Below are 144,179 nucleotides of genomic sequence, written 5' to 3' on the forward strand. Positions count from 1 at the left end.
CAGTGGGAAAACTAGGCAATCAGACTTTTAGGGCTAAAATATACACTTAGTCGTAGGAGCATTAGGTGGGTGGCAACTTAATATCCCCCAGTATATGTCGAGTCTTCAGATCATCCGAGGTCGAACCACCTAAAATTCGTCTTTTTCAAAAAATAAAAGCCCTTCGTTTTATACGGTAGGCACTATCGGCTATATATAGTTTAACACTGCATACGGTTCGCCAACCGATTTACGTGTATTGTGACAGTCAACTTTCGATTTTATCCATCTGAGGTAATTGAATGGTTAAATCAGAAGTAACAATCAAAGTGGTTCTCCCGTTGCACCCTTAGCCGAACAAAGCAGAAACATAAGGGGTAAGCACATGAGCCGGGCAACCCAACTATTGACCAAAGACACAAGTCGAGAACAATGCATATAAGTACGAAATACCGAGGGAATTTTGCCGAGGACTCCATGGAGTATCTTGGCTTTTAGTGGGTTTGGCTCTTGTCGCAACCCCCCGTTAGTATTACCGATGATTTAAAGGTGTATGGCGTTGTATTGCGAGAGTTATGCTCAAAAAACCAAAAAACTTACGTAAAAAATTTATCTCTAAATTAAATCAAGTTATTTTGCTAATCCAAATTTGGTATTAAAACTAATTGCATGCTTCCGTCGTGCTTTAACATGACACATCTAGACTTCAATTGGGTCAGCCTTCGGCTTCAACATCATTTTTTCGAGGGCCGAGTGCTTCTCATGCCAGTTTAGCGAACCAAACTTGAGCGGTTTTAGATAGAAACCGAGCTATCCAACTATTTGACCGTACACTTGAGTCGAAAAAGGAGTAACAGAAAAAGACTTTGTAATGACTAAGAAGAAAAGTACTTAAAAACTACACATATAAGTTTATCAGCCCCTATTAACTTGGGTAGAGTAGGCGTTTTTAACAAACTAAGTTTTTAAGAATCAGTGTTTTGCTTTTCACAAATATAATGCTTGGTTGAACTGAACAAAAAATATTTTTTAAAAAAATTGAGTAGAAAAGCGACTTAGCTGGTTAATATGCTCCAGGTATTGATTATCACTAGTAGAAAATGACCCATTTATCCCGGTTACAGAGGCCCTTTAGCCCCGGTTCTGGAACCGGGACTAAAGGGTCGGTACTAAAGCCCAAAACCTTTAGTCCCGGTTCGCTTATGAACCGGGATAGAAGGGGCTCCACGTGGCTGCTGCGGGGCGCCCAGGCAGGAGGACCTTTAGTCCCGGTTGGTAACACCAACCGGGACCAAAAGGCATCCATGCGTCAGCATGTGGAAGGACGTGGGGTTTTTGTTTTTTTGAAAGGGGGTTGGGGTGGGGGGGGGGGGGCGGGGGGTTTAGGGGTTTTGGAGGGTTAATTTAGGGGTTTCATATTATGTTAGCTAGCTAATAGAGAGAAATGACCTCTCTTTATCTCCGTGCGTGGTTGACGCTAGCTACTATACATATACAGAGAACTCGACACGATAGCTAGTAAGCAAATGAAGGAACCATTAATTACACAAGATCGTCATGAACATATACATAGAGAAGTGACCTCTCTTTCTCCAAGAGATTGGTCGAACAACAAGTTTTCGTATATATATCCGATGCTACTAGCTACATATATACAATATAACATCTCTCACAATCCGTAACATCTAAAGTCTAAATCAATTTTCACATGGTATCCTCCCTTCCCATTGATGACGTGTTCAAGAAAGAGTCCCGCCAATTCCTCTTGAATTGCTCGTATGCGATCATGTGGTAGGAGTTCATCCCGCATCTGCCACATCTAATTTCAAGAAGGGGGTCAATACATATATATGAATCAAACACAACACAAATGATGGTAATAAAATAAAATTACGAATATTATTGTTTACGTACTTCAATTTGTTGCTTAGAATAGCCCCGCCGCCGAGAGGTCGCGTTGTAGATGAACTAGCAAACATAGTATCCACAAATATCATTCCCGGCTTCCTGCCACAAGCACTTTACGAGAAATAGAGTTCAATCAAACTGATAATCAAGCATGATAAATGGTATTGATGAAACTAGAATGAATGGGAGATGCGCGGAACTAGGTAGTAGTACTTACTCTCGAGTGTGTAAATCGCAGCTCCCTCGGCAGTTCCGGAACAATTCCAGTAAACTCTTTCCAAACCCTGCCAGACAAAGAAAATAATTACTTGATATCAGGAAATGAACAAAGTTGCTGATATGGTGCGATAATGATCGATTGAACTTACTTCTGGAGCATTGCAGTCATGTCCGCATAGTCCTGGGGATCTTTTCGTCTCGAGTCTAAGACGGTTACTACTCACCGGTCAAGCTTAATCTCTAGCAGAATGAAGTGGAACCTGCGCATGCATGCATAACTCATCAATTACATTACTATAACCTTGAGTAATAAGGGAAACCGAATATGCACAAGACAGTAACACTCACAGGAAGTTGTAAGGAAAGAGTATTTTCGCTTTGTTTTGATTTTGAAGCAACGATTGTAGCAAGTTATCCTCGGTATCTGTGACTCTGTTTTTAACGGTCCATTCATGTATGATATTGGGTTAATGAACCCAATTTCATAGATTTGTGCTTTTCTGCATTCGACGATCTTCAATCTGCATAATATAGTGATGATAATTATATATTCATGCAATGAAAAGAGCTGAGATATATATATAGACTTAATTACAGAAGTAATAACACAGACAGTAGCAAGTCACGAGTTGTTTGTCAAGGGTAATTGATTGTATAACTGGAATAACTCCACAAATTCAACAGGCAACGGCTCAGTTCCAACGAGGTCATGCTCCGGTTTAATTCTCAGCATCAAACTATCCTTCCCAGAGTCGCTGCAGGTTTTCATGTACCATGCATGCAATTTTCGCATCATCGTTGTTAGAGGAGGATGATCTGGTTTGACGAGAGGCTGCCCGTACTGGTATCTGAATTTGTCCACCTCCATTATTTCAAACTCTACATCATCGCTCAGGTAATCAACAGGATTGGTACCGGGCACCATCCCCGGATGATTAGCGACGATATCGCTAGACACCTTGAGCGGGGGGCACGATTGGTTCACCTGTTCGCCGAGATGGGGATTTTCCCCACTTCTCTGTTCTGCTAACCTTGCATCACTGGAAGTACTTCCCGACCGCCGCGCATCTTTATATGTCTTTTTAAGATAGTGGACCTAGTTGGAATCTGGTAGAGGCGATGGTGGTCGCTTCAGGGCATCGATAGTGCGCTTCACTTTCACTGGATCTAGCATCTGCTTCGGAGGTGGAGGTTTCTTTGCAAAAAAGTCCCTCACTTCGGCAGCACAGATCCTCTTGTTTTCCTTCTCGGTCCTCTCATATGGTAACTTTTTTGGAGCCTTGAGAGATGGACCGTATCTGAATTGCTTCACGCCTCTGCTTGTACTGCTAGCCGCTAGAGCGGCGGCGTCTCTCTTCCGCCATTGCTGACGAGGCGGAGAAGGAGGCAGAGTGCTCCGACGCGCCAGAGGAGCCGGAGCGGCGGCGTCTGTCTCCCGCCGTTGCTGACGAGGCGGAGTGCTCCAATGCGCCGGAGGAGGCGGAGTGCTCTCACACGTCGGAGTAGGCGTAGAAGGAGGCGGAGTGCCCAGATCACTCGCCAGAGGAGGAGGAGGCATCCAGTTTGGAAGCTTGATGTACTCCTTCCTCAAAGCATAAACCAGCTGATTATCCCCTTCACATGTAGGGTGGTCAAGTTCCAGCTCCTCAAATCCCTCCATTATTTGATCCACCGTCATAACAACATAGCCATGTGGAATCGGCCGACAGTGAAAAGTTTCGTCAGCTTGAGGAGGTGCAACAGAGTCGACAACCGCCTTCAAAGTCAGGTTCTGCCATTTCGTCATAAGCTCGAAATGTTGAGCCTCCGTGATAGTATCCACGGGGTAGCGAGGAGCCGTGAAATCGGGCCCAACAAGCTCCGTGGAAGCCACGCTGCTTCTCCGCTGAGATGGTGGGGTAGCTTCTGGGGTAGCTTCGTGCCGCTGAGATGGTTGGCCGGCAGCTGCAAGTTCCTCTAGCTTTGTTATTCTTAATTTGAGCTTCTACATTTTGCTCACCTCCGCTTCCCTCTTTCTCTCGGTTTATGTAACCACCGCTACCGGGAAACCCAACCACCCACGAAATGGAGCCTGGTCTGCCTTGTGTTATTCATCCAGGGTGCTCAGGATTCCCGAGGGCCTCAGTCAGCTTGTCCTTCTCTTTGTCGGGAATGAACGTCCCTACCTGCGCTACGATGATATATTCCTGAAGCTTCGTGATGGGTATTGTAAGTTGCTCGTCCGTCCAACGACACTCCCCTGTTTCTGGGTCCAAAGTTCCCCCAACCCTGAAGAACCAAGTCCTTGAACGGTCTGGCCAGTTCAATGTCGTTGGTTCGACCCCTTTAGCAAGCAGGTCTTGCTCAGCTTTGTCCCGCAACGGTCGGGCTTTGTAGTAGCCACCTAACGCCGTGAGATGGTGATACTTCTTCTTTGCAGCATTTTTCTTGTTTGTCTCTGACCTTTTCTTACCCTTATCCGATTTCTTGTAGGCCACAAATGCGGGCCATCGGTCTCTTATCTTCTCCTATCGGCCTTTGAATTCTGGAGTCTTCCCTTTGTAGACAAACTTTGTGTTCAACTCTTTCTTCCAGTTCCTGAATAGATTTGCCATCTTCTTAAGAGAAAACGCCTTGATCTTTGGCTCTATAACTGGCTTATTCAGATCCTCCTCTAGCGAAGGGTGAAATTTGCCTTCAGCAAGGTCCAAAGATCATCTTTCTGTCTATCCTGGACATAAGAAACTTCAGGGTCGTCCTTACTCTTATTCCATTGCTGGACACTGATCGGGATGCTGTCCCTAACAATAGCTCCGCACTGAGCAACAAATGTGTCCTTGGTCCGCTTGGGTTCAATCGGTTGACCATCATTCACGTTTTCTTCGATCGTGAACCTTTCATCCTGGCGCAACCTTTTCTTCGGGCCTCGTCTCGTTACGGAAGTTTGGCTCGATCTGGAGGGCTATAAAAGAGAAGGAAGCGTTAATACATGTACATACGAAAACAATTAATGCATCAATAATTATTCAGCATAGGCTTAATTAATATATATACCTCGTCGGACTTTGCAATAGCTCCCTCCCCCGTTCGGTCACCGGAGTTGTCATGATGGTCTCCTTCTTCCTCCGACATTCGGTCACCGGAGCCGTCATGATCATGTCCTTCCTCCTCCATTGTTTGATCACCGGAGCCGTCATCCTCTCCTTCCTGACCATCAGCGTCGTTGAGAAACGACAAGACATCACGCCCGTCACGGATTATATCCCCCAACAACTCTTCTTGTTCCAAGTCTCTTTGATCCATAGTTTCTGCAAATATTACAACATGGCAATATGCAAACATGAGAGATGGATATAATTTTAAGCAATTTGAGAGCATGAAAAGAACAAGATACAGTAGGCCAAAATTGCAAACAAGGGCATGGATGGATAGAGCATAACATGGTCTTCAAAACATGATTACTGAACATCTCCAAAATATGCATAGATTTGATGGTAGCATCAAGTAAACATGGCATCACAATATAACAGATTCAGACTTAGCAGAATTTACTAAGTCTCTGAAAACAACAAACAGTGAGTAGACCACTTTGCAAGCTTGTGCTAGTCACCACAGGGCGTATCATAAGAAATGGATCACATCATTGCAAAGATGACATGATTATGCTCCTAAAACATGTATGCATGTTGCTCAAAATAAAATCACACAAAATGCAATGAAAAAGACAAAATGCTATGAAGAGCAGAACATTTTGACATATTACACACTCCAAGTTTTCATATATATATATCATCATATCATCATCATCATCATCATCATCATCATCATCATCATCATCATCATCATCATCTGGTTTGGGGTGGCCTCGAGAGTTTGTCGGGTAGGGGCGGGCTGGGGTAGGAGATCGACAATGCTTTTTTTCTAGCTAGGGTTTGGGTGGCCTCGAGAGATCATCATGATGAAGTAACCACATTGGTCATTTGGTCATCCAACTCCTCATTTTGTTATTTTGTTATTTTGTTATTTGGTTGTTTTAGTTTGCTATTAAAGTTTCTAACAAAAAAAATTCTTTGTGAAAATTCTTTTTGCTATTAATGTTTTTAACAAAAAATACATTGACAATTTTAGTTGCATAAATTTTATAAAAATTTAGTTTAAAAAATACTAGAGGTTTATAAAATCTTTTTAGTTGATTCCTTTTGCTATTAGAGTTTTATAAAAGTTTTTTAGTTGATTATTTTTGCTATTGAAGAATATTATAGTTTTGTTTTAGTTGATTATTTTTAGTTCATTCTTTTTGCTATTAGAGTTTCATAAAAGTTTTCTAGTTCATTCATTTTGCTATTAGTTCATCTTTGAGCTAAATGACCCTGAAATTGAAAAGCACTTCAAATGAACTCTGAAAAGGATCAAAGTTGGCATGATATCATCATTTCACCCACATAGCATATTCAAAAAAGTTGAGAGGGTTACGACAAAAACTAGATGCACTTCATGTACACAATCGACAATCTCTTTCAAAGTATTAGGGTTTGGGATGAAAACTCATCTGTTACAAAGGGATTTCATTTCTGTATTCAAAATGCACCATTCAAAGCTACATCATCAATTTTCAACCCTTTCTGACTTCATTTGGTATTTTTCATGCATTTACTGATTTTTTGAGCTAAATGACCCTGAAATTGAAAGCACTACAAATGAACTCTGAAAAGGTTGAAAGTTGGCATGGTATCATCATTTCACCCACATAGCATGTTCTAAAAAGTTGAGAGGGTTACGACAAAAACTGGATGCACTTCGTGTACAAAATGGACTATCTCTTTCGAAGTATCACGGTCTTAGAGCGCGATAAAATCATGATTTTTACATGGTGTGGGCACATGTGATATAGGACGGATGGTAATTTTCATAAGTTTTGGTGATGCAGAAGTATCTGAACAGTTCCCTCTAAGCAGATTTACCTATTTTTTGTGCTAAATGACCCTGAAATTGGAAAGCACTACAAATGAGGTCTGAAAAGGTCGGAAGTTGGCATGGTATCATCATTTCACCCACATAGCATGTGCTAAAAAGTTGATAGGGTTACAGCAAAAGCTGGACGCACTTCATCTAAAGAGATTTGTGAAGTTTGTAAACATGATTAGGTTTCTTGGGATTAACAAAGCCGGGGGGTTGTTTAACATAAACTTCCTCCTCAATTTCACCGTTCAGAAAAGCACTTTTAATGTCCATTTGGTATAAAGTGATATCATGGTGATTGTCATAAGCTAGTAAGATACGAATGGACTCAAGTCTAGCAACGGGGGCATATGTCTCACCATAGTCCAGACCTTCGACTTGAGTGTAGCCTTGAGCGACGAGATGGGCCTTGTTGCGTACAACTTGTCCATTTTCATCTTGCTTATTCTAGAACACCCACTTGGTTCCAATGAAATTTTGATCATTGTTGGGCTTCTCAACCAATGTCCATACTTGATTTCTCTCAAAGTTGTGTAGCTCTTTGTGCATAGCATTTATCCAATCCGGATCCTCAAGATCTTCTTCAACCTTCATAGGTTCAACATTAGAAATGAATGAGTAATGTTCACAAAAGTTAGACAAACGAGATTTAGAGTGAGCGATTCTCCTAGTTTGAATGTCGTTGAAGATTTGTTCAACGGGGTGATCTCTTGAGATTCTTGCTCTAACTCGTGAGAGCTTTTGCTTGGGTTGGGGTGGAACATCCTCGTCATGATCTCAACACATGAATAGGTGGTTCTCTCTTAGAAAATGAATGGTGGAAGTGTAGGTACGTTCTGATGGCTCTTTTGCAGAGGAAGAGGGGGTGGAGGGGTATATATAGCCTCCACACAAAAATCCAACCATTACACACATTTGACCCAAATATGTGAGACAGAATAGAAGAACTCGGTGGCACCAAAAGGTTCAATCAATGTTAGGAATCTTAGTGGGACCGACTGGAACAACTCGGTGAGACTGATGTGCTAGGGCTTAGGGAAAACTCCATCTCGGTTGGACCAACTGCGTCAACTCGGTGAGACCAAAGTGAACAAAGGGTACACAGAGAGTTTGTGAAGCCAACTCAGTGAGACCGATTGCATGAACTCGGTGAGACTGAAATAAATGCAACTGATCATAGAGCGCTAGCAAGGCCATCTCGGTGAGATCGAGATCCGTATCGGTGGGACCGAACTGTTAGGGTTTCTAGCAGGGGATATGTCATATGAACTCGGTAGGTCCGGGTCAGAACGATCGGTGTGGCCGAGTTGGAGTTTACGGTTTTGACATATTTAGATGGAGAGAGTGGCTGAGGGTTCAGGAGCAATATCACTGAGCACTTGATCATGTAATCATTAAGCAACACCTCATCCCCTTTTAATTGTATTGGCTTTCCTATGGACTCAATGTGATCTTGGATCACTAAAACATAAATGAAGAGACTTTAGGTTTTGCCAATCTTTGTCCTTATCATTTCGAAGGGGTTCCACATCCTCCTGTCCAGGCCACTCCATTGTTGAACTTATCAGAAATATACTAGATAAAATTGTTAGTCCAACAAGAGATATGTTGGCATTAATTAGCAAAATCACCTAGGGAGCACTTGTGCTTTCAAAGCCTCCTATAGAAACCAGCATGACCAAGGAAACTATGAATACCTTTAATATCTTTAGGAAATGACATTTTCTCAATTGCATCAACTTTAGCTTTATCCACCTCAATACCTCGTTCAAAATTTTTATGCCCCAAGACAATGCCTTCATTAACTTCTCCCAATTCAAGACAAGATTAGTTTGTTCACATCTCTGCAAAACTTGATTAAGGTTGTTTAAGAAATCATCAAAAGAAGTTACGTAAATGAAAAAATAATCCATGAAAACCTCAACAATCTTTTCACAAAAATCAGAGAATATAGCAGTCATACATCTTTGAAAGGTAGAAGGTGCATTACTTCAACCAAAGGGCATACATCTATAAGAATAGGTTCCAAAAGGGCACGTAAATGTGGTTTTCTCTTGATCAGGTTGTCAAACATGTATTTGAGAAAAAAACAGAATATCCATCAAGACAGCAAAAATGTTTGTGCTTAGATAATATTTATTGCATTTGATCAATGAAAGGCAAAGGGTAATGATCTTTTCTAGTTGCTTCATTTAATTTTCTAAAATCAATTGCCATTCTGTAGCCAGTAAAAATTCTTTGTGCGATAAGTTCATTTTTATAATTAGGAACAATAGTAATACCTCCCTTCTTAGAGACACAATGAACAAGAATTACCGATCTACTATTAGCTATGGGATAGATTATACCTGCCTCCAGAAGCTTTAATACATCAGTTCTTACCACTTCTTTCATCTTAGGATTCAATCATCATTGGTGATCAACAACGGGTTTAGAATCAGGTTCCATATTAATCTTGTGCTGACAGAGAGTGGGACTAATGACCTCAAGATCATCGAGAGTATATCCAATAGCAGCATGGTGCTTCCTCAGAATTTTTAATAATATTTCGTCTTGATATTCTAAAAGGTTATCACTAATAATAACATGATATATCTTTTTCTCATCAAGATAAGCATATTTCAAGGTGTCAGGTAATTGCTTTAATTCAACCACAGGATCACCTTTAGGTGGAGAAGGTCCTCCTAGAGTTCCAATAGGCAAATTATGTTTAAGGAGAGGTCGTTGTTCAAAGAATATTTTATCTATTTTAGTTATTTCACCCAAGTGCATATCATTTTCATGGTCGAGCAAATAATATTCTAGTGGAATCAGTAGGAGGCATGGCAATAGAAACAAGACCAATTATTTCATCTTTGCTAGGTGATTCTTTATCCTGAGGTTGTCTACGAAATTTAGAGAAATTAAACTCATGAGACTCATCATCAAAACTAACACTCACAGTTTGTTTTTCACAATCTATCTTATCATTGACAGTGTTAAAGAAAGGTCTACCAAAGATAATGGGACAAAAGTCATCTTGTGGGGAACCAAGAACAAGAAAATCAGTAGGATATTTTATTTTCCCACACAAGACTTAAACATCTCTAACAATCCCAAGTGGTGTGATGGTATCTCTATTAGCAATTTTAATAGTAACATCTATGTCTTCTATTTTAGCGGGTGCTATGTCATTCATATTTTCTTGGTATAAGTGACAGGAATAACACTCACACTAGCACATAAATCACATAAACCATGATAGCAATGATATCCTATTTTAACTGAGACAACATGCGTGCCAACCACAGGTCTATGTTTATCTTTTTCATCGGGTTTGGCGATTCTAGCAGCTTCACCACAAAAGTAAATAACATGCCCATCTATATTTTCAACCAAGAGATCTTTAACCATAGCAACACTAGCTTCCACTTTAACTTGCTTAGGGGGTTTTGGTGCTTTAATATTACTTTTGCACCACATCTGATACCTTAGCATGTTCCTTTATCCTAACAGGGAAAGGTGGTTTCTCAATATAAGCAGTAGGCACAACTGGATCAACATTGTAAATGATAGTTTCATCTTTAACTATGAGCATTTCTTCAATTTATTCTTTAATAGGTGGATGATATTTAAACAACTTATCCTTAGGGAGATCAACATGAGTAGCAAATGATTCACACAAAGAGGATACTATCTTAGAGTCAAGTCCATATTTAGTACTAAACTTGTTAAAAGCATCGGTATTCATAAAAGATTTAACACAATCAAACTCAAGCTTAATAACTCACTCGTTACCTTCGTCATGTTGCCAATCTCCAGATTTGCGTTTAATTCTTTCCAAAAGATACCACCGAATCCATTAGTTTTCTTCATAAAAGAACCAGTATAAGAAGTATCGAGCATGGATTGATCATCACGAGAAAGCCGAGCATAAAAATTCTGAATAATAATTTCTCTCAAGAGATCATGATTGGGGCATGAATATAACATTGACTTAAGCCTCCCCCAAGCTAGAGCGATACTTTTTCCTTCACGAGGCCAAAAATTATATATATAATTCCGATCACGATGAACTAGATGCATAGGATTTTTTTGGTGAAGTTCCAATTTCAATCGATGCCAGTTCCAAGACCCAACATCATCGCATAGCCAATACAATGTCAATGATTTTCCCTTCAAAGATAAAGAGAAAACCTTCTTCTTAACTTCATCTCCGGGTAAACCTGCAAGCTTAAATAATCCACAAATTTCATCCACATGTATAAGATGCATATCAGGATGTTGAGTTCCGTCTCCTGCATAAGGGTTAGCTAGCAGTTGTTCTATCATACCCAAAGGAATTTCATAACCAATATTTTCAGTAGGTGCAGTAGGTTGAGGGGCAACTAATTTTGCTTCCGGTCAAGGTGAACATACTCGGAACAAATCCCTAAAAGGATTGTTTTCCATAGTCACAAGTGACAATAAATTTCAGCACATAATATAAATTTTCCTTACCGAATTCCACTTACCAAGAGCGCTTCACTCCGCGGCAACGGTGCCAGAAAAGAGTCTTGATTACCCACAAGTATAGGGGATCAATCGTAGTCCTTTTGATAAGTAAGAGTGTCAAACCCAACGAGGAGCAGAAGGAAATGAAAAACGGTTTTCAGCAAGGTAATGTCTGCAAGCACTGCAATTATCTGTAATAGGTATTTTCATAACAAGATAATTTGTAATGAGCAAGTAATGGTAATGGTAAATAAGGTGCAGCAAGGTAGCCCAATCCTTTTGTGGCAAAGGATAGGCCAAAACAGTCTCTTATAATAAGCAAAGCATTCTTGAGGGCACACGGGAATTTCATCTAGCCACTTTCATCATGTTGGTTTGATTCGTGTTCGCTACTTTGATAATTATATGTGGGTGGACCGGTGCTTGGGTGTTGTTCTTAATTGAACAAACCTCCCACTTATGATTAACCCCCTCTCAAGCATCCACAACTATGAGAAAAGTATTAAGATAAAACCTAACCATAGCATTAAACATATGGACACTACTGCAGGATGCTGCTAACGTGACACTACAATCAGAGACCCTTCGATGAAACTGTGTGCAATGCCATAATTGCAAACAGTGGTGTAAAAACCGTCAAAAAAGGTGCAAAACATTTGTGATGGAGGAAGCATCAAACACAGTTCAGATTTTAGTTGCGTGTGTGATTAGGGGCATACGGTTGATCTGTACGAACTATCTGCGATGTGACAGAACAATAGAAATGGGCAGCCAGATCAAGGTGTGTGCGATATACGGCATACAGTTCACTCCGATGAACCGTTTGCAATGATTGAGGTGAACACAAATGATTCACCGTAACAAGATGTGTGTGATACCCGGCAAACAGGTCGGTAATCAGAATTGTGTGCGATCATTATACGACAGCCCATACAGTCTTTTTTTTGTGAATTGTGTGCTCGTCAGGGCACACAGTTCAACAAACCAACCCGTGGGCGATAATGTAGAAGATCTCTGTCGAATACATATTACTAACCATCTGCATGAGATTGACAGGATAAATAGAGATATATACAGTCTGCTTAATTTAGTCCTTCTTCTTGTTGTTGTTGTTGGATGGCCCGTCGACATCGTCTTGGCGAGGACGCTTCTTGCCACTGACCATTGACTTTTCATCGCCGTCGTCATCGTCGTTGCTGTCGTCCTCCTCCTCCTGATTCGACCATTCCTCCTCCTCATCATCGTCATCCTCTTCTTCGTCCTCCGACGGCTCGTCGTCCGTCTGGTTGTCGTCTGACGACTCTAGAGGCGGCGTCCCTTCCATGAACCGGATATAATCGAGGTCTGGGCTCGACACCGGACTCATGGAAGATGAGCAGGATGATTCCGATGTTGACCTATCATCAGGTGCTAGACTGCTGGACGAACTGTCGTCCTCGCTGTCGCTCGACATGGCTGCAGAGTGTGTGCCAGTGTATAGCGCGGCCTGCCGGGGACGATGAAGATGGTGGACACTTAAGCGGGGTATACAGAGAAGAGGAACTGCCAATTGAAGCGGTTATTTTTGCACGCGCGCGGGGGGGGGGGGGGGTGATTGAAGTAGGGGTTGACGTATTATCTAACCGCTAATATTATCAATCGCAATTATTTGTACCCAGTCGCTCCAAATTCCCGGGGTTGCGCATGACTCCTATTGGCTATTTGGCCGGTTTCCTTTTTCAGGACGAAAGCAAGGAACGAGTTTTGGGATTATGCACCATTACCGGGATGAACGGAGTAGGACAGTTGGCAACCAATACATTGAGCTCTTCTTATTCATAAAGCCAGTAATAATCAAACTAGAAAGGAAAAGAAAAATATCTGCACGAATCTTCGCGTAACATCAATGGCATAGGACCTAGATGTGCATTACTTAGAGCACATCTAGATGTGCTTTAACAATACTGTCAAACAAAACCGCTAACCATCATTGCAAACAGCGCATAGGACATGGCTAATGCAACAACCACAACTATACATGCTAGTTCCTTCTTGTCTCTTGCTTTCATCTGTTGCCTGTGATTGATTCTTTCTTTCTTCATCATACTGATTGTACATTCCAGATCAGCCAGTTTCTTCTTCAGCTTTACGTTATCTTCTGCGAGCTTGGTGATAACACTCCAAGGCCTGCCATGCCATTCTTCATCCAGCAAGTTAACAAAGGCACAAGCCTCTTATCCCTGCCAATGTTAAATAGTATTTAGGATGAGCGGTGGCATTAACTGAGTAAAATGATGAACTTAATTAGCACTAACCTCTAAGGGGCAACTTAGAAACCGCCTACCAATGTTGAATCCCTCCGTGCATACACGTTGAGCGGGAGTGTGCCCGTGCACACAATTCAGCTTTTGGTACTTCTCGATGGTGCAAAACTCGGAGTAGAACTCGTGTTGCGGGAGTCTGGAGTCATGCTCTGGATCCGGCGGCAGATCGCTTTCCTAGGGGGGTCAGTCAGGACGGATTCAACAAGGAGCTATACTTTGGACATGCTAAAAAAGATCGGGATAGATTGGAACCTAACATGACGATTCAGATTCGTAGTACACCTGCCTTCTGATGACTTGAGGCAAGCGCTCGGCGGCGACCTCCGTCGTGGCGGCGATACGAGCAGGAGTAGCCGCACCAAAATCAGCAGCACCACTCGTCTGCATTCCCCCAATGTTAGCGGCATGCGAGGGAATTTGGAGGCTATGTAGGGATTTGGGGGAAATGGGGAAACTGTGGAGATAAGTTAATGGTCGGGAATTACTTATGGCACTATATATTGTATACAACACACTATTTATACATGTCGTTTGTGTTAGGTATTACAACGTCACACATGATTTCCGCACAAAACCGTGTGAGAAGACAACGTAGGTTAGATACGGTTGCCGTTACACAACCGTATGTGATGTACTACCGTGTCCATATAATTGATTTACAGTGAGATACCATGTAAACAGCTGCTATGCGGATATCTCCGTAAAAAAAACAGCCGCTCCGCATATAGAGATGGCGGCGGCGGCCTAGGTAGCGGCTACCGGAGAAGAGGTTAATCCTCGGCCGATGGGTGGTGGCAGCGTCATAGGAGGTCAATCCTCGGTCTGCGGCGGGAGATAGGAGGAGCTCAACCATCGAGGTCGGCAGCGGCATGATTCGAGCACATCCATCGCAGTTGATGGCGGGATAGTGGAGGTCGAACTTCAGGCGGCAGTCACACTAAGATTTGATCCTCGACCCTGCTGTCTCGGCGTGCCGCCACATCGCGCTTGTTTGTCTGCTGGGTGGAGGTCTCCGCGCGGCTAATTAATTAAGACATTCTTTTCATGAGTGGCTTAATTAAGGTATTCAATTCCTAAGGGTAGTGTTCTACTAGTACTCTGCATGTAAATTGACCGGCCATTAATTTTTGTCATTGCACGTCTTGATAACAACATGGAGTGCCCTCAGTAATTATGAAAATAAAACCTTGTGATTTATGCACGCATCTTTGGGCAACAGTTAATCCGTGTATTAACGTTGTTGTTTTGTTTTTAATTACCATTCGTGTGCTGCAGATGGAACGATCTCGATGGATGAAGAATCGGAAAAATGCAGATTTTATCACTGCCGTGACAGAGTTCATGAATTTGGCTGAAAGTACAAAGAGGAGAATTGGTGAAGCGGATTACATCCTATGTCCATGTACTAATTGTGCCAATATAGAGTCACATGAAGTTGCAGATGTCTAGATGCACTTAGTCCCTAGGGGATTCATGGACGGATATACACGTTGGACCATACACGGTGAAGAGGAGGTCATGGATGAAGATACCCAGGGCAGCGAGATGCCAAACCCCGACCAGTGTCACATGGATGTTGAATCTAACATCGGGGCAGAGGTGTCAAGCTACCAATGGAACACCGGAAAGCCGAAACACCCACTAAAAAACCAACACATCGACGCAGATGACGACGATCTTGATATGCTAGATTTTGCTGATATGATTGCAGATTTCAAGGGCCCAGAAAAGGATATGATTGGGTACAAGGATCTTCCAACCATTGATGGGGACTCCAGGAAAGAATTGTATCCAGGTTGCAAAAAGAAATATTCCAAGTTGAGTGCCACCCTGACACTTCTTAGATTTAAAGAAGCAAACGGTCTATCAAACAATGGCTTCACAGAGATGTTAGGTCTTTTCAAAGAAATTCTTCCGGAAGATAATGTGCTCCCCAGAAGCACGAATGAAGTGAAGAAAATTGTTTACCCATTGGAACTTGAAGTACAGAAGATACACGCTTGTGTGAATGATTGTATATTGTGCCGTGGTGAGTACAATGATTTGTGTGCATGTCCCACATGCAAGCATGCACGATACAAGCGTAGGAGAGCAAAGGGCAATTACAAATTGGAGGACGAGATCAAGACAGGAATCCCGTTCAAGGTTGTTTGGTACTTGCCTTTAATTCCAAGGTTGAGGTGTTTGTTTGCAAACCCTAGAGACGCAAAGAGGTTCCGGTGGCATCATGATGAGCGAATTGTGGATAGGTTTATGAGGCACCCGAAAGATGAGGCTCAGTGGGAATTAATCGACAACAAGTTTGAAAATTTTGCCAAGGATCCTAGTAGTATAAGGCTCGGGGAGTGTACTGACGGGATGAATCCTTTTAGCGATATGAGCACCAATCACAGCACATGGCCAGTGCTCCCGTGCATATATAACCTAGCTCCTTGGTTGTGTATGAAGAAAAAATACATTATGATGTCAATGATTATCCAAGGCCCAAAGCAACCTGGAAATGACATCGACACTTACTTTCAGCTACTGGTAGAAGAACTGCTGACGGTGTGGATAGATGCGCCTGTAGTAAAATGTTATGATGCTTACAGAAATGAGATTTTCGATCTACATGCGATGTTGGTGCACACCATTCAAGATATGCCGACATTAGGCAACACATAGGGGAAGAAAACAAAGGGAGATGTAGGGGGTGTCACATGCATGGATAGGACAGGTACTAGAAGACTTCCCAACTCGCACAAAACAATGTATTTGCGTCATCATTGGTTCTTACAGAAAAGTCACCCATACCGAAAGATGAAAACTGAATTTGATGGTACGGCATAGGCAGGTGCGGCCCCAAGACCCTATGACGAGGAGGTGGTCCACAACATGGCTAAAAACATTAATGTTGTGCTTGGAAAGAACCACCCTTTGACGGTGAAACAAACACCCAAGGGTCAAGTGCTTAAGAAGAAATCAGTGTTCTGGAAATTACCTTACTGGGAGATTCTACGTGTACGTCACTGCATCGATGTCATGCACGTAGAGAAGAACGTATGTGAAGGCACCCTTGGTACTCTGCTCAAGATTAAGGGTAAAAGAAAGGATGGTGACGGTTCACGACTCGATATGCTTGCTGATCAATCAAAACGCAAGAGTGAAGCAGAAGATGATGACAAATTCATCAAAGATCGCCAGACTTACAATTTCAGTACAAAAGAAGCAACACAGTTTTTTCACCTATTTGTTGTCAGTTAAGATACCCTCTTCCTACTGCGCAAACATCAGAAGTCTCGTGGATGCGAGCTTAGGTAAAATGAAGTTGGAACACATGAAGTCACGTGATTGCCACGTAATGTTGACACAAATCCTCCCGGTGGCCGTCAGGAATCTGATGGACAAAGATATAAGAAACACACTCATTGACCTCTATGATTTCTTCAACCAACTATGGCAGAAAGTTGTAGATCCTGAAGAGTTGGATCATATGCAAGATGATACTGCAAGAATATTGTCCAACCTAGAGATGTTTTTCCCACCATCATTCTTTGATGTCATGATCCATCTCACTGTGCACCTTGTCGACGAGATAAAGTATTGTGGTCCTGTGTTTCTTCACAACATGTATCCCTTCGAGCGGTTTATGGGAATACTGAAGCGCTTTTGTCGGAACGAAAACCATCCGGAGGCAAGCATCCTACAAGGTTATACCGCTGAGGAGGTTGTTGAGTTTTGCACCAAATACATGAAACAAATACCTATAGGTTTTCCCCTCTCTTGCCACGAGGGAAGGCCTAAAGGTAAGCCGGTCCTTGCTGGCACGCAAATGGCTGCACCCGAAGAATTGACAAAGAAAGCCCATTTGACGGTACTGCTTAACAACCCAGTTCTCAGCGCTTATGCCGAAGAACACTTGGCGGAGATACACCAAAGCTTCTTACCAATGGTGCCTTCATCAGATGTGGACATGAAGGAGCACACTAAGAACTACACGAATGGCTGAAGAATCGTTTGGCACAAGGATCCATCGATGACATTGCTACGTGGTTGGCACAAAAGCCATCACCTACGGTGTTGACGTACCAAGAATATGACATAAATGGATACACGTTCTACACTGAGGAACGTGATCAGAAGACATCGTATCAGAATAGCTCTGTTCGAATAGAATGCATGACTGTAAATGAAGCTGATAAAAGGGTATACTATGGAACTATCAAAGAGATTTGGGAGTTTGACTATGTGAATGTTAAGGTGGCATTATTCAGGTGCGCATGGATCCCTCTTGGTCAGGTAAGGATTGATGAGTACAGGAAGACCTGTGTTAACAGGACAACGACGGCATATCACGAAGACCCATCCATTCTTGCCAGCGATGCTACCCAGATTTTCTTTGTGGAAGACCCCTAGCATAAGAACTTCCATTTAGCGATGCATGGGAAGAGAAGGGTACTGGGTGTCGACGATGTTGCCGATGAGGAGGAGTACGATGAATTTGATGAGTTGCTAGCCAAGGGATCACGCACCCGTGTAACAGAGCAGCGTAAAATCATCAAAAAACCCTTGTTCATTCGGGGTCAACTTAATTGTCACGGCCCTAGATTTGCTTGTAACTAGTTGCATGAAAGCATTCATGTCATCATGTTTAAATTTAAGAAATTTGAAATGGGGATTGATAAACCCTAGTACAAATGCAATTCAAATAGGTTCAACCAAAATATTTTCAATGACCTCAAAATATCCTTTTAAAATGTTCATGATTTATGGAAAAAGGTGAAAGCCTCTACCAGAGATGATGCATATTTTTACAGGACATTTTGGTCATTGAATTAAATCATTATGGTATTTGAGTTGGAGTTTAAAAGTTACCATTAAATATTGGTTGCTCCAAATATTCTGAAATTTACTATGTGGTTTGAAAATAATTCAAATATTCCTCACAAAAATTTACAAAATTAACCAAAGTGTTTTGGTTGGTATTTTATTTGCAAACATAAAGCAGAAAAATAGAAAACAGAATAAATTAGAAAAGAGAGAAAGAAAAGACCCGTACCTGGGCCACTTACCTGTAGCTGGCCCAGCTGCACCAGTCCAGCCCACCGTGGCAGAGCGGCTGTCTTCAACCTCTGCCAGTAGGCAGAGGCGAAGTAGCACGCGCGCACACGGAGGCCTCCACCTCCTGCTTCGCGGTGGCAACCTCCCCGACATCCTCGCCGCGCCACGGAGACGCCCCGAGACCCCTCTTTCCGCTCCCTCACTCGCTGCTCTCTCTCCCCTCCCCTGTCTTGCTCTCTTCCCCACCACCGAGCATGCCCGTCGCCGCCGCTCACCGTTGCCGCGCCCTGAGCCACCGCCTCGCCTCCCCGATGTATCCCTCGCCGCCGCCACGTCATCCTGAAGCTCCGCACCTACTCACGCAAGCCAGGTGAAAGTGCGTTATATCGACTAGGGGGTGGGGGTGAATAGGCGATTTTTATGAAAGTCTTCAAAACATGGAAGTTATGAAGACAAACGATAGAAATAAACCTATTACCATGCAGCGGAAGGTAGACTACACTAGGCAAACCATAGTCAAGTATTCAATGGAGTGAACACACAATGACTAGTAGCAGCAATGTAGTAAGGATCAGGTAGGAAGATATTTTGAAGCCAAACAGAACACACAGTCACTCAGTGAAGACAAAAGATAGTGCAATCATACAATGACTTCACAAGGACCAATAGTAAGTAAAGGGAAGGGAAGGATGAAACCAGTGACTCATTGAAGACAATGATTTGTTGGACCAGTTCCAGTTGCTGTGACAACTGTACGTCTGGTTAGGGCAGCTAGGTATTTAAACCTGAGGACACATAGTCTCGGACACCCAGTCCTGAACACGCAGCTTAGGACACCCAGTCCTCACCGTATTCCCCTTGAGCTAAGGTCACACAGACCTCGCCCAATCACTCTGGTAAGTCTTCAAGGTAGACACCCAAACCTTCACAGACTTCGTTCACCGGCAATCCACAATGTCTCTTGGATGCTCAGAACGCGACGCCTAACCGGCTGGAGGATTCACAGTCCTCAAGTGTAATAAGTCTTCAGATCACACAGACAAAAAGACTTAAGTGATGCCTAACACTCTTTGGCTCTGGGTGGTTAGGGCTTTATCCTCGCAAGGAATTCTCTCTCAAAGGCTTCGAGGTGGGTTGCTCTGAAACGACAAAAGCCGTACTCTAACTCTAAGCAGCCAACCGTTTATGGTTGTAGGGGGTGGGCTATTTATAGCCACTAGGCAAGCCGACCTAATTTGTCCAAAATGACCCTGGGTCACTAAGGAACTGACACGTGTTCCAACGGTCAGATTTCAAACTCACGCGACAACTTTACTTGGGCTACAAGCAAAGCTGACTTGTCCGACTCTGGACAAGTTTTGCTCCCATAGTCTTCACTCGAAGACATAGGTTTTGGTTAAGCATCACTTCAGTCATTCTGACTGGTTCACTTGGACCCCACTTAATAGTATGGTGGTTCCTATGACTCAACAAAGAAGAAACAAAACTACAAAAGATCTAAGTCTTCGAGCTCCATAGGATTCATGCGATGTCTTCTCTTGTCATAGTCTTCAATGAGAATATCTTCATATACCACCTTTGACATCAATGTCTTCATACATGTTTAGCGGTCATCTCTGGTAGGAAAACCGAATCAATGAGGGACTTCTACCTGTGTTATCCTGCAATTCTCACAAACACATCAGTCCCTCAACTAGTTTTGTCGTCAATACTCCAAAACCCACTAGGGGTGGCACTAGATGCACTTACAATCTCCCCCTTTTTCGTGATTGATGACAAACTAGTTGAAGTTTTCAACGGGGAATATAATATGTGAAATTGTCAAGAATAAGGAATTGTCTTCATAAGTTGCAAGGGCTCCACCTGAAGATGTGCATATAAGTAATTTCCTTTTGGAATGCAAATGCACATGGCAGGTTGTGCTTGTGGAGATTCTCTTCAACTTATGATGACAATCCACTATGCATGTGAAGGTATGTGAAGATAATGACATGCATAATGGAAAATGGACGTCTGCAAAATGATCTAAGTGCGGAATTTATCGTCGCACATGTGGAATTTATCATCGCATCACAAAGTAGCAAATAAGTAGCAGACGACCATCGAGTTTAAGTGTTACAACTCAAAGAACCAAATGTATCAAAACGAGAGTTGTAAACACGAAGCAAAATATAAAGCACCCGCCCATATGGACCCGCTTGAAGACTATCAAACTCATATGCTTCTCCCCCTTTTGTAAGTAAGGACCAAAAAGGTTTGAAGACATAGAGCATCTACTCGTTCCCATGAAGAGTAGGTGAAGCAGCAGGGTCGTCGGTGGTGTTCGGCGGTGCATAAGAACTTGGAGCAGTGTCGAAGCATGCTGAAGGAGGTGGCGGTGAAGTGGCATCATCTTAATCCTCGATCACTCTGGCATTCAAAGTTGCAGCAGAGGAAGAGAACTCAGAGTCTTCGAGAGATGGAGTTCGTCGCAGCACGGCCCTTCGAGGAGGTGTGGAGTCAAACTTGAAGCGTTTAGAGAAGCCATCCTCTTGAAGATCATCTTCAGAGCACATTAGCGTCAGCCCTTTCCATGTGTGTCGAGAGGTTTCATGGGCAACAAAAGCATTCTTGGTGGCAAGATTGCGAATGCGGTTGACATCCACCAAGAGGCTTTGCATTTGGTGCTTCAGCCAGTCATGATGCCTATCCTGTTTCTGGTGAAGAGCCACCAGAAGCTCTCGGTCATTAAGAACGCGAGTGCGCTTTTTGGGTCGTTGGGCAGTTGTGCTGTCGGTGGCTTCAGTAAGGGCAGGATGTGGTGCACGTGTAATTCCAGCCAAAGGGTATACACGAGTGACTGCTTCAACTCCTTCAATGTTCTAAGAAAAACTTTGATGCTCCGCATTCTGAAGACTTAGAGGTTCCTTGGCATGCTCAGGATAAATGGCTTCAATAGACATATCCACATCAGGCAGAAAGATCCGATGATTGCGAGCAGATGGCTGATATGAGATAGCTGAGTGGAGTTTGATCAGCTGCATTATCCATGGAGCATAGAACTTCAAGCCAAAAAGATCAGAGCCTGATGCAGCAAGTTGGCGGATGAAGAAGTCCTATGCATTGAAGCATTTGGCATGAAGAATAGAGAAGGCCAAGGTCTTCATTGCACCTTCCAGCTTGGCATGTGGAGAGTGTCCTTTGATGGGCCAGAGAGTTCGCCTTATGATGTGATAAATAGTCCTTGGCAGATACTCAAGGTCTTCAACAAAGAACTCTTTGGGATATGCAGCATCTTGGGGCAATGGCTTCATCATACTGAGCATCTCACTCATGTTGGGTTCAGCTTCTGAAAGATGCTCTCTACAGCTTCACTGTGAAGCTAACAACCATGTTCGTAGAGATTGCCAGGAGTGGGGAGACCAGTGAGCTCAATGTTATCAAAGGCTTTGGCTTCGTGATGAACATTTCCTGTCATCCACTCCAGGACCCAAGTCTTCGGATCTTTGTTGTACCCGTGGATGTGAAGTGTGGCATAGAATTGGAGCAGCAACTCTTCATTCCAATGCTCTTGGATGGTGACGAACGACAGCAATCCAACCTCTTTGAAGCAATCCAGAGCTTCTTCCAGACAGGGCAGACCAGCTATTGCTTCAATGTTAAGACGCTTGTGTGGGAAGATGCGACCTTGATTGTAGAGAATGCAGGAGTAATAGCTTCACTGCGGATAGCTCCAAAACCGATCAGATGATATTCTTTCCCTTGAGTAGGGGTTCCTGGAGCTATTGAAGAAAGTGTTGTCTGCTCTGAAGCCATTGACATTGAAGGATCCAGATGCTGATGCAGGACCTGGAAACCTGGGCAATCTTGGGATTGGCTTCTGTACCTGAGGCCTGTGCTCAACATGATAGTCGAACTGAGGACCAGCAGCAGGCGCAGGAACAGAAGTAGTGGGATCAGTGGCTTCGCTGACTTCTGGTGCTTGGGTTGGTGAGGGCTCCACATTAGCTTCAGCCATGACAGCGTCAGTGGCTTCATTGGTGTTGGTGGTGGTAGCCTCAGGATTCTCAACCTCCACTTGACGAGCTGGAGGGTCGGTCATAGTCGCGTTCTCCTCGAGAACAGCTTCTTGGTGGGATGGGGGAGTAACATCTTTTGGGGTTTCTTCTTCATCGGCTGAGGCAGCCGGAATGTCTTCAGCAGCTGTAGCTTCAGACTCAGAGACTGGAGGCCTTGGTCCTTTGCGAAGCCTGCGTAACGCTGGCGACGCCTGTGGAGTTGGAGTTGGCTGGGCCTCAGAGTCTTCTTCCGCTTGTGCTTGTGGGCGATCAGCCCATGATGCATCCTGAGCAATTGACGTCAGCGGACGACCAATGCTGATGAGTTCTCTATGCGTTAGGATAGGCGATGATACCTGTTGGTGCTCGAGCTGAGGAAGAACTGCATCATCTTCAACATGGTCATGGTGACCAATGTCTTCAACAGCGATGGGATCAGCTGCTGGAAAGTCTTCAGCTTCATGAGCCTCTGTGAAAGCAGGCTCATGGACAGTCAGTTGACGTTCTTGAGGTTCAGCATCAGGGCGAACAATGGAGATGGGTTCAACAATCAAGGGCTCTGTGGGAGCAGCCCATCCCTTCTTGGTCTTCCTCTTCTTCTTGGAGGGAGAAGTGGCAGAGGCTTCAGGATGTTTCCTCTTCCTTGCTTCAGCCTCAGCAGTCCTCGTCTTCTTCAGCTCTGAAGCAGTTGACCGGGCCTTTGGCTTCGAGCCAGTCATGCTAGTTGGGAAGACAATGGGATCTGCTTCCTGCCTTGGTGCGTTGGGTTCGGCCACAGTGGGCTTCTTCTTCTGCTTAGCAGCCATCCTGGGATCAATGCCCGGACGCCCAAGCGCCTTGTGCTTCCTAGCCTCGTTGTAGCCTTGCACACACTTGTCAGCCAGGCTCTTCATGCGCTCCCGAGAACCCTGAGCTTCTGCGCATTTCTTGAGAAAGGCTTCTTTGAGCTCGTGCAGCATAATCTTGAAGTTTTTCACCTCTTGCACGCTGAGCTTGGCCATATGATTCTTGAACTGAGCTTTCTCAAAGTCAATCTTTTGCTTCTGTTCAACAATGCACTGGGCGATAGCTAATTCTGAAGCAATGGCGCCATGGAAGGCGACACTGAGGCCAATTGGTAGTTGCAGATCTTCGAAGCTTATGTTGGGCGTGTCAAACCACTCATCAATGAAGTTGTGGATGATTGTCACGTCAAAGAGAGGCAGATCATTGAAGATTTCTGCTTCTTCTTTTCTCTTGATGAGTTGCTCAAGAGCGTCATCTGCAAGATCTTCATCACTGGACAGATCAATGGCATCGTTTCGCAGAATGGCAGCAGCTGTCAGTTCTTGGCCGGTGTGTGGCAGAGGCATCTTGACCTTCTGGGGCTTGGAGATGCGTGACAAATCCTCAGACTGCACACTGTCTTTAGGAGGTGCAGTGGCCAGTGGCTTCGCCCGTGAGATTTTTGGTGCAGAGGTAGGCTTTCAAGCTTTTGGCTGCTTCAGCTTCTTTGGCTTCGGCGCTGTAGGCGCTTCATCTGATTCAGCGTCATCTGCAGGCTCATTCATGGCAGTCCCTTGAACCATGATATGGGTGATGAGACCTTCAAGGTTGTAGAAGGGCCCAAGAAGATTGGATTCAGCTTCGCGAGTTCCATCGGCATGGGGAGCAGAAGGACCAGGGTTGAAGTCTAATCCCAAAGACTTCTTGTTCTGCTTCGCTGAGTTCTTGGCAAATTGGAAGTTGCGCTTGAACAGATTGTCATCACGGCACCATAGTAGTGACGATGGGTGTGCATCTGCAGGCTGTGGCCCTCGGACCATGCAGGGATAGAAGCCTTGTTCAATGGCTTCTTCTCTGGACCTGGGTTGAAGATTCTTGTATAGGATGTCTCCCCATGGTCGCTTGATGGCGTTTTTCTCAGCATATTCTTGGGTCACAAACCGGTATTTGAACCATTGTTCTGCCCAATATCTTCGAATCCACTGGATTCGGATCTTGTGCTGATTATAATCCTCTTCAGGATCTGTCTTGTAAAGTTCTGAGAGGTCATCAGTCAGATCTCTTGATGTTCCGCCATGACGCTGTCTGCCTCCCTTCCTTGCAGATTTCTCTGAAGCCATGAATTTTAAACTGAAAGGCTTCAATACGTTCAAAGGCTTCAAAGGTTTTCGCTTGATGGACAAACAGGAACTGGCTTCGGGAGAATTTATATGATGCTGTAAGAATTCTGCAAATGAATGCAGACTATGAGAACCAAGGGATTCTCCCACGGACATGTACCTGTGACAGCATTAAGGTGCGAGGGAAGGGGAAGAGGTCATATGCATTCTCAGAAGATTTTGAAGATAAATCAGTTTAGAAGACATTGACCTCATCGTGCAAAGACATTCACTCATAGATAAGGAGTTGGTTCCAGATTTGTACGAATCCAGAGATCAGTACAAGTGAGGAATCTAACTACTTCGTGAAGCATAAGTGAATATACTAGGCATGTTATGAGATGCAGTATGAAAGAGATCCAACTTGTGTGAATAGAAACTGCTTGTGGTAGAAAGTGACAAAGCTATAGGATCAAAGGGGCCGTAAAAAGGAAGTTTTATTTACCACACGAAGAACTGCTAGACGGAGTGGAAGAGGAGGCCGAGCAGTTTGATTGTCCATGCCCTAACTTGGCGACGGAGGACACCTACGGCAGTGGCGGAGAAGATGATGTCCGCGGTCGGCGTGAAGACGGCGTTGGAGAGGTTGCGGCAGCGAAGCGCTTCGTCGCCGGCGTCGTCGAGGGCTAGCGGTGGCGCTAGGGTTCGTGCGAGAGTGGAAGAAGAGATAATGACTGCGGTGAGGCGTGTATTTATAGGTACAGGGGCAACTCAGTGTTATTACACAGGTGCCCCTGGCGATTCACATCTGAGGAACACGTGGCCATCATGCAGCATGTCAGAGGTTGTTCCATGTCCCACGCACGCCTGGATTGTCGGATGGTCGTTCCCACTTCTCCGGGTTTCAGGTGAAGGAATGAGCATTGAAAACAGACTTAATGTTTGTCTCTGTATCTTCTGTTGACAAGGACGCAGAGAAGACATTCGAAAGTTTCAATAGAATGCATATGACTTGGAGAGATGGAGTTTGAGATAGAAAGCATAGAGAGGTTAGGGTCCGATCACATTCACTTAGTTCAAAAGACTCAACACGAAGACATAGCTATTAGTGAATGCTGTAGAGGACAGAACACTAGTATATATATATATATATTCAACATAGTGAAGATAATCATGAAGACATGTTGAAATTGAAGCCAAACCAAACGTGAAGACATAGCAAATGTAACTCCACGAGTGAAACACTTCAAACAGAACATTTGGTGGTGGCGTTACCCACCGTATAGGAAGTATTAGACCCAGACACGGCGCACAATTATCGTGGCGCTCCGAAGTCAAATTCCACATTAATGTATTCACACTTAGAATGTATGTCTTCATTGATTGAAGATATACTTTACTTCGTGTGTTGCACATTTAAGTCATCAATATGCATAAGTGTTAGGATGTGTGCCTGATCACAGGACATTTGAGGATTACAAGATATTTAGCTCACACCGTAATTTGCAAAATCTCTTCTCATCCAAGGGCTTGGTGAAGATATTTGCCAATTGCTCTTCAGTGTTGACGTGTATGATATCAATATCTTCCTTCACAACATGATCTCTGAGAAGTGATGACGAATTTCAATGTGCTTTGTCTTTGAGTGCTGAACTGGGTTGTTGGCAATCTTGATGGCGCTTTCGTTGTCGCAGTAGAGTGGCACTTGCTTCAGATGAATGTCATAGTCCTTGAGTGTTTGCTTCATCCACAGAAGCTGAGCGCAGCAAGATCCAGCAGCAATGTATTCAGATTCAGCAATGGAAAGAGATACACAGTTCTGCTTCTTTGAAGACCAACAGACAAGTGATCGTCCCAGAAAATGACATGTGCCTGATGTAGACTTGTGTAGGATCGAAAGTATGTCTAGAGGGGGGGTGATTAGACTACTTGACCAAATAAAAACTTAACCTTTTCCCAATTTTAGTTCTTGGCAGATTTTAGCTATTTTAGGACAAGTCAAGCAATCATCACATGATTCAAGCAAGCATGCAAAGAGTATATTGGCAGCGGAAAGTAAAGCATGCAACTTGCAAGAATATAAAGGGAAGGGTTTGGAGATTTCAAACGCTATTGGAGACACGGATGTTTTTCCCGTGGTTCGGATAGGTGGTGCTATCCTACATCCACGTTGATGGAGACTTCAACCCACGAAGGGTAACGGTTGCGCGAGTCCACACAGGGCTCCACCCAAGGGCAACGGTTGCGCGAGTCCACGAAGGGCTCCACCCACGAAGGGTCCACGAAGAAGCAACCACCCACAAAGGGTCCACGAAGAAGCAACCTTGTCTATCCCACCATGGCCAACGCCCACGAAGGACTTGCCTCACTAGCGGTAGATCTTCACGAAGTAGGCGATCTCCTTGCCCATACAAACTCCTTGGTTCAACTTCACAATCTTGTCAGAGGCTCCCAAGTGACACCTAGACAATCTAGGAGACACCACTCTCCAAGAAGTAACAAATGGTGTGTAGGTAATGAACTCCTTGCTCTTGTGCTTCAAATGATAGTCTCCCCAACACTCAACTCTCTCTCATAGGATTTGGATTTGGTGGAAAGAAGATTTGAGTGGAAAGCAACTTGGGAAGACTAGAAATCAAGATTCATATGGTAGGAATGGAATGTCTTGATCTCAACACATGAGTAGGTGGTTTTCTCTCAGAACATATGAGTAGGAATGATGTGTGTGTTCTAATGGCTCTCTCATCGAATGAGAAGGAGGTGGAGGGGTATATATAGCCTCCACTCAAAATCCAACCGTTACACACAATTTACCAATCTCGGTGGGACCGAATCAGAAAACTCGGTCGGACCGAAAAGGTAAACCTAGTGACCGTTAGGAATTTCGGTGGGACTGACATGCAACTCGGTAGGACCGATTCGGTTAGGGTTTGGGCATAACGTAATCTCGGTGAGACCGATTACACAAACTCGGTGAGACCGAGTTTGGTAATTAGCTAACCAGAGAGTTGGTCAGGCAAACTCGGTGGGACCGATTTGCTCTTTCGGTGGGACCGAAAAGTTACAGAAGGGAAACACTGAGTTTACATTGCAATCTCGGTGGGACCGATTCGCTCTTTCGGTGGGACCGAAAATTTACGAAAGGGAAACAGAGAGTTTGCAACCCCATCTCGGTGGGACCGAGATCCTTATCGGTAGGACCGAATTGCTAGGGTTTGGCAGTGGCTAATGACAATTCAAACTCGGTGGCACCGGATAGGAAAAATTGGTAGGACCGAGTTTGGCTTAGAGTTTAGATCATATGTGGATATGGGAAAGTAGTTGAGGGTTTTTGGAGCATATCATTAAGCACATGAAGCAGGAGGCTCATTAAGCAACACCTCATCCCTCCTTGATAGTATTGGCTTTTCCTTTGGACTCAATGTGATCTTGGATCACTAAAATATGAAATGAAGAGTCTTGAGCTTTTGAGCTTGAGCCAATCCATCGTCCTTAGCATTTTGAGGGTTCCACTTTCATATCCATGCCATGCCAATCATTGAGCTTTCCTGAAATAATCATCTTGGAATAGCATTAGCTCAATGAGCTATATGTTGTTATGAATTACCAAAACCACCTAGGGATAGTTGCACTTTCAATCTCCCCCTTTTTGGTAATTGATGACAACATATAGATCAAAGCTTCGACAAATGATAATAAGCATGAAGTATATCGTCGCTTTGAGAAGTATGTGACAAGTAAGAGCTCCCCCTAAATTTGTGCATATATAAAATTTGCTTTGGACTGCAAATGCACAAAGAGTTAGAGTCATGGGTTACTCTTCCATGTCACATACATCTTGGTGGAGCGCTCAAAATGATAAGAATGAAATACATGCACTCATCACCAAGAATAGTGAATGATCACAAACGATAGATAGATAGCATGATAATATTTAAGCAAGCATTAAGAAAACATTAAGTGTAGCTTATGATCAAACACATGATCATCGATGTCTCACAAATAATGACATAGTATCAAGCACTCAAAAGCAAAAAGGTTCAAAAGGCCACCAAATAAAGCAAGAGAGAAAGGCAACACTCTCTCTCTCGAAGCCTATGATCTATACATCTTCTCCCCCTTTGGCAACAAGTTACCAAAAAGTTCCTAGAAAATGCATAGTGCTAAGTCGTCGCTCAGGCTTGATCTTCAGGTGGTGGTGGAGTCCGGATCACTCCAAGGACGAAGGCTTCTGTAGATGCTGAAGTAGTCGCTGGAGTTGGAGCTGAGGTAGACGCTGGAGCTGAGGCTGTGGCTGGTGCAGACGTTGTAGCTCTGGTGTCAGCAACTGGCAGTGCAGACGACCTCGGGCCTCGTGGCACTCTAGAAAAAGCATGAGTTGTGGTCCTGCCTCTCCTCTCATTCATGTCCTCCTGGAGCTGCTCCACTACAGACTGGACTTCTGTTACCTTGACATCCAAGTCATAGAACTTCTGTTCCATGATCCTCTCTAGACTCTGCAGATTTTTAGTGAGGTTGGCTATACTTTGTTCAATTCTCAACGAGGATGCAATCAAGTAACTGAGCTGCTCATGTTTGGTCTTCAAGAAGTACTCAGATGCCTCCTCTTGAGTAGGCATCCTGGCAGCTTTCTCCTTCTTCGCCTTCTCCTTCTTTGCAAATGCTTGTGCAGATGATGGCTCATTCTCTGTCATCACAACTTCATTGTTCTCAAAATTTGGACGGATGGGCAGGTGTTCCTTATCCAAAAGATATACGCCCGTGCCCATCTTGGAGTTGATGAGCTCCTGAATCTGAGGGGCATATCCACAGCTCCTCTTCTGATCTGCAGCTGTCCGCTTAATGGTTTCCACAATGAGACTCATGACCTTGAATTTCTGAGGCACGTCAAAGACATGAAGCAGGTTGATTGCGTGACCTCTGATCATCTTGTGATCTCCAGACTTAGGCAACAGAGTGTGCCTTAGTATCCAATTGATAGTAGGCAATCCTGAGAGCAGATAGTGCACTGAGCCAAACTTGAATGAGTCAAGAGCTTCATTGGGAATTTCCTTGTACATGTTGGACATGGAGTTATGGTCCATTTTCTTCTTGGCATAGATGTCCAAGTCCTCATCTTGCTCTTCTGGGGCATTGATGATCTGTGCCCACTCAGCCACTGTAGATTGGTACCTTGTACCCTCTGACATCCATGTAATCCTCCATCCGGATAAAAGTGAGCTGTGGAGTAGAACTGCATGATGAGTTCCTTGTTCCACTTTGTGAGCTTCTGCCCAACAAAGTCCTCTACTCCACACGCTCTGAAGCTGTCCTGAACTCCTGGGTAGTGCTCTTCATTCTCCTTGATGTATGTCCAGTCGACCCATCTCATGTCACAAACGATTGGCTTCTTGTCAAGCAAAACAGTCTCATAAAAATCTTGTTGCTCCTTTGTGTGAAACCTGTAGTCCACGGCAGTCCTTCTCCTAGAAGCATATGGATCTGCTTCCCTCCATTTCCTGAGCCCTGAGTCTCTCCTGAGCTTCATGTCCTTAGCCACAGGATGAGCATCGTTGTGGTCTGGGATCTTGGGCTTGAGCTTCCGAAGGACACTCTCTTCCTCTTCTTCAATAGCTTCAGGCACTGTGGCCTTGTTCTTTTCTGCAGCAGGTATACTCCTTGTGTTTCTCTTTGGAGTTGTCTTAGGCTTAGGTGCAGCCTTAGGAGCTTCCTTGGGCTTGGATGCAGCTCTCCCTGACCTTATGGCATCACCCATAAGTTTGGCTGCCTTGGGTGCTGGTGCAGCAACCTCTTCTTCCTCCTCCTCTTCTACCATGATGGAGGCTCTCCCAAGCACTTTGGCTACAGTCTTCTTTACCCTCTCTTTCCTCTTCTTACCCTCAGCAGCAATGGGCTCAATGGGAGCAGGTGCAGGCTTCTCAGTTAATGCTCTAGCTTTTGACATTGGATGCCTGCCTGCTGGCCTCTTGATTTTCAGGCCTGGCTTTGAGCCTTGAGCTGGCTCAACCCTCTTGGAAGTGGCCTCTTCCTCTGCCACATAGTCTTCATCCTCAGAATTAGACGTTCTCTTCTTCCTTTGACGTGTGGCAGCCTTAGGCAGATTGCTGGGTGTGCTCCTGCTGCCATCATCAGAAGAACTTGAGGGGCTAGTGCCCTCACTCATCACAACTTGCTGCTCTGAGAGGTTTTGGCTGTCACTCTGATCAGACATGTTGCAAACTGACTGCTGACCCTGTGAATAGATTATAGAAGAGATAGAGTGGATGAGCATCACAAAAAACCAAGATTTTTGCAAAAGATTAATTCAAAAACTTAGTTTTAGTTTTCCACAGAAAGCATCTCGGATCTACCGATTTTCAAACTTGGTGACACCGAAGCAGTTTTGGCACCAGAACTGGTGAACTCGGTCAGACCGAGTCACAGTTCGGTGGCACCGAGACTGCTAGGGTTTCACAGAATTCCAAAATCGGTCGCACCGATAAGTTATTCTCGGTCAGACCGAGTTTAACTTGTGCAATGGCAAAAGCCAGATCGGTGGGACCGAGTTTTTCAACTCGGTGGGTCCGAGATGGTTTCGGCGGAAACCTAACCCTAAAATTTTCAAATTAAACCTAATCTACGAACGTTTTGACTGGATAGAAGTTTATTAATCGTGGCAAGATTCATGATGATCGCAATGTGCTAGGAATCAGATTGAGGAATAGCACAATGATCAAGTCCATACCCTAGTTCGGCGTGGACTTGCTACGGCGGCAACGGCGGGGCAGGAATCCGTTGACGGCGGCGAAGACCAGCGACAGGAGGCTGCTGGCGGCGAGGAGACGATCCGGAGACCTCGGGGACAGAGCAGGCTATCGTGCGGGCGAGGAGGTTTCGGAGAAATTTCCAAAATTCTGCCCGTCACTATATATAGCCCGACCCTGTCGGTGTGACCGAGTGGAACAACTCGGTGGCACCGAGATGCAAAACTGTGTGCAATTATTGCAACTCGGTGTGACCGAAAAGTTCAAATCGGTTGCACTGAGATCAAAAACCTAGATCAACTTAATGAACTCGGTAGGACCGAAAATGGAGTATCGGTCAGACCGAGATTCATAAAGAGGTTTTGGAAGTTTAAGTCTATGACGAATCGGGGACTCCGAGCGCTCCTCACACAGAGTGGTTCGAATCTGACTTGATCAAGTTTTGTGATGCAGCATGAATAGAGTTTGATACGAGAAAAGCATAGATAGCTAGAGGAGGTTCTTAGGCATTCTTGTCCATCCACTTGGCAAAATAAGATAAAGCCAAACAATCAAAGCAACAAGTGGATGTCCTCGAATGAGTAAAATATGCAATCAGCATGCTCACACAATAAGATAGCAAATGAAATATGTGGCAAAGCATGCACAACCAATTCTAGCATCTATCAAGCAATTTGGGATGACTAGGTCATCTATATATGAGTATATTGACTTAGGAGTCAAGTGAGAACACTTGATCGTAGGTCATACTCATCGTTTAAGCTCAAGTGGGGTTACCACTTTTACATAAAGCATTGTTTTGTTCACATCTTTAGAGTTGCTTTAGCTCAAGTTTTAGAGTAAAGCTCCCCCTAGATGTGATATCCCCCCTAAGAGGGATGAACTAACCTTGGGTTTTGTCGATGATGACTTCATGTAGATATTGAAGATGTGGATGCTCAATGTTGATGTAGATCTCTTGGAGCTATCCTTTTGAGTGAATTGCACTTTCAATACCTACATGGGTTAGTCCCACAAGGAACAAACAAGGATATCCATAGACATAGAGTGATGCACACAAAAGATGATGTCCATGAAAACTTTAGGTTACCTTGTCCCTTGTCTTACCAACAAGAGGGTCTGTGACTCCATGAACTAGTGCAAGATGTGGAAGTTGATTGCACTTGTTCTTGCCAAAATGATAGGAGTGAAGTATGTTGGCGGAGTCACCCTCGAGAACTCTCTTGTTCTTCTTCTTTTGGATCCACATCATCTTGATGGGAATCCTTGGAGTTGTAGTCGTACTTGATGAAGTGGAACTTGAAGTAGTCTTGGGAATCCACTTGACTAAGGTCTTAGGAGCTTCTTCAAATGCATCAATTTCCTCTTGAAGCTTGTCCTTGCCTTTTTGCTCGTAGTATTGTGGTGGAAGATCATCTTGAGCTTGTGTCCCCTTGAAAGAAGTATACTTCTCTTGTTGATGGACAAACTTCGTCTTGGGGTATTGATCTTCTTCCCATTCAACTCCATTGGCATTGAACTTTTGTTCAAAACCAACACCTTGATTCTTCCGGTGCATTCCTTGCTTGCGCACAATTTCCTCGAATTGCTTACTCCCGGCAAGGCTCTTGTACACTCCTTTCTCTATAATTCCCTTCAATAAGCTATTTTCTTGCTCAAGTGTAACTTGGCTAAGAGAATCATTAGTGGAATCAAGAGAACTACTAGAAGCAACAATATTGGATTTAGCATGATCATTGTTACTACTAGAGGAAGAATCTTGTTAGATTTGACTTGAGGCATGTAAGTGGATAAGAGTAAACGCTTGGCAATGTAAGAAGAGCTTTTCTTGTGGAGATCATCATTGATTGCCTTTAAGAACTCATGCTCTTGCTCAAGATTGAGCTTTTCAAAGCGTAGCTTCTCATGAGCCCTTAAAAGTTCTCGATGATCTTCGAAGATAGTGTCATGAGCTAACTTAAGAGTTTTTAGTTCTTTAGTTAGAGCCTCAATCTTCTCCTTATCATTGTCATTCGTTTTATATTGATTAGCATGATTAATTGGTCTTTCATCATAGTATTCATCACTAGAGTTGTCACCAATCAAATCATCACCTAACAAGTCATCTTCATCACTATTAAAATCAACATACTCGGGGTGTGTTACCTTAGGACCTTTGGCCATGAAGCATCTTCCAATTCCTTCATTTGGTGAATCAAATATGTCGTAGGAGTTGGTTGGCACAAGTGCTAGACGGGCAACACCTTCCTCTTGAGTATCTTCGGAGTCGGAGTGATAACTTCTCTCGGAGTGGCTGTCGGAGTCGGAGCCGGATACCCATTCACCAACATGAGCTTGATGTCTTCGTCTTGTGTAGCTCCTTGATGATTTTTCCTTCCTTTCCGAATCCTTGCTTCTCCGTGAGTATCTTCGTTCATAACGATCATCTCTACTCCTTCTCTCTCTTTGTGGTGATCCTTTGCTTCTTCTTTTCGGAGAATCTTCACTTCTCTTGTAGGGAGCCGTACACTCATTGGAATAGTGTCCGGGTCTTCCACAATTGTAGCAGTTTCGTTCTCGACTAGAAGATCTTTTGTCATTGTAGGACCTTGATTTGGAGCTTCTATCTTTGCTTCTATTCTTGTAGAACTTGTTGAAGTTCTTCACCATTAAGCTCAATTCTTCATTGAAGTCTTGTTTCTCACTTGATGATGTAGGGGCTTCACATGAGGCTTTGTAGGCACCACTAGATTTGTTGTGAAGTTCCTCTTTATCCATAAGTGACATCTCATGAGCAACAATCCTTCCAATCACTTCCGTTGGCTTGAGATCTTTGTAATTGGGCATCATTTGGATCAATGTGCACACGGTATCATATTTTCCATCCAAGGCTCTTAGGATCTTCTTGATGATGAATTTATCGGTCATCTCTTCACTTCCTAAGCCGGCAATCTCATTTGTGATGAGAGCAAGCCTAGAGTACATTTCGGCGACACCTTCACCATCCTTCATATTGAACTTGTCAAGTTGGCTTTGAAGCACATCCAACTTGGATTCCTTGACGGAGTCGGTACCTTCGTGCATATCAATCAAAGTGTCCCAAATTTCCTTTGCATTCTCAAGGCGGCTGATTTTGTTGAATTCTTCGGGGCACAATCCGTTGAAGAGAATATCACAAGCTTGAGCATTGTATTGCAACATCTTCAACTCATCCGCGGTAGCTTCACGGTTTGGTTCTTTCCCATCAAAGAAGTCACCTTGCAAACCAACACACACAATAGCCCAAACGGCGGGGTTATGTCCAAGAATATGCATTTTCATTTTATGCTTCCAACTAGTAAAATTAGTACCATCAAAGTAAGGACCTCTACGGTGATAATTTCCCTCGCTAGACGCCATACTCTCCTAGGTTGTGAAACCAATGCTATGACCACCAAAAGCTATGGAGATCAACCAAATGGAGACCAAAGCTCTGATACCACTTGTAGGATCGAAAGTATGTCTAGAGGGGGGGTGATTAGGCTACTTGACCAAATAAAAACTTAACCTTTTCCCAATTTTAGTTCTTGGCAGATTTTAGCTATTTTAGGACAAGTCAAGCAATCATCACATGATTCAAGCAAGCATGCAAAGAGTATATTGGCAGCGGAAAGTAAAGCATGCAACTTGCAAGAATATAAAGGGAAGGGTTTGGAGATTTCAAACGCTATTGGAGACACGGATGTTTTTCCCATGGTTCGGATAGGTGGTGCTATCCTACATCCACGTTGATGGAGACTTCAACCCACGAAGGGTAACGGTTGCGCGAGTCCACACAGGGCTCCACCCAAGGGCAACGGTTGCGTGAGTCCACGAAGGGCTCCACCCACGAAGGGTCCACGAAGAAGCAACCACCCACAAAGGGTCCACGAAGAAGCAACCTTGTCTATCCCACCATGGCCAACGCCCACGAAGGACTTGCCTCACTAGCGGTAGATCTTCACGAAGTAGGCGATCTCCTTGCCCTTACAAACTCCTTGGTTCAACTCCACAATCTTGTCGGAGGCTCCCAAGTGACACCTAGCCAATCTAGGAGACACCACTCTCCAAGAAGTAACAAATGGTGTGTAGGTAATGAACTCCTTGCTCTTGTGCTTCAAATGATAGTCTCCCCAACACTCAACTCTCTCTCATAGGATTTGGATTTGGTGGAAAGAAGATTTGAGTGGAAAGCAACTTGGGAAGACTAGAAATCAAGATTCATATGGTAGGAATGGAATGTCTTGATCTCAACACATGAGTAGGTCGTTTTCTCTCAGAACATATGAGTAGGAATGATGTGTGTGTTCTAATGGCTCTCTCATCGAATGAGAAGGAGGTGGAGGGGTATATATAGCCTCCACTCAAAATCCAACCGTTACACACAATTTACCAATCTCGGTGGGACCGAATCAGAAAACTCGGTCGGACCGAAAAGGTAAACCTAGTGACCGTTAGGAATTTCGGTGGGACTGACATGCAACTCGGTAGGACCGATTCGTTTAGGGTTTGGGCATAACGTAATCTCGGTGAGACCGATTACACAAACTCGGTGAGACCGAGTTTGGTAATTAGCTAACCAGAGAGTTGGTCAGGCAAACTCGGTGGGACTGATTTGCTCTTTCGGTGGGACCGAGTGGAACTCGGTGAGACCAAAAAGTTACAAAAGGGAAACACTGAGTTTACATTGCAATCTCGGTGGGACCGATTCGCTCTTTCGGTGGGACCGAAAAGTTACGAAAGGGAAACAGAGAGTTTGCAATCCCATCTCGGTGGGACCGAGATCCTTGTCGGTAGCACCGAATTGCTAGGGTTTGGCAGTGGCTAATGACAATTGAAACTCGGTGGCGCCGGATAGGAAAAATTTGTAGGACCGAGTTTGGCTTAGAGTTTAGATCATATGTGGATATGGGAAAGTAGTTGAGGGTTTTTGGAGCATATCATTAAGCACATGAAGCAAGAGGCTCATTAAGCAACACCTCATCCCTCCTTGATAGTATTGGCTTTTCCTATGGACTCAATGTGATCTTGGATCACTAAAATATGAAATGAAGAGTCTTGAGCTTTTGAGCTTGAGCCAATCCATCGTCCTTAGCATTTTGAGGGTTCCACTTTCATATCCATGCCATGCCAATCATTGAGCTTTCCTAAAATAATCATCTTGGAATAGCATTAGATCAATGAGCTATATGTTGTTATGAATTACCAAAACCACCTAGGGATAGTTGCACTTTCAACTTGCGATCCACTTTGTCTCCAGCATAATCAGCATCTGAGAATCCAACCAGATCAAACTCTGAGCCCTTTGGATACCATAATCCTAGAGTTGGGGTGTGAGCCAAATATCGAAGAATTCGCTTCACAGCTAAGTGATGCGACTCCTTTGGTGCCGCTTGAAATCGAGCACACATGCAAACACTAAGCATAATATCTGGCCTAGATGCACATAGATAAAGCAAAGAACCAATCATGGAGCGGTATAAATTTGATCGAACTCTTTACCATTGTCGTCAGGACCCAGATGATGTTTGGCTGGCATTGGCGTCATGAAGCCTTGCAGTCTTGCATACCGAACTTCTTCAGGCAATCTTTGAGATACTTCTCTTGAGATATGAAGATGCCATTGCGTTGCTGTCGTATTTGAAGACCAAGGAAGAACTTCAGCTCTCCCATCATGGACATCTGATATTGCTCTTGCATCATATATCCAAAATCTTCACTGTACTTCTGATTTGTGCATCCGAAGATGATGTCATCCACATATATTTGGCACACAAACAGTTCACCATCATATGTCTTCATGAAGAGAGTGGGGTCGAGGGAACCAGATATGAAGCCTTTGCTTTTCAGGAAGTATTTGAGTGTGTCATACCAAGCCCGAGGGGCTTGTTTGAGGCCATACAGTGCCTTGTTGAGCTTGTATACCATGTAAGGATGTTTTGGAGCTTCAAAGCCAGGCGGTTGTGCAACATACACTTCTTCTTCAATCTTGCCATTGAGAAAGGTGCTCTTCACATCCATTTGATATAGAAGTATGTTATGATGATTTGCATAGGCCAGCAGTATGCGTATGGCTTCAAGTCTAGCCACAGGAGCAAATGTTTCATCGAAGTCAATGCCTTCCACTTGAGTATATCCTTGAGCAATGAGATGAGCTTTGTTTCTGACAACTTGACCATGCTCATCTTGCTTGTTGCGGTATACCCATTTGGTGCCTATTACGTTGTGCTTCCGAGAATCAGGAGGCTTAGCCAGTTCCCATACATTATTCAGCTCAAACTGTTGAAGCTCTTCTTGCATAGCTTGAATCCATTCAGGTTCCATGAAGGCTTCCTCAACTTTCTTGGGTTCTGTTATTGAGACGAATGCGAAGTGCCCATAGAAATTTGCTAGCTGAGTTGCCCTTGAACGAGTGAGCGGACCAGGTGCATTAATGCTATCAATTATTCTCTCAATCTGCACTTCATTGGCAACACGAGGATGTACAGGGCGAAGATTTTGCTCTTGCTAATCATTGTCGTTGTTAGAGGGATTGTCTTCAGACTGAGCATTGTCTTCAGGTTGATCAGGTGCTGAGATGATAAGTTCCTCTTCAGGTTGAGCTTCAGAGGGTATGATTTTCTCCAGTTCCCATTAGCTTGATTGATTCGCTGGATGGAACTTCATCTAGCACATTTGGCAGGTGTTCTCTTTGTGAACCATTAGTCTCATCAAATCGCACATCCACTGTTTCAACCACTTTATAATGAAAGAGATTGAAAACTATGTAGGAGTGCGAATCCTTTCCATATCCAAGCATAAAACCCTCATGTGCTTTTGGTGCAAATTTTGAAGTGTGATGTGGATCCTTGATCCAGCACCTGGCGCCAAATACTCTGAAGTAACTGACATTTGGCTTCTTTCCAGTAAGGAGCTCATAAGATGTCTTGTTCAGAAGCTTGTGAAGATAAACACGATTGATTGTATGGCATGCAGTATCAATGGCTTCAGGCCAGAATTTTCTTGGAGTCTTGTATTCATCAAGCATTGTTCGGGCCATCTTAATGAGTGTTCTGTTCTTGCGTTCGACGACGCCATTCTGCTGTGGCGTGTACGGAGCTGAGTATTCATGTGTGATGCCCAAAGTATCAAGATATGTATCCAGGCCAGTGTTCTTGAATTCAGTGCCATTGTCACTTCTGATGTGCTTTATCTTGGCGCCATAGTTGTTCATTGCTCGATTGGCGAAGGGTCTGAAGACATCCTGCACTTCAGTCTTGTAGAGGATTATGTGCACCCAAGTATATCTAGAATAATCATCAACAATGACAAAGCCATAGAGACAAGTAGTAGTAGTAAGAGTTGAGTAATGAGTGGGACCGAAAAGATCCATGTGGAGCAGTTCAAAGGGTCGGGTGGTTGTCATGATTGTCTTCGAGGGATGTTTGGCCCTCGTCATCTTTCCTGCTTCACAGGCACCGCATAAGTGATCTTTCTTGAACTTGATGCCCTCGATGCCTATGACATGCTTCTTCTTTGCAAGGGTGTGGAGGTTCCTCATGCCAGCATGCCCTAGCCTCCGATGCCAGAGCCAGCATTCTGAAGCTTTTGCTAGAAGACATACGACAAGCTGTGGTCCTGCTGAGAAATCTACCACGTACAAATCATCTTTCCGATACCCTTCAAACACTAGAGACTTCTCAGATTCCATTAGAACAAGGCAGCGATATTTTCCAAACATTACGATCATGTTCAAATCACAAAGCATTGAGACAGACATTAAGTTGAAGCCAAGGGATTCAACAAGCATGACTTTATCCATGTGTTGATCCTTTGAGATTGCAACTCTACCTAGACCCAATACCTTACTTTTACCAGTGTCAGCAAATGTGATGTGACTCTTGTCGGATGGACGTAAGGTTGAGTCCATAAGAAGGCTTCTTTTGCCAGTCATGTGATTGGTACATCCACTATCAATAATCCATTCTGAAGACGCTGGTGTCGTACCCTACAGTGCAGTTAGGGGGATAGGCTTCATGAAGAGAATTGTGAAGCAAAAACATTTGACGAACCAGTGGGTTATGAAAGCTTAGATCCAGATTAGGACTAATAGGGAGAGTAGCAAGCGATTCAGGAACGAAGTACATAGTAAGACCATCCGGGCATTTGATCTTGCGCCCTACAAGATGTTTAAGGTCCCCAGCAATAGCGTCAGACGATTTTGGTTTTCTGCTGGAGACCTTTCCCTACAAAAGAGAGTTAAGCTTTCTTAGCCACCCACATCTTCAAGGGTGGCTTAGAAGCAATAAGTCTAAGTGCAGCATCTGAGAACTTTGGCTTTGGAGCCCTAGCAAACAGTCTTGCAGGTGGACAATAGTACTCGTAAGAATAAGCAGAATAGTTCTTGGTCTTATGAACATGGCGGCTTGATGAACCGCGCTCATATTCATAAGCCTGAGTATGGTTTCCCTGCAAAACATTTGCATTAGTGTGACTCGGGTGAGTCCTATGTCTGTGTGAAGCCTTTGGACCGTATGAAACCTGTGGTCTGGGGTTTGTCTTCTTCACCTGTGGTGTCATGATGACATTCATAGGAAGATTCTCCAAACACTTTTTCGGTACCCAGATCTTCTTCATAGGCGGTCCATTCCTGCAGTTAGTACCAATGTACCTGGCAAACACTTCATGATTTTGATTCTTAAACAGTTTATAGTTTGCATCAAAGGATTCATCAATGACAATAGGGTTAGCACAAGTGAAGCCAGATAGAGTGGATGGATCTGCTGAAGATTCCTTTGCAGCAACCCATGTGGTTTTTGGGTACTGCTCAGGTTTCCAGTAAGAGCCATCAGCATTCATTTTCCTTACGAACCCAACACCCTCTTTCCTCGGGTTTCGTTTCAGGATCTGCCTTTTGAGGACATCACATAGTGTCTGATGCCCTTTAAGACTTTTGTACATCCCTGTTTCAAGCAATGTCTTCAATCTAGCATTCTCATCAGCAATAGCAGTAGTATCCTCAGCAGAGGGGTTAGTTCCCACATCAACAGTTGAAGATATTGCAACAGTAGCAGCAGTAGAACATTTAGCAACAGAAGTAGCATTATCATGCTCGATGCATTTAAGGCATGGTGGTTCAAATCCTTCCTGAGCGGAACTGATCTGTTCGGCGCGAAGTGACTCATTTTCCTTTTGAAGATCTTCATGAGCCGCTCTCAATTTCTCAAGATCTTGCTTCCTTTGGAGATAATCATAGGAAAGCTTTTCATGAGTTGTTGGGAGCGTTTCATGATGACTTTCAAGTTCCTCATACTTAATGTGAAGATTTTTTATGTCTTCAATTAAGGACTCAGATCGAGTCATTTCAACGCCTAACAGATCATCGCTTTTGTCTAATAGTTTTTGAATATGTTCCATAGCTTTCTGTTGTTCAGTTGCAATTTTAGCAAGTGTTTTGTAGCTGGCTCTTGAACCACACTCAGAGTCATGTTCACTAGATGTTTGATAGTGAGTAGTGCGTGTGTTTACCTTGGCACCGCGTGCCATGAAGCAGTAGGTAGGAGCGGAGTAGTCCTTGTCATTTGCATCGGTGTCGGTGATGAAGTCATTGCCTTCAGTGTTGAAGATGGACTTGGCAACGTATGTTGTAGCCAGACTTGCAATGCCAGAATCAGACTCCTCCTCAGACTCCACCTCCGCCTCCTCAGAAGCGGACTCCTCCTCTGAATCCATTTCCTTGCCAACAAACGCACGTGCCTTGCCAGATGAGCTCTTCTTGTGTGATGAAGACTTTGAGGAAGACTTGGAAGAGGACTTTGAGTATTTCTTCTTCTTATTGTCATCAGAGTCATATTCCTTGCTCTTCTTCTTCTTTTTGTTCTCATTGTCCCACTGCGGACACTCAGAGATGAAGTGGCCAGGTTTCTTGCACTTGTGACATGTTTTCTTCTTGTAGTCATGAGCAGAAGCTTCATCATTCCTTGAGCTTGATCGTGAAGACTTTCTGAAACCTTTCTTCCTGGTGAATTTTTGGAACTTCTTCACAAGCATAGCAAGTTCCCTTCCAATGTCTTCAGGATCATCAGAACTGCTGTCAGATTCTTCATCAGATGAGGAGACAACTTTTGCCTTCAAGGCACGAGTTCGCCCATAGTTTGGACCGTAGATATCTCTTTTTTCAGAAAGTTGAAACTCATGTGTGTTGAGCCTCTCAATTATGTCAGACGGATCAAGTGTCCTGAAATCAGGACGTTCTTGAATCATCAGGGCTAGGGTGTCAAACGAACTGTCAAGTGATCTCATTAGTGTCTTGACGACTTCATGCTTGGTGATCTCAGTAGCGCCAAGGGCTTGAAGCTCATTTGTGATGTCAGTGAGTCGATCAAACGTGAGCTGGACATTCTCATTGTCATTTCTCTTGAAGCGGTTGAAGAGGTTGCGAAGGACACTGATTCTCTGATCTCTCTAGGTTGAGACGCCTTCGTTGACCTTGGAGAGCTAGTCCCAGACTAGCTTAAATGTTTCCAAAGCACTCACGCGGCCATACTGTCCTTTGGTCAGATGACCACAGATGATATTCTTGGCAGTAGAGTCCAGTTGAATGAACTTCTTGACATCAGCAGCAGTGACACCTTCTCCAGCCTTGGGAACGCCGTTCTTGACGACATACCATAGGTCGACGTCAATGGCTTCAAGATGCATGCGCATCTTATTCTTCCAGTAGGGATATTCAGTTCCATCGAAGACGGGGCACGCAGCAGAGACTTTAATTATCCCTGCAGTCGACATAGCTAAAACTCCAGGTGGTTAAACCGAATCACACAGAACAAGGGAGTACCTTGCTCTGATACCAATTGAAAGTGCGTTATATCGACTAGAGGGGGGGTGAATAGGCGATTTTTATGAAAGTCTTCAAAACATGGAAGTTATGAAGACAAACGATGGAAATAAACCTATTACCATGCAGCGGAATGTAGACTACACTAGGCAAACCATAGTCAAGTATTCAATGGAGTGAACGCACAATGACTAGTAGCAGCAATGTAGTAAGGATCATGTAGGAAGATATTTTGAAGCCAAACAGAACACGCAGTCACTCAGTGAAGACAAAAGATAGTGCAATCCTACAATGACTTCACAAGGACCAATAGTAAGTAAAGGGAAGGGAAGGATGAAACCAGTGACTCATTGAAGACAATGATTTGTTGGACCAGTTCCAGTTGCTGTGACAACTGTACGTCTGGTTAGGGCAGCTAGGTATTTAAACCTGTGGACACACAGTCCCGGACACCCAGTCCTGAACCGCAGCTCAGGACACCCAGTCCTCACCGTATTCCCCTTGAGCTAAGGTCACACAGACCTCGCCCAATCACTCTGGTAAGTCTTCAAGGTAGACTCCAAACCTTCACAGACTTCGTTCACCGACAATCCACAATGTCTCTTGGATGCTCAGAACGCGACGCCTAACCGGCTGGAGGATTCACAATCCTCAAGTGTAATAAGTATTCAGATCACATAGACAACAAGACTTAAGTGATGCCTAACACTCTTTGGCTCTGGGTGGTTAGTGCTTTATCCTCGCAAGGAATTCTCTCTCAAAGGCTTCGAGGTGGGTTGCTCTCAGACGACAAAAGCCATACTCTAACTCTGAGGAGCCAACCGTTTATGGTTGTAGGGGGTGGGCTATTTATAGCCACTAGGCAACCCGACCTGATTTGTCCGAAATGACCCTGGGTCACTAAGGAACTGACACGTGTTCCAACGGTCAGATTTCAAACTCACTCGGCAACTTTACTTGGGCTACAAGCAAAGCTGACTTGTCCGACTCTGGACAAGTTTCGCTCTCATAGTCTTCACTCGAAGACATAGGTTTTGGTTAAGCATCACTTCAGTCATTCTGACTGGTTCACTTGGACCCCACTTAACAGTACAGTGGTTCCTATGACTCAACAAAGAAGAAACAGAACTACAAAATATCTAAGTCTTCGAGCTCCATAGGCTTCATGCGATGTCTTCTCTTGTCATAGTCTTCAATGAGAATATCTTCATATACCACCTTTGACATCAATGTCTTCATACATTTTTAGGGGTCATCTCTGGTAGGAAAACCGAATCAATGAGGGACTTCTACCTATGTTATGCTGCAATTCTCACAAACACATCAGTCCCTCAACTAGGTTTGTCGTCAATACTCCAAAACCAACTAGGGGTGGCACTAGATGCACTTACACCAGGGAGCCCCGCAACATAACCGACATCATCGTGTTCGTCGTCGGGCGCCGGAGATCGTCGTCGCCGATTCGTAGTCCTCAGCGCATCCCCGAGCTCTCTGGTGACTCCTTCGGATCCGCTGTGAGCCACTGCATCGATCCCCCTCTCCCCTAGCTCATTTCCTTCCTCTAACGCCGATGCCCATCGGAGCCGAGAGCTCTTCGCCGCCGTTCATGTCGCCGCCGTGGCCACTATCACCTAGGGCCACGACCGAGTACACCACCGTGCTCAGTGCAACGCCAGGACCCCCAAACCATCACCTGTTGCTTCTGCCGTGCACCGAAGCACCGAAACCGCCAACTTCCGAGCTCCGACCGCCGCCTTTGAGCTCGCCGCGGTCGTCTCTGGCCACCCTAGCTCCCGCCGTCTGCTCCATCAGCTGCGCGTGAGTACCAGCTCTTCATAGAGCCTCCCCACGCCCAAAACCATCGCCCGGGGGCAATTTTTGAAGCCCTCCGCCGTCTCTGGCCTCGTCGGCGACGAGCCGCGGGTCATCTCCGGCGGGGTTGACCCGTTTTGACCAGGGTTTGACTTCCCCCTCACCCACCAACGTGTGGGCCCAGGCCCCCTATTTAATTAGTGTTAGGTTTAGTTAGTGTTAATCAACTTAGTTAAGTAGATTAGATACTGACATGTGGGCCTAGGCCTACTGACACTTTTAGTTAAGTTTAGTTTAACCACTAACTAGCTCTGTTAACCACTGGGTCACTGACGAGTGGGCCGCACTGGTCAGTTTTGACCTGGACCGCTTTGTTGACCGCTGATGTCAGTGTGATGTCATGCTGACGTAGTAAATCATTTACTGGATTTTGTTTAATTCTAAGTAACCAGAAAATCCAGAAAATGGTTTGAACTTCCAAAAATCATAGAAATTCAACCGTAGCTCAGAATGAAATAATTTATATATGGAAAATGATCAGAAAAATATGAAGAATCTGTTTATGCCATGATCATGCATGTTTGAACAAGTTAACCTCACTGAATAGGACAGATGATGATTAGGGCAATTTATGAAATCACATTTGGAGTTGGAATTTGATGTTGTTTGAGTTCCACTTCAATTAACTTGGCTAGATATTGAATTAGGTGAATTCAGTACCTTAACATGTCATGTCATTCATGTGAATGTGCATTGCATTGATTGTGTTCCTTCTTTGCTAGTCGGTGGTTGTTTCCCCCTCAGTAGACGTATGTTCCGACACTGAGTTTGATGACACTGATGAAGAGCTATACCATCTTCAGAAGTGCCAGGCAAGCAAAACCCCCTTGTTCATTCCAATACAATCCCACTCTCTTTTACTGCATTAGGACAACAACGATTCAACTGTTACATGCTGCGGTAGTTGAACCCCTTTCCTCTGCATGACCTGTCATTGCCACAGTAAATAGATGAAACCCACTAGCATGAGTAGGAGTTGTTTGAGCCCTGATGTGCCTACTCATTCATGCTTGTTTGTCATGCCTTCTATTGCTTAGAGTTGTGTCAAGTCTGATTCATCGAGGATGAATTGGAAAGTTGTGAACATGTCCTACTGTTGAGAGCTAAGTGTGTGAACACGATTTGGTAAAGGTATCGGTGAGAGGCCATGTAGGAGTACATGGTGGGTTGTCTCATTGCAGCCGTCCTCAGGAACTGAGTTCTGTGTTTGTGATCCATGAACATTAACTACCACGCATTGGAATGCTTAAGTGTCCCTCTCGACTTATTAACCAACTTGATATCTGTCCAGGAGTTGCAACTAGTTTCTGGTGTTTGTAGGTAGTGTTAGTAGTCTTCCAAGTGGCACCCGGTACAGGTGGGCTTCGGACAGACTAGGCACCATGGCCGGGTATACCAAGTGCCGCCCGCTTGGTGGGCTTGGAACCCTGTACACATCGTTTGGGGCCGTGAGCGACACCCCGGACGGATCTCCTTGTGGATGGAACCCGAATAGGCGATAAACCTAGACTAGAGACTTGTGTGGTTAGTCAGGTCGTGGCCGACTCCCTCGCCAAGCTTCCGCTTAAAGGTTGCCGAGATACACGACATGTACATGGTGTTAAGTGGCGAGAGCGTGTGTGAAGAAGTACACCCCTGCAGGGTTAACATCATCTATTCGAATAGCCGTGTCCGCGGTAAAGGACTTCTGGGTTGCCTGTACAATTCATAGACAAGTGAAAGTGGATACTCTAAAACTCGCAAGATAAGCGCGAGTGTTATGAATGGCGTTCTCGTAGGGCGACGGGAGCAGATCCATAGTGGTGTATTGATATGGTGAATATGTGGACTCGTGTGCGCCACCTCAAAAGAGTTGCTTGCAGTCGTAGTTCAGGTTAGCCACTGATTCAAAGCTGGCTTGCTGCAGTTAAACTCCACCACCCCTTTGTTGATACCGATGCATATGTAGATAGTTCTGATGTAAGTCTTGCTGGGTACATTTGTACTCACGTTTGCTTAATTTATGTTTTTGCAGAGAGACTTCAGTCTCGCTAGTAGTTCCACGTGGACTTCGACGTTTAGCTTGTTACCTTAGCTACGGTCTTCTGCCCTCGGCAGGGTCTTGTAGATAGTCAGGCTTCTTAGCCTTTTCATTTGTAGTTGTCTGTACTCAGACAAGTTAAGCTTCCGCATGTGCTTGTTGCTTGTATGACTTGAATGCTGGGTCATCAGACCCATGTTTGTAATATCTAGCTCTTCGGAGCCTAATGAATAAATACTCTGAGTCGTAGAGTCTTGTTGTGATGCCACGTTGTATTTGCACATATCGAGCATATTTTGTGTATGATTTTGAAACGCTTGGTATGTGTGGGATCCGACAACCTAGTTGTCTATCCTTGGTAGCCTCTCTTATGGGGAAATGTCGTCTAGTGCTTCCACTGAGCCATGGTAGTCTGCTACAGCCCGGTTTACCGGAGTCCTGTTAGCCCAGTTTCTACTGCTCCGAAACACTTAGACTGGCCGACATGTGTCCTTCTTCGATCCTGTGTCTGTCCCTTCGGGGAAATGTCACGCGGTGTCTTTCGGAGTCCTGTTAGCCTGCTACGGCCCAAATTCACTCGTTGATGACTGACACGTTCGTTGCTGGGTCATGTATGCATGTCCCTGTAAGTTAGTGCCACTTTGGGTTCACGACTAGTCATGTCGGCCCGGGTTCTCTGTCATATGGATGCTAGCGACACTATCATATACATGAGCCAAAAGGCGCAAACGGTCCCGGGCCAGGTAAGGTGGCACCCGTGGGAATACCGTGCATGAGGCTGCAAAGTGATATGATGTGTTACATGCTAGATCGATGTGGCTTAGGATCGGGGTCCTGACAGCTTTGGTATCAGAGCCTGACTACCTGTAGGATTTCCAAGCCAAACTGGTCGAAGTCGAGTCTAGAAATGCTTTAGTTATATAAGGGAATTGATTGTGGAAGGGAACGTAAGGCTCTTTTACTCCTTTACCCTATGACCTTCTGATCTAAGTCATCCTCTTCTCTTCTAAGGGGTTAAGGAACTAGGCTTCTCATCTTTCTATCAGGATCACGTGTTACTAATCCATAGACTTATAGGATTGTTGGTTAAGCCTTAGTTTTGCTCCTACTACTTCCGTGTGTTAACAGTTGGTCTCGGAACCTTGTTATTGTGATGTTGAGTGGTTATGCCACCATTTTGCAGGATGTCTCAAATATTTTTGAGCATTTATAGCAGTTATGCTGCCCGAGTCATCCCAGGTTTCTAAATAGTCTGATGCATTTGCAGTCCTTCACAACAAAAAAATACACTTCCGTGATGATACGTGTTTGTCACAGTAGGTCGCGTTTTTTGTCATGCATGTACATCCATGATGATTTTATGACAGAATCAAGATAGTCATACCTGTGCTATCGTAGAAGTGTTCCATGACATTACCAAAATTATCATCACGGAAGTGTCCACTTCCATGACGATAAATCGCGCATCACAAGAGTGCTTTCGTCAAGGGTGACCGACACGTGGCATCCACCGTAATGGAACGCCGTTAAGCTATCAGGTCCGATTTTGGATCCGATAACCCGTTAACAGCCCTGACCAACGGGAAATTTCCACGTGTAAAATTCTGATTGACCAAAGGAAACACGTGTTGCCTCACCGTTGGGACAGATGTCATCCACTCATTGGACAAGAGGCGCCTACGATAGGTCGACACGTGGCACGACCCAACAGTGGCCCATTCCGGTGAAAAAGGCCGGCCCAGTAAAAATTAGCAGGCTGGCCCATATAAGGCCTACTTGTGTCAGGTCCATTTAAGCCCACGGCCCATACGAGATGTGCCAATTCGGCCCGTAAACGGCCCGTTAAAGATTTGACACCATTGCAGCCCATCGTCAGTTCGAGCCCGTTAACAGCCCGCTATATATTTGGGCTCAATATCGGCCCAATGAGATTTCGCCCTGTTAACGACCCATTTAATGGATGGGCCAATTTTCAGGATGTACATCTTTTGGCCTTTTAGCGACCCATTTAAATGTTGGGCTAATTTCCAGCCCGATGTGTCTTTCAGCCTGTTGACGGCCCATAAATTTGATGGGCCATTTGTAGTCGGACCTGAGTTTCCGCCTTTTAGCGGCCCATTTAAGTGTTGGGCCAATTTCTGGCCCGATGTCACTTTCAGCCTGTTGATGGCGCATAAATCAGTTGGGCCATTTGTAGTCGGACCTGAGTTTTGGCCTTTTAGCGACCCATTTAAGTGTTGGGCCAATTCCCGGCCCTGTGTGCCTTTCAGCCTGTTAACGAACCATAAATGAGTTGGGCCATTTGTAGTCGTACCTTAGTTTTGGTCTTTTAACGGCCCATGCCCTTCATGGTCCAATACCAGCCCGGTTTCTCTTTCGGCTTGCTAAAGGCCCACAACACAGTTGGGCCATTTACAATACGGCCTGACTTTCGGCCTCTTAGTGTCCCATGCTCTCCATGGTCCAGTACAAGCCCGCTGTCTCTTTCGGCCTGCTAAAGGCCTACAATATAGTTGGGCCATATGTAACACACTAGCATTGCTATCATTGGCCAAGTCAGATAATAGGAAAGCAACATTGACACAATGAATGTTTGGGCAACTAGCCTACACCAAATTAACACAATATGGCACAACTATCATCAGCCAGGTAAGGTAATACGAAACCAACATTGACACAATGAATGAATGGGCAACCAGAGAAGCACTACAATTCAGTAATGTGCGTGATATGAGATAGTACATTCATGCAGCTCAGTATGCAAAACTACCAGGCAGTTTTCCTTACAAAAATCAACATTGGCGCCTTTAACATTTTGCTACAACTAATTTTAGATCAGATAAAGGTTAGATTCACGCTGATTAACAAAATACATGCTGATGTAAAAATATAGTGATATACAACAGGTACTTACATCAGCATTGGAGCACAGAGAATTCCCGCAAGATATTTTCCTCGAATACGATCCCAATAGAGGAAGTCTTGTATCGTTTAACCTTATTTTCTAAAAGAGAGATGGGTAAGAAACATGTAGGAAATATGATCAGAATGCTATAAAATTTCATGATGCGAGGATACGCACACGCTTCTTAGAATGGAGTTGATATTCTTTTGCTGGACTGGAGCGGACTAGTTCTTTGGCCACTGGAATCTGCTTATTATCAGTGGGAGTTGGGTTTCTCTGTGCTGGACCAGTATCTATGAAAAATGGAGTTGGTTTATTATCACCTGGCACTTGGATGTTTTGCAAAGCCCTGGTTTGTAACCCTTCAGATTCTAACATAGCCGTCTTCCCCTTGCATGCCTTATATAGAAGAATGGTGATTCAGTTATAAAACATGCTACAGCAGAGATGGAGTAGGTACTGAAGAATAGAAAGGCATGACATATTGACATGTATTCCCTCCATCCGGAAATAAATGGATGGGTCTAGGCGTATTTCAGTTCTAGATACATCCAGTTTTATCCATTTCTGCGACATTTAATCCGGACGGAGGGAGTATCATGTAAGAGCTAGGGATACGACATGACAACACAGTAAAAAAACACTAAAGAACCCACTGCAGAACCAAAGTATTCAAACCCACTGATATGAGATAGTACACTCATGCAGCTCAGGATGCAAAACTACCAGGCAGTTTTCCTTGCAAAAATCAACATTGTGGCCTTTAATCATACATTTTCCTACAACTAAATTCAGATCAGATAAAGGTTGGATTCACGCCGATTAACAAAATACATGCTGATGTAAAAATATAGTGATATACAATAGGTACTTACATCTACATTGGAGCACAGAGAATTCCTGCAAGAATCTTTCCTCATAAACGATACCATTGCATAAATTCTTCTATCTGTTAAGCTTATTTTGTAAACGAGAGATGGGTAAGAAACATGTAGAAAATATGGTCAGCATGCTATAAAATTTCATGATGCAAGGATACGCACACGCTTCTTAGAATTGAGTTGACATATTTTTGCTGGACTGGAGCGGACTAGTTCTTTGGCCACTGGAATCTGCTTATTATCAGTAGGAGTTGGGTTTCTCTATGCTGGAGTAGTATCTATAAAAACTGGAGTTGGTTTATTATCTCCTGGCGTTTGGATCTTTTGCAAAGGCCTTGTTTGTAACCCTTCAGATTCTAACATAGTCGTCTTCCCCTTGCATGCCTTGTATAGAAGAATGGTGCTTTAATTATAAAACATGCGACAGCAGAGAGAGGGAATAGGTACTGAAGAATAGAAAGGCATGACATATTGACATGTATTCCCTCCATCCAGAAAAAATGGATGGGTCTAGGCGTATTTCAGTTCTAGATACATCCTTTTTTATCCATTTTGGCAACATGTAATCCGGACGAAGGGAGTATGGTGTAAGAGCTAGGGATACGACAGGACAACACAGCAAAAAAACACTAGTTGAATGTAAAACTGTATGCTAGCGGAATACATACAGAAATAACTAAGGAAACATATATGTGTATGATTGGGAAAATAAGATGGCATTGCAACAGAGCACTAGAACAGCACTTCAATGTAAAAAACATGGTACGGTAGACAGATGAAGTACATACTGATGAATAACAATGCATAAGATATTCAGAAGCATGATGTCCAAATTAAGCAGAAGGCATTGCGATAGAGTAGAATGTCAGTACTTGAATTTGAAAATATGTTATCATGAATGGAATAGGTACTGAAAAACAGGAAGGCATGACATATTTACATGCATGATCAGCATGCTAAGCACATGGCATTGCAACAGATACACTCCAGGACGTTATATGCATGTTGTACCCATATCACAGGCCAAGTTAGAGAAAGGACCTTATGGGGTGAAGAGGATTCATCATCTTTCTGCAAGTCTTCTGAAGAACTGCCTTTACATGTTCCATCATATTGGGTATCATTGAGATCAAGTTTATTGGCCTTTACATTGCTCCGTGAGGTTCTTGTGGATATATCAGTGTGTGCAATTATATCTGACATGCATGGAAGACAACTAGTAGTTAGATTTATGTAATGAGTGCCTATAGGAGACGACATAAATAGTAGGACTGTGGTTAACTAGCAGCAACAGGTCTCATAAACTAAAGGGAGAACACAGATGAAAGCTACAGAATATGTATCGTTTGTACTCAAGATTAACTAGATGGCACACAAAAGTATTAAAGAACAACATAGGTAATACTAGAAGTGGTATAATACTATAATCATCAGCCCATGGGATAGCATTGGCTGATGGATGATAACTATGGAACATCGTTACCTAAAGAACAAGTATCTTAGTTGAACTATGGAACAACGTTAACTCCTGAACAAGACCCATAAGAGATCAGCATGTGTTTACAGTGAAATGTGATGATCTATTTTCCATGCTTAGATGAATAACAAAGCCATAAATGTTGCACACAAGTAAGATGAGGGTACAACCTATCTGGCTGCCATCCATATGAGTGAGTATCATGTGCTGACTTGTCGATGGCCCTGCAGTTGTTGTGGCTGTCCATGTCGGGCATGCACATTCGATGTAGGGAACTATTGAGTGGGGACTATAGCTCCCTTAAGGTGTATGCTTCCCTTGTTGGAGCAGCTGCGGTGAGTCGGAAGACGATGTGTCTGAAGATGCAGATAACGCATAATGTTAAGAACGACATATCTCTTTGATATGAAGAAATACACTAAGAGATCAACAGCAAGGTACGAGAGTGGTCACACGTCTGTTGACTGAAGACTAAATTGGGGTCACACGATTTTATTTTATTTTGGTACCGTCCGATCTACGCCGGATGGCTGGCTGTCTTGTGCCTCCCGGCTGACACTGTTCGGAATCTTCCCCGAAGAGCCAGTGACCAACGACAGAGCAACCTACCTCCGCCATCCGTGGCCCCGGCCAAAACCCCGCTCCCCGCCCCACCGCACTGCCATGGTTGCGCCGCCCCCAGGCCAATCCACAAAGACACCCCGTCATCCAGATCCGGCGGCGGCAGTACCTTCAACCCACGCAACTCAAAAAGATAGCCATCTAAGTGCTGCTTCCGCAGCGAACTTGCGGCCCCACACCCTTACATTAGACACCAGCCAACCGGCAGCCTAGGAGCTCCGCCGCCTCGAGGGGTGCTGCTTCCCATTGGGAATCGATTGGCCCAGAATAAAAATTCAGACAACTGACGCCTAAATAAAGTGATTTGAGATGAGGGTGCGACCTATCTGGCGGCATGGTGAAGTAGGCAGGTCCAACTGCCGAGTCGGTGAGGCCAGCGTGGTTGCGGTGGCGACCGGCGGTAGGGAAAGAGCGATGTCGCGACAGTCGACGGCTACGCGGAAGCAGCGCCAGGACTCTGGACGGATCCGAACTTGGAGCCGCTCCGGCGCCGTGAACAATGGCGGGGGTGAATCAGCTCTGGTACGGTTCACGCGGCCGTATTCGAGGCAGCACCAGCAGCACTGAGTAAGAGGCACACGACCTAGTGCATGACGGCAAATGGACAGCGTCTCTGGCATTAGGGAGGAGGGCGGCTGTGAAATTGGTGCGGTGGGGGCGCCATGGAGGTGGGGGTGAGGTTTTGCGGCTCGGGAGAAGGGAGCTTCCCGGGGAGAAGGTGATTTGGCGCCGACGGGGTATGAATGGGGGCGGGCAGGCGCGGGGGGGGGGGGGATTGGGAGGGGAGTGGAACCATGTCTTACGGAAGCATTTGTCTGAAATGTGAGGGGGAGTTACAGTTCTACCCTTGCCTATAGGCTTCTCAGCTTGGGTCTGTGTACTAAGGGTCGGTGATAGTAGTGTAACTTTGCTTCTCCCCAAATAGTGGGTGGGAGTGATTTCGGGCGAGGAGGGCGTGTTTTGAACTATAGTGGGCGCGAGCGATTTCGGGCGAGGAGAGCGTGTTTTGAAATAGTGGGCGCGAGCTATTTCGGGCGAGGAGAGCGTGTTTTGCCGACCATGGTTTATGAATTATTCGGCACATGTCATTTCGGCCGAGGAGAAGGCGCGCTTGGATGAAGTTACGAACCTACCCTCGATGTACAACGGGCCAATTGATGCATGTCCCACATAGGACGGTAATTTCGCGTCTCCCATTTATTTGCTCGGGCGAATTCCACCGAGCAGAGAGGATGTTTAATGGTTCGTTCAAATTTTGGGAGAACGAGCATCCATGTCTAACTTACCAAGTCGATTTGGATCAAATTTTGAAATATTAGCTTGCCACTTCTTCTTTAGATGGACAGATGATGCTCGGGAGTAATGTGTTTTTATATGCTCGTTGCTAGCGATTTACTATATGAAAAATAGTTGACCCACTCAAAAACGCGAATCAAACCCAAAATGAAATATCTCAATTCAATGAAATAGCTCGTTCAGTAGGTCAAAATAGTGAACTAAATCCAAAATTGAGCACCTAAATCAAGTAGCATGTTGTACAATATTATAGTACTCCATGAACATGTCGAAAGTCAAATTAATGAACTTGTTTGATATACGCATATATCCGTTCATTTGTGGATTGCAGACAACATGTTCTCCAATTTAAATATTTGAATGCAAGTTTATATCGAAACATGGCTTATATCAGTCTTTGATGCAAAAAACGCTGTTGGAAATATGCCCTAGAGGCAATAATCCAGAACTCTTTGAGTGTTTATCACATACTGATGTGAACTAGATCATTGAGTCTAGTAGACTCTTGGATGTTGGTCACATGGCGATGTGACCTGTGAGTGTTAATCACATGGCGATGTGAACTAGATTATTGACTCTAGTGCAAGTGGGAGACTGTTGGAAATATGCCCTAGAGGCAATAATAAATTAGTTATTATTATATTTCCTTGTTCATGATAATCGTTTATTATCCATGCTAGAATTGTATTGATAGGAAACTCAGATACATGTGTGGATACATAGACAACACCATGTCCCTAGTAAGCCTCTAGTTGACTAGCTCGTTGATCGATAGATGGTTACGGCATCCTGACCATGGACATTGGATGTCGTTGATAACGGGATCACATCATTAGAAGAATGATGTGATGGACAAGACCCAATCCTAAGCCTAGCACAAGATCATGTAGTTCGTATGCTAAAGCTTTTCTAATGTCAAGTATCATTTCCTTAGACCATGAGATTGTGCAACTCCCGGATACCGTAGGAATGCTTTGGGTGTGCCAAACGTCACAACGTAACTGGGTGGCTATAAAGGTACACTACAGGTATCTCCAAAAGTGTCTGTTGGGTTGGCACGAATCGAGACTGGGATTTGTCACTCCGTGTAAACGGAGAGGTATCTCTGGGCCCACTCGGTAGGACATCATCATAATGTGCACAATGTGATCAAGGAGTTGATCACGGGATGATGTGTTACGGAACGAGTAAAGAGACTTGCCGGTAACGAGATTGAACAAGGTATCCGGATACCCACGATCGAATCTCGGGCAAGTATCGTACCGCTAGACAAAGGGAATTGTATACGGGATTGATTAAGTCCTTGACATCGTGGTTCATCCGATGAGATCATCGTGGAACATGTGGGAGCCAACATGGGTATCTAGATCCCGCTGTTGGTTATTGACCGGAGAACGTCTCGGTCATGTCTGCATGTCTCCCGAACCCGTAGGGTCTACACACTTAAGGTTCGATGACGCTTGGGTTATAAAGGAAGTTTGTATGTGGTAACCGAATGTTGTTCGGAGTCCCGGATGAGATCCCGGACGTCACGAGGAGTTCCGGAATGGTCCGGAGGTAAAGATTTATATATGGAAAGTTGTTGTTCGGGTTCTGGGAAAAGTTCGGTTTTTTCCGGTATTGTACCGGGAAGGTTCCGGAGGATTCTGGAGGGGTCCGGAGGTCCAGAAAATGTTCCACCACGTCCAATACAGCAGCATGGGCTGTAAGGGGGCGCCCTAACCTTAATGGGCCAAGGGCACCAGCCCCCCAAGGCCCATGCGCATGGGAGAGGGGAAACCCTAAGGGGGAGGGCCTCCACTTGACTTGGGAGGCACTCCTCCCCCCCTTGGCCGCCGCCCCAACCCTAGATGGGATCTAAGGGGGGCCGGCCCCCTCTCTCCTCACCTATAAATAGTGGAGGGGTGGGAGGGCGGCCACACCCTTGAACCTGGCGCAGCCCCTCCCCTCCAATACCTCTCCTCCTCCGCGTGAGCTTGGCGAAGCCCTGCCGGAGAACTGCCACTCCATCACAACCACGCCGTCGTGCTGCTATTGGACTCTCTTCCTCAACCTCTCCCTCCTCCTTGCTAGATCAAGGCGTGGGAGACGTCTCCGTTCCATACGTGTGTTGAACGCGGAGGTGCCGTCCGTTCGGCGCTAGGATCATCGGTGATTCGGATCACGACGAGTACGACTCCATCAACCCCGTTCACTTGAACGCTTCCACTTAGCGATCTACAAGGGTATGTAGATGCACTCTGCTTCCCCTCGTTGCTAGATTACTCCATAGATTGATCTTGGTGATGCGTAGAAAATTTTAAATTTCTGCTACGATCCCCAACAGTGGCATCATGAGCTAGGTCTATGCATAGTTTCTGTGCACGAGTAGAACACAAGTTGTTGTGGGCGTCGATTTTGTCAATTTACTTGTCGTTACTAGTCTTATCTTGACTTGGCGGCATCGTGGGATGAAGCGGCCCGAACCGACCTTACACGTACTCTTACGTGAGACTGGTTCCACCGACTGACATGCACTAGTTGCATAAGGTGGCTAGCGGGTGTCTGTTTCTCCCACTTTAGTCGGATCGGATTCGATGAAAAGGGTCCTTATGAAGGGTAAATAGAAATTGGCATATCACGTTGTGGTTTTGGCGTAGGTAAGAAACGTTCTTGCTAGAAACCTATAGCAGCCACGTAAAAACTTGCAACAACAATTAGAGGACGTCTAACTTGTTTTTGCAGCATATGCCTTGTGATATGATATGGCCAAAAGGATGTGATGAATGATATATGTGATGTATGAGATTGATCATGTTCTTGTAATAGGAATCACGACTTGCATGTCGATGAGTATGACAACTGGCAGGAGCCATATGAGTTGTCTTAATTTATTTATGACCTGCGTGTCAACATAAATGTCATGTAATTACTTTACTTTATTGCTAAAGCGTTAGCCATAGTAGTAGAAGTAATAGATGACGAGACAACTTCAAGAAGACACGATGATGGAGATCATGATGATGGAGATCATGGTGTCATGCCGGTGACAATGATGATCATTGAGCCCCGAAGATGGAGATCAAAAGGAGCAAAATGATATTGGCCATATCATGTCACTAATTGATTGCATGTGATGTTTATCATGTTTTACATCTTATTTGCTTAGAACGACGGTAGCTTAAATAAGATGATCCCTCTCTAAAATTTCAAGAAAAGTGTTCCCCCTAACTGTGCACCCTTGCGAAGGTTTGTTGTTTCGAAGCACCACGTGATGATCGGGTGTGATAGATTCTAACGTTCGAATACAACGGGTGTTGACGAGCCTAGCATGTACAGACATGGCCTCGGGACACATGCGAAACACTTAGGTTGACTTGATGAGCCTAGCATGTACAGACATGGTCTCGGAACACGGAAGACCGAAAGGTCGAACATGAGTCGTATAGAACATACGATCAACATGAGATGTTCACCGTTGATGACTAGTCCATCTCACGTGATGATCGGACACGGCCTAGTCGATTCGGATAATGTTTCACTTAGATGACTAGAGGGATGTCTATCTGAGTGGGAGTTCATTAAATTAATTTGATTAGATGAACTCAATTATCATGAACATAGTCTAAATTGTCTTCGCAAATATGTTGTAGATAAATAGCTCATGTTGTAGCTCCCTATTTCAATACGTTCCTAGAGAAAGATTAAGTTGAAAGATATTGTAAGCAATGATGCGGACTAGGTCCGTAGTCCAAGGAGTGTCCTCACTGCTACACAGAAGGAGTGTCGTCTGTGGATGTTGTGAACACCTGACAGACATATTCTGATGACTACCTGATAGTTTAGTGCACCATACTTTACGGCTTAGAATCGAGATTCCAATGACGTTTTGAGCGCCATAGAACATATGAGATGTTCCAAGAGCTGAAATTGGGATTTCAGGCTCATGCCCGTGTTGAGAGGTGTGAGACCTCTCACAAGTTCTTTTGCCAACAAGATTGAGGAGAATAGCTCAGCTAGTGAGCATGTGCTCAGAATGTCTAGGTGCTACAATCACTTAAATCAAGTGGGAGTTAAACTTCCAGATAAGATAGTGATTGATAGAGTTCTCTAGCCACTATCACTAAGCTACTAGATCTTCGTGATGAACTATGACATGCAAGGGATGGAGTTGATCCCGGAGCTGTTCGCGGTGCTTAAGACCGCAAAAGGTAGAAATCAAGAAGGAGCATCAAGTGTTGACGGTTTAACAAGACCACTGGTTTCAAGAACGGCAAGGGCTAGAAGGGAAACTTCATGGATGGCAAACTAGTTGCCGCTCCAGTGAAGGATCCCAAGGTTGAACCCAAACCCGAGACTAAGTGCTTCTATTGTAAGGGGAACGGTCACTGGTAGCGGAATTACCACAAATGCATGGTAGATAAGAAGGCTAGCAACTTCAACAAAGTATATACGTGTTATTAATGTGTACCTCACTAGTACTCCTGGTAGCACCGGGGTATTGGATACCGGTTCAGTTGCTATTATTGGTGACTTGAAGCAAAATCTACAGACTAAACGGAGACTGGCTAAGGGCGAGGTGACGATGTGTGTTGGAAGTGTTTCCAAAGTTGATGAGATCACCATCGCACGCTCCATCTGCCTTCAAGATTAGTATTGAACCTAGATAAATGTTATCAGGTGTCTACGTTGATGTAACGCCCCGAGACCGATGTGCCAGGTGTCATCCAGTTATTCGCTGTTGTTGCCTTGTCATTGCTTGCGTGTCATGCATTGCATATCATGTCATCATGTGCATTTCATTTGCATACATGTTCGTCTCATGCATCCGAGCATTTTTCCCGTTGTCCGTTTTGCAATCCGGCGCTTCGTTCTCCTCCGGTGGTCATTTCTACCTTTCTCTCATGTGTGGGGATTAAACATTTCCCGATTGGACCGAGACTTGTCATGCGGCCTTGGTTTACTACCGGTAGACCGCCTGTCAAGTTTCGTATCATTTGGACTTCGTTTGATACTCCAATGGTTAACTGAGGGACCGAAAAGGCCTTGTGTGTGTTGCAGCCCAACACCCTTCCAATTTGGCCCAAAACCCACCTAAACCTCCTCCATCATCTCGGTCGTTCGATCACGATCGCGTGGCCGAAAACCGCACCTCTTTTGGACTCTTCTTATTTTCCCGACGTTACTCTCAAATTCTTTTCCAAGTTTGACGTAAGAATCATTCATCATCACTCATATGTATTTCTCCAAGATATTTCAAATTCTTTTCATTGTTGGCTCAACCTCTTCGTTTTGATTCTTCCGGGGTGTCTAAATAATTCATGGTGGTGTTTCTCATCGTCATTCTCTACATTTGAAGACCGAAGAAGAGTTTTTCCTCCATTTCTTGCTCCATTCTCTTCAAGATTCGTGGTTCTAGCTTGTTGCCACTCTCTCGGTTGTTTTCGATTGTGAGAATTCTTTTCACCCATCCGGAGTAATTCAAGAGCCTTCTCAGTTTATTTACCCAGAGTCCTTCAATTCAGGTTTATTCATTCTCAGCTTTCAGCTCTAGTTCCCTAAATCTTACCGGTGCATCGTTCAAGTGAGCTCTAATCAGTCTGTGATCAATTCGTTCTCTTGTATCTAAATTCTCTCAAGCATCTTCATTCATTTGCTAATCCTTCCCGGTGTTTCTTCATGGTTTATTCGTTCTTTTTCAATTCTTACAGTGGTTCGTTCAAGAGTTTTCTCTTCCTTCGTTATCATATCAATTTATTCGTTATTTCAATCCTACCGGTGGTTCATAGAAGACCTTCCCAAGTTTGCTCCATATCTATCTTAATCCTTTCTACAAGAATAAGTAGTATGTCAAATACGCTGCTTTTCGTGAATTTTATTGGTGAAGGATAAGTATAATGTAATTCTTATTCTTGTTTCATCCAAGTGATTAATTTCCTATTCCGGAGGCTTATCAAATTCCTGATTTCAATTGTTTCATCTTCTCTTTTCCCCGGAGTTCCCAACCTTTTTCAATTACATCTCCACGGAGATTCATTTAAATCATTGGAAGGCTTCAACCTTATTCTTTTCATCCACCGTTTCGTTTGATCATTCTTTTTTTCTACCGGAGTTTTCACGAAGGCTCGACATGGTGGTTCATCAAGGATTTATTTCCTTCTCGAAGCGTTGATCAAGATTCTTTTCTAAGGAGCTTAAGTTTCTTCATCTTGCAATCCGGAGTGCAATTTTTTCCTCCACATCATTGAAGGTGGTATTATGTCATTCTTGATAATTTGAGTTCATGTTTCATGATTCACATGTTGTCATGAATGAGATACTTTAAATCCGTCAATCTCGTCATTGGAGTTATCTTGGGTTATTTTCCCCATAAAGCCTTCTCTAAGGATTGTTACTATCTATGGTGTTCATTAATGATCCAAGTACTTCATTCATCCTCCTGGTAATATAAGTTTCTCGTCTCCTCGTTCATATCAATCCAATTCTTCTTCCCGTGAGTGGCAGGTTGTCACCTCATAATTTGAGATGTATTCCATAAGACCATAACAAGCTTATTCTTTTCATTGTTGGTTTTCCAGCAACTCTATTCTAGCTTTGGCTGTAAGCGTGCTCTTGTTTTTCCCTTCATTCATTCCATTCTTACTTTTGTTCCGGAGGCATTGTGTTGTTGCTCTCTGCAACCCATCTTCTTGTTTTGTCAGGATCGTGTTCTTTTCGTCCTTATCCTTTTAACCGAAGTGTTGTGTCCTATTTTCAAGTATCCTCTCATCTTGTCTACTTCAATTCCTTCCATTTACAGTCGGAGTGCTTTCCAAATTATACCATCCTTAATCCTTCCCTATCTTATTTTAACCGGAGTGGTTTCAATACATATCTAGCCCTTCAACATCAAGGTTTTTCACAATGTTCCTTGTTCTTTTTTTCTAACGGAGGTTTTCAACATTGTTCATCTCCGTTGCATTCTTTCTTTCCATTTGACCAACCTCTCAAGGTTCGTGATTTCACTCGTTTGTCCACGAAGCAATTTAGTTTTACCTCTTCTCTTTCTTTTCCGTTGTCCCTCCGGTGCCATTTTAAGATCTCGGGACGAGATCCTCTCGTAGTGGTGGAGTGTTGTAACGCCCAGAGACCGATGTGCCAGGTGTCGTCCAGTTATTCGCTGTTGTTGCCTTGTCATTGCTTGCGTGTCATGCATTGCATATCATGTCATCATGTGCATTTCATTTGCATACATGTTCGTCTCATGCATCCGAGCATTTTTCCCGTTGTCCGTTTTGCAATCCGGCGCTTTGTTCTCCTCCGGTGGTCATTTCTACCTTTCTCTCATGTGTGGGGATTAAACATTTCCGGATTGGACCGAGTCTGGTCATGCGGCCTTGTTTTACTACCGGTAGACCGCCTGTCAAGTTTCGTATCATTTGGACTTCGTTTGATACTCCAATGGTTAACCGAGGGACCGAAAAGGCCTTGTGTGTGTTGCAGCCCAACACCCTTCCAATTTGGCCCAAAACCCACCTAAACCTCCTCCATCATCTCGGTCGTTCGATCACGATCGCGTGGCCGAAAACCGCACCTCTTTTGGACTCTCCTAGCTCCCTCTACCTATAAATATGTCCCTCCCCCCGAAATTCGCGGTCTAACCCTAACCTTCCTCTACCTCGCGCCCGGACAAAACTCCCGCCCCCGGACATGTCCAGCCGCCGCCCCAGCCAATCCCGCGGTGCCACGTCATCCCGCCGGACCTCCTCTCTCCTCCCCGCCGCCGAAGCCCGCCGGCCCAGATCCGGCCCGCGCGGGGCCGAACCGGGCCAGATCCCGCGCCGCCGCCTGCACGTACGCCGCCTCCCCGCACCACGCCTTCGCCGCCATCGCCAAGCTCCGCCGCGGTGCGCTCGCCGGTGCCGCCCGCGGCCACCTCGCCGCCCCTTCGTGCTCGCCGCAGTCGGCAGCGGCTCGCCGGCCGCCTTCCGCGCCCCTGCCGCGCCCTCCGTCACCGATCCTCCCCGCGGCGCCCTCCTCTGGCCGGTGCTCGCCGGAGCCCGTCACCGGTCATCGCCGGAATGGCCGCCCCTTGCCGGAGTTCAAGAACTCGCCGGAGTTCCGAGTGGGATCAGATCCACCCACTCGTCCATCCAAACGCAATGTCCCCGTCCCGGATCTCGTCATCCCGCTCCGTCCGATCCCGTTGACTTTCTCAGAGGGTATAATTTTCACTAAGTCCCCGAAATTCCCAGATCCATATGTCCATGTACATCGCATTGTAACTTTGCATCCATAGCTCCGATTCATGCATATAGCATATCAAAATGTTCGTCTCGGAGAGCACATCATTTCATCTCATTGCATCATTTTCATTTGAGTTCATCTTCATGCCCGAAATGCTGTTAGAATAGTGCTATTTGAGATGATTGTCAGATCTGCTGCTCCAATTAGATATTTGTCATTTTTGCCATGATTAATGTGTGCATGATATGCCCTGAGCTCTTCATGAGTTTTGTTATCCGTGCCTCTTTGGAGGATGATCAGTAAGGATGATTTGTTAATCTTGTAGTGCTCTATCCATCCATGTCTTTGTTTGCCATTATGGAGCACCCTAGCTTGAGTCAATCGAGCTCTATTTTTGTCATTTCGTGAATCTGGGCAGATTGTCTACTTGTTAGCGATTTTGCCGATGATGTTGTAGTTGATCCGTGCATGCTATGATATTGTTCTTGCCATGTCTAGCTTGCATAATGTGTATTCTTGATGGTGTATGCTTAGATTGTCATGAAATGCTCTGTAGTGAGTGCATCGAGCTCGTAAACATGCCTACTTGATATCTGTTTCAGCATGTCCCAGTTTTCACTAAGTCTGAGAACTGATTATGTTTTTGCCATGTTCACATGCTTGCAAATGTATTTTCTGATCCCTTTTGGCTTAAGGTCACTAAGGGACTTTTGTTAAGCTCTTTGAGTAGCTCCATGCGATGCTTTACTTTGCCATGTTCAGGTCCTGTAGCATATAGTTTTGATGTTCCAAAGAGTGCTACCTGATCTGAAATTCCAGACTAGTGTTAATTTCACTAAGTCTGAAATCTGTTTGCCGTTTGCACTTTTGCCATGCTTGTTTAAACCTGTTAATGGGTGAATTGGCCGTAGCTCAGTGTTCCTCTTTTGTTAAGCTTCATTAATGGATCCCTTCCATGTATTTGGTTGCCATGTTCGAGTGCTGTAGCATGTTCATCTTGTTGCATTTAGATGGCTACTTGCTGTAAATCGCAGACCGGTACCGTATTTGAATTGCTTGCCATTTCCAAACCGTAACTCCGATTCCGGCGTTCCTTATATCGTTTTCAAGCGATTTCATCTCACCTTTCCAGTGGCACACTTGGATTTCCAGGTTTAGGCCAGGTTCATTCATCTCTTGTCAAATCATGCATATGCATCGCATACCGCATCCCGCTAATCATACCATGTTCATGTGTTGTGTGTTTACTATGTTGTGCGCTTCTTTCCGGTGTTTGCTTCTTCGGATTGGTTCCGGTAACATCGCGTTTGTGAGGACCCGTTCTTCTACGTCCGTTTGTCTCCTTCATGGACTCGTTCTTCTTCCTTGCGGGATTTCAGGCAAGATGACCATACCCTCGAAATCACCTCTACCTTTGCTTGCTTAGTTGCTCGCTCTTTTGCTATGCCTATGCTACGATACCTACCACTTGCTTATCATGCCTCCTAAATTGTTGAACCAAGCCTCTAACCCACCTTGTCCTAGCAAACCGTTGTTTGGCTATGTTACCGCTTTGCTCAGCCCCTCTTATAGCGTTGTTAGTTGCAGGTGAAGATTGGAGCTTGTTCCGTGTTGGAACATGGATATATTTTGTTGGGATATCACAATATATCTTATTTAATTAATGCGTCTATATACTCGGTAAAGGGTGGAAGGCTCGGCCTTATGCCTGGTGTTTTGTTCCACTCTTGCCGCCCTAGTTTCCGTCATATCGGTGTTATGTTCGCGGATTTTGCGTTCCTTATGCGGTTGGGTTATAATGGGAACCCCTTGACAGTTCGCTTTGAATAAAACTCCTCCAGCAAGGCCCAACCTTGGTTTTACCATTCGCCACCTAGCCTTTTTCCCTTGGGATTCGCGCATCCCGAGGGTCATCTTTATTTTAACCCCCCCGGGCCAGTGCTTGTCTAAGTGTTGGTCCAAACTAGAGCCACTTGCGGCGCCACCTCGGGGAAACTTGAGGGCTGGTTTTAGCTGTACATAGTGTTCATCCGGTGTTGCCCTGAGAACGAGATATGTGCAGCTCCTATCAGGATGTCGGCGCATCGGGCGGTCTTGCTGGACTTGTTTTACCATTGTCGAGGATGTCTTGAAGAACCGGTATACCGAGTCTGATCGGAATGTCTCGGGAGGAGGTCTGTTCCTTCGTTGACCGTTAGAGCTTGTCATAGGCTAAGTTGGGACACCCCTGCAGGGATTTGAACTTTCGAAAGCCGTGCCCGTGGTTATGGGAAGATGGGAATTTGTTAATGTCCGGTTGTAGAAAACCTGAAGTTGACCTTAATTAGAATGCATCAACCGCGTGTGTAACCGTGATGGTCTCTCTCCGGCGGAGTCCGGGAAGTGAACACGGTTGTTGGAGTTATGTTTGACGTAGGTTGTTCTAGGATCACTTCATGATCATAGTTTCTCGATCGTGCTTTGTCGTCTCTTCTCGCTCTCTTTTGCGAACAGGTTAGCCACCATATATGCTAGTCGCTTGCTGCAGCTCCACATATTACCTTTACCTTACCCATAAGCTTAAATAGTCTTGATCGCGAGGGTGCGAGATTGCTGAGTCCCCGTGGCTCACAGATACTTCCAAAACCAGCTTGCAGGTGCCGTTGAACCGTGCAGATGACGCAACCAAGCTCAAGGAGGAGCTCGATGAAGATCTTGTCCTTTGTGTTGTTTCGTTCTAGTTGGTCAGTAGTGGAGCCCAGTTGGGGTCGATCGGGGACCTTGTCGCATTTGGGGTTCTTCCTTTATTTTGGTTCCGTAGTCGGACCATGATTGTATCTGGTTGATGTAATGCTTTATTCATGTAATTGTGTGAAGTGGCGATTGTAAGCCAAATCCTTATCTCTTTCCCTTAGGTATTACATAGCTTGTGTGAAGATTACCTCACTTGCGACATTGCTTTCAATGCGGTTATGCCTCTAAGTCGTGCTTCGACACGTGGGAGATATAGCCGCATCGAGGGCGTTTCAAGTTGGTAATCAGAGCCTTCCCCGACCTTAGGAGCCCCATTGCTTGATCGTTTTTAGCGGCCGAGTTGTGTCTAGAAAAATGTTTTGAGTCATTTAGGAATTATATATCGGAGAGTTAGGAATTCTTTTTTACTTCCCAGTCTCCTCATCGCTCTGGTAAGGCATCCTGACATAGAGTTTTGACTCTTCTCTCCTCAAATTTCACTAAATTTTTTTTAGGATCATGCGGGTATCTTGGAATCGTTCCGATGGTTTTATGACGAGAACATTGTCTTGGTGCCTCCTGTCAAGGGTTTTGTGGAAGTATCCCGGGGAGTTGAGCTCTGAGGTGTTGTCGTCATAATTTTATCGTTGCAGTTCTGGAATACCTGAGTTTAGTACGCCGACATCAAAAATCTCTTTTATGCAGTTCGTTGGTGAGATAACCTCGACGCCACCCAGTACTGGGGCGGGAGTTCAGGAGTATCGCCATAACTTGTATAACAGATGCTTTTCGAAGGTTGAGGTAGATGATTTCCGAAGGTTTCTTGGTTATGTGTTGAAGGATGGATACAGCTGGATGTAGGATTTGCTAGTTTGGGTGAGATATTATGCTTCCCCTGTATCCCCAACACCTGATTGCATAATGGAAAATTTCGGGAGCTTCATAAGTGGGAATTCAAGTAGCTCTTAAGATATCTTTCTGACAGATGTATGATATGAAATTGGGGTTCGACGTCTAGTGGTCCGCCTATTCACGATTGGTTTTATAGTGGTCTCGTTGTGTCTTAAAGAGTCCTTGGCTATGCCGACTCGGGGACGCTTCGTATGTCATGTGCACTGCCTTGTACATGATGGTGTTGTACGATCGAGCCCGTGTAGGCCCCACCACGAAAACTTCGGATGAAATCTCTATCATATGTTTGTTCCGACTTATTTTGCAAGCCAATCCATTGTTTTGTTTTGAGTTGTGGTATTCGAGTTTCTTCGAAGTCAAATGTTGATTCCATACCTTCCCCAAATGGTGTTCTCATACTCCGATGTGAATACCAACCCTTCTTGATCATCAGGAGTGTCATGTCAATCCTTTTCAACCGGTGTTGTTTCTTTTCAAGTGGATCCGATCATTTCAACATTCGCAAGATCAACTCAAGTCTTCTCAATGGTGTTTGTTTCATCCGTCTCCAAGTTGCCTTTGTTTTTTCCCGCCCACCCACCCCTTTTTCCTCAAGGACTCAGATTTCTTAATCAAGTATCCTTTGATTCTCAGGAAGATACTAACGGAGCTTCTAGCTTATCATTCCTTTTTCTTTTATTTTCTCCGGTGGATTCAAATAAAGCTTTTGGTGTTGATCATATCCCTTTTTCCTCGTTTCAAATACCTTCTGTTGCCGGTGCTCCTCACATACATTCATTTCTCACTATTCAATTGTTACGGAGTGCTCAAGATATCTCGAAGATTCATGTTTCCACTCTGCATTCATTCAAGATCTTTCGAGGTTGTTATCTCATTCAAGTAATTTAATTCAACCGGTGCAACATCCCTTTTAAATCATTTCAACGGTGTTTCTTTTGAGTGGGCCCTAACCCACAGGTCTTTTTCCAGGATCTTACCTGACTCTTCTTATTTTCCCGGCGTTACTCTCAAATTCTTTTCCAAGTTTGACGTAAGAATGATTCATCATCACTCATATGTATTTCTCCAAGATCTTTCAAATTCTTTTCATTGTTGGCTCAACCTCTTCGTTTTGATTCTTCCGGGGTGTCTAAATAATTCATGGTGGTGTTTCTCATCGTCATTCTCTGCATTTGAGGACCGAAGAAGAGTTTTTCCTCCATTTCTTGCTCCATTCTCTTCAAGATTCGTGGTTCTAGCTTGTTGCCACTCTCTCGGTTGTTTTCGATTGTGAGAATTCTTTTCACCCATCCGGAGTAATTCAAGAGCCTTCTCTGTTTATTTATCCGGAGTCCTTCAATTCAGGTCTATTCATTCTCAGCTTTCAGCTCTAGTTCCCTAAATCTTACCGGTGCATCGTTCAAGTGAGCTCTAATCAGTTTGTGATCTATTCGTTCTCTTGTATCTAAATTCTCTCAAGCATCTTCATTCATTTGCTAATCCTTCCCGGTGTTTCTTCATGGTTTATTCGTTCTTTTTCGATTCTTACGGTGGTTCGTTCAAGAGTTTTCTCTTCCTTCGTTTTCATATCAATTTATTCGTTATTTCAATCCTACCGGTGGTTCATAGAAGACCTTCCCAAGTTTGCTTCATATCTATCTTAATCCTTTCTACAAGAATAAGTAGTATGTCAAATACGCTGCTTTTCATCAATTTTATTGGTGAAGGATAAGTATAATGTAATTCTTATTCTTGTTTCATCCAAGTGATTAATTTCCTATTCCGGAGGCTTATCAAATTCCTGATTTCAATTGTTTCATCTTATCTTTTTCCCGGAGTTCCCAACCTTTTTCAATTACATCTCCATGGAGATTCATTTAAATCATTGCAAGGCTTCAACCTTATTCTTTTCATCCACCATTTCGTTTGATCATTCTTTTTTTCTACCGGAGTTTTCACGAAGGCTCGACATGGTGGTTCATCAAGGATTTATTTCCTTCTCGAAGCGTTCATCAAGATTCTTTTCTAAGGAGCTTAAGTTTCTTCATCTTGCAATCCGGAGTGCAATTTTTCTTCCATATCATTGAAGGTGGTATTATGTCATTCTTGATAATTTGAGTTCATGTTTCATGATTCACATGTTGTCATGAATGAGATATTTTAAATCCATCAATCTCGTCATTGGAGTTATCTTGGGTTATTTTCCCCCTAAAGCCTTCTCTAAGGATTGTTACTATCTATGGTGTTCATAAATGATCCAAGTACTTCATTCATCCTCCCGGTGATATAAGTTTCTCGTCTCCTCGTTCATATCAATCCAATTCTTCTTCCCGTGAGTGGCAGGTTGTCACCTCATAATTTGAGATGTATTCCATAAGACCATAACAAGCTTATTATTTTCGTTATTGGTTTTCCAACAACTCTGTTCTAGCTTTGGCTGTAAGCGTGCTCTCGTTTTTCCCTTCGTTCATTCCATTCTTACTTTTGTTCCGGAGGCATTGTGTTGTTGCTCTCTGCAACCCATCTTCTTGTTTTGTCAGGATCGTGTTCTTTTCGTCCTTATCCTTTTAACCGGAGTGTTGTGTCCTCTTTTCAAGTATCCTCTCATCTTGTCTACTTCAATTCCTTCCATTTACAGTCGGAGTGCTTTCCAAATTATACCATCCTTAATCCTTCCCTATCTTATTTTAACCGGAGTGGTTTCAATACATATCTTGCCCTTCAACCCGAAGGTTTTTAACAATGTTCCTTGTTCTTTTTTTCTAACGGAGGTTTTCAACATTGTTCATCTCCGTTGCATTCTTTCTTTCCATTTGACCAGCCTCTCAAGGTTCGTGATTTCACTCGTTTGTCCAAGAAGCAATTTAGTTTTACCTCTTCTCTTTCTTTTCCGTTGTCCCTCCGGTGCCATTTTAAGATCTCGGGACGAGATCCTCTCGTAGTGGTGGAGTGTTGTAACGCCCCGAGACCGATGTGCCAGGTGTCGTCCAGTTATTCGCTGTTGTTGCCTTGTCATTGCTTGCGTGTCATGCATTGCATATCATGTCATCATGTGCATTTCATTTGCATACATGTTCGTCTCATGCATCCGAGCATTTTTCCCGTTGTCCGTTTTGCAATCCGGCGCTTCGTTCTCCTCCGGTGGTCATTTCTACCTTTCTCTCATGTGTGGGGATTAAACATTTCCGGATTGGACCGAGACTTGTCATGCGGCCTTGTTTTACTACCGGTAGACCGCCTGTCAAGTTTGGTATCATTTGGACTTCGTTTGATACTCCAATGGTTAACCGAGGGACCGAAAAGGCCTTGTGTGTGTTGCAGCCCAACACCCTTCCAATTTGGCCCAAAACCCACCTAAACCTCCTCCATCATCTCGGTCGTTCGATCACGATCGCGTGGCCGAAAACCGCACCTCTTTTGGACTCTCCTAGCTCCCTCTACCTATAAATATGTCCCTCCCCCCGAAATTCGCGGTCTAACCCTAACCTTCCTCTACCTCGCGCCCGGACAAAACTCCCGCCCCAGGACATGTCCAGCCGCCGCCCCAGCCAATCCCGCGGTGCCACGTCATCCCGCCGGACCTCCTCTCTCCTCCCCGCCGCCGAAGCCCGCCGGCCCAGATCCGGCCCGCGCGGGGCCGAACCGGGCCAGATCCCGCGCCGCCGCCTGCACGTACGCCGCCTCCCCGCACCACGCCTTCGCCGCCATCGCCAAGCTCCGCCGCGGTGCGCTCGCCGGTGCCGCCCGCGGCCACCTCGCCGCCCCTTCGTGCTCGCCGCAGTCGGCAGCGGCTCGCCGGCCGCCTTCCGCGCCACTGCCGCGCCCTCCGTCACCGATCCTCCCCGCGGCGCCCTCCTCTGGCCGGTGCTCACCGGAGCCCGTCACCGGTCATCGCCGGAATGGCCGCCCCTTGCCGGAGTTCAAGAACTCGCCGGAGTTCCGAGTGGGATCAGATCCACCCACTCGTCCATCCAAACGCAACGTCCCCGTCCTGGATCTCGTCATCCCGCTCCGTCCGATCCCGTTGACTTTCTCAGAGGGTACAATTTTCACTAAGTCCCCGAAATTCCCAGATCCATATGTCCATGTACATCGCATTGTAACTTTGCATCCATAGCTCCGATTCATGCATATAGCATATCAAAATGTTCGTCTCGGAGAGCACATCATTTCATCTCATTGCATCATTTTCATTTGAGTTCATCTTCATGCCCGAAATGCTGTTAGAATAGTGCTATTTGAGATGATTGTCAGATCTGCTGCTCCAATTAGATATTTGTCATTTTTGCCATGATTAATGTGTGCATGATATGCCCTGAGCTCTTCATGAGTTTTGTTATCCGTGCCTCTTTGGAGGATGATCAGTAAGGATGATTTGTTAATCTTGTAGTGCTCTATCCATCCATGTCTTTGTTTGCCATTATGGAGCACCCTAGCTTGAGTCAATCGAGCTCTATTTTTGTCATTTCGTGAATCTGGGCAGATTGTCTACTTGTTAGCGATTTTGCCGATGATGTTGTAGTTGATCCGTGCATGCTATGATATTGTTCTTGCCATGTCTAGCTTGCATAATGTGTATTCTTGATGGTGTATGCTTAGATTGTCATGAAATTCTCTGTAGTGAGTGCATCGAGCTCGTAAACATGCCTACTTGATATCTGTTTCAGCATGTCCCAGTTTTCACTAAGTCTGAGAACTGATTATGTTTTTGCCATGTTCACATGCTTGCAAATGTATTTTCTGATCCCTTTTGGCTTAAGGTCACTAAGGGACTTTTGTTAAGCTCTTTGAGTAGCTCCATGCGATGCTTTACTTTGCCATGTTCATGTCCTGTAGCATATAGTTTTGATGTTCCAAAGAGTGCTACCTGATCTGAAATTCCAGACTAGTGTTAATTTCACTAAGTCTGAAATCTGTTTGCCGTTTGCACTTTTGCCATGCTTGTTTGAACCTGTTAATGGGTGAATTGGCCGTAGCTCAGTGTTCCTCTTTTGTTAAGCTTCATTAATGGATCCCTGCCATGTATTTGGTTGCCATGTTCGAGTGCTGTAGCATGTTCATCTTGTTGCATTTAGATGGCTACTTGCTGTAAATCGCAGACCGGTGCCATATTTGAATTGCTTGCCATTTCCAAACCGTAACTCCGATTCCGGCGTTCCTTATATCGTTTTCAAGCGATTTCATCTCACGTTTCCAGTGGCACACTTGGATTTCCAGGTTGAGGCCAGGTTCATTCATCTCTTGTCAAATCATGCATATGCATCGCATACCGCATCCCGCATATCATACCATGTTCATGTGTTGTGTGTTTACTATGTTGTGCGCTTCTTTCCGGTGTTTGCTTCTTCGGGTTGGTTCCGGTAACATCGCGTTTGTGAGGACCTGTTCTTCTACGTCCGTTTGTCTCCTTCATGGACTCGTTCTTCTTCCTTGCGGGATTTCAGGCAAGATGACCATACCCTCGAAATCACTTCTACCTTTGCTTGCTTAGTTTCTCGCTCTTTTGCTATGCCTATGCTACGATACCTACCAGTTGCTTATCATGCCTCCTAAATTGTTGAACCAAGCCTCTAACCCACCTTGTCCTAGCAAACCGTTGTTTGGCTATGTTACCGCTTTGCTCAGCCCCTCTTATAGCGTTGTTAGTTGCAGGTGAAGATTGGAGCTTGTTCCGTGTTGGAACATGGATATATTTTGTTGGGATATCACAATATATCTTATTTAATTAATGCGTCTATATACTCGGTAAAGGGTGGAAGGCTCGGCCTTATGCCTGGTGTTTTGTTCCACTCTTGCCGCCCTAGTTTCCGTCATATCGGTGTTATGTTCGCGGATTTTGCGTTCCTTATGCGGTTGGGTTATAATGGGAACCCCTTGACAGTTCGCTTTGAATAAAACTCCTCCAGCAAGGCCCAACCTTGGTTTTACCATTCGCCACCTAGCCTTTTTCCCTTGGGAGTCGCGCATCCCGAGGGTCATCTTTATTTTAACCCCCCCGGGCCAGTGCTTGTCTAAGTGTTGGTCCAAACTAGAGCCACTTGCGGCGCCACCTCGGGGAAACTTGAGGGCTGGTTTTAGCTGTACATAGTGTTCATCCGGTGTTGCCCTGAGAACGAGATATGTGCAGCTCCTATCAGGATGTCGGCGCATCGGGCGGTCTTGCTGGACTTGTTTTACCATTGTCGAGGATGTCTTGAAGAACCGGTATACCGAGTCTGATCGGAATGTCTCGGGAGGAGGTATGTTCCTTCGTTGACCGTTAGAGCTTGTCATGGGCTAAGTTGGGACACCCCTGCAGGGATTTGAACTTTCGAAAGCCGTGCCCGCGGTTATGGGCAGATGGGAATTTGTTAATGTCCGGTTGTAGAAAACCTGAAGTTGACCTTAATTAGAATGCATCAACCGCGTGTGTAACCGTGATGGTCTCTTTCCGGCGGAGTCCGGGAAGTGAACACGGTTGTTGGAGTTATGTTTGACGTAGGTTGTTCTAGGATCACTTCATGATCATAGTTTCTCGATCGTGCTTTGTCGTCTCTTCTCGCTCTCTTTTGCGAACAGGTTAGCCACCATATATGCTAGTCGCTTGCTGCAGCTCCACATATTACCTTTACCTTACCCATAAGCTTAAATAGTCTTGATCGCGAGGGTGCGAGATTGCTGAGTCCCCGTGGCTCACAGATACTTCCAAAACCAGCTTGCAGGTGCCGTTGAACCGTGCAGATGACGCAACCAAGCTCAAGGAGGAGCTCGATGAAGATCTTGTCCTTTGTGTTGTTTCGTTCTAGTTGGTCAGTAGTGGAGCCCAGTTGGGGTCGATCGGGGACCTTGTCGCATTTGGGGTTCTTCCTTTATTTTGGTTCCGTAGTCGGACCATGATTGTATCTGGTTGATGTAATGCTTTATTCATGTAATTGTGTGAAGTGGCGATTGTAAGCCAAATCCTTATCTCTTTCCCTTAGGTATTACATAGCTTGTGTGAAGATTACCTCACTTGCGACATTGCTTTCAATGCGGTTATGCCTCTAAGTCGTGCTTCGACACGTGGGAGATATAGCCGCATCGAGGGCGTTTCAAGTTGGTAATCAGAGCCTTCCCCGACCTTAGGAGCCCCATTGCTTGATCGTTTTTAGCGGCCGAGTTGTGTCTAGAAAAATGTTTTGAGTCATTTAGGAATTATATATCGGAGAGTTAGGAATTCTTTTTTACTTCCCAGTCTCCTCATCGCTCTGGTAAGGCATCCTGACATAGAGTTTTGACTCTTCTCTCCTCAAATTTCACTAAATTTTTTTTAGGATCACGCGGGTATCTTGGAATCGTTCCGATGGTTTTATGACGAGAACATTGTCTTGGTGCCTCCTGTCAAGGGTTTTGTGGAAGTATCCCGGGGAGTTGAGCTCTGAGGTGTTGTCGTCTTAATTTTATCGTTGCAGTTCTGGAATACCTGAGTTTAGTACGCCGACATCAAAAATCTCTTTTATGCAGTTCGTTGGTGAGATAACCTCGACGCCACCCAGTACTGGGGCGGGAGTTCAGGAGTATCGCCATAACTTGTATAACAGATGCTTTTCGAAGGTTGAGGTAGATGATTTCCGAAGGTTTCTTGGTTATGTGTTGAAGGATGGATACAGCTGGATGTAGGATTTGCTAGTTTGGGTGAGATATTATGCTTCCCCTGTATCCCCAACACCTGATTGCATAATGGAAAATTTCGGGAGCTTCATAAGTGGGAATTCAAGTAGCTCTTAAGATATCTTTCCGACAGATGTATGATATGAAATTGGGGTTCGACGTCTAGTGGTCCGCCTATTCACGGTTGGTTTTATAGTGGTCTCGTTGTGTCTTAAAGAGTCCTTGGCTATGCCGACTCGGGGACGCTTCGTATGTCATGTGCACTGCCTTGTACATGATGGTGTTGTACGATCGAGCCCGTGTAGGCCCCACCACGAAAACTTCGGATGAAATCTCTATCATATGTTTGTTCCGACTTATTTTGCAAGCCAATCCATTGTTTTGTTTTGAGTTGTGGTATTCGAGTTTCTTCGAAGTCAAATGTTGATTCCATACCTTCCCCAAATGGTGTTCTCATACTCCGATGTGAATACCAACCCTTCTTGATCATCAGGAGTGTCATGTCAATCCTTTTCAACCGGTGTTGTTTCTTTTCAAGTGGATCCGATCATTTCAACATTCGCAAGATCAACTCAAGTCTTCTCAACGGTGTTTGTTTCATCCGTCTCCAAGTTGCCTTTGTTTTTTCCCGCCCACCCACCCCTTTTTCCTCAAGGACTCAGATTTCTTAATCAAGTATCCTTTGATTCTCAGGAAGATACTAACGGAGCTTCTAGCTTATCATTCCTTTTTCTTTTATTTTCTCCGGTGGATTCAAATAAAGCTTTTGGTGTTGATCATATCCCTTTTTCCTCGTTTCAAATACCTTCTGTTGCCGGTGCTCCTCACATACATTCATTTCTCGCTATTCAATTGTTACGGAGTGCTCAAGATATCTCGAAGATTCATGTTTCCACTCTGCATTCATTCAAGATCTTTCGAGGTTGTTATCTCATTCAAGTAATTTAATTCAACCGGTGCAACATCCCTTTTAAATCATTTCAACGGTGTTTCTTTTGAGTGGGCCCTAACCCACAGGTCTTTTTCCAGGATCTTACCTGACTCTTCTTATTTTCCCGGCGTTACTCTCAAATTCTTTTCCAAGTTTGACGTAAGAATGATTCATCATCACTCATATGTATTTCTCCAAGATCTTTCAAATTCTTTTCATTGTTGGCTCAACCTCTTCGTTTTGATTCTTCCGGGGTGTCTAAATAATTCATGGTGGTGTTTCTCATCGTCATTCTCTGCATTTGAGGACCGAAGAAGAGTTTTTCCTCCATTTCTTGCTCCATTCTCTTCAAGATTCGTGGTTCTAGCTTGTTGCCACTCTCTCGGTTGTTTTTGATTGTGAGAATTCTTTTCACCCATCCGGAGTAATTCAAGAGCCTTCTCTGTTTATTTATCCGGAGTCCTTCAATTCAGGTTTATTCATTCTCAGCTTTCAGCTCTAGTTCCCTAAATCTTACCGGTGCATCGTTCAAGTGAGCTCTAATCAGTTTGTGATCTATTCGTTCTCTTGTATCTAAATTCTCTCAAGCATCTTCATTCATTTGCTAATCCTTCCCGGTGTTTCTTCATGGTTTATTCGTTCTTTTTCGATTCTTACGGTGGTTCGTTCAAGAGTTTTCTCTTCCTTCGTTTTCATATCAATTTATTCGTTATTTCAATCCTACCGGTGGTTCATAGAAGACCTTCCCAAGTTTGCTTCATATCTATCTTAATCCTTTCTACAAGAATAAGTAGTATGTCAAATACGCTGCTTTTCATCAATTTTATTGGTGAAGGATAAGTATAATGTAATTCTTATTCTTGTTTCATCCAAGTGATTAATTTCCTATTCCGGAGGCTTATCAAATTCCTGATTTCAATTGTTTCATCTTCTCTTTTTCCCGGAGTTCCCAACCTTTTTCAATTACATCTCCATGGAGATTCATTTAAATCATTGCAAGGCTTCAACCTTATTCTTTTCATCCACCATTTCGTTTGATCATTCTTTTTTTCTACCGGAGTTTTCACGAAGGCTCGACATGGTGGTTCATCAAGGATTTATTTCCTTCTCGAAGCGTTCATCAAGATTCTTTTCTAAGGAGCTTAAGTTTCTTCATCTTGCAATCCGGAGTGCAATTTTTCTTCCATATCATTGAAGGTGGTATTATGTCATTCTTGATAATTTGAGTTCATGTTTCATGATTCACATGTTGTCATGAATGAGATATTTTAAATCCATCAATCTCGTCATTGGAGTTATCTTGGGTTATTTTCCCCCTAAAGCCTCCTCTAAGGATTGTTACTATCTATGGTGTTCATAAATGATCCAAGTACTTCATTCATCCTCCCGGTGATATAAGTTTCTCGTCTCCTCGTTCATATCAATCCAATTCTTCTTCCCGTGAGTGGCAGGTTGTCACCTCATAATTTGAGATGTATTCCATAAGACCATAACAAGCTTATTATTTTCGTTATTGGTTTTCCAACAACTCTGTTCTAGATTTGGCTGTAAGCGTGCTCTCGTTTTTCCCTTCGTTCATTCCATTCTTACTTTTGTTCCGGAGGCATTGTGTTGTTGCTCTCTGCAACCCATCTTCTTGTTTTGTCAGGATCGTGTTCTTTTCGTCCTTATCCTTTTAACCGGAGTGTTGTGTCCTCTTTTCAAGTATCCTCTCATCTTGTCTACTTCAATTCCTTCCATTTACAGTCGGAGTGCTTTCCAAATTATACCATCCTTAATCCTTCCCTATCTTATTTTAACCGGAGTGGTTTCAATACATATCTTGCCCTTCAACCTGAAGGTTTTTCACAATGTTCCTTGTTCTTTTTTTCTAACGGAGGTTTTCAACATTGTTCATCTCCGTTGCATTCTTTCTTTCCATTTGACCAGCCTCTCAAGGTTCGGGATTTCACTCGTTTGTCCAAGAAGCAATTTAGTTTTACCTCTTCTCTTTCTTTTCCGTTGTCCCTCCGGTGCCATTTTAAGATCTCGGGACGAGATCCTCTCGTAGTGGTGGAGTGTTGTAACGCCCCGAGACCGATGTGCCAGGTGTCGTCCAGTTATTCGCTGTTGTTGCCTTGTCATTGCTTGCGTGTCATGCATTGCATATCATGTCATCATGTGCATTTCATTTGCATACATGTTCGTCTCATGCATCCGAGCATTTTTCCCGTTGTCCGTTTTGCAATCCGGCGCTTCGTTCTCCTCCGGTGGTCATTTCTACCTTTCTCTCATGTGTGGGGATTAAACATTTCCGGATTGGACCGAGACTTGTCATGCAGCCTTGTTTTACTACTGGTAGACCGCCTGTCAAGTTTCGTATCATTTGGACTTCGTTTGATACTCCAACGGTTAACCGAGGGACCGAAAAGGCCTTGTGTGTGTTGCAGCCCAACACCCTTCCAATTTGGCCCAAAACCCACCTAAACCTCCTCCATCATCTCGGTCGTTCGATCACGATCGCGTGGCCGAAAACCGCACCTCTTTTGGACTCTCCTAGCTCCCTCTACCTATAAATATGTCCCTCCCCCCGAAATTCGCGGTCTAACCCTAACCTTCCTCTACCTCACGCCCGGACAAAACTCCCACCCCCGGACATGTCCAGCCGCCGCCCCAGCCAATCCCGCGGTGCCACGTCATCCCGCCGGACCTCCTCTCTCCTCCCCGCCGCCGAAGCCCGCCGGCCCAGATCCGGCCCGCGCGGGGCCGAACCGGGCCAGATCCTGCGCCGCCGCCTGCCCGTACGCCGCCTCCCCGCACCACGCCTTCGCCGCCATCGCCAAGCTCCGCCGCGGTGCGCTCGCCGGTGCCGCCCGCGGCCACCTCGCCGCCCCTTCGTGCTCGCCGCAGTCGGCAGCGGCTCGCCGGCCGCCTTCCGCGCCCCTGCCGCGCCCTCCGTCACCGATCCTCCCCGCGGCGCCCTCCTCTAGCCGGTGCTCGCCGGAGCCCGTCACCGGTCATCGCCGGAATGGCCGCCCCTTGCCGGAGTTCCGAGTGGGATCAGATCCACCCACTCGTCCATCCAAACGCAACGTCCCCGTCGCGGATCTCGTCATCCCGCTCCGTCCGATCCCGTTGACTTTCTCAGAGGGTATAATTTTCACTAAGTCCCCGAAATTCCCAGATCCATATGTCCATGTACATCGCATCGTAACTTTGCATCCGTAGCTCCGATTCATGCATATAGCATATCAAAATGTTCGTCTCAGAGAGCACATCATTTCATCTCATTGCATCATTTTCATTTCAGTTCATCTTCATGCCCGAAATGCTGTTAGAAGAGTGCTATTTGAGATGATTGTCAGATCTGCTGCTCCAATTAGATATTTGTCATTTTTGCCATGATTAATGTGTGCATGGTATGCCCTGAGCTCTTCATGAGTTTTGTTATATGCTTTGCCATATTTCCAGAGGTGCAACCCATGTATTTTTGTGATGTGTGTGGTGACTAGCACAAGCTTGTAAAGTGGTGCACTTGTTAACGCTGATTTCAGGGACTTAGCATTTCCACTAAGTCCTTGGTCTGTTTATCGCATGATGCCATATGTTCATGTTGTTTCCGAGTGATCCGTGCCTCTTTGGAGGATGATCAGTAAGGATGATTTGTTAATCTTGTAGTGCTCTATCCATCCATGTCTTTGTTTGCCATTATGGAGCACCCTAGCTTGAGTCAATCGAGCTCTATTTTTGTCATTTCGTGAATCTGGGCAGATTGTCTACTTGTTACCGATTTTGCCGATGATGTTGTAGTTGATCCGTGCATGCTATGATATTGTTCTTGCCATGTCTAGCTTGCATAATGTGTATTCTTGATGGTGTATGCTTAGATTGTCATGAAATGCTCTGTAGTGAGTGCATCGAGCTCGTAAACATGCCTACTTGATATCTGTTTCAGCATGTCCCAGTTTTCACTAAGTCTGAGAACTGATTATGTTTTTGCCATGTTCACATGCTTGCAAATGTATTTTCTGATCCCTTTTGACTTAAGGTCACTAAGGGACTTTTGTTAAGCTCTTTGAGTAGCTCCATGCGATGCTTTACTTTGCCATGTTCATGTCCTGTAGCATATAGTTTTGATGTTCCAAAGAGTGCTACCTGATCTGAAATTCCAGACTAGTGTTAATTTCACTAAGTCTGAAATCTGTTTGCCGTTTGCACTTTTGCCATGCTTGTTTGAACCTGTTAATGGGTGAATTGGCCGTAGCTCAGTGTTCCTCTTTTGTTAAGCTTCATTAATGGATCCCTGCCATGTATTTGGTTGCCATGTTCGAGTGCTGTAGCATGTTCATCTTGTTGCATTTAGATGGCTACTTGCTGTAAATCGCAGACCGGTACCGTACTTGAATTGCTTGCCATTTCCAAACCGTAACTCCGATTCCGGCGTTCCTTATATCGTTTTCAAGGGATTTCATCTCACCTTTCCAGTGGCACACTTGGATTTCCAGGTTGAGGCCAGGTTCATTCATCTCTTGTCAAATCATGCATATGCATCGCATACCGCATCCCGCATATCATACCATGTTCATGTGTTGTGTGTTTACTATGTTGTGCGCTTCTTTCCGGTGTTTGCTTCTTCGGGTTGGTTCCGGTAACATCGCGTTTGTGAGGACCTGTTCTTCTACGTCCGTTTGTCTCCTTCATGGACTCGTTCTTCTTCCTTGCGGGATTTCAGGCAAGATGACCATACCCTCGAAATCACTTCTACCTTTGCTTGCTTAGTTTCTCGCTCTTTTGCTATGCCTATGCTACGATACCTACCAGTTGCTTATCATGCCTCCTAAATTGTTGAACCAAGCCTCTAACCCACCTTGTCCTAGCAAACCGTTGTTTGGCTATGTTACCGCTTTGCTCAGCCCCTCTTATAGCGTTGTTAGTTGCAGGTGAAGATTGGAGCTTGTTTCGTGTTGGAACATGGATATATTTTGTTGGGATATCACAATATATCTTATTTAATTAATGCGTCTATATACTCGGTAAAGGGTGGAAGGCTCGGCCTTATGCCTGGTGTTTTGTTCCACTCTTGCCGCCCTAGTTTCCGTCATATCGGTGTTATGTTCGCGGATTTTGCGTTCCTTATGCGGTTGGGTTATAATGGGAACCCCTTGACAGTTCGCTTTGAATAAAACTCCTCCAGCAAGGCCCAACCTTGGTTTTACCATTCGCCACCTAGCCTTTTTCCCTTGGGAGTCGCGCATCCCGAGGGTCATCTTTATTTTAACCCCCCCGGGCCAGTGCTTGTCTAAGTGTTGGTCCAAACTAGAGCCACTTGCGGCGCCACCTCGGGGAAACTTGAGGGCTGGTTTTAGCTGTACATAGTGTTCATCCGGTGTTGCCCTGAGAACGAGATATGTGCAGCTCCTATCAGGATGTCGGCGCATCGGGCGGTCTTGCTGGACTTGTTTTACCATTGTCGAGGATGTCTTGAAGAACCGGTATACCGAGTCTGATCGGAATGTCTCGGGAGGAGGTATGTTCCTTCGTTGACCGTTAGAGCTTGTCATGGGCTAAGTTGGGACACCCCTGCAGGGATTTGAACTTTCGAAAGCCGTGCCCGCGGTTATGGGCAGATGGGAATTTGTTAATGTCCGGTTGTAGAAAACCTGAAGTTGACCTTAATTAGAATGCATCAACCGCGTGTGTAACCGTGATGGTCTCTTTCCGGCGGAGTCCGGGAAGTGAACACGGTTGTTGGAGTTATGTTTGACGTAGGTTGTTCTAGGATCACTTCATGATCATAGTTTCTCGATCGTGCTTTGTCGTCTCTTCTCGCTCTCTTTTGCGAACAGGTTAGCCACCATATATGCTAGTCGCTTGCTGCAGCTCCACATATTACCTTTACCTTACCCATAAGCTTAAATAGTCTTGATCGCGAGGGTGCGAGATTGCTGAGTCCCCGTGGCTCACAGATACTTCCAAAACCAGCTTGCAGGTGCCGTTGAACCGTGCAGATGACGCAACCAAGCTCAAGGAGGAGCTCGATGAAGATCTTGTCCTTTGTGTTGTTTCGTTCTAGTTGGTCAGTAGTGGAGCCCAGTTGGGGTCGATCGGGGACCTTGTCGCATTTGGGGTTCTTCCTTTATTTTGGTTCCGTAGTCGGACCATGATTGTATCTGGTTGATGTAATGCTTTATTCATGTAATTGTGTGAAGTGGCGATTGTAAGCCAAATCCTTATCTCTTTCCCTTAGGTATTACATAGCTTGTGTGAAGATTACCTCACTTGCGACATTGCTTTCAATGCGGTTATGCCTCTAAGTCGTGCTTCGACACGTGGGAGATATAGCCGCATCGAGGGCGTTTCAAGTTGGTAATCAGAGCCTTCCCCGACCTTAGGAGCCCCATTGCTTGATCGTTTTTAGCGGCCGAGTTGTGTCTAGAAAAATGTTTTGAGTCATTTAGGAATTATATATCGGAGAGTTAGGAATTCTTTTTTACTTCCCAGTCTCCTCATCGCTCTGGTAAGGCATCCTGACATAGAGTTTTGACTCTTCTCTCCTCAAATTTCACTAAATTTTTTTTAGGATCACGCGGGTATCTTGGAATCGTTCCGATGGTTTTATGACGAGAACATTGTCTTGGTGCCTCCTGTCAAGGGTTTTGTGGAAGTATCCCGGGGAGTTGAGCTCTGAGGTGTTGTCGTCATAATTTTATCGTTGCAGTTCTGGAATACCTGAGTTTAGTACGCCGACATCAAAAATCTCTTTTATGCAGTTCGTTGGTGAGATAACCTCGACGCCACCCAGTACTGGGGCGGGAGTTCAGGAGTATCGCCATAACTTGTATAACAGATGCTTTTCGAAGGTTGAGGTAGATGATTTCCGAAGGTTTCTTGGTTATGTGTTGAAGGATGGATACAGCTGGATGTAGGATTTGCTAGTTTGGGTGAGATATTATGCTTCCCCTGTATCCCCAACACCTGATTGCATAATGGAAAATTTCGGGAGCTTCATAAGTGGGAATTCAAGTAGCTCTTAAGATATCTTTCCGACAGATGTATGATATGAAATTGGGGTTCGACGTCTAGTGGTCCGCCTATTCACGGTTGGTTTTATAGTGGTCTCGTTGTGTCTTAAAGAGTCCTTGGCTATGCCGACTCGGGGACGCTTCGTATGTCATGTGCACTGCCTTGTACATGATGGTGTTGTACGATCGAGCCCGTGTAGGCCCCACCACGAAAACTTCGGATGAAATCTCTATCATATGTTTGTTCCGACTTATTTTGCAAGCCAATCCATTGTTTTGTTTTGAGTTGTGGTATTCGAGTTTCTTCGAAGTCAAATGTTGATTCCATACCTTCCCCAAATGGTGTTCTCATACTCCGATGTGAATACCAACCCTTCTTGATCATCAGGAGTGTCATGTCAATCCTTTTCAACCGGTGTTGTTTCTTTTCAAGTGGATCCGATCATTTCAACATTCGCAAGATCAACTCAAGTCTTCTCAACGGTGTTTGTTTCATCCGTCTCCAAGTTGCCTTTGTTTTTTCCCGCCCACCCACCCCTTTTTCCTCAAGGACTCAGATTTCTTAATCAAGTATCCTTTGATTCTCAGGAAGATACTAACGGAGCTTCTAGCTTATCATTCCTTTTTCTTTTATTTTCTCCGGTGGATTCAAATAAAGCTTTTGGTGTTGATCATATCCCTTTTTCCTCGTTTCAAATACCTTCTGTTGCCGGTGCTCCTCACATACATTCATTTCTCGCTATTCAATTGTTACGGAGTGCTCAAGATATCTCGAAGATTCATGTTTCCACTCTGCATTCATTCAAGATCTTTCGAGGTTGTTATCTCATTCAAGTAATTTAATTCAACCGGTGCAACATCCCTTTTAAATCATTTCAACGGTGTTTCTTTTGAGTGGGCCCTAACCCACAGGTCTTTTTCCAGGATCTTACCTGACTCTTCTTATTTTCCCGGCGTTACTCTCAAATTCTTTTCCAAGTTTGACGTAAGAATGATTCATCATCACTCATATGTATTTCTCCAAGATCTTTCAAATTCTTTTCATTGTTGGCTCAACCTCTTCGTTTTGATTCTTCCGGGGTGTCTAAATAATTCATGGTGGTGTTTCTCATCGTCATTCTCTGCATTTGAGGACCGAAGAAGAGTTTTTCCTCCATTTCTTGCTCCATTCTCTTCAAGATTCGTGGTTCTAGCTTGTTGCCACTCTCTCGGTTGTTTTCGATTGTGAGAATTCTTTTCACCCATCCGGAGTAATTCAAGAGCCTTCTCTGTTTATTTATCCGGAGTCCTTCAATTCAGGTTTATTCATTCTCAGCTTTCAGCTCTAGTTCCCTAAATCTTACCGGTGCATCGTTCAAGTGAGCTCTAATCAGTTTGTGATCTATTCGTTCTCTTGTATCTAAATTCTCTCAAGCATCTTCATTCATTTGCTAATCCTTCCCGGTGTTTCTTCATGGTTTATTCGTTCTTTTTCGATTCTTACGGTGGTTCGTTCAAGAGTTTTCTCTTCCTTCGTTTTCATATCAATTTATTCGTTATTTCAATCCTACCGGTGGTTCATAGAAGACCTTCCCAAGTTTGCTTCATATCTATCTTAATCCTTTCTACAAGAATAAGTAGTATGTCAAATACGCTGCTTTTCATCAATTTTATTGGTGAAGGATAAGTATAATGTAATTCTTATTCTTGTTTCATCCAAGTGATTAATTTCCTATTCCGGAGGCTTATCAAATTCCTGATTTCAATTGTTTCATCTTCTCTTTTTCCCGGAGTTCCCAACCTTTTTCAATTACATCTCCATGGAGATTCATTTAAATCATTGCAAGGCTTCAACCTTATTCTTTTCATCCACCATTTCGTTTGATCATTCTTTTTTTCTACCGGAGTTTTCACGAAGGCTCGACATGGTGGTTCATCAAGGATTTATTTCCTTCTCGAAGCGTTCATCAAGATTCTTTTCTAAGGAGCTTAAGTTTCTTCATCTTGCAATCCGGAGTGCAATTTTTCTTCCATATCATTGAAGGTGGTATTATGTCATTCTTGATAATTTGAGTTCATGTTTCATGATTCACATGTTGTCATGAATGAGATATTTTAAATCCATCAATCTCGTCATTGGAGTTATCTTGGGTTATTTTCCCCCTAAAGCCTCCTCTAAGGATTGTTACTATCTATGGTGTTCATAAATGATCCAAGTACTTCATTCATCCTCCCGGTGATATAAGTTTCTCGTCTCCTCGTTCATATCAATCCAATTCTTCTTCCCGTGAGTGGCAGGTTGTCACCTCATAATTTGAGATGTATTCCATAAGACCATAACAAGCTTATTATTTTCGTTATTGGTTTTCCAACAACTCTGTTCTAGATTTGGCTGTAAGCGTGCTCTCGTTTTTCCCTTCGTTCATTCCATTCTTACTTTTGTTCCGGAGGCATTGTGTTGTTGCTCTCTGCAACCCATCTTCTTGTTTTGTCAGGATCGTGTTCTTTTCGTCCTTATCCTTTTAACCGGAGTGTTGTGTCCTCTTTTCAAGTATCCTCTCATCTTGTCTACTTCAATTCCTTCCATTTACAGTCGGAGTGCTTTCCAAATTATACCATCCTTAATCCTTCCCTATCTTATTTTAACCGGAGTGGTTTCAATACATATCTTGCCCTTCAACCTGAAGGTTTTTCACAATGTTCCTTGTTCTTTTTTTCTAACGGAGGTTTTCAACATTGTTCATCTCCGTTGCATTCTTTCTTTCCATTTGACCAGCCTCTCAAGGTTCGGGATTTCACTCGTTTGTCCAAGAAGCAATTTAGTTTTACCTCTTCTCTTTCTTTTCCGTTGTCCCTCCGGTGCCATTTTAAGATCTCGGGACGAGATCCTCTCGTAGTGGTGGAGTGTTGTAACGCCCCGAGACCGATGTGCCAGGTGTCGTCCAGTTATTCGCTGTTGTTGCCTTGTCATTGCTTGCGTGTCATGCATTGCATATCATGTCATCATGTGCATTTCATTTGCATACATGTTCGTCTCATGCATCCGAGCATTTTTCCCGTTGTCCGTTTTGCAATCCGGCGCTTCGTTCTCCTCCGGTGGTCATTTCTACCTTTCTCTCATGTGTGGGGATTAAACATTTCCGGATTGGACCGAGACTTGTCATGCAGCCTTGTTTTACTACCGGTAGACCGCCTGTCAAGTTTCGTATCATTTGGACTTCGTTTGATACTCCAACGGTTAACCGAGGGACCGAAAAGGCCTTGTGTGTGTTGCAGCCCAACACCCTTCCAATTTGGCCCAAAACCCACCTAAACCTCCTCCATCATCTCGGTCGTTCGATCACGATCGCGTGGCCGAAAACCGCACCTCTTTTGGACTCTCCTAGCTCCCTCTACCTATAAATATGTCCCTCCCCCCGAAATTCGCGGTCTAACCCTAACCTTCCTCTACCTCACGCCCGGACAAAACTCCCACCCCCGGACATGTCCAGCCGCCGCCCCAGCCAATCCCGCGGTGCCACGTCATCCCGCCGGACCTCCTCTCTCCTCCCCGCCGCCGAAGCCCGCCGGCCCAGATCCGGCCCGCGCGGGGCCGAACCGGGCCAGATCCTGCGCCGCCGCCTGCCCGTACGCCGCCTCCCCGCACCACGCCTTCGCCGCCATCGCCAAGCTCCGCCGCGGTGCGCTCGCCGGTGCCGCCCGCGGCCACCTCGCCGCCCCTTCGTGCTCGCCGCAGTCGGCAGCGGCTCGCCGGCCGCCTTCCGCGCCCCTGCCGCGCCCTCCGTCACCGATCCTCCCCGCGGCGCCCTCCTCTGGCCGGTGCTCGCCGGAGCCCGTCACCGGTCATCGCCGGAATGGCCGCCCCTTGCCGGAGTTCCGAGTGGGATCAGATCCACCCACTCGTCCATCCAAACGCAACGTCCCCGTCGCGGATCTCGTCATCCCGCTCCGTCCGATCCCGTTGACTTTCTCAGAGGGTATAATTTTCACTAAGTCCCCGAAATTCCCAGATCCATATGTCCATGTACATCGCATCGTAACTTTGCATCCGTAGCTCCGATTCATGCATATAGCATATCAAAATGTTCGTCTCAGAGAGCACATCATTTCATCTCATTGCATCATTTTCATTTGAGTTCATCTTCATGCCCGAAATGCTGTTAGAAGAGTGCTATTTGAGATGATTGTCAGATCTGCTGCTCCAATTAGATATTTGTCATTTTTTCCATGATTAATGTGTGCATGATATGCCCTGAGCTCTTCATGAGTTTTGTTATATGCTTTGCCATATTTCCAGAGGTGCAACCCATGTATTTTTGTGATGTGTGTGGTGACTAGCACAAGCTTGTAAAGTGGTGCACTTGTTAATGCTGATTTCAGGGACTTAGCATTTCCACTAAGTCCTTGGTCTGTTTATCGCATGATGCCATATGTTCATGTTGTTTCCTAGTGATCCGTGTCTCTTTGGAGGATGATCAGTAAGGATGATTTGTTAATCTTGTAGTGCTCTATCCATCCATGTCTTTGTTTGCCATTATGGAGCACCCTAGCTTGAGTCAATCGAGCTCTATTTTTGTCATTTCGTGAATCTGGGCAGATTGTCTACTTGTTACCGATTTTGCCGATGATGTTGTAGTTGATCCGTGCATGCTATGATATTGTTCTTGCCATGTCTAGCTTGCATAATGTGTATTCTTGATGGTGTATGCTTAGATTGTCATGAAATGCTCTGTAGTGAGTGCATCGAGCTCGTAAACATGCCTACTTGATATCTGTTTCAGCATGTCCCAGTTTTCACTAAGTCTGAGAACTGATTATGTTTTTGCCATGTTCACATGCTTGCAAATGTATTTTCTGATCCCTTTTGACTTAAGGTCACTAAGGGACTTTTGTTAAGCTCTTTGAGTAGCTCCATGCGATGCTTTACTTTGCCATGTTCATGTCTTGTAGCATATAGTTTTGATGTTCCAAAGAGTGCTACCTGATCTGAAATTCCAGACTAGTGTTAATTTCACTAAGTCTGAAATCTGTTTGCCGTTTGCACTTTTGCCATGCTTGTTTGAACCTGTTAATGGATGAATTGGCCGTAGCTCAGTGTTCCTCTTTTGTTAAGCTTCATTAATGGATCCCTGCCATGTATTTGGTTGCCATGTTCGAGTGCTGTAGCATGTTCATCTTGTTGCATTTAGATGGCTACTTGCTGTAAATCGCAGACCGGTACCGTATTTGAATTGCTTGCCATTTCCAAACCGTAACTCCGATTCCGGCGTTCCTTATATCGTTTTCAAGCGATTTCATCTCACCTTTCCAGTGGCACACTTGGATTTCCAGGTTGAGGCCAGGTTCATTCATCTCTTGTCAAATCATGCATATGCATCGCATACCGCATCCCGCATATCATACCATGTTCATGTGTTGTGTGTTTACTATGTTGTGCGCTTCTTTCCGGTGTTTGCTTCTTCGGGTTGGTTCCGGTAACATCGCGTTTGTGAGGACCTGTTCTTCTACGTCCGTTTGTCTCCTTCATGGACTCGTTCTTCTTCCTTGCGGGATTTCAGGCAAGATGACCATACCCTCGAAATCACTTCTACCTTTGCTTGCTTAGTTGCTCGCTCTTTTGCTATGCCTATGCTACGATACCTACCAGTTGCTTATCATGCCTCCTAAATTGTTGAACCAAGCCTCTAACCCACCTTGTCCTAGCAAACCGTTGTTTGGCTATGTTACCGCTTTGCTCAGCCCCTCTTATAGCGTTGTTAGTTGCAGGTGAAGATTGGAGCTTGTTCCGTGTTGGAACATGGATATATTTTGTTGGGATATCACAATATATCTTATTTAATTAATGCATCTATATACTCGGTAAAGGGTGGAAGGCTCGGCCTTATGCCTGGTGTTTTGTTCCACTCTTGCCGCCCTAGTTTCCGTCATATCGGTGTTATGTTCCCGGATTTTGCGTTCCTTATGCGGTTGGGTTATAATGGGAACCCCTTGACAGTTCGCTTTGAATAAAACTCCTCCAGCAAGGCCCAACCTTGGTTTTACCATTCGCCATCTAGCCTTTTTCCCTTGTGAGTCGCCCATCCCGAGGGTCATCTTTATTTTAACCCCCCCGGGCCAGTGCTTGTCTAAGTGTTGGTCCAAACTAGAGCCACTTGCGGTGCCACCTCGGGAAACTTGAGGGCTGGTTTTAGCTGTACATAGTGTTCATCCGGTGTTGCCTTGAGAACGAGATATGTGCAGCTCCTATCAGGATGTCGGCGCATCGGGCGGTCTTGCTGGACTTGTTTTACCATTGTCGAGGATGTCTTGAAGAACCGGGATAGCGAGTCTGATCGGAATGTCTCGGGAGGAGGTCTATTCCTTCGTTGACCGTTAGAGCTTGTCATGGGCTAAGTTGGGACACCCCTGCATTTGAACTTTCAAAAGTCGTGCCCGCGGTTATGGGCAGATGGGAATTTGTTAATGACCGGTTGTAGAAAACCTGAAGTTGACCTTAATTAAAATGCATCAACCGCGTGTGTAACCGTGATGGTCTCTTTCCGGCGGAGTCTGGGAAGTGAACACGCTTGTTGGAGTTATGTTTGACGTAGGTTGTTCTAGGATCACTTCATGATCATAGTTTCTCGATCGTGCTTTGTCGTCTCTTCTCGCTCTCTTTTGCGAACAGGTTAGCCACCATATATGCTAGTCGCTTGCTGCAGCTCCACATATTACCTTTACCTTACCCATAAGCTTAAATAGTCTTGATCGCGAGGGTGCGAGATTGCTGAGTCCCCGTGGCTCACAGATACTTCCAAAACCAGCTTGCAGGTGCCGTTGAACCGTGCAGATGACGCAACCAAGCTCAAGGAGGAGCTCGATGAAGATCTTGTCCTTTGTGTTGTTTCGTTCTAGTTGGTCAGTAGTGGAGCCCAGTTGGGGTCGATCGGGGACCTTGTCGCATTTGGGGTTCTTCCTTTATTTTGGTTCCGTAGTCGGACCATGATTGTATCTGGTTGATGTAATGCTTTATTCATGTAATTGTGTGAAGTGGCGATTGTAAGCCAAATCCTTATCTCTTTCCCTTAGGTATTACATAGCTTGTGTGAAGATTACCTCACTTGCGACATTGCTTTCAATGCGGTTATGCCTCTAAGTCGTGCTTCGACACGTGGGAGATATAGCCGCATCGAGGGCGTTTCAAGTTGGTAATCAGAGCCTTCCCCGACCTTAGGAGCCCCATTGCTTGATCGTTTTTAGCGGCCGAGTTGTGTCTAGAAAAATGTTTTGAGTCATTTAGGAATTATATATCGGAGAGTTAGGAATTCTTTTTTACTTCCCAGTCTCCTCATCGCTCTGGTAAGGCATCCTGACATAGAGTTTTGACTCTTCTCTCCTCAAATTTCACTAAATTTTTTTTAGGATCACGCGGGTATCTTGGAATCGTTCCGATGGTTTTATGACGAGAACATTGTCTTGGTGCCTCCTGTCAAGGGTTTTGTGGAAGTATCCCGGGGAGTTGAGCTCTGAGGTGTTGTCGTCATAATTTTATCGTTGCAGTTCTGGAATACCTGAGTTTAGTACGCCGACATCAAAAATCTCTTTTATGCAGTTCGTTGGTGAGATAACCTCGACGCCACCCAGTACTGGGGCGGGAGTTCAGGAGTATCGCCATAACTTGTATAACAGATGCTTTTCGAAGGTTGAGGTAGATGATTTCCGAAGGTTTCTTGGTTATGTGTTGAAGGATGGATACAGCTGGATGTAGGATTTGCTAGTTTGGGTGAGATATTATGCTTCCCCTGTATCCCCAACACCTGATTGCATAATGGAAAATTTCGGGAGCTTCATAAGTGGGAATTCAAGTAGCTCTTAAGATATCTTTCCGACAGATGTATGATATGAAATTGGGGTTCGACGTCTAGTGGTCCGCCTATTCACGGTTGGTTTTATAGTGGACTCGTTGTGTCTTAAAGAGTCCTTGGCTATGCCGACTCGGGGACGCTTCGTATGTCATGTGCACTGCCTTGTACATGATGGTGTTGTACGATCGAGCCCGTGTAGGCCCCACCACGAAAACTTCGGATGAAATCTCTATCATATGTTTGTTCCGACTTATTTTGCAAGCCAATCCATTGTTTTGTTTTGAGTTGTGGTATTCGAGTTGCTTCGAAGTCAAATGTTGATTCCATACCTTCCCCAAATGGTGTTCTCATACTCCGATGTGAATACCAACCCTTCTTGATCATCAGGAGTGTCATGTCAATCCTTTTCAACCGGTGTTGTTTATTTTCAAGTGGACCCGATCATTTCAACATTCGCAAGATCAACTCAAGTCTTCTCAACGGTGTTTGTTTCATCCGTCTCCAAGTTGCCTTTGTTTTTTCCCGCCCACCCACCCCTTTTTCCTCAAGGACTCAGATTTCTTAATCAAGTATCCTTTGATTCTCAGGAAGATACTAACGGAGCTTCTAGCTTATCATTCCTTTTTCTTTTATTTTCTCCGGTGGATTCAAATAAAGCTTTTGGTGTTGATCATATCCCTTTTTCCTCGTTTCAAATACCTTCTGTTGCTGGTGCTCCTCACATACATTCATTTCTCGCTATTCAATTGTTACGGAGTGCTCAAGATATCTCGAAGATTCATGTTTCCACTCTGCATTCATTCAAGATCTTTCGAGGTTGTTATCTCATTCAAGTAATTTAATTCAACCGGTGCAACATCCCTTTTAAATCATTTCAACGGTGTTTCTTTTGAGTGGGCCCTAACCCACAGGTCTTTTTCCAGGATCTTACCTGACTCTTCTTATTTTCCCGGCGTTACTCTCAAATTCTTTTCCAAGTTTGACGTAAGAATGATTCATCATCACTCATATGTATTTCTCCAAGATCTTTCAAATTCTTTTCATTGTTGGCTCAACCTCTTCGTTTTGATTCTTCCGGGGTGTCTAAATAATTCATGGTGGTGTTTCTCATCGTCATTCTCTGCATTTGAGGACCGAAGAAGAGTTTTTCCTCCATTTCTTGCTCCATTCTCTTCAAGATTCGTGGTTCTATCTTGTTGCCACTCTCTCGGTTGTTTTCGATTGTGAGAATTCTTTTCACCCATCCGGAGTAATTCAAGAGCCTTCTCTGTTTATTTATCCGGAGTCCTTCAATTCAGGTTTATTCATTCTCAGCTTTCAGCTCTAGTTCCCTAAATCTTACCGGTGCATCGTTCAAGTGAGCTCTAATCAGTCTGTGATCTATTCGTTCTCTTGTATCTAAATTCTCTCAAGCATCTTCATTCATTTGCTAATCCTTCCCGGTGTTTCTTCATGGTTTATTCGTTCTTTTTCAATTCTTACGGTGGTTCGTTCAAGAGTTTTCTCTTCCTTCGTTTTCATATCAATTTATTCGTTATTTCAATCCTACCGGTGGTTCATAGAAGACCTTCCCAAGTTTGCTCCATATCTATCTTAATCCTTTCTACAAGAATAAGTAGTATGTCAAATACGCTGCTTTTCATCAATTTTATTGGTGAAGGATAAGTATAATGTAATTCTTATTCTTGTTTCATCCAAGTGATTAATTTCCTATTCCGGAGGCTTATCAAATTCCTGATTTCAATTCTTTCATCTTCTCTTTTTCCCGGAGTTCCCAACCTTTTTCAATTACATCTCCATGGAGATTCATTTAAATCATTGCAAGGCTTCAACCTTATTCTTTTCATCCACCATTTCGTTTGATCATTCTTTTTTTCTACCGGAGTTTTCACGAAGGCTCGACATGGTGGTTCATCAAGGATTTATTTCCTTCTCGAAGCATTCATCAAGATTCTTTTCTAAGGAGCTTAAGTTTCTTCATCTTGCAATCCGGAGTGCAATTTTTCTTCCATATCATTGAAGGTGGTATTATGTCATTCTTGATAATTTGAGTTCATGTTTCATGATTCACATGTTGTCATGAATGAGATATTTTAAATCCATCAATCTCGTCATTGGAGTTATCTTGGGTTATTTTCCCCCTAAAGCCTTCTCTAAGGATTGTTACTATCTATGGTGTTCATAAATGATCCAAGTACTTCATTCATCCTCCCGGTGATATAAGTTTCTCGTCTCCTCGTTCATATCAATCCAATTCTTCTTCCCGTGAGTGGCAGGTTGTCACCTCATAATTTGAGATGTATTCCATAAGACCATAACAAGCTTATTATTTTCGTTATTGGTTTTCCAACAACTCTGTTCTAGCTTTGGCTGTAAGCGTGCTCTCGTTTTTCCCTTCGTTCATTCCATTCTTACTTTTGTTCCGGAGGCATTGTGTTGTTGCTCTCTGCAACCCATCTTCTTGTTTTGTCAGGATCGTGTTCTTTTCGTCCTTATCCTTCTAACCGGAGTGTTGTGTCCTCTTTTCAAGTATCCTCTCATCTTGTCTACTTCAATTCCTTCCATTTACAGTCGGAGTGCTTTCCAAATTATACCATCCTTAATCCTTCCCTATCTTATTTTAACCGGAGTGGTTTCAATACATATCTTGCCCTTCAACCTGAAGGTTTTTAACAATGTTCCTTGTTCTTTTTTTCTAACGGAGGTTTTCAACATTGTTCATCTCCGTTGCATTCTTTCTTTCCATTTGACCAACCTCTCAAGGTTCGTGATTTCACTCGTTTGTCCAAGAAGCAATTTAGTTTTACCTCTTCTCTTTCTTTTCCGTTGTCCCTCCGGTGCCATTTTTAGATCTCGGGATGAGATCCTCTCGTAGTGGTGGAGTGTTGTAACGCCCCGAGACCGATGTGCCAGGTGTCGTCCAGTTATTCGCTGTTGTTGCCTTGTCATTGCTTGCGTGTCATGCATTGCATATCATGTCATCATGTGCATTTCATTTGCATACATGTTCTTCTCATGCATCCGAGCATTTTTCCCGTTGTCCGTTTTGCAATCCGGCGCTTCGTTCTCCTCTGGTGGTCATTTCTACCTTTCTCTCATGTGTGGGGATTAAACATTTCCGGATTGGACCGAGACTTGTCATGCGGCCTTCTTTTACTACCGGTAGACCACCTGTCAAGTTTCGTATCATTTGGACTTCGTTTGATACTCCAACGGTTAACCGAGGGACCGAAAAGGCCTTGTGTCTGTTGCAGCCCAACACCCTTCCAATTTGGCCCAAAACCCACCTAAACCACCTCCATCATCTCGGTCGTTCGATCACAATCGCGCGGCCGAAAACCGCACCTCTTTTGGACTCTCCTAGCTCCCTCTACCTATAAATATGTCCCTCCCCCCGAAATTCGCGGTCTAACCCTAACCTTCCTCTACCTCGCGCCCGGAGAAAACTCCCGCCCCCGGACATGTCCAGCGGCCGCCCCAGCCAATCCCGCGGTGCCACGTCATCCCGCCGGACCTCCTCTCTCCTCCCCGCCGTCGAAGCCCACCGGCCCAGATCCGGCCCGCGCGGGGCCGAATCGGGCCAGATCCCGCGCCGCCGCCTGCCCGTACGCCGCCTCCCCGCACCACGCCTTCGCCGCCATCGCCAAGCTCCGGCGCGGTGCGCTCGCCGGCGCCGCCCGCGGCCACCTCGCCGCCCCTTCGTGCTCGCCGCAGTCGGCAGCGGCTCGCCGTCCACCTTCCGCGCCCCTGCCGCGCCCTCCGTCACCGATCCTCCCCGCGGCGCCCGCCTCTGGCCGGTGCTCGCCGGAGCCCGTCACTGGTCATCGCCGGAATGGCCGCCCCTCGCCGGAGTTCAAGAACTCGCCGGAGTTCCGAGTGGGATCAGATCCACCCACTCGTCCATCCAACCGCAATGTCACCGTCCCGGATCTCGTCATCCCGCTCCATCCGATCCCGTTGACTTTCTCGGAGGGTATAATTTTCACTAAGTCCCCGAAATTCCCAGATCCATATGTCCATGTACATCGCATCGTAACTTTGCATCCGTAGCTCCGATTCATGCATATAGCATATCGAAATGTTCGTCTCAGAGAGCACATCATTTCATCTCATTGCATCGTTTTCATTTGAGCTCATCTTCATGCCCAAAATGCTGTTAGAAGAGTGCTATTTGAGATGATTGTCAGATCTGCTGCTCCAATTAGATATTTGTCATTTTTGCCATGATTAATGTGTCCATGATATGCCCCTGAGCTCTTCATGAGTTTTGTTATATGCTTTTCCATATTTCCAGAGGTGCAACCCATCTATTTTTGTGATGTGTGTGGTGACTAGCACAAGCTTGCAAAGTGGTGCACTTGTTAATGCTGATTTCAGGGACTTAGCATTTCCACTAAGTCCTTAGTCTGTTTATCGCATGATGCCATATGTTCATGTTGTTTCCTAGTGATCCGTGCCTCTTTGGAGGATGATCAGTAAGGATGATTTGTTAATCTTGTAGTGCTCTATCCATCCATGTCTTTGTTTGCCATTATGGAGCACCCTAGCTTGAGTCAATCGAGCTCTATTTTTGTCATTTCGTGAATCTAGGCAGATTGTCTACTTGTTAGCGATTTCGCCGATGATGTTGTAGTTGATCCGTGCATGCTATGATATTGTTGTTGCCATGTCTAGCTTGCATAATGTGTATTCTTGATGGTGTATGCTTAGATTGTCTTGAAATGCTCTATAGTGAGTGCATCGAGCTCGTAAACATGCCTACTTGATATCTGTTTCAGCATTCCCAGTTTTCACCAAGTCTGAGAACTGATTATGTTTTTGCCATGTTCACATGCTTGCAAATGTATTTTCTGATCCCTTTTGGCTTAAGGTCACTAAGGGACTTTTGTTAAGCTCTTTGAGTAGCTCCATGCGATGCTTTACTTTTCCATGTTCAGGTCCTGTAGCATATAGTTTTGATGTTCCAAAGAGTGCTACCTGATCTGAAATTCCAGACTAGTGTTAATTTCACAAAGTCTGAAATATGTTTGCCGTTTGCACTTTTGCCATGCTTGTTTGAACCTATTAATGGATGAATTGGCCGTAGCTCAGTGTTCCTCTTTTGTTAAGCTTCATTAATGGATCCCTGCCATGTATTTGGTTGCCATGTTCGAGTGCTGTAGCATGTTCATCTTGTTGCATTTAGATGGCTACTTGCTGTAAATCGCAGACCGGTGCCATATTTGAATTGCTTGCCATTTCCAAACCGTAACTCCGATTCCGGCGTTCCTTATATCGTTTTCAAGCGATTTCATCTCACGTTTCCAGTGGCACACTTGGATTTCCAGGTTGAGGCCAGGTTCATTCATCTCTTGTCAAATCATGCATATGCATCGCATACCGCATCCCGCATATCATACCATGTTCATGTGTTGTGTGTTTACTATGTTGTGCGCTTCTTTCCGGTGTTTGCTTCTTCAGGTTGGTTCCGGTAACATCACGTTTGTGAGGACCCGTTCGTCTACGTCCGTTTGTCTCCTTCATGGACTCGGTCTTCTTCCTTGCGGGATTTCAGGCAAGATGACCATACCCTCGAAATCATTTCTACCTTTGCTTGCTTAGTTGCTCGCTCTTTTGCTATGCCTATGCTACGATACCTACCACTTGCTTATCATGCCTCCTAAATTGTTGAACCAAGCCTCTAACCCACCTTGTCCTAGCAAACCGTTGTTTGGCTATGTTACCGCTTTGCTCAGCCCCTCTTATAGAGTTGTTAGTTGGAGGTGAAGATTGGAGCTTGTTCCATGTTGGAACATGGATATATTTTGTTGGGATATCACAATATATCTTATTTAATTAATGCATCTATATACTCGGTAAAGGGTGGAAGGCTCGGCCTTATGCTTGGTGTTTTGTTCCACTCTTGCCGCCCTAGTTTCCGTCATATCGGTGTTATGTTCCCGGATTTTGCGTTCCTTATGCGGTTGGGTTATAATGGGAACCCCTTGACAGTTCGCTTTGAATAAAACTCCTCCAGCAAGGCCCAACCTTGGTTTTACCATTCGCCACCTAGCCTTTTTCCCTTGGGAGTCGCGCATCCCGAGGGTGATCTTTATTTTAACCCCCCCGGGCCAGTGCTTGTCTAAGTGTTGGTCCAAACTAGAGCCACTTGCGGCGCCACCTCGGGGAAACTTGAGGGCTGGTTTTAGCTGTACGTAGTGTTCATCCGGTGTTGCCCTGAGAACGAGATATGTGCAGCTCCTATCAGGATGTCGGCGCATCGGGCGGTCTTGCTGGACTTGTTTTACCATTGTCGAGGATGTCTTGAAGAACCGGGATACCGAGTCTGATCAGAATGTCTCGGGAGGAGGTCTATTCCTTCGTTGACCGTTAGAGCTTGTCATGGGCTAAGTTGGGACACCCCTGTAGGGATTTGAACTTTCGAAAGCCGTGCCCGCGGTTATGGGCAGATGGGAATTTGTTAATGTCCGGTTGTAGAAAACCTGAAGTTGACCTTAATTAAAATGCATCAACCGCGTGTGTAACCGTGATGGTCTCTTTCCGGCGGAGTCCGGGAAGTGAACACGGTTGTTGGAGTTATGTTTGACGTAGGTTGTTCTAGGATCACTTCATGATCATAGTTTCTCGATCGTGCTTTGTCGTCTCTTCTCGCTCTCTTTTGCGAACAGGTTAGCCACCATATATGCTAGTCGCTTGCTGCAGCTCCACATATTACCTTTACCTTACCCATAAGCTTAAATAGTCTTGATCGCGAGGGTGCGAGATTGCTGAGTCCCCGTGGCTCACAGATACTTCCAAAACCAGCTTGCAGGTGCCGTTGAACCGTGCAGATGACGCAACCAAGCTCAAGGAGGAGCTCGATGAAGATCTTGTCCTTTGTGTTGTTTCGTTCTAGTTGGTCAGTAGTGGAGCCCAGTTGGGGTCGATCGGGGACCTTGTCGCATTTGGGGTTCTTCCTTTATTTTGGTTCCGTAGTCGGACCATGATTGTATCTGGTTGATGTAATGCTTTATTCATGTAATTGTGTGAAGTGGCGATTGTAAGCCAAATCCTTATCTCTTTCCCTTAGGTATTACATAGCTTGTGTGAAGATTACCTCACTTGCGACATTGCTTTCAATGCGGTTATGCCTCTAAGTCGTGCTTCGACACGTGGGAGATATAGCCGCATCGAGGGCGTTTCAAGTTGGTAATCAGAGCCTTCCCCGACCTTAGGAGCCCCATTGCTTGATCGTTTTTAGCGGCCGAGTTGTGTCTAGAAAAATGTTTTGAGTCATTTAGGAATTATATATCGGAGAGTTAGGAATTCTTTTTTACTTCCCAGTCTCCTCATCGCTCTGGTAAGGCATCCTGACATAGAGTTTTGACTCTTCTCTCCTCAAATTTCACTAAATTTTTTTTAGGATCACGCGGGTATCTTGGAATCGTTCCGATGGTTTTATGACGAGAACATTGTCTTGGTGCCTCCTGTCAAGGGTTTTGTGGAAGTATCCCGGGGAGTTGAGCTCTGAGGTGTTGTCGTCATAATTTTATCGTTGCAGTTCCGGAATACCTGAGTTTAGTACGCCGACATCAAAAATCTCTTTTATGCAGTTCGTTGGTGAGATAACCTCGACGCCACCCAGTACTGGGGCGGGAGTTCAGGAGTATCGCCATAACTTGTATAACCGATGCTTTTCGAAGGTTGAGGTAGATGATTTCCGAAGGTTTCTTGGTTATGTGTTGAAGGATGGATACAGCTGGATGTAGGATTTGCTAGTTTGGGTGAGATATTATGCTTCCCCTGTATCCCCAACACCTGATTGCATAATGGAAAATTTCGGGAGCTTCATAAGTGGGAATTCAAGTAGCTCTTAAGATATCTTTCCGATAGATGTATGATATGAAATTGGGGTTCGACGTCTAGTGGTCCGCCTATTCACGGTTGGTTTTATAGTGGTCTCGTTGTGTCTTAAAGAGTCCTTGGCTATGCCGACTCGGGGACGCTTCGTATGTCATGTGCACTGCCTTGTACATGATGGTGTTGTACGATCGAGCCCGTGTAGGCCCACCACGAAAACTTCGGATGAAATCTCTATCATATGTTTGTTCCGACTTATTTTGCAAGCCAATCCATTGTTTTGTTTTGAGTTGTGGTATTCGAGTTGCTTCGAAGTCAAATGTTGATTCCATACCTTTCCCAAATGGTGTTCTCATACTCCGATGTGAATACCAACCCTTCTTGATCATCAGGAGTGTCATGTCAATCCTTTTCAACCAGTGTTGTTTCTTTTCAAGTGGATCCGATCATTTCAACATTCGCAAGATCAACTCAAGTGTTCTCAACGGTGTTTGTTTCATCCGTCTCCAAGTTGCCTTTGTTTTTTCCCGCCCACCCACCCCTTTTTCCTCAAGGACTCAGATTTCTTAATCAAGTATCCTTTGATTCTCAGGAAGATACTAACGGAGCTTCTAGTTTATCATTCCTTTTTCTTTTCTTTTCTCCGGTGGATTCAAATAAAGCTTTTGGTGTTGATCATATCCCTTTTTCCTCGTTTCAAATACCTTCTGTTGCCGGTGCTCCTCACATACATTCATTTCTCGCTATTCAATTGTTACGGAGTGCTCAAGATATCTCGAAGATTCATGTTTCCACTCTGCATTCATTCAAGATCTTTCGAGGTTGTTATCTCATTCAAGTAATTTAATTCAACCGGTGCAACATCCCTTTTAAATCATTTCAACGGTGTTTCTTTTGAGTGGGCCCTAACCCACAGGTGTTTTTCCAGGATCTTACCTGACTCTTCTTATTTTCCCGGCGTTACTCTCAAATTCTTTTCCAAGTTTGACGTAAGAATGATTCATCATCACTCATATGTATTTCTCCAAGATCTTTCAAATTCTTTTCATTGTTGGCTCAACCTCTTCGTTTTGATTCTTCCGGGGTGTCTAAATAATTCATGGTGGTGTTTCTCATCGTCATTCTCTGCATTTGAGGACCGAAGAAGAGTTTTTCCTCCATTTCTTGCTCCATTCTCTTCAAGATTCGTGGTTCTATCTTGTTGCCACTCTCTCGGTTGTTTTCGATTGTGAGAATTCTTTTCACCCATCCGGAGTAATTCAAGAGCCTTCTCTGTTTATTTATCCGGAGTCCTTCAATTCAGGTTTATTCATTCTCAGCTTTCAGCTCTAGTTCCCTAAATCTTACCGGTGCATCGTTCAAGTGAGCTCTAATCAGTCTGTGATCTATTCGTTCTCTTGTATCTAAATTCTCTCAAGCATCTTCATTCATTTGCTAATCCTTCCCGGTGTTTCTTCATGGTTTATTCGTTCTTTTTCAATTCTTACGGTGGTTCGTTCAAGAGTTTTCTCTTCCTTCGTTTTCATATCAATTTATTCGTTATTTCAATCCTACCGGTGGTTCATAGAAGACCTTCCCAAGTTTGCTCCATATCTATCTTAATCCTTTCTACAAGAATAAGTAGTATGTCAAATACGCTGCTTTTCATCAATTTTATTGGTGAAGGATAAGTATAATGTAATTCTTATTCTTGTTTCATCCAAGTGATTAATTTCCTATTCCGGAGGCTTATCAAATTCCTGATTTCAATTGTTTCATCTTCTCTTTTTCCCGGAGTTCCCAACCTTTTTCAATTACATCTCCATGGAGATTCATTTAAATCATTGCAAGGCTTCAACCTTATTCTTTTCATCCACCGTTTCGTTTGATCATTCTTTTTTTCTACCGGAGTTTTCACGAAGGCTCGACATGGTGGTTCATCAAGGATTCATTTCCTTCTCGAAGCGTTCATCAAGATTCTTTTCTAAGGAGCTTAAGTTTCTTCATCTTGCAATCCGGAGTGCAATTTTTCTTCCATATCATTGAAGGTGGTATTATGTCATTCTTGATAATTTGAGTTCATGTTTCATGATTCACATGTTGTCATGAATGAGATATTTTAAATCCATCAGTCTCGTCATTGGAGTTATCTTGGGTTATTTTCCCCCTAAAGCCTTCTCTAAGGATTGTTACTATCTATGGTGTTCATAAATGATCCAAGTACTTCATTCATCCTCCCGGTGATATAAGTTTCTCGTCTCCTCGTTCATATCAATCCAATTCTTCTTCCCGTGAGTGGCAGGTTGTCACCTCATAATTTGAGATGTATTCCATAAGACCATAACAAGCTTATTATTTTCGTTATTGGTTTTCCAACAACTCTGTTCTAGCTTTGGCTGTAAGCGTGCTCTCGTTTTTCCCTTCGTTCATTCCATTCTTACTTTTGTTCCGGAGGCATTGTGTTGTTGCTCTCTGCAACCCATCTTCTTGTTTTGTCAGGATCGTGTTCTTTTCGTCCTTATCCTTTTAACCGGAGTGTTGTGTCCTCTTTTCAAGTATCCTCTCATCTTGTCTACTTCAATTCCTTCCATTTACAGTCGGAGTGCTTTCCAAATTATACCATCCTTAATCCTTCCCTATCTTATTTTAACCGGAGTGGTTTCAATACATATCTTGCCCTTCAACCTGAAGGTTTTTAACAATGTTCCTTGTTCTTTTTTTCTAACGGAGGTTTTCAACATTGTTCATCTCCGTTGCATTCTTTCTTTCCATTTGACCAACCTCTCAAGGTTCGTGATTTCACTCGTTTGTCCAAGAAGCAATTTAGTTTTACCTCTTCTCTTTCTTTTCCGTTGTCCCTCCGGTGCCATTTTAAGATCTCGGGACGAGATCCTCTCGTAGTGGTGGAGTGTTGTAACGCCCCGAGACCGATGTGCCAGGTGTCGTCCAGTTATTCGCTGTTGTTGCCTTGTCATTGCTTGCGTGTCATGCATTGCATATCATGTCATCATGTGCATTTCATTTGCATACATGTTCTTCTCATGCATCCGAGCATTTTTCCCGTTGTCCGTTTTGCAATCCGGCGCTTCGTTCTCCTCTGGTGGTCATTTCTACCTTTCTCTCATGTGTGGGGATTAAACATTTCCGGATTGGACCGAGACTTGTCATGCGGCCTTCTTTTACTACCGGTAGACCACCTGTCAAGTTTCGTATCATTTGGACTTCGTTTGATACTCCAACGGTTAACCGAGGGACCGAAAAGGCCTTGTGTGTGTTGCAGCCCAACACCCTTCCAATTTGGCCCAAAACCCACCTAAACCACCTCCATCATCTCGGTCGTTCGATCACAATCGCACGGCCGAAAACCGCACCTCTTTTGGACTCTCCTAGCTCCCTCTACCTATAAATATGTCCCTCCCCCCGAAATTCGCGGTCTAACCCTAACCTTCCTCTACCTCGCGCCCGGAGAAAACTCCCGCCCCCGGACATCTCCAGCGGCCGCCCCAGCCAATCCCGCGGTGCCACGTCATCCCGCCGGACCTCCTCTCTCCTCCCCGCCGTCGAAGCCCACCGGCCCAGATCCGGCCCGCGCGGGGCCGAATCGGGCCAGATCCCGCGCCGCCGCCTGCCCGTACGCCGGCTCCCCGCACCACGCCTTCGCCGCCATCGCCAAGCTTCGGCGCGGTGCGCTCGCCGGCGCCGCCCGCGGCCACCTCGCCGCCCCTTCGTGCTCGCCGTAGTCGGCAGCGGCTCGCCGTCCGCCTTCCGCGCCCCTGCCGCGCCCTCCGTCACCGATCCTCCCCGCGGCGCCCGCCTCTGGCCGGTGCTCGCCGGAGCCCGTCACTGGTCATCGCCGGAATGGCCGCCCCTCGCCGGAGTTCAAGAACTCGCCGGAGTTCCGAGTGGGATCAGATCCACCCACTCGTCCATCCAACCGCAATGTCACCGTCCCGGATCTCGTCATCCCGCTCCATCCGATCCCGTTGACTTTCTCGGAGGGTATAATTTTCACTAAGTCCCCGAAATTCCCAGATCCATATGTCCATGTACATCGCATCGTAACTTTGCATCCGTAGCTCCGATTCATGCATATAGCATATCAAAATGTTCGTCTCAGAGAGCACATCATTTCATCTCATTGCATCGTTTTCATTTGAGCTCATCTTCATGCCCAAAATGCTGTTAGAAGAGTGCTATTTGAGATGATTGTCAGATCTGCTGCTCCAATTAGATATTTGTCATTTTTGCCATGATTAATGTGTCCATGATATGCCCCTGAGCTCTTCATGAGTTTTGTTATATGCTTTTCCATATTTCCAGAGGTGCAACCCATCTATTTTTGTGATGTGTGTGGTGACTAGCACAAGCTTGCAAAGTGGTGCACTTGTTAATGCTGATTTCAGGGACTTAGCATTTCCACTAAGTCCTTAGTCTGTTTATCGCATGATGCCATATGTTCATGTTGTTTCCTAGTGATCCGTGCCTCTTTGGAGGATGATCAGTAAGGATGATTTGTTAATCTTGTAGTGCTCTATCCATCCATGTCTTTGTTTGCCATTATGGAGCACCCTAGCTTGAGTCAATCGAGCTCTATTTTTGTCATTTCGTGAATCTAGGCAGATTGTCTACTTGTTAGCGATTTGGCCGATGATGTTGTAGTTGATCCGTGCATGCTATGATATTGTTGTTGCCATGTCTAGCTTGCATAATGTGTATTCTTGATGGTGTATGCTTAGATTGTCTTGAAATGCTCTGTAGTGAGTGCATCGAGCTCGTAAACATGCCTACTTGATATCTGTTTCAGCATTCCCAGTTTTCACCAAGTCTGAGAACTGATTATGTTTTTGCCATGTTCACATGCTTGCAAATGTATTTTCTGATCCCTTTTGGCTTAAGGTCACTAAGGGACTTTTGTTAAGCTCTTTGAGTAGCTCCATGCGATGCTTTACTTTTCCATGTTCAGGTCCTGTAGCATATAGTTTTGATGTTCCAAAGAGTGCTACCTGATCTGAAATTCCAGACTAGTGTTAATTTCACAAAGTCTGAAATATGTTTGCCGTTTGCACTTTTGCCATGCTTGTTTGAACCTATTAATGGATGAATTGGCCGTAGCTCAGTGTTCCTCTTTTGTTAAGCTTCATTAATGGATCCCTGCCATGTATTTGGTTGCCATGTTCGAGTGCTGTAGCATGTTCATCTTGTTGCATTTAGATGGCTACTTGCTGTAAATCGCAGACCGGTGCCATATTTGAATTGCTTGCCATTTCCAAACCGTAACTCCGATTCCGGCGTTCCTTATATCGTTTTCAAGCGACTTCATCTCACGTTTCCAGTGGCACACTTGGATTTCCAGGTTGAGGCCAGGTTCATTCATCTCTTGTCAAATCATGCATATGCATCGCATACCGCATCCCGCATATCATACCATGTTCATGTGTTGTGTGTTTACTATGTTGTGCGCTTCTTTCCGGTGTTTGCTTCTTCAGGTTGGTTCCGGTAACATCACGTTTGTGAGGACCCGTTCGTCTACGTCCGTTTGTCTCCTTCATGGACTCGGTCTTCTTCCTTGCGGGATTTCAGGCAAGATGACCATACCCTCGAAATCACTTCTACCTTTGCTTGCTTAGTTGCTCGCTCTTTTGCTATGCCTATGCTACGATACCTACCACTTGCTTATCATGCCTCCTAAATTGTTGAACCAAGCCTCTAACCCACCTTGTCCTAGCAAACCGTTGTTTGGCTATGTTACCGCTTTGCTCAGCCCCTCTTATAGAGTTGTTAGTTGGAGGTGAAGATTGGAGCTTGTTCCATGTTGGAACATGGATATATTTTGTTGGGATATCACAATATATCTTATTTAATTAATGCATCTATATACTCGGTAAAGGGTGGAAGGCTCGGCCTTATGCTTGGTGTTTTGTTCCACTCTTGCCGCCCTAGTTTCCGTCATATCGGTGTTATGTTCCCGGATTTTGCGTTCCTTATGCGGTTGGGTTATAATGGGAACCCCTTGACAGTTCGCTTTGAATAAAACTCCTCCAACAAGGCCCAACCTTGGTTTTACCATTCGCCACCTAGCCTTTTTCCCTTGGGAGTCGCGCATCCCGAGGGTCATCTTTATTTTAACCCCCCCGGGCCAGTGCTTGTCTAAGTGTTGGTCCAAACTAGAGCCACTTGCGGCGCCACCTCGGGGAAACTTGAGGGCTGGTTTTAGCTGTACGTAGTGTTCATCCGGTGTTGCCCTGAGAACGAGATATGTGCAGCTCCTATCAGGATGTCGGCGCATCGGGCGGTCTTGCTGGACTTGTTTTACCATTGTCGAGGATGTCTTGAAGAACCGGGATACCGAGTCTGATCGGAATGTCTCGGGAGGAGGTCTATTCCTTCGTTGACCGTTAGAGCTTGTCATGGGCTAAGTTGGGACACCCCTGCAGGGATTTGAACTTTCGAAAGCCGTGCCCGCGGTTATGGGCAGATGGGAATTTGTTAATGTCCAGTTGTAGAAAACCTGAAGTTGACCTTAATTAAAATGCATCAACCGCGTGTGTAACCGTGATGGTCTCTTTCCGGCGGAGTCCGGGAAGTGAACACGGTTGTTGGAGTTATGTTTGACGTAGGTTGTTCTAGGATCACTTCATGATCATAGTTTCTCGATCGTGCTTTGTCGTCTCTTCTCGCTCTCTTTTGCGAACAGGTTAGCCACCATATATGCTAGTCGCTTGCTGCAGCTCCACATATTACCTTTACCTTACCCATAAGCTTAAATAGTCTTGATCGCGAGGGTGCGAGATTGCTGAGTCCCCGTGGCTCACAGATACTTCCAAAACCAGCTTGCAGGTGCCGTTGAACCGTGCAGATGACGCAACCAAGCTCAAGGAGGAGCTCGATGAAGATCTTGTCCTTTGTGTTGTTTCGTTCTAGTTGGTCAGTAGTGGAGCCCAGTTGGGGTCGATCGGGGACCTTGTCGCATTTGGGGTTCTTCCTTTATTTTGGTTCCGTAGTCGGACCATGATTGTATCTGGTTGATGTAATGCTTTATTCATGTAATTGTGTGAAGTGGCGATTGTAAGCCAAATCCTTATCTCTTTCCCTTAGGTATTACATAGCTTGTGTGAAGATTACCTCACTTGCGACATTGCTTTCAATGCGGTTATGCCTCTAAGTCGTGCTTCGACACGTGGGAGATATAGCCGCATCGAGGGCGTTTCAAGTTGGTAATCAGAGCCTTCCCCGACCTTAGGAGCCCCATTGCTTGATCGTTTTTAGCGGCCGAGTTGTGTCTAGAAAAATGTTTTGAGTCATTTAGGAATTATATCGGAGAGTTAGGAATTCTTTTTTACTTCCCAGTCTCCTCATCGCTCTGGTAAGGCATCCTGACATAGAGTTTTGACTCTTCTCTCCTCAAATTTCACTAAATTTTTTTTAGGATCACGCGGGTATCTTGGAATCGTTCCGATGGTTTTATGACGAGAACATTGTCTTGGTGCCTCCTGTCAAGGGTTTTGTGGAAGTATCCCGGGGAGTTGAGCTCTGAGGTGTTGTCGTCATAATTTTATCGTTGCAGTTCCGGAATACCTGAGTTTAGTACGCCGACATCAAAAATCTCTTTTATGCAGTTCGTTGGTGAGATAACCTCGACGCCACCCAGTACTGGGGCGGGAGTTCAGGAGTATCGCCATAACTTGTATAACCGATGCTTTTCGAAGGTTGAGGTAGATGATTTCCGAAGGTTTCTTGGTTATGTGTTGAAGGATGGATACAGCTGGATGTAGGATTTGCTAGTTTGGGTGAGATATTATGCTTCCCCTGTATCCCCAACACCTGATTGCATAATGGAAAATTTCGGGAGCTTCATAAGTGGGAATTCAAGTAGCTCTTAAGATATCTTTCCGATAGATGTATGATATGAAATTGGGGTTCGACGTCTAGTGGTCCGCCTATTCACGGTTGGTTTTATAGTGGTCTCGTTGTGTCTTAAAGAGTCCTTGGCTATGCCGACTCGGGGACGCTTCGTATGTCATGTGCACTGCCTTGTACATGATGGTGTTGTACGATCGAGCCCGTGTAGGCCCACCACGAAAACTTCGGATGAAATCTCTATCATATGTTTGTTCCGACTTATTTTGCAAGCCAATCCATTGTTTTGTTTTGAGTTGTGGTATTCGAGTTGCTTCGAAGTCAAATGTTGATTCCATACCTTTCCCAAATGGTGTTCTCATACTCCGATGTGAATACCAACCCTTCTTGATCATCAGGAGTGTCATGTCAATCCTTTTCAACCGGTGTTGTTTCTTTTCAAGTGGATCCGATCATTTCAACATTCGCAAGATCAACTCAAGTGTTCTCAACGGTGTTTGTTTCATCCGTCTCCAAGTTGCCTTTGTTTTTTCCCGCCCACCCACCCCTTTTTCCTCAAGGACTCAGATTTCTTAATCAAGTATCCTTTGATTCTCAGGAAGATACTAACGGAGCTTCTAGTTTATCATTCCTTTTTCTTTTCTTTTCTCCGGTGGATTCAAATAAAGCTTTTGGTGTTGATCATATCCCTTTTTCCTCGTTTCAAATACCTTCTGTTGCCGGTGCTCCTCACATACATTCATTTCTCGCTATTCAATTGTTACGGAGTGCTCAAGATATCTCGAAGATTCATGTTTCCACTCTGCATTCATTCAAGATCTTTCGAGGTTGTTATCTCATTCAAGTAATTTAATTCAACCGGTGCAACATCCCTTTTAAATCATTTCAACGGTGTTTCTTTTGAGTGGGCCCTAACCCACAGGTGTTTTTCCAGGATCTTACCTGACTCTTCTTATTTTCCCGGCGTTACTCTCAAATTCTTTTCCAAGTTTGACGTAAGAATGATTCATCATCACTCATATGTATTTCTCCAAGATCTTTCAAATTCTTTTCATTGTTGGCTCAACCTCTTCGTTTTGATTCTTCCGGGGTGTCTAAATAATTCATGGTGGTGTTTCTCATCGTCATTCTCTGCATTTGAGGACCGAAGAAGAGTTTTTCCTCCATTTCTTGCTCCATTCTCTTCAAGATTCGTGGTTCTATCTTGTTGCCACTCTCTCGGTTGTTTTCGATTGTGAGAATTCTTTTCACCCATCCGGAGTAATTCAAGAGCCTTCTCTGTTTATTTATCCGGAGTCCTTCAATTCAGGTTTATTCATTCTCAGCTTTCAGCTCTAGTTCCCTAAATCTTACCGGTGCATCGTTCAAGTGAGCTCTAATCAGTCTGTGATCTATTCGTTCTCTTGTATCTAAATTCTCTCAAGCATCTTCATTCATTTGCTAATCCTTCCCGGTGTTTCTTCATGGTTTATTCGTTCTTTTTCAATTCTTACGGTGGTTCGTTCAAGAGTTTTCTCTTCCTTCGTTTTCATATCAATTTATTCGTTATTTCAATCCTACCGGTGGTTCATAGAAGACCTTCCCAAGTTTGCTCCATATCTATCTTAATCCTTTCTACAAGAATAAGTAGTATGTCAAATACGCTGCTTTTCATCAATTTTATTGGTGAAGGATAAGTATAATGTAATTCTTATTCTTGTTTCATCCAAGTGATTAATTTCCTATTCCGGAGGCTTATCAAATTCCTGATTTCAATTGTTTCATCTTCTCTTTTTCCCGGAGTTCCCAACCTTTTTCAATTACATCTCCATGGAGATTCATTTAAATCATTGCAAGGCTTCAACCTTATTCTTTTCATCCACCATTTCGTTTGATCATTCTTTTTTTCTACCGGAGTTTTCACGAAGGCTCGACATGGTGGTTCATCAAGGATTCATTTCCTTCTCGAAGCGTTCATCAAGATTCTTTTCTAAGGAGCTTAAGTTTCTTCATCTTGCAATCCGGAGTGCAATTTTTCTTCCATATCATTGAAGGTGGTATTATGTCATTCTTGATAATTTGAGTTCATGTTTCATGATTCACATGTTGTCATGAATGAGATATTTTAAATCCATCAGTCTCGTCATTGGAGTTATCTTGGGTTATTTTCCCCCTAAAGCCTTCTCTAAGGATTGTTACTATCTATGGTGTTCATAAATGATCCAAGTACTTCATTCATCCTCCCGGTGATATAAGTTTCTCGTCTCCTCGTTCATATCAATCCAATTCTTCTTCCCGTGAGTGGCAGGTTGTCACCTCATAATTTGAGATGTATTCCATAAGACCATAACAAGCTTATTATTTTCGTTATTGGTTTTCCAACAACTCTGTTCTAGCTTTGGCTGTAAGCGTGCTCTCGTTTTTCCCTTCGTTCATTCCATTCTTACTTTTGTTCCGGAGGCATTGTGTTGTTGCTCTCTGCAACCCATCTTCTTGTTTTGTCAGGATCGTGTTCTTTTCGTCCTTATCCTTTTAACCGGAGTGTTGTGTCCTCTTTTCAAGTATCCTCTCATCTTGTCTACTTCAATTCCTTCCATTTACAGTCGGAGTGCTTTCCAAATTATACCATCCTTAATCCTTCCCTATCTTATTTTAACCGGAGTGGTTTCAATACATATCTTGCCCTTCAACCTGAAGGTTTTTAACAATGTTCCTTGTTCTTTTTTTCTAACGGAGGTTTTCAACATTGTTCATCTCCGTTGCATTCTTTCTTTCCATTTGACCAACCTCTCAAGGTTCGTGATTTCACTCGTTTGTCCAAGAAGCAATTTAGTTTTACCTCTTCTCTTTCTTTTCCGTTGTCCCTCCGGTGCCATTTTAAGATCTCGGGACGAGATCCTCTCGTAGTGGTGGAGTGTTGTAACGCCCCGAGACCGATGTGCCAGGTGTCGTCCAGTTATTCGCTGTTGTTGCCTTGTCATTGCTTGCGTGTCATGCATTGCATATCATGTCATCATGTGCATTTCATTTGCATACATGTTCTTCTCATGCATCCGAGCATTTTTCCCGTTGTCCGTTTTGCAATCCGGCGCTTCGTTCTCCTCTGGTGGTCATTTCTACCTTTCTCTCATGTGTGGGGATTAAACATTTCCGGATTGGACCGAGACTTGTCATGCGGCCTTCTTTTACTACCGGTAGACCACCTGTCAAGTTTCGTATCATTTGGACTTCGTTTGATACTCCAACGGTTAACCGAGGGACCGAAAAGGCCTTGTGTGTGTTGCAGCCCAACACCCTTCCAATTTGGCCCAAAACCCACCTAAACCACCTCCATCATCTCGGTCGTTCGATCACAATCGCGCGGCCGAAAACCGCACCTCTTTTGGACTCTCCTAGCTCCCTCTACCTATAAATATGTCCCTCCCCCCGAAATTCGCGGTCTAACCCTAACCTTCCTCTACCTCGCGCCCGGAGAAAACTCCCGCCCTCGGACATGTCCAGCGGCCACCCCAGCCAATCCCGCGGTGCCATGTCATCTCGCCGGACCTCCTCTCTCCTCCCCGCCGTCGAAGCCCACCGGCCCAGATCCGGCCCGCGCGGGGCCGAATCGGGCCAGATCCCGCGCCGCCGCCTGCCCGTACGCCGCCTCCCCGCACCACGCCTTCGCCGCCATCGCCAAGCTCCGGCGCGGTGCGCTCGCCGGCGCCGCCCGCGGCCACCTCGCCGCCCCTTCGTGCTCGCCGCAGTCGGCAGCGGCTCGCCGTCCGCCTTCCGCGCCCCTGCCGCGCCCTCCGTCACCGATCCTCCCCGCGGCGCCCGCCTCTGGCCGGTGCTCGCCGGAGCCCGTCACTGGTCATCGCCGGAATGGCCGCCCCTCGCCGGAGTTCAAGAACTCGCCGGAGTTCCGAGTGGGATCAGATCCACCCACTCGTCCATCCAACCGCAATGTCACCGTCCCGGATCTCGTCATCCCGCTCCGTCCGATCCCGTTGACTTTCTCAGAGGGTATAATTTTCACTAAGTCCCCGAAATTCCCAGATCCATATGTCCATGTACATCGCATCGTAACTTTGCATCCGTAGCTCCGATTCATGCATATAGCATATCAAAATGTTCGTCTCAGAGAGCACATCATTTCATCTCATTGCATCATTTTCATTTGAGTTCATCTTCATGCCCGAAATGCTGTTTGAAGAGTGCTATTTGAGATGATTGTCAGATCTGCTGCTCCAATTAGATATTTGTCATTTTTGCCATGATTAATGTGTGCATGATATGCCCTGAGCTCTTCATGAGTTTTGTTATATGCTTTGCCATATTTCCAGAGGTGCAACCCATGTATTTTTGTGATGTGTGTGGTGACTAGCACAAGCTTGTAAAGTGGTGCACTTGTTAATGCTGATTTCAGGGACTTAGCATTTCCACTAAGTCCTTGGTCTGTTTATCGCATGATGCCATATGTTCATGTTGTTTCCTAGTGATCCGTGCCTCTTTGGAGGATGATCAGTAAGGATGATTTGTTAATCTTGTAGTGCTCTATCCATCCATGTCTTTGTTTGCCATTATGGAGCACCCTAGCTTGAGTCAATCGAGCTCTATTTTTGTCATTTCGTGAATCTGGGCAGATTGTCTACTTGTTAGCGATTTTGCCGATGATGTTGTAGTTGATCCGTGCATGCTATGATATTGTTCTTGCCATGTCTAGCTTGCATAATGTGTATTCTTGATGGTGTATGCTTAGATTGTCATGAAATGCTCTGTAGTGAGTGCATCGAGCTCGTAAACATGCCTACTTGATATCTGTTTCAGCATGTCCCAGTTTTCACTAAGTCTGAGAACTGATTATGTTTTTGCCATGTTCACATGCTTGCAAATGTATTTTCTGATCCCTTTTGGCTTAAGGTCACTAAGGGACTTTTGTTAAGCTCTTTGAGTAGCTCCATGCGATGCTTTACTTTGCCATGTTCATGTCCTGTAGCATATAGTTTTGATGTTCCAAAGAGTGCTACCTGATCTGAAATTCCAGACTAGTGTTAATTTCACTAAGTCTGAAATCTGTTTGCCGTTTGCACTTTTGCCATGCTTGTTTGAACCTGTTAATGGATGAATTGGCCGTAGCTCAGTGTTCCTCTTTTGTTAAGCTTCATTAATGGATCCCTGCCATGTATTTGGTTGCCATGTTCGAGTGCTGTAGCATGTTCATCTTGTTGCATTTAGATGGCTACTTGCTGTAAATCGCAGACCGGTACCGTATTTGAATTGCTTGCCATTTCCAAACCGTAACTCCGATTCCGGCGTTCCTTATATCGTTTTCAAGCGATTTCATCTCACCTTTCCAGTGGCACACTTGGATTTCCAGGTTGAGGCCAGGTTCATTCATCTCTTGTCAAATCATGCATATGCATCGCATACCGCATCCCGCATATCATACCATGTTCATGTGTTGTGTGTTTACTATGTTGTGCGCTTCTTTCCGGTGTTTGCTTCTTCAGGTTGGTTCCGGTAACATCACGTTTGTGAGGACCCGTTCGTCTACGTCCGTTTGTCTCCTTCATGGACTCGGTCTTCTTCCTTGCGGGATTTCAGGCAAGATGACCATACCCTCGAAATCACTTCTACCTTTGCTTGCTTAGTTGCTCGCTCTTTTGCTATGCCTATGCTACGATACCTACCACTTGCTTATCATGCCTCCTAAATTGTTGAACCAAGCCTCTAACCCACCTTGTCCTAGCAAACCGTTGTTTGGCTATGTTACCGCTTTGCTCAGCCCCTCTTATAGCGTTGTTAGTTGGAGGTGAAGATTGGAGCTTGTTCCATGTTGGAACATGGATATATTTTGTTGGGATATCACAATATATCTTATTTAATTAATGCATCTATATACTCGGTAAAGGGTGGAAGGCTCGGCCTTATGCTTGGTGTTTTGTTCCACTCTTGCCGCCCTAGTTTCCGTCATATCGGTGTTATGTTCCCGGATTTTGCGTTCCTTATGCGGTTGGGTTATAATGGGAACCCCTTGACAGTTCGCTTTGAATAAAACTCCTCCAGCAAGGCCCAACCTTGGTTTTACCATTCGCCATCTAGCCTTTTTCCCTTGGGAGTCGCGCATCCCGAGGGTCATCTTTATTTTAACCCCCCCGGGCCAGTGCTTGTCTAAGTGTTGGTCCAAACTAGAGCCACTTGCGGCGCCACCTCGGGGAAACTTGAGGGCTGGTTTTAGCTGTACGTAGTGTTCATCCGGTGTTGCCCTGAGAACGAGATATGTGCAGCTCCTATCAGGATGTCGGCGCATCGGGCGGTCTTGCTGGACTTGTTTTACCATTGTCGAGGATGTCTTGAAGAACCGGGATACCGAGTCTGATCGGAATGTCTCGGGAGGAGGTCTATTCCTTCGTTGACCGTTAGAGCTTGTCATGGGCTAAGTTGGGACACCCCTGCAGGGATTTGAACTTTCGAAAGCCGTGCCCGCGGTTATGGGCAGATGGGAATTTGTTAATGTCCGGTTGTAGAAAACCTGAAGTTGACCTTAATTAAAATGCATCAACCGCGTGTGTAACCGTGATGGTCTCTTTCCGGCGGAGTCCGGGAAGTGAACACGGTTGTTGGAGTTATGTTTGACGTAGGTTGTTCTAGGATCACTTCATGATCATAGTTTCTCGATCGTGCTTTGTCGTCTCTTCTCGCTCTCTTTTGCGAACAGGTTAGCCACCATATATGCTAGTCGCTTGCTGCAGCTCCACATATTACCTTTACCTTACCCATAAGCTTAAATAGTCTTGATCGCGAGGGTGCGAGATTGCTGAGTCCCCGTGGCTCACAGATACTTCCAAAACCAGCTTGCAGGTGCCGTTGAACCGTGCAGATGACGCAACCAAGCTCAAGGAGGAGCTCGATGAAGATCTTGTCCTTTGTGTTGTTTCATTCTAGTTGGTCAGTAGTGGAGCCCAGTTGGGGTCGATCGGGGACCTTGTCGCATTTGGGGTTCTTCCTTTATTTTGGTTCCGTAGTCGGACCATGATTGTATCTGGTTGATGTAATGCTTTATTCATGTAATTGTGTGAAGTGGCGATTGTAAGCCAAATCCTTATCTCTTTCCCTTAGGTATTACATAGCTTGTGTGAAGATTACCTCACTTGCGACATTGCTTTCAATGCGGTTATGCCTCTAAGTCGTGCTTCGACACGTGGGAGATATAGCCGCATCGAGGGCGTTTCAAGTTGGTAATCAGAGCCTTCCCCGACCTTAGGAGCCCCATTGCTTGATCGTTTTTAGCGGCCGAGTTGTGTCTAGAAAAATGTTTTGAGTCATTTAGGAATTATATATCGGAGAGTTAGGAATTCTTTTTTACTTCCCAGTCTCCTCATCGCTCTGGTAAGGCATCCTGACATAGAGTTTTGACTCTTCTCTCCTCAAATTTCACTAAATTTTTTTTAGGATCACGCGGGTATCTTGGAATCGTTCCGATGGTTTTATGACGAGAACATTGTCTTGGTGCCTCCTGTCAAGGGTTTTGTGGAAGTATCCCGGGGAGTTGAGCTCTGAGGTGTTGTCGTCATAATTTTATCGTTGCAGTTCCGGAATACCTGAGTTTAGTACGCCGACATCAAAAATCTCTTTTATGCAGTTCGTTGGTGAGATAACCTCGACGCCACCCAGTACTGGGGCGGGAGTTCAGGAGTATCGCCATAACTTGTATAACCGATGCTTTTCGAAGGTTGAGGTAGATGATTTCCGAAGGTTTCTTGGTTATGTGTTGAAGGATGGATACAGCTGGATGTAGGATTTGCTAGTTTGGGTGAGATATTATGCTTCCCCTGTATCCCCAACACCTGATTGCATAATGGAAAATTTCGGGAGCTTCGTAAGTGGGAATTCAAGTAGCTCTTAAGATATCTTTCCGATAGATGTATGATATGAAATTGGGGTTCGACGTCTAGTGGTCCGCCTATTCACGGTTGGTTTTATAGTGGTCTCGTTGTGTCTTAAAGAGTCCTTGGCTATGCCGACTCGGGGACGCTTCGTATGTCATGTGCACTGCCTTGTACATGATGGTGTTGTACGATCGAGCCCGTGTAGGCCCACCACGAAAACTTCGGATGAAATCTCTATCATATGTTTGTTCCGACTTATTTTGCAAGCCAATCCATTGTTTTGTTTTGAGTTGTGGTATTCGAGTTGCTTCGAAGTCAAATGTTGATTCCATACCTTCCCCAAATGGTGTTCTCATACTCCGATGTGAATACCAACCCTTCTTGATCATCAGGAGTGTCATGTCAATCCTTTTCAACCGGTGTTGTTTCTTTTCAAGTGGATCCGATCATTTCAACATTCGCAAGATCAACTCAAGTCTTCTCAACGGTGTTTGTTTCATCCGTCTCCAAGTTGCCTTTGTTTTTTCCCGCCCACCCACCCCTTTTTCCTCAAGGACTCAGATTTCTTAATCAAGTATCCTTTGATTCTCAGGAAGATACTAACGGAGCTTCTAGTTTATCATTCCTTTTTCTTTTCTTTTCTCCGGTGGATTCAAATAAAGCTTTTGGTGTTGATCATATCCCTTTTTCCTCGTTTCAAATACCTTCTGTTGCCGGTGCTCCTCACATACATTCATTTCTCGCTATTCAATTGTTACGGAGTGCTCAAGATATCTCGAAGATTCATGTTTCCACTCTGCATTCATTCAAGATCTTTCGAGGTTGTCATCTCATTCAAGTAATTTAATTCAACCGGTGCAACATCCCTTTTAAATCATTTCAACGGTGTTTCTTTTGAGTGGGCCCTAACCCACAGGTGTTTTTCCAGGATCTTACCTGACTCTTCTTATTTTCCCGGCGTTACTCTCAAATTCTTTTCCAAGTTTGACGTAAGAATGATTCATCATCACTCATATGTATTTCTCCAAGATCTTTCAAATTCTTTTCATTGTTGGCTCAACCTCTTCGTTTTGATTCTTCCGGGGTGTCTAAATAATTCATGGTGGTGTTTCTCATCGTCATTCTCTGCATTTGAGGACCGAAGAAGAGTTTTTCCTCCATTTCTTGCTCCATTCTCTTCAAGATTCGTGGTTCTATCTTGTTGCCACTCTCTCGGTTGTTTTCGATTGTGAGAATTCTTTTCACCCATCCGGAGTAATTCAAGAGCCTTCTCTGTTTATTTATCCGGAGTCCTTCAATTCAGGTTTATTCATTCTCAGCTTTCAGCTCTAGTTCCCTAAATCTTACCGGTGCATCGTTCAAGTGAGCTCTAATCAGTCTGTGATCTATTCGTTCTCTTGTATCTAAATTCTCTCAAGCATCTTCATTCATTTGCTAATCCTTCCCGGTGTTTCTTCATGGTTTATTCGTTCTTTTTCAATTCTTACGGTGGTTCGTTCAAGAGTTTTCTCTTCCTTCGTTTTCATATCAATTTATTCGTTATTTCAATCCTACCGGTGGTTCATAGAAGACCTTCCCAAGTTTGCTCCATATCTATCTTAATCCTTTCTACAAGAATAAGTAGTATGTCAAATACGCTGCTTTTCATCAATTTTATTGGTGAAGGATAAGTATAATGTAATTCTTATTCTTGTTTCATCCAAGTGATTAATTTCCTATTCCGGAGGCTTATCAAATTCCTGATTTCAATTGTTTCATCTTCTCTTTTTCCCGGAGTTCCCAACCTTTTTCAATTACATCTCCATGGAGATTCATTTAAATCATTGCAAGGCTTCAACCTTATTCTTTTCATCCACCATTTCGTTTGATCATTCTTTTTTTCTACCGGAGTTTTCACGAAGGCTCGACATGGTGGTTCATCAAGGATTTATTTCCTTCTCGAAGCGTTCATCAAGATTCTTTTCTAAGGAGCTTAAGTTTCTTCATCTTGCAATCCGGAGTGCAATTTTTCTTCCATATCATTGAAGGTGGTATTATGTCATTCTTGATAATTTGAGTTCATGTTTCATGATTCACATGTTGTCATGAATGAGATATTTTAAATCCATCAATCTCGTCATTGGAGTTATCTTGGGTTATTTTCCCCCTAAAGCCTTCTCTAAGGATTGTTACTATCTATGGTGTTCATAAATGATCCAAGTACTTCATTCATCCTCCCGGTGATATAAGTTTCTCGTCTCCTCGTTCATATCAATCCAATTCTTCTTCCCGTGAGTGGCAGGTTGTCACCTCATAATTTGAGATGTATTCCATAAGACCATAACAAGCTTATTCTTTTCGTTATTGGTTTTCCAACAACTCTGTTCTAGCTTTGGCTGTAAGCGTGCTCTCGTTTTTCCCTTCGTTCATTCCATTCTTACTTTTGTTCCGGAGGCATTGTGGTGTTGCTCTCTGCAACCCATCTTCTTGTTTTGTCAGGATCGTGTTCTTTTCGTCCTTATCCTTCTAACCGGAGTGTTGTGTCCTCTTTTCAAGTATCCTCTCATCTTGTCTACTTCAATTCCTTCCATTTACAGTCGGAGTGCTTTCCAAATTATACCATCCTTAATCCTTCCCTATCTTATTTTAACCGGAGTGGTTTCAATACATATCTTGCCCTTCAACCTGAAGGTTTTTAACAATGTTCCTTGTTCTTTTTTTCTAACGGAGGTTTTCAACATTGTTCATCTCCGTTGCATTCTTTCTTTCCATTTGACCAACCTCTCAAGGTTCGTGATTTCACTCGTTTGTCCAAGAAGCAATTTAGTTTTACCTCTTCTCTTTCTTTTCCGTTGTCCCTCCGGTGCTATTTTTAGATCTCGGGATGTGATCCTCTCGTAGTGGTGGAGTGTTGTAACGCCCCGAGACCGATGTGCCAGGTGTCGTCCAGTTATTCGCTGTTGTTGCCTTGTCATTGCTTGCGTGTCATGCATTGCATATCATGTCATCATGTGCATTTCATTTGCATACATGTTCTTCTCATGCATCCGAGCATTTTTCCCGTTGTCTGTTTTGCAATCCGGCGTTTCGTTCTCCTCTGGTGGTCATTTCTACCTTTCTCTCATGTGTGGGGATTAAACATTTCCGGATTGGACCGAGACTTGTCATGCGGCCTTGTTTTACTACCGGTAGACCGCCTGTCAAGTTTCGTATCATTTGGACTTCATTTGATACTCCAACGGTTAACCGAGGGACCGAAAAGGCCTTGTGTGTGTTGCAGCCCAACACCCTTCCAATTTGGCCCAAAACCCACCTAAACCTCCTCCATCATCTCGGTCGTTCGATCACAATCGCGCGGCCGAAAACCGCACCTCTTTTGGACTCTCCTAGCTCCCTCTACCTATAAATATGTCCCTCCCCCCGAAATTCGCGGTCTAACCCTAACCTTCCTCTACCTCGCGCCCGGAGAAAACTCCCGCCCCCGGACATGTCCAGCGGCCGCCCCAGCCAATCCCGCGGTGCCACGTCATCCCGCCGGACCTCCTCTCTCCTCCCCGCCGTCGAAGCCCGCCGGCCCAGATCCGGCCCGCGCGGGGCCGAATCGGGCCAGATCCCGCGCCGCCGCCTGCCCGTACGCCGCCTCCCCGCACCACGCCTTCGCCGCCATCGCCAAGCTCCGGCGCGGTGCGCTCGCCGGCGCCGCCCACGGCCACCTCGCCGCCCCTTCGTGCTCGCCGCAGTCGGCAGCGGCTCGCCGTCCGCCTTCCGCGCCCCTGCCGCTCCCTCCGTCACCGATCCTCCCCGCGGCGCCCGCCTCTGGCCGGTGCTCGCCGGAGCCCGTCACCGGTCATCGCCGGAATGGCCGCCCCTCGCCGGAGTTCAAGAACTCGCCGGAGTTCCGAGTGGGATCAGATCCACCCACTCGTCCATCCAAACGCAAGGTCACCATCCCGGATCTCGTCATCCCGCTCCATCCGATCCCGTTGACTTTCTCGGAGGGTATAATTTTCACTAAGTCCCCGAAATTCCCAGATCCATATGTCCATGTACATCGCATCGTAACTTTGCATCCGTAGCTCCGATTCATGCATATAGCATATCAAAATGTTCATCTCAGAGAGCACATCATTTCATCTCATTGCATCATTTTCATTTGAGCTCATCTTCATGCCCAAACTGCTGTTAGAAGAGTGCTATTTGAGATGATTGTCAGATCTGCTGCTCCAATTAGATATTTGTCATTTTTGCCATGATTAATGTGTCCATGATATGCCCTTGAGCTCTTCATGAGTTTTGTTATATGCTTTGCCATATTTCCAGAGGTGCAACCCATCTATTTTTGTGATGTGTGTGGTGACTAGCACAAGCTTGCAAAGTGGTGCACTTGTTAATGCTGATTTCAGGGACTTAGCATTTCCACTAAGTCCTTAGTCTGTTTATCGCATGATGCCATATGTTCATGTTGTTTCCTAGTGATCCGTGCCTCTTTGGAGGATGATCAATAAGGATGATTTGTTAATCTTGTAGTGCTCTATCCATCCATGTCTTTGTTTGCCATTATGGAGCACCCTAGCTTGAGTCAATCGAGCTCTATTTTTGTCATTTCGTGAATCTAGGCAGATTGTCTACTTGTTAGCGATTTCGCCGATGATGTTGTAGTTGATCCGTGCATGCTATGATATTGTTGTTGCCATGTCTAGCTTGCATAATGTGTATTCTTGATGGTGTATGCTTAGATTGTCTTGAAATGCTCTGTAGTGAGTGCATCGAGCTCGTAAACATGCCTACTTGATATCTGTTTCAGCATGTCCCAGTTTTCACCAAGTCTGAGAACTGATTATGTTTTTGCCATGTTCACATGCTTGCAAATGTATTTTCTGATCCCTTTTGGCTTAAGGTCACTAAGGGACTTTTGTTAAGCTCTTTGAGTAGCTCCATGCGATGCTTTACTTTGCCATGTTCAGGTCCTGTAGCATATAGTTTTGATGTTCCAAAGAGTGCTACCTGATCTGAAATTCCAGACTAGTGTTAATTTCACAAAGTCTGAAATATGTTTGCCGTTTGCACTTTTGCCATGCTTGTTTGAACCTATTAATGGATGAATTGGCCGTAGCTCAGTGTTCCTCTTTTGTTAAGCTTCATTAATGGATCCCTGCCATGTATTTGGTTGCCATGTTCGAGTGGTGTAGCATGTTCATCTTGTTGCATTTAGATGGCTACTTGCTGTAAATCGCAGACCGGTGCCATATTTGAATTGCTTGCCATTTCCAAACCGTAACTCCGATTCCGGCGTTCCTTATATCGTTTTCAAGCGATTTCATCTCACGTTTCCAGTGGCACACTTGGATTTCCAGGTTGAGGCCAGGTTCATTCATCTCTTGTCAAATCATGCATATGCATCGCATACCGCATCCCGCATATCATACCATGTTCATGTGTTGTGTGTTTACTATGTTGTGCGCTTCTTTCCGGTGTTTGCTTCTTCAGGTTGGTTCCGGTAACATCACGTTTGTGAGGACCCGTTCGTCTACGTCCGTTTGTCTCCTTCATGGACTCGGTCTTCTTCCTTGCGGGATTTCAGGCAAGATGACCATACCCTCGAAATCACTTCTACCTTTGCTTGCTTAGTTGCTCGCTCTTTTGCTATGCCTATGCTACGATACCTACCACTTGCTTATCATGCCTCCTAAATTGTTGAACCAAGCCTCTAACCCACCTTGTCCTAGCAAACCGTTGTTTGGCTATGTTACCGCTTTGCTCAGCCCCTCTTATAGCGTTGTTAGTTGGAGGTGAAGATTGGAGCTTGTTCCATGTTGGAACATGGATATATTTTGTTGGGATATCACAATATATCTTATTTAATTAATGCATCTATATACTCGGTAAAGGGTGGAAGGCTCGGCCTTATGCTTGGTGTTTTGTTCCACTCTTGCCGCCCTAGTTTCCGTCATATCGGTGTTATGTTCCCGGATTTTGCGTTCCTTATGCGGTTGGGTTATAATGGGAACCCCTTGACAGTTCGCTTTGAATAAAACTCCTCCAGCAAGGCCCAACCTTGGTTTTACCATTCGCCACCTAGCCTTTTTCCCTTGGGAGTCGCGCATCCCGAGGGTCATCTTTATTTTAACCCCCCGGGCCAGTGCTTGTCTAAGTCCTGGTCCAAACTAGAGCCACTTGTGGCGCCACCTCGGGGAAACTTGAGGGCTGGTTTTAGCTGTACGTAGTGTTCATCCGGTGTTGCCCTGAGAACGAGATATGTGCAGCTCCTATCAGGATGTCGGCGCATCGGGCGGTCTTGCTGGACTTGTTTTACCATTGTCGAGGATGTCTTGAAGAACCGGGATACCGAGTCTGATCGGAATGTCTCGGGAGGAGGTCTGTTCCTTCGTTGACCGTGAGAGCTTGTCATGGGCTAAGTTGGGACACCCCTGCAGGGATTTGAACTTTCGAAAGCCGTGCCCGCGGTTATGGGCAGATGGGAATTTGTTAATGTCCGGTTGTAGAAAACCTGAAGTTGACCTTAATTAAAATGCATTAACCGCGTGTGTAACCGTGATGGTCTCTTTCCGGCGGAGTCCGGGAAGTGAACACGGTTGTTGGAGTTATGTTTGACGTAGGTTGTTCTAGGATCACTTCATGATCATAGTTTCTCGATCGTGCTTTGTCGTCTCTTCTCGCTCTCTTTTGCGAACAGGTTAGCCACCATATATGCTAGTCGCTTGCTGCAGCTCCACATATTACCTTTACCTTACCCATAAGCTTAAATAGTCTTGATCGCGAGGGTGCGAGATTGCTGAGTCCCCGTGGCTCACAGATACTTCCAAAACCAGCTTGCAGGTGCCGTTGAACCGTGCAGATGACGCAACCAAGCTCAAGGAGGAGCTCGATGAAGATCTTGTCCTTTGTGTTGTTTCGTTCTAGTTGGTCAGTAGTGGAGCCCAGTTGGGGTCGATCGGGGACCTTGTCGCATTTGGGGTTCTTCCTTTATTTTGGTTCCGTAGTCGGACCATGATTGTATCTGGTTGATGTAATGCTTTATTCATGTAATTGTGTGAAGTGGCGATTGTAAGCCAAATCCTTATCTCTTTCCCTTAGGTATTACATAGCTTGTGTGAAGATTACCTCACTTGCGACATTGCTTTCAATGCGGTTATGCCTCTAAGTCGTGCTTCGACACGTGGGAGATATAGCCGCATCGAGGGCGTTTCAAGTTGGTAATCAAAGCCTTCCCCGACCTTAGGAGCCCCATTGCTTGATCGTTTTTAGCGGCCGAGTTGTGTCTAGAAAAATGTTTTGAGTCATTTAGGAATTATATATCGGAGAGTTAGGAATTCTTTTTTACTTCCCAGTCTCCTCATCGCTCTGGTAAGGCATCCTGACATAGAGTTTTGACTCTTCTCTCCTCAAATTTCACTAAATTTTTTTTAGGATCACGCGGGTAGCTTGGAATCGTTCCAATGGTTTTATGACGAGAACATTGTCTTGGTGCCTCCTGTCAAGGGTTTTGTGGAAGTATCCCGGGGAGTTGAGCTCTGAGGTGTTGTCGTCATAATTTTATCGTTGCAGTTCTGGAATACCTGAGTTTAGTACACCGACATCAAAAATCTCTTTTATGCAGTTCGTTGGTGAGATAACCTCGACGCCACCCAGTACTGGGGCGGGAGTTCAGGAGTATCGCCATAACTTGTATAACAGATGCTTTTCGAAGGTTGAGGTAGATGATTTCCCAAGGTTTCTTGGTTATGTGTTGAAGGATGGATACAGCTGGATGTAGGATTTGCTAGTTTGGGTGAGATATTATGCTTCCCCTGTATCCCCAACACCTGATTGCATAATGGAAAATTTCGGGAGCTTCATAAGTGGGAATTCAAGTAGCTCTTAAGATATCTTTCCGACAGATGTATGATATGAAATTGGGGTTCGACGTCTAGTGGTCCGCCTATTCACGGTTGGTTTTATAGTGGTCTCGTTGTGTCTTAAAGAGTCCTTGGCTATGCCGACTCGGGGACGCTTCGTATGTCATGTGCACTGCCTTGTACATGATGGTGTTGTACGATCGAGCCCGTGTAGGCCCCACCACGAAAACTTCGGATGAAATCTCTATCATATGTTTGTTCCGACTTATTTTGCAAGCCAATCCATTGTTTTGTTTTGAGTTGTGGTATTCGAGTTGCTTCGAAGTCAAATGTTGATTCCATACGTTCCCCAAATGGTGTTCTCATACTCCGATGTGAATACCAACCCTTCTTGATCATCAGGAGTGTCATGTCAATCCTTTTCAACAGGTGTTGTTTCTTTTCAAGTGGATCCGATCATTTCAACATTCGCAAGATCAACTCAAGTGTTCTCAACGGTGTTTGTTTCATCCGTCTCCAAGTTGCCTTTGTTTTTTCCCGCCCACCCACCCCTTTTTCCTCAAGGACTCAGATTTCTTAATCAAGTATCCTTTGATTCTCAGGAAGATACTAACGGAGCTTCTAGTTTATCATTCCTTTTTCTTTTCTTTTCTCCGGTGGATTCAAATAAAGCTTTTGGTGTTGATCATATCCCTTTTTCCTCGTTTCAAATACCTTCTGTTGCCGGTGCTCCTCACATACATTCATTTCTCGCTATTCAATTGTTACGGAGTGCTCAAGATATCTCGAAGATTCATGTTTCCACTCTGCATTCATTCAAGATCTTTCGAGGTTGTTATCTCATTCAAGTAATTTAATTCAACCGGTGCAACATCCCTTTTAAATCATTTCAACGGTGTTTCTTTTGAGTGGGCCCTAACCCACAGGTCTTTTTCCAGGATCTTACCTGACTCTTCTTATTTTCCCGGCGTTACTCTCAAATTCTTTTCCATGTTTGACGTAAGAATGATTCATCATCACTCATATGTATTTCTCCAAGATCTTTCAAATTCTTTTCATTGTTGGCTCAACCTCTTCGTTTTGATTCTTCCGGGGTGTCTAAATAATTCATGGTGGTGTTTCTCATCGTCATTCTCTGCATTTGAGGACCGAAGAAGAGTTTTTCCTCCATTTCTTGCTCCATTCTCTTCAAGATTCGTGGTTCTATCTTGTTGCCACTCTCTCGGTTGTTTTCGATTGTGAGAATTCTTTTCACCCATCCGGAGTAATTCAAGAGCCTTCTCTGTTTATTTATCCGGAGTCCTTCAATTCAGGTTTATTCATTCTCAGCTTTCAGCTCTAGTTCCCTAAATCTTACCGGTGCATCGTTCAAGTGAGCTCTAATCACTCTGTGATCTATTCGTTCTCTTGTATCTAAATTCTCTCAAGCATCTTCATTCATTTGCTAATCCTTCCCGGTGTTTCTTCATGGTTTATTCGTTCTTTTTCAATTCTTACGGTGGTTCGTTCAAGAGTTTTCTCTTCCTTCGTTTTCATATCAATTTATTCGTTATTTCAATCCTACCGGTGGTTCATAGAAGACCTTCCCAAGTTTGCTCCATATCTATCTTAATCCTTTCTACAAGAATAAGTAGTATGTCAAATACGCTGCTTTTCATCAATTTTATTGGTGAAGGATAAGTATAATGTAATTCTTATTCTTGTTTCATCCAAGTGATTAATTTCCTATTCCGGAGGCTTATCAAATTCCTGATTTCAATTGTTTCATCTTCTCTTTTTCCCGGAGTTCCCAACCTTTTTCAATTACATCTCCATGGAGATTCATTTAAATCATTGCAAGGCTTCAACCTTATTCTTTTCATCCACCATTTCGTTTGATCATTCTTTTTTTCTACCGGAGTTTTCACGAAGGCTCGACATGGTGGTTCATCAAGGATTTATTTCCTTCTCGAAGCGTTCATCAAGATTCTTTTCTAAGGAGCTTAAGTTTCTTCATCTTGCAATCCGGAGTGCAATTTTTCTTCCATATCATTGAAGGTGGTATTATGTCATTCTTGATAATTTGAGTTCATGTTTCATGATTCACATGTTGTCATGAATGAGATATTTTAAATCCATCAATCTCGTCATTGGAGTTATCTTGGGTTATTTTCCCCCTAAAGCCTTCTCTAAGGATTGTTACTATCTATGGTGTTCATAAATGATCCAAGTACTTCATTCATCCTCCCGGTGATATAAGTTTCTCGTCTCCTCGTTCATATCAATCCAATTCTTCTTCCCGTGAGTGGCAGGTTGTCACCTCATAATTTGAGATGTATTCCATAAGACCATAACAAGCTTATTCTTTTCGTTATTGGTTTTCCAACAACTCTGTTCTAGCTTTGGCTGTAAGCGTGCTCTCGTTTTTCCCTTCGTTCATTCCATTCTTACTTTTGTTCCGGAGGCATTGTGTTGTTGCTCTCTGCAACCCATCTTCTTGTTTTGTCAGGATCGTGTTCTTTTCGTCCTTATCCTTTTAACCGGAGTGTTGTGTCCTCTTTTCAAGTATCCTCTCATCTTGTCTACTTCAATTCCTTCCATTTACAGTCGGAGTGCTTTCCAAATTATACCATCCTTAATCCTTCCCTATCTTATTTTAACCGGAGTGGTTTCAATACATATCTTGCCCTTCAACCTCACGGTTTTTCACAATGTTCCTTGTTCTTTTTTTCTAATGGAGGTTTTCTACATTGTTCATCTCCGTTGCATTCTTTCTTTCCATTTGACCAACCTCTCAAGGTTCGTGATTTCACTCGTTTGTCCAAGAAGCAATTTAGTTTTACCTCTTCTCTTTCTTTTCCGTTGTCCCTCCGGTGCCATTTTTAGATCTCGGGACGAGATCCTCTCGCAGTGGTGGAGTGTTGTAACGCCCCGAGACCGATGTGCCAGGTGTCGTCCATTTATTTGCTGTTGTTGACTTGTCATTGCTAGCGTGTCATGCATTGCATATCATGTCATCATGTGCATTTCATTTGCATACATGTTCGTCTCATGCATCCGAGCATTTTTCCCGTTGTCCGTTTTGCAATCCGGCGCTTCGTTCTCCTCTGGTGGTCATTTCTACCTTTCTCTCATGTGTGGGGATTAAACATTTCCGGATTGGACCGAGACTTGTCATGCGGCCTTTTTTTACTACCCGTAGACCGCGTGTCAAGTTTCGTATCATTTGGACTTCGTTTGATACTCCAACGGTTAACCGAGGGACCGAAAAGGCCTTGTGTGTGTTGCAGCCCAACACCCTTCCAACTTGGCCCAAAACCCACCTAAACCTCCACCATCATCTCGTTCGTTCGATCACGATCGCGTGGCCGAAAACCGCACCTCTTTTGGACTCTCCTAGCTCCCTCTACCTATAAATATGTCCCTCCCCCCGAAATTCGCGGTCTAACCCTAACCTTCCTCTACCTCGCGCCCGGACAAAACTCCCGCCCCCGGACATGTCCAGCCGCCGCCCCAGCCAATCCCGCGGTGCCACGTCATCCCGCCGGACCTCCTCTCTCCTCCCCGCCGCCGAAGCCCGCCGGCCCAGATCCGTCCCGCGCGGGGCCGAATCGGGCCAGATCCCGCGCCGCCGCCTGCCCGTACGCCGCCTCCCCGCACCACGCCTTCGCCGCCATCGCCAAGCTCCGCCGCGGTGCGCTCGCCGGCGCCGCCCACGGCCACCTCGCCGCCCCTTCGTGCTCGCCGCAGTCGGCAGCGGCTCGCCGGCCGCCTTCCGCGCCCCTGCCGCGCCCTCCGTCACCGATCCTCCCCGCGGAGCCCGCCTCTGGCCGATGCTCGCCGGAGCCCGTCACCGGTCATCGCCGGAATGGCCGCCCCTCGCCGGAGTTCCGAGTGGGATCAGATCCACCCACTCGTCCATCCAAACGCAACGCCACCGTCCCGGATCTCGTCATCCTGCTCCGTCCGATCCCGTTGACTTTCTCGGAGGGTATAATTTTCACTAAGTCCCCGAAATTCCCAGATCCATATGTCCATGTTCATCGCATCGTAACTTTGAATCCGTAGCTCCCATTCATGCATATAGCATATCAAAATGTTCGTCTCAGAGAGAACATCATTTAATCTCATTGCATCATTTTCATTTGAGTTCATCTTCATGCCCGAAATGCTGTTAGAAGAGTGCTATTATAGATGATTGTCAGATCTGCTACTCCAATTAGATATTTGTCATTTTTGCCATGATTAATGTGTGCATGATATGCCCCCGAGCTCTTCATGAGTTTTGTTATATGCTTTGCCATATTTCCAGAGGTGCAACCCATGTATTTTTGTGATGTGGGTGGTGACTAGCACAAGCTTGCAAAGTGGTGCACTTGTTAATGCTGATTTCAGGGACTTAGCATTTCCACTAAGTCCTTGGTCTGTTTATCGCATGATGCCATATGTTCATGTTGTTTCCTAGTGATCCGTGCCTCTTTGGAGGATGATCAGTAAGGATGATTTGTTAATATTGTAGTGCTCTATCCATCCATTTCTTTGTTTACCATGATGGAGCACCCTAGCTTGAGTCAATCGAGCTCTATTTTTGTCATTTCGTGAATCTGGGCAGATTGTCTACTTGTTAGCGATTTTGCCGATGATGTTGTAGTTGATCCGTGCATGCTATGATATTGTTCTTGCCATGTCTAGCGTAGTGGATGTGGTCTATATCTAGTACATTCCGCTGCCATGCATGATGATGAAACATGTATGGAGGTTTCTCCAGTTTACTGTATGAAGGATGAACCATGGCTCATGCCAGGGTCAGCATTGAAGGCTAACGAGAGGACACCAGCCGATTCTTCTGGAGGTCGAAGGTGTTGCCTACAATGAGGCCTATCTGATGCAGGACTTCTTTGTCGTTACCAAAGTCTATAGTAACGAATTTGACTAGGTTGCTCTAGAGGAAGTCCTTAAAATCCTGGCACTCAACGTCGGCATGGCATATGTGGTAGACCAAGCATAATTCATGCACGCAAACCTGGATCACGGCGGGCTTCTTCCTCTCTTCATCCTTTAGATCCTTCTCTGGTCCCAGGACTGTGGTGTACTCAATATCTAGCCCAGTGACCCACTCATCATCTGAGTCTTCGAACATGCGTCAGAAGCGAGAAAGGCATCCTTTCACCATCGCAGAAGAACGGGTGTAGATGATATCAAACTCATCGCCGGTGATGGTTCTAACCTTGTACTCACCGCCGATTATGGAGATTTGGGACGCCATGGATTTGGGAGGAGGGTTAGGATTAGTGGAACTGCCATAATGTGAATGGACGGGGCGACTAGGAGCCAACCGCCGTAGTATTGAAGGACGTGCAGGGACGAGTAGGAGTGAACTGCCAGTGTGCGAACGGTAGGGTAGTGGCTGTCCGTTCTCCCATGATACGGGCTTCCGAGAGCCCTTGGATCTGAGATCGAATGGTTGCATGGCATGATTCTAGACCTATGGATGAATATCCTATCCTAGAGAGTTATTATGTAAATTTTCAGCAACTTAGCATGCGACCGTTATTCTCAGATCTAAGGGCTGCCAGCATCCCGTATCATGGCCGCGCCTACCATGACCGTCGCGTCGCTCGCGCGGTCGCGCCCTTGGAGATTTAACACGGTGCGGTAGGTTGTCTGATGTTGGCATGTCATACATAGTCATCACTTAGTCACTCATACTACAACAAGGTTGGCTATAAGGTTGGCTATAAGTGTATTTTTTTACTCCTCTCTATCTCTTTGTTCATACTCCCTCCGTCCCATAATATAAGAACGTTTTTGACACTAGTGTAGTGCCAAAAATGTTATTATATTATGGGACACAGGGAGTACTAGTATTTATTGCATTTGCCAAGGAGTGACATCTTCCAATGAAATGGTGTTGCTAAGTTTGCTTCATTTAAATTAGCTATACACTCAAAATTGTCTTTTCACCTAGGTACACGCGCTTAGCACCGTTTCTTCCTTGGGTCACGAAACTAGTCTCTCTCTTCTTGATTAACTTGCCACATCAGACTTTACGCCTATGTGGCAAGCTTAAGCACCTGTAGGAGCAAGTAAAAGTAAGTACAATAGTGCGCTTTACATGGCATTTTTGCATATGTGGAGGAAAGAGAGGCAAGGAAGAAGTGGAGATGTGGACTCTCATGCAAGAGCCAGCCTCTACTACATGGTGGAGCATTGGGAGAGGCACCTGTATGGAGGTGGTCAGGAATCAGGAGACTCACGCTGGTCATAGCGCCGCAGTTAAAATGATAATGGCAAGTCAAATCACGGGCCCCACATGTCCAGCAGTAACTCGCTGTCAGATCACACAGCCCTACGTTTGCAGCAGCCTACTCCCTCGTCTTCTTGCCTCTCTGTCGAACCGACTAGGCGGAACTGCCCCGCCTACCGCGCAAGAAAAGCCCCACCCTCGACTTTTAAATACAACTACATCCGCTTAAGAATCCAATGATATACTTTTTATGACATAGTAACTCATATTTAGTTAGTCAAATGGATGACCTAGAACTACGTGCAGGCCCTATAAACCGAGACGCCTAAAAATAAAAAAACCAAGACGGAGAGGGTAGTTCATCACTTATCTTTTTAGATCAATATAGTCGGGATTCACCAAGAAGCAAAACCAAGTGGAAGGCTGCTCCTGTCGTGTTGGCGTAGCAACTCAAGCAGGGTCAGTCCGCACATGAAATGGCGACACACTTAACAGGACCCCTTTGGCCGACATGTGGCTCATCCACCGTCTTGTTCCACGTGTGATGCACCAAATTACAGTTCAGAGCAGCGGTTGGAATTGGAGGCACCCCGGTCATAGCGCCACAGTAGTAGAACATGAGCGATGAGGGGTCAAATCACAAAGCCCCACCTTTCCTGCATTAAGTTGGACGGACGAAGCAACCATCATTTCACTCTAGGGTCGCAAGAGCATAAAGAAAAGAGAAAACAATGATGCGTGCGGCAGGTACCTAGGTCACCCTAGGGTAGGGGTCTCCACTACAGATCCTTTTTTTGAAAGCGCCTCCACTACAAATCAGCTTCTCTCTCGTCCTCTTGAACAAAACTGATGATGAGTGCGGAGGTATGGTTTGTAGGAGTACTATGGCGTACGGGGCCACGTTGTAGTAAACGGGTTTGAGTCGACGCCTTAAATATGTCTGGGCCGCTTGGTGTTATGGGAACGAGGCAACATTTTGGATTCGAGGACCAGCAGAGATATAGTACGTACAAAAAATTGTGGACGTAGGTTCGACCGAAAGGCAATGATGCATGGGCCCTGCATTTTGATATACCCGGGGCCGCGTGAAATTTTCTACTCTACTCAAAACTAGTAAGGTACACATGTATTCATCGCATGAGATTTCGACACCAAATTATGAATAAATACACACTATAGCATGTAAAGCTTTGAGTCATATATGCATGATGTAGATGTTCGTTTAGTTCTTACAGTTCATCTCATTCAAAATCAATTAGTTTTATAAAAATGTTAAGATTCATGGTGTTGTGCATTGTAAATCATAAAGTAAAAAACAAATAATGGCAATTCATTTAGAAAAAATAATCAATTATGATACAGAAGATTCTAGAACAAAGGAGAAGTGCTTCTGTTTGAGGTTTGTGCATTATGCTTAAGTTCAACCATGGAGTCTTCTAAATTGTACATGTGGCAGATCTGGTGGAATGTTGATGATATCCAACGGCCAGTAGTGCTCGGATTTGCCTATCTCTGCACTGTCGGGTTAGCTTCATCCAGCGACCATCTTTCAAAGTTATTGGCACACTATATAGTTCTTGTGCCATAGTTGCATGTTTCGGAAAAAAGCTACTAGTGGGTTGTACTATCTATTTAGGAATAGAAGATGTATACATGGAAGTTGTAGGGAAAGAGATGACATGGAGGATCTCAATTCCTATGAGTAGGGATTGGAAAAGAGATGTCATTTGGTTCACATCATAGGAAGTTTTCTATTGAATCTAGAGATGACATGTATCTCAATTCCTATGAGGAGGGATTAGAAAAGAGATGTAATTTGTTTCATATCATAGGAACTTTTCTATTGAATATACGCTAATGTTTATTTTCCTTTGAAATTAAGGGAGTATAGGAATCCATGCATATGAACCAAGTGTCTCTAAAGCTATAGAAATGATATCATGTTTATTTCCTTTGAAATGTGGAGTATATGAATCTATTCCTATGAACCAATTGGCTCTAAAGGAAAAAATCCTATAAAAATCATATCATATAGAGTTCCTATGATATTCCTCGACACTAAAGGATGCTTGAAATTGATGCGGGTGATACGATGGTCTTTCTTTGTAGACTCCTCACCCATCTTTATAGTTACCTCTCGAAGATGAATGAAATGATATATATACATGGTATTCTACATGTGAAATTTGGTACACGAAAACTCGGTAAAAGTTTGCGAGGTTCGAATTTTCAATATAGTTATATGCACTGAATTTCGGAACGGAGGGAGCATACGCCAGTTGCTAACACTCACGTGGAAGATTTGTGTGTAGGAGGAGTGGTTGTTCAATTAAATGACATGGCAAAACTGACACTGTCGGATGACAATCTAATGGTTCTTACGGTGTTCATCAGGAAAAGGCTTGTGGCGAACGTTTGTCGGATAATGATTTAAGGACACATGCATTGCATTGATACGTGCCCCCCTCTCTCTCACACACACGCACCCTCACGAGTCACGACTCTCCCGAGTCATCTAGCAGACTCGCACGTCGCACCCACCGTCTATCTGCAGGTAGACGTCACGCACATATGTGCTCTTCACACCCTACCCTCAGAACTTCTAAAAAATAAAAGACGGCACACACATTTTAATTTAGCTCAAACATCACACACTTATACTATTACTCTTGCGGCGAACATTCTTTGGGCATAGTATATTGTACTCTCACGAAGAGAAGTGGTGCACGCACGCACTAGTTCTCTCACACCCACTCGCGGGTACACGTAGGAGCGCATTTTTTTGAAGCTGGTACAACAACATCACTCCACTATATATAAAAGCAGGAGCCTTACCGCTTGCTTTACTAGGGTTACTCTCGTTCACTCTCTCATGATCTCCAGATCTAAGCAACACATAGGTGGCCACACTCTCTCTCACCTCACGGCTGGTCACAAATCCGACCGGACAACCTCGACCGGGGCAGGGGTGTAGGTGCATCGTTCACACTGTCATCGGCGGTGACGGAGGAGACCAACGGCTGCCCGCTCGTCCCGATCGGCGGCCGTGCCGTTCTCTCCGAGCGAGCGCCGGCTCGGGAGGGCCTCCGACCCCTTCTTCCTCCCTGCGGTATTGTGGCCAAGATGCGGCCTCCCGACGCTGTCTTTGCCACATGCCAATGACCCTCAGGTATATATTCCTTCGAAACCTGCCTTGCTCTACTGGCCCAGCTCCCTTCGTGTGGATCCTTTTCTACTTCCATCCGCTGTTCCAAAGCCACCTAGATTTCTACTATTATTAGAAGTAAAGCTAGTTCATGCAGTCGACTCAAAGCATTGGTTCAAATAGGGAAGAAAGTGGGAAAGATGTAGCATGAATGTAGGACTTGGTTCTAAGAGGAAATGGGGGAAAGTAGTAATATCTGTCACAGTTTAAATAACCGTATTTCATATTTGCGCAAACAGGGATGTCTGTCTCCATATCGTTTCGGGATGTCTTTCTCCGTATCATTTCTATCCGCGCAATCAAAAGCACACACCTCAGTTTTAGTACAACTGCGCAAAATGAGATGGCTATCCCTCGTTGTCGTCGTCTAACCTCCCGTCTTCAAGGTATACCTATATTGGTAGTAACTAAGGTAGAATGACCAACACAATCTAAAAGAAGCTGATTCGTACGTTTTACTTCCTGATTGCAGTGCAGGGATGAGCGAAAACAACCACATCCTAGTCCAGAATGCACTTTCTACCAGTTCATCCATGGACCGAGGACTAGCTGGCACGGCTGCACGGCGGTTTTTTGGACAGGTGCGCGGACAAGAGGCATTGTGGTCTGCTTATTTCTGCAAATAGTGGTGCTTAAATTTAGTGGAATGCACAAGCATTTCAGCTGGTTAGTACACTGCATAGTTCAGTTCAGCATTCCAGGTGAGACCACAATTATAATTGGTTATTCTGGAATGAGAGAACCTAACCCTGGATGGTGGCAACAAGAACAAACCAGAGTGAACTCTAGGAAATTTAAGCCTGCCGGGAGGCCCTTTGCTCAGAGAAGCCTTGCTTGTTTTTTCCTGATTTGTAAACCTTCTCACAACTTTGTCTTTTGCTGTGAACTAGTATATGTTTGTTATGTTCTATGAATCATTGAGATGTATAAAATTTCTGAACTTATGCTTTTCAAGTTTTTTATGAAGACGAGTTTAATGTGAGTGTTCCACATGAGCGCTGGACTAGCATGTGAACGTTTGGAATTTATTACATTGTGGCCTCAATAACTGCATGAACCACTATAACAAGATACATAGTTGCTTATATGTCAGACAGCAGATTGTTGATTGTTAGCTGGTAGATATCCTAGTGTTGAAGCGAGCTGAGCCAATGTGCCGTGTTTTGCACAACTACTTACAAGTGGGGTAGCACCAATAGTGTTTACAAGTACTTATGTATATGTCGGCGCATGGTTCTCGAACGAGTGCTCTATTTCATCAAAACACACACTGCTCGTATGATAAACCGTGACAACTTATGTCGTACCATGCCATATTCATGAAAAAACTAGTGAGGATGCATCTATTTCGGCAACAATTACGATGGTTCTCACATGGTTCAGGGGCACACAAAAGTAGCAGCAGTTCCCATAGACAGATTCAAACAGAGTACTAGCCCCAGAGGGGTCGATAACAGGAAAGGTTCGGATAATTAGACACAATCCAAACTACTATTAAACACTAGTAGGGGCGACTATTTCATGCCTCGATCTAATTTGGGCTGGACACAAGATGGACCTTGCCATGAACATCATCGAGGACGTCTCGCAGTAGCTCAATCCTGTGAACCTTCATGAAGACAACCTTGTGGCCTTGCCACTAATAAACTTGTTTGTGGAGGCATGCCATGTCATCTTCCTGTGTAATCTTGACAAGAACAGTATGCCTCACAAACGAAGGAGTAGCTTTGAACTTCTTGTGCTTCAGTACACCCTGGACAACGCGCTTGACAACAGTGAGGCTGGAATACAACTCTTCATTGGTATAACCGCAAATGGCTTCTAAGATCCAACAGTCTAAGAACTCTGTTTTCCCAGTGCGTATATTTAGGTCGTCCGCCTCATAGTCAGTGACATGTATAACCACACAATCCTTGTCTGCCTCAGGTCTCTAATTGAAACAGAAACAAATTCTGAATTACTTTTCAGTATAAGAAACACAATTTATTTAAACCACTATGTATAGCATGGCATCGAAGCTCATAAAATTTTGCATTATTAATCACCACATACTTCCTTTTCTAAAAAAAATCACCACATACTTAGATGAAAAACCACAATCGAGATCGGCAAAGAAGGAAATCACCTTGGGCAGTTCAGCATGGGGGGACACATCCTCGAAGGGGGAAAACTGCTCCTGCAGTGCCACGGGGGCTGTAACCTCAAACGGGGCATTGACCATCTCAGTAGTGGCCGTGAGCGTATCTGGGGTCGGCTCGGTGGTTGCCTCCATCTTCTTGGAGCTCTCTGTCTCGTGGGGTTCAGCCTCCCGCGTCAGCTCCAATATCGGTAGATCTTTGCCTGGTTCTCCTTGGTCCATCATGAAACTGACGAATACTAGGAGATGACTGAAAGGAAAACACAATCGCAATGACAATGAAACAAAAAAGAGAGTGAGGATCGGTTACTCCTTTGCAAAAGTTCTTTTTTTTCACTGAACGTAAATAGACCAACATCACGGATCTGCTTACCTTCCCTTCGTTCGTAGAGAAGAACAGTGGCAGATGTGAGTGTTGCCTTTCTTGAAGATGGTGAGGGAGAAGGGGATTCAGCAAAGAGTGAAATGATCGTTGCTTCATCCGTCAAACTTAGACTGCGGGGAGGTGGGGTTTTGTGATACGACAGCTCGTTACTGCCGTGCTATGACTGGGGTAACTCTCCGCCTACATACTGCCTTCTAATTTTGTGGATGGCATTTGGGCCCGCGCGCTGCATGGCCCCCATGTCAGTGAACAAAATTATAACGGCATTTAGTAGAGGGAGACATTTCAATGACCTAGGAGGAGCCAGAAGCGGTAGAGTGTCTCCACTGTACTAGTAGTAATTTTTTTTCTGGGTAGCTGTAGAGTGTCTCCATTATACTAGTAGTAATTGTTTCTCTGGGCCCAAGACAAAACAGTCCATATATTTACTGAATTGACGGATGTGTATGTCGAAGAGCAAAAAAAGGAGTTTCAGGTTGGCAAAAGAGCTTCTGAACGTGTTGGGCTTCTATTTACAACACATTGTGGTCATAATCCAGTAAATTTTACGACCCAGGATGTTCATTCTATGGACCTGACCGATCCATTTGACTATTACTGCCGAAAACAGTGCTGGAGTTAGATGTTGTTGCCCTTTTCAATCTGGTTTTTTTGTAAACCTGATGAACAATTAACCCTCGTGCTTTTGTACAGTTTGTAAGCTGGAGTTAGATGTTCCTGCCCTTTTCAACTCGGCTGTGACTGTCATATTTTCTTTGAAACAAGGCAAATGGCTTGCCATTCGTTTAATTTAGAGTGAAATATTGTAACAAATCCCAACCAAGGGAAATAACATCACTCTCGCTGGCTGCTTGAGCTCACTGTGCATTACAGAAGCCAAGTGATTAGCCCCCACTAGCACGCACAAACTTATTTCGAACTAGCACATCAAATGGGCTATAAATTTTCATAGGACCCGCGAGGAAATAGCCTATCCAAGGTGGTGTCGACTTACTAGCCAGTCAATAAATGATTCTGCCTAGCAGCCGTTGGATTAACATCCAACATCCAACATCTGTCGTGTATCTTCTATCTCTTGTCTTCTTCCTCCTCCAGCCGCCCAAACCAAACCACCCCGTCGGCTCCGCCTGCTCCCGCCTCCCATGGCTGGCTGCGCCCCCACCGCCCTACCGTACATACCCTCCAACGTTGGCCAGTCCCTCCCTCTATTCCCCCACATGTCCTATTATTCTCCGGCGACGTCAGCCCCAACACGCACCCGCGCCCGAACCAGTCAACCCTCATACTCCCCTCCGCCTGCGACTGGATCGGCACATCTTCAACGTCTCCTGTTCGTTCCATCCGAGGCCTCGCCGTCCTCCTCTGCCTTGCGGCCTTGGTTCGCTCGCCGTGCGCGGTGCGCCGCCCTCTTGTGTTGTCAACGTCGTCAACAACCGAGAGGAACAAGGAGATGACTGTACATGGAGAGGATGACAGTAGGGACCCACCAGCGTCATGGCAGTACGCAAGCAAGTGGCTCTATAGTACAATCCCAAAAATATGGTTCCTCCTAATGGTTGGACATCTGGGGCTCACACCATTGTCAACGTAGTCAATAAATGAGAGAATTACACTACAAGCGGCTGACACCAGGGACCCAGCAAGTCACGCAGTTTTTTTTTGAGGAACAAGAAGTTGTTGTTTATACTAGTTTTAGCGACGGATCAGGGTAACAACGGGGCTGTGCGGGGGCTGTGGCCCGTCTAGGCAGGGTTTTATTTATGTTTACCACATCATGAGCCCAGTTGTGTTTTTCATCTTGCTGAAAATGGCTAGCCCAGTTCTATTTTTTTAAGAAATACCCAAACAAGGACTACTTGCTTTATCGGCCCTGCTGGGCTGCAAATCTTTCAAGACGAGGAGAGTTTCATTCGGTTTGCCCAGAAATGGGTTGTACATTTTTAAAACACATAAAACCGGGAATTAGTTTCAATTTTTTTCATTACAAGATCTGAAATTCCGTTGATTTTTATGCGTGGACAATTATTTGGATTTTATATTTATATAAATTATTTTTCAAAATAGTTTGAATGTGAATCGATATTTCTGGATTAAAAACAGTTGACCGCACCGAAATAAGCAAAATTTCGTATACTTTTTAACCGTGGCCAAAATATGGGGTGTAATGCTAACAAACAGAACATGGGCTCCAAAAAAATTCGTAAGAATTAGCAAATGGGATGTACATTATTAGAAATAATGGCAGATGTGTTGTATGCTGTTTTCCACAGATTTAAGGCTGACTTGTGCGCCTACTACAGGTTGACGTGTATGCTTTCATAAAAAAAGGATGACGCACACGCAACGCCCTGTCAACTTAGTCAACACATGAGAGTAGTGACTGTTGGATGTCCATCCAACGGTTTTCGTGCTTCTTCAATCTCTGCTCTTCATGCTCCAGCCGCTCAAACAAGCGCCGGCGGGACTGCCCACTCACTCCTCCCGCGGCCGGCTATGCTACCACGCAGGCCTCACGGCCCCACCGTACTCCCATTGCTGGCCTAGCCATCCCTCTACTCACCCACACATGATGCTATTCTCCGGCGACGGCAGACGAACCTGTAAACCCTTGTACTCCTCCGCATGGGAAACAACTGCCGAGTATTCCCTGGCTCCATGTCATTCCCTTCCTAGGCTTCGTCGTCGTCCACCGCCCTCGTGCTCTCGGCGCGGCCTGGTCAACGTGGTCAATGAACGACATCCATCGGAAGTGGACTGTACGTGGAGAGGCTGACAGCTGGGTCCACGGCCGCACACAAGGAAATGCCTCCTTATTACACGCAAAATAATGATCCTCCACCTGACAGCTAGGACCCACAGGAAGGGCATCTGTATTTCGCGAAAAAAACGTTCCCCCCGCTGACAGGTCGGACCCACCAGCTATATCTTCGCACGCATAGAAGTACCTCCTTATTACGCCCAAAAAATGAATACCCCCCTGCTAGCTAGGACCCACCATATTGTTGGGTTGACTTGTCACTACAAGGGAAAACCTTATACATAGAACATTAGCAGGAGCGCGGGATAAAAACGCACGCTGGTGCTAATTAGCAGCAATGCGGTATTTAAAACCGCGCTACAGATACAGTAATAGCAGTAGCGCGCCCGAGTACAAAAGCGCTACTACTAAAATTCCCACGGCTTAGCCGATAGGCTACACATAGTAGTAGCGATCGACGTGGAACCGCGCTACCGCTACTTGTTTTGTAGCAGCGCGTTTACAGACAAAGGCGCTACTGCTAATGAAAATAAAATTAAATGGAAAGCAAATGAAAAAGAGAAGGAATAGCAGTAGCGCTTGTTAGGAAACGCGCTATAGCTACCGTAGCAGCAGCGCACTTCCTGGAACGCGCTATAGCTACTTTTAACTTAACCGCGCGGTTTGTTCTTCCCCACGGCCACTTCCCCCAAATCCCTACTCCTCTGTTGTCGCCGCCCTGCATTGTCGTCGGCTGCCGCGCGCGACCCGTCGCTCTCCGCACACCTTTGACGCCGCCCCCGCCCCCGACCCCGACCTCCACACCCCCCCCTACATCGTCACCCTTCGCCGTGCGCCCGCCGCCCCGACCCCATCCCCAACCTCGACCCCGCGTGCCCCTCTCCCTAACTCCGCCGGCGCCAGAGGTGAGCACGCCCTCCTGCTCTTCCTCCCCTACCTCTGCCTATCTAGAGTTCTTAGGGTTAAATTTCAGAGTTCATCTAATTAGTTAGGGTTCATCAAATTAGATGCTAATTATGGCAGTAGTTGTTAAGTAGAATTAGTTTTAGAGTTCATCGAATTAGTTAGGATTAAATTTTAGAGTTCATCAAATTAGTTAGGGTTAAATTTTAGTAAGTGTTTAATAGAATTAGTAAGAAAATTAATATAACTTGTTGAACTAGTTTATTTTTAGTAAAAACTAGTTTATTTTTAGTAAGTAAATTAATAAACTAGTTGAACTACTTTAGTTGTAGTTTAACTAGTTTAGTAAGTAAATTAATAAACTAGTTGAACTCGTTGAATTAATAGAACTAATGTATTTTTAGTAAGATAATTAATATAACTAGTTGAACTACTTTATTTTTAGAAAGAACTAGTTTTTTTCTATTTATAGTAAGTTTATATTTAGTAAGAACTAGTTGAGTTAATAAAACTAGTCAAACATGTCATATTTGCTCAAATAGGATATGTGGTTTCCCAAGAGGTCGTTCATGTTCACTTTACACCTCCGCGTGGCCTATGTTTTGCCGGAGTGTTGATTAATTTCCATTCCAGCAAATTTCAGGCGTTCGATATGTCCTTTTTTAGCAAAAGTCATGCCGGATTTTTCCGTGAATTCTGGCATGACTTGTGCTAGAATATGTAGGAAATATAGAGTGGCCTGGATTTTCTCAAAAAATAATGATCTAGTTTAGGTTTTTTAGTACATATATTTAATTGTACAAGTTTAATCTTTGAATTATGAACGTAGGAAATGTTGTACTCAGACGACGACAGTCTCTCGAGGGAGTGTAGCTGGTGCCACGATGATCGAGGTATGTGCGACATGTTCGTTGAGCTAGACGAAGATCGGCGCTTCAGCATTAAGCTCGAGGAGACCTTCGATGTTGAAACGGCACGCAACAACGATAAATGTTTTTTCGTAATTAAGCATGACTTCAACTATTTCAACGTCTAATTTTCATATTTTACAATTCAACAAGCTTATCCCATGCCATGCAAGACGCTATGTCTTGGAGAGGATGGCTTTTGAAGACCATGAAAATTTTCAAACAAAGAAAATACACCTAAGGACCCATCATGATATCGATTTTGAAGTAAATCTGTACAATTCTCAGAGCATAACCCATTTTGGTTGCCAAAATTGGGAAGCACTTTGCAAAATGTATGGTTTTTATGAGGGTATGATTGTCACCATGGATCTTGGTGATCCTGACATCGAGCAAGACAATATGGACATTTGGGTCCTTGTTGATACGCTTCTGATTCTACCGCAATGTGAGTTTCTCAAACATAGTTATTAATTAATTTATATTGTTTATTTCAAAATAGTTGGCAGATTATTTCCATCGACAGCTTATTTTGTATCTTCAAAAAATATGCAGAAGATGGTAGACAAAACCCACTACACTGATGGCTCCGAATTAACTTATAAGGAGAAAAGTCATCTGATTGCTTATTGTACTTATCTTGAGAATTACAATACCTATTATCGAACTCCTCCAAATTATGGTGAATACGTGCCACTAGTGCACGTGTTGAACCACGATAACTTCTATGGAGATACCCTGGTAAGATTTTTTACTATTACGACATCCGTGCATCTTTTGCATACTTCTAAAACTAGTACATCATTGCTAACTACGAAGTTATTACTATGTTTTTCAACAGAAAATCCTGATGGATTGTGTGCCTCATCTGATGTATCAGAATGGTCGCCTTGCAGTTCTGAACATATAGCCAGGTCAATCAAAGGAACTCACTTGTGCATATCAGATTTCTAAAACCGGTGAACACATGCTAATCAAAGAATGGAAAAAATGTTTCGACATTCGCAAGGAGGTTCTTGGAAGTAACATTAAGCGAAAGGCAAGAATTGGAGACAGGATAATCTCCATTCTCCATAATGGAGAGTTAGGGGCTATCTTGTTTTTTGCTATTTACCTTAGAGAATATAGCAGGTCCTAAGAGAATCTAGTAGGTCCTATGAGGTACAATATGTTTATTATGTGATACAATGTGTTAGAGTTGATGATGAGGAGTACTTGTGATTACGACTAGTGACCAATTTGCTATGTGATGTCTCATTGATGAAAACGATGATCTTGAGGAGGTGTTATATGACAATGATGTATTATGATGATAAGTTGTTAATGATATGATGATGATGATATTTATTATATCATTGGGTGAAAGAACCGCGGATTAGTTTCAAGTGGATGTCCATCCACTTGAAACTAGTCCATGGTTCTTTCACCCCGTGATGTAATAACTCATTATGATGTAAAAAGAATTTCTAAATTCCTATTGTATGAAAACTTGTGTAAAGGTGTACGAATACAACATGAAATAAAATACGAAATAATAGTAGGAGCGCGGGTAGGGAGAAGCGCTACTACTAATTACCAGTAGTGCTCCTCCGGGAAGTCGCTACTAATAAGTCGATTTAGCAATAGCATGGTCGGAGGCATGCTACTAATATACGTTAGCTGTAGCGCCTTATCAGTAGCGCATCGCCCAACCCTACTGATAGGCCTAAAACCCGCGCTGGTGCTAGGCTTTTCTCTAGTAGTGTGTGGGCCTACTAAGTTGAAAGCGACGCAGGGCTTTGTCAACTTAGTCAATACTCCAGTGACCTTGTGATGTCCATCCAACGGCCATAGTGCTTCTTCAACCTCTGGTCTTCTTGCTCCAGCCGCCCAAAGCAGCGCCGGTCGTGTCGCCTGCTCCTGACTCCCGTGGCCAGCTGTGCTACCCCGGAGGCCTCACCACCCCCTAATACTCCCACCATTGGCCAGGCCATCCCTCCACTCACCACACTAGTAGAAAATGGAGCTTTAAAACCGGTTCGTAAGGGCCTTTAGTGCCAGTTCCATAACCGACACTAATTGGTGGGCACTAAAGGCCCCCCCCTTTAGTACCGGTTCGGCACGAACCGGCGCTAAAGTGGCACCACGTGGCGTGAGCTCGCGCCCTGGTATGGGGGACCTTTAGTACCGGTTGGTTTTACCAACCGGTACTAAAGGTTTTTTTTTGAATTTTTTTTGAAAATTTTGGAAATTTTTTTTGATTTTTTTTATTTTTAATTTTTCTGAATTATTTGGTGATTTAGTCTCTAATCACCTCTCTTAACTGCTTAAGTGTGGATCACTCATTCCAAATCATCTAACTTCCCGACCGGTCACCCATCCCTCTCACTACACCAGCCCAAGCACGCTTAACTTTCGGGTTCTATTCTCCTTTGTTTCCAAGTGTGCACTTGTTGTTTTCCTGACAATAGTAAGATGCCAATCCTATTAACCCTCAGGAGTTTATCTTGAGTATGAAGTCACACATTTCACTGTTTGAGTTTGAAACTATTATTCTAAAAAAACATTAATTATTTAGTAACACTAATATTTCTTGAATAAGTTTGACCATAGCTTGACCATAGTTTGACCATAGTTTGACCAGATTTGACCAAAATTCAAAAAATTGAAATAATTATTTAGTAACACTAATATTCTTGAATAATTACGTAGTAAATTAATACTTCTTGAATAAGTAGTTTGACTAGATTTAACAATTTTTTTAAAAAAAACTGAAATTTGACCATATCTTTTTTTCCTTTTGGAATTTGAGGATTCTAATAAATACTTCTTGAATTTTTTGATATATTATACGTTTTTTTCTAACATCGTATGCAAAAGTTATAGCCGTTTTAAATTTTCCCTACACTTTTTGCAAAACATGTCCAAATTTAAGTTTTCAAATTTTCCTAACTAGTAGATGTAGTAATATAACTTCCTCTCGAAGGATTTTATTTTTTGAAGTTTTTATCATTTTCTTTTGATTTTTTCAGAACTGAAATGGCGACACACGGGGGGGGGGGGGGGGGGTAGTGTTTGAAAATTTCCCTATATTGTCGGCTTGTGTCACAAACTGGTACTATATGTCAGACCCCTTTAGTACCGGTTCGTGGCACAAACTGGTCCTAAAGGTTAGCCCTTTAGTACGGGTTTGTGCCATGAACCGGTACTAAAGGTGATCGTGGGGTCCCAGCCTGACGCCAGCCTGCCATCACCCCTTTAGTACCGGTTCGTGGCACGAACCGGTACTAAAGGTTCAACACGAACCGGCATTAATGCATTGTCGTTCGAACCGGCACTAATGGTACCATTAGTGCCGGCTCAAATTCAAACCGGCACTAATGTGCTTCACGTTTGACCCTTTTTCTACTAGTGCCACACCCCCTTTTATTCTGCGGCGACGGCAACCTCACATCGCAGTCAAACCAGTGAACGCTTGTACTCCTCTCCGCGTGGGCATCCACTACCACGTCTTGCCCGGCTCCATGTCGTCCCCTTCCTAGGCCTCGCCGTCGTCCACCGCCGTGGTGCTCTCGGCGCGGCGTGGTCAATGTGGTCAACGACCGACTTTCATCCGAAGAGTACTGTACGTGGAGAGGCTGACAGCTGGGTGCACGACAGCTGCAAGGAAGTGCCTCCTTATTACGCAGAAATAATTATTTCTCCACCTGACAGCGGGGACCCACCGGATGGGCCACCAGTATTTTGAGGAAAAAATCGTTTCCCCCTGACTGATGGGACCCACCGGACGGGCCACCGTATTTCGCGAAAAAATCGTTCCCCCCGCTGTCAGCTCGGACCCACCGGAAGTGCCTCCTTATTACGCACAAATAAATGAATACTCCCCCGGCTAGCTAGGACGCACCTTGGTGGGAGGTTGACTTGTGGGCCCATGAAGTTGACGGGGACGGAGGGCTTTGTGAACTTAGTCAATATGAACGATTCTAGCTCCAGTGACCGTACGATGTCCATCCAACGGCCGTATTGCTTCTTCAACCTCTGGGCTTCTTGCTCCAGCCGCTCAAAGCAGCGCCGGTCGTGCCGCATGCTCCTGCCTCCCGTGGCCGGCTGTGCTGCCACAAAGGCTTCACCGCCCCCTACTATTCCCACCGCTGGCCAGGCCCTGCAGCGATGGCAGCCTCACACCGCAGCCGAACCAGTGAACCCTCGTACTCCTCTCCACACGGGCTTCCACTGCTGCGTCTTCCCCAGCTCCGCGTCGTCCCCTTCCTAGGCCTCGCCGTGGTGCTCTCCGCGCGGCGTGGTCAACGTGGTCAAGGAACGACTTCCATCGGAAGAGTACTGTACGTGGAGAGGCTGGTAGCTGGGTCCATGGCCACAACCCAGTTTTTTTTGTGATTTGCCAAGTAAGTCGCTTTGTTAGGCCTGTTGGGCTGCAAATCTTTCAAGACGAGGAGAGCTTTCATTCGGTTGGCCGAGAAAATGGCCCATCAGTAATGAGAAATGGGCTGTACATTTTTAAAACACATCAAACCGGCTATTAGTTTCAAATATCTTTTTTTTCATTTCACGATTTTAAATTACATTAATTTTTATGCATGGAGAATTTGTTGGATTTTATATTGATATAAATTTATTTTTAAAATCAGTTTGAATGTGAGTCGAAATTTCGGGATTAAAAACAGTTCGGACCGCATCAAAATATGCAAAATTTCGTATAATTTTATAACCGTGGCCACAATATGGGCTGTAATGCTAACAAAAAGAATATGGGCTCCAAAAAAACCTTAAGAATTAGCAAATGGGCTGTAAATTATTAGAAATAATGGCAGATCGGCTGTATGTTGTTTTCCACAGATTTGAGGCTTTCCTAAAAAAGGTTGATGCACAAGCACTGACTGTTGGATGTCCATCCAATGGCTGTCGTGCTTCTTCAATCTCTGCTCTTCCTGCTCCAGCCGCTCAAACAAGCGCCGGCGGGACTGCCTGCTCCCTCCACCCCGCGGCCGGCTGTGCTGCCGCGCAGGCCTCACCGCCCCACCGTACTCCCATCGCTGGCCTAGCCATCCCTCTACTCACCCACACCTGCTGTTATTCTCTGGCGACGGCAGACGAACCAGCAAACCCTCGTACAGTCGTACTCCCTTCTGCGTGGGAAACAACTGCCGAGTCTTCCCTGCCACCGTGTCGTCCCCTTCCTAGGCCTGGCCGTCGTCCACCGCCGTGGTTCTCTCGGTGCGGCATGGTCAATGTGGTCAACGACCGACTTCCATCGAAAGAGTACTGTGCGTGGAGACGCTGACAGCTGGGTCCACGGCCGCAGCAAGGAAGCGCCTCCTTATTACACGCAAAATAATTATTCTTCCACCTAAAAGTGGGGACCCAACGGACGGGCCACCGTATTTCGCAAAAAAATGTTTCCCCCCTGACTGCTAGGACACACCAGCTACACCTTCGCTCGCAAGGAAGTGCGTCCGGGCAAAAAAACAAAACGATTCGCCCCCTGACTGTTGGGACCCACCAGCTACATCTTCGCACGCAAGGAAGTGCCTGACAGTCGGGACCTGTCATGGAATTGTCACGGCAGATGTCCTCATGAAAGGACTTAGTCGTGGAGCCATCGCTACGGGTTAGCTAGAAAGGGTTAAACCAGACAAGGGGACACGAGAGTTTTATACTAGTTCGGCCCCTTCAATGAAGGTAAAAGCCTACGTCTAGTTGTGATTGGTATTGCTGGGGTTTCGAAGGCCAGGGAGCGAATCCGCTTTGTCTGGCTTCAAGTTGTCCTTTTCTTCCCTCCCTGAACCGCCGCCGGGTCACCCCTTTATATACTTAGGAGCACCCGGCCGGTCTACAAAGTCCCGAGGTTGGCTCATACAAGTGTCCGCCTCGGTCTATTCTTTCTTATCTTACAATACAATCATGGTGGTTTACTATCATGGGCCCTAAATCGCCTGCGGGCTCTGGGCCTCTAAGCTTCATCTGTAAAGTGCCATATTTGGGTTTCCTTGGGCTTCAATATAACTGAAGGTGAACCGGCCCCTCGTTGGCGGTTTACCCTCAGTAGTTATATCCTCAACATTAGGCCCCAGATTGGTTTGAACCTGTTCATGTCAATCTTTAATCCTTGAATTTTTGGCAATTCTCGTAAACCGCCATATCATCTTCTCCCTGTGAACCTTGGTGAATCGCCATGACGTCATCTTCTTGTACTGTAATAAATCATTGTGATGTCATCCCTGTATAAAAAGTTTTTATAAAGATTCCCTTCTCTTTAATTAACTCCGAAGATCGAGGCGACAACTGCATCCTCTTTTGCCGCTTCCGTTTCCTCGATTTTTGCGCCTGCTGTTTCCTTATAAATAAGACGGGGTGCCTTCCATTTTCCCCCTTTCCAAACCGCATCGTCTTCCTCCTCGCGACCCGAAGACCTCAAGTATCACCGCCGCCGCCGTTGTTGATCTTCCAGTCCGCACCGACTCAGGCCGCTGCATCGACCTGATTCTGACCAGAAATCGACGGCGAACCTCCGCATCTCGTCCACATCTGTGAGTTCTTCTCCTTCCCCTTCTCAGATCTGCATTGGAACTTTGTTGAGTTCGTCGGCGGTCATCGCCGCCCGATGCAAAACCCTTGTTAGTTTTCACCTCCAATGCCCTGTTTAGATCGTAAAAACAACGTAGAACTGCTGCAGCAACTGTTTGTGCTTATCTTGCATAAAAATAGATCTTCTTTCCATTGTTTGGAAGCCCTCTTCGAATGTATGAACTTCTCTGCACTGTTTTAGGTCTAGAAATATTTCCTTCCAGAGCGACCGTTTGATCCAAAATAATAATTGCAACTTGTGAAACCTGTTTATTCCATACTTAACAAATTTTCAGCTTGGGGTTCTGCCTCCAAAAGGCGGTTTATCCTTTAGTGTTGATAATCCGTCGTATGTCATTAGCCCTCTCTTAAACCGCCATCTAGACTTTGAACAGTCATGCCCGGTTCACTTCATACGTATACCTTGAATTGCCGGTTTAACATTTGATAAACACATACGAACCGCCAATCGTAAACCGTCCATTTTCCTTTTACAGACTTTGTAATATGACTAAGCAATTTGCTGCATGCAAATGGGTTCCGTCTCGGATCACAGAAACGCAAATCAATGAATATGTCACCACCGGCGCTTTAGCCTCAAAAAATGTCCTCTGTTGGCGAGTTCCTGGCCCTAAATGCCCCCCTGAACCTCAAGATGGAGAAGTGATTGTATTCTTGCAACATTTAGCTCGAGGTTTCAGGATGTTCTTGCCAGGCTCCAACTTCATCCTCAAGATATTGGACCAAATTTTGTGTCCAACATATGCAATTTCCAAGTATTCTATGAGGTTTATCTGCAAGTAGAACCCACTGTCGATCTCTTTCTAGATCTCTTTCACTTAAACCACCGGACGGAATTTTCTGATGGACCTAATACTGTACTTGGCGGTGTGTCGATTCAAAAGAGGAAAGAGGTTGACTTTCCTCACGCC

This window comes from Triticum urartu, chromosome 2A, assembly GCF_056163025.1.
Source record: "Triticum urartu cultivar PI428250 chromosome 2A, HENAU_Tu73, whole genome shotgun sequence".
In the NCBI taxonomy this organism is placed as follows: domain Eukaryota; kingdom Viridiplantae; phylum Streptophyta; class Magnoliopsida; order Poales; family Poaceae; genus Triticum; species Triticum urartu.